Source organism: Asterias rubens, chromosome 17, assembly GCF_902459465.1.
Source record: "Asterias rubens chromosome 17, eAstRub1.3, whole genome shotgun sequence".
Taxonomy (NCBI): Eukaryota; Metazoa; Echinodermata; class Asteroidea; order Forcipulatida; family Asteriidae; genus Asterias; species Asterias rubens.
This window is the reverse complement of record NC_047078.1, coordinates 9,738,022-9,882,200: the sequence shown is the minus strand read 5'-3', so window position 1 is coordinate 9,882,200 and position 144,179 is coordinate 9,738,022. Positions and strand designations below refer to the sequence as shown.

The window sequence follows — 144,179 nt, the reverse complement described above, 5'->3', positions numbered from 1 at the left end:
TCCAAGTCGTGAGTTGGTACATTTCAAAAAGTGTTTTTCTGCATTCAGCAGCAATACACCTGGTCGGCATTGCCGGCAAAAAACTTACAAACTCACGACTTGGTCCGTACATGTACTTTGCAATTGTGTTTACTCTACGCATTACAGGCAAAGTCTGCCTCGATTGACGTCACGAGCAGCGCCCTCTGGGGTCGGGGTCTACTCTTAAATTTGTAAATAACATAAGAACTGATTTTTAAAAACCTTAGTTAACTGTTTATTCACATTCCACTCATCAAAACACATATATTAGTGACAAAAGCTTTATTTTGAAAAAATACCACTTCCAGGTGACTTTAATTGTTTTGACTAAGCTTTAAGCTATCCGTAACCTACTTACGTGTAGGAAGCAGCGCCCAATTTCATAAAGCCTGTAAGCACAAATTTTTGCTTAGCATAAAATTTCGTCCTTGAAAAAAAAAAACCAAGATTTCCAACCAACTGTAATTTGTTGCATAGGCCTGTTGCTTGTAACTGGCATTCAGCTGTTGTTTGCTTATCCTGAAAATCGCATGGACATTTGGTTGGTAATCCTATTTTTATTTAGGAAAAAATCGTAACGCTAAGCAAACTTTTGCGCTTACAGGCTTTATGAAATTGGGTCCTGGATATCAATATCGTCTGCACGTATAGCGGATAGCAAGTAGCGTATGACGTCATAATAATGACGTATCCGACGCACTAACCGTTCCCGTTTGCATGCGAAACCGCCCTATTCTTTCAAACGCACGGCAAACATTAGTGAAACCGTCTGTTATAAAATGCATTATGGTCAGAAAGATGTTTTAAAAGTAGAATACAATAACCCACACAATTATGTCTCGAAATTGCGCGTTTTTCCTTTTACTTTGCGAACTATAAACACGGTCGCCCATTTATGGCAGTCAAAAATTTGACTGCCATAAATGGCTGACCGTGATAGTCGACGAGGTAAAAGGAAAACTATGAAATTTCGAGGCATATTAGTTGTGTGGATCATTATATTCTACTTTTAAAACGTCTTTCTAACCATATGCATTTTATAACAAACGGTTTTCAAAGACAAACTCGCCCTTTTAAAGATGACTTTCATCAAGCAGTGTGCAAGGACACTAGTTGATGAGATCGAGGTCGATGTTATAATTGAGTTCAAGTTATAATTACATGTGATCTTATGGCGTGTTATTGATCAGACGCATGAGCAAGTCCTGGGGAATTATTTTTATATACAATCTCCCGGTGATTTTCAGTGAATATTGATTGTTTTTTTTTACATGCTTTCTTCTTAGATACTATTTCAGTCAATTATCTTTTCCTGGACCCAAGGCCCTCTTTATACGGTAGCCCTGAAAGGACATGGCATATCGCGAATATATTATGTTAGTACATATGTTGCATTCATGATAACTGATTACAATATTAGTGGAAATTGGTTTAAAGATGCTATGTCAGGTTTTTTTTTTTGAGTGAATGGTATTTCAAAGAGTATCACCCGCTCTAACGAAAATAAATAATAACTTTTACTTTTAATGGTCAGGAACCATGAAAATGTTTTTAAACGTTTCTTATAAAACACATAAGAATTGGTCACGTGATATATTGTCAGGATCCCGAGCACTTTATTTTACTGCTACTAATAATTGGCGGACTTTTTCGAGCAATGGGTCAAATGAAAGCTTGTAACTTTCTCGACCCCCATCAAAATACCTATTGAATTTTCAATCAAATTTGTTGGGTCAAATCAGCAAAAAATCTGGTTATTACTCAAAATATTTGTTAGCATAAAAACTTACTTAGTAACAAGCAATGAAGAGCTGTTGATAGTATAAAACATTCTGAGAAAATGGCTCCCTCTGAAGAGCGTAGTTTTTGAGAAAGAAGGAATTTCTCACTCAAATATTAAAATACTTAAAATATTTTTAGGCATCTAATCGCACATAAATTACTGTGCAACGATTTTTTTTTTTCACAGGTTTGTTATTTTATGCATATGTTGGGATACACCAAGTGAGAATACTGATCTTTGACAATAACAAAAGGTGTCCAGTGCCTTTAAAGCCATTGGACCCTTTTGGTACAGAAAAAAAAATAAAAGTTCACAGATTTACAAATAATTTACAGGGTTTACAGAAGGTAATGGTGAAAGACTTCTCTTGAAATAGTCCATGAAATGCTTTACTTTTTGAGAAAGCAGTAAAACAATATAAATTCTCGTTAGCGAGAATTACGGATTTATTTTAAACAGACGTCATGACACGGCGAAACGCGCGGAAACAAGAGTGGGTTTTCCCGTTATTTTCTCTCGACTCCGATGACCGATTGAGCTTAAATTTTCACAGGTTTGTTGTTTTATATATAAGTTGTGATACACGAAGTGTGGGACTTGGACAATACTGTTTACCGAAAGTGTATAATGGCTTAAATAGAATATAATCAAAATTAAAAAAATCTAAATTTGTACAGATTTGTTTTGTATAATGTTGGAATACGCCAAGTGAGAATACTGATCTTTGACAGTAACCAAAGGTGTCCACTGCCTTTAACATGCACACAATTTCGCACACTTGGAATAAAACGCTACAACATTCTGACAACTGAATCTGACAACTGACAAAATTATTAGAAATTGGTTTTAAAAAATAAGAAATTGGTTTAAAACGGGACTTACGGTTTGCGAGTATTGCGTCACCGGTTAGGGCCGCCAGAAGTACAAGCATCAAGATGGTCGCCATGTTTGTTTGTCAGAATGCTATTAAAACAAAACACAATTTAATTGAATGATAATTGTTATGTTAACATATGGTTTGTATGGTGAGGTATTAATTTATTTAGTTTGCACCCAGTCCACACTCAGCGTTTTTGTTAGATTTTCATAAAGTAATTTATTGAAAACGTTTCGCTCTCTCAAGAGGACCAGCATGCACGAGGGCGCATACCAAATAGAAAAACCAGCGAGTAAGACAATATTACACGGGTAAACGTTTAAGCAAAAACACCACCCGGACAAAATATCAAACAAAAGTACAATTTGATTCCGGCTTACATGCAGAAGCATTTTAAAGACACTGGACACAATTGGTAATTGTCAAAGACCAGTCTTCTCACTTGGTGTATCTCAACATATGCATAAAATAACAAACCTGTGAAAAGTTGAGCTCAATTGGTCGTCAAAGTTGCGAGATAATAATGAAAGAAAAAAACACCCTTATCACACGAAGTTGTGTGCTTTCAGATGCTTGATTTTGGGACCTCAAATTCTAAATCTGAGGTCTCGAAATCAAATTCGTGGAAAATTGCTTCTTTCTCGAAAACTACGTCACTTCAGAGGAACCCGTTTCTCACAATGTTTAATACTATCAACCTCTCCCCATTACTCGTTACCAAGTAAGGTTTTATGCCAATAATTATTTTGAGTAAACCAATAGTGTCCATTGCCTTTAAAGGTACACTTAAAAACCATTGAAAGCCGAACGTATAACACCAGTATGCCTATTGCAAATACTGTGTTTGTATGTATAGTGATGTGTATTTTCTTTGGATTTAAAGATGCTATGTCAGATTTTTTGCCACAAACATAGAAAAAATTGATTTTTTTTTGTGTGTGAATGGTATTTCAAAGGGTATCACCCGCTCTAACGAAAACAAGTTTAACTTTTACTTTTAATGGTCAGGAACCATGACATTTTTTTAAAACGTTTCTTATAAAACACTTAATTAGTCAGGTGATATATTGTCGGAATCCCGACAAAAACTAGCACTTTATTTCACTGCCACTAATAATTGGCGGACTTTTTCGAGCAATGGCTTAAATGAAAGCTTGTAACTTTCTCGACCCCCATCAAAATACCTATTGAATGTTAAATCAAAATTGTTGTGGTCAAATCGGCCAAAAATCTGACATAGCATCTTTAATAAAGTTGTTCCGAATCTAATCAAATCTAAAAACAATACCCAGTGAAAAAACATCACTTTTCTTCTTAAAAACTTGAAGACTATTGAAACTAACGCTTCTACTTAAAATTATATTACATATAATTATTTACAATTAGTAGGGATTCACATGGCCCAAAACAAAATGTATCAAAACTCTGCATGCAGTTAATAAGGTACTCAACTACTGGACTCAAACATAATTGTTAGCATAAACACTTACTTTGTAACAAGCTATGGAGAGCTGTCGATATTATAAACAATTGTGAGAAACGGCTCTCTATGAAGTAACGTAGTTCAAAGTTAAGAGGTAATTTCTCACTCAACCAAATTAATGTTCAAAGACTTCAGGCCTGGAGGAGCCATTTGTATGCATCTAAAGCACGCAAATTTGTGCAGCAATGGTGTTTTTTTCTTCTTCATTATTCTCTTGAAACTACGATGATCAATTGAGTCAAAATTTTCACAGATTTGTTATTTTCTGCATAATGTTGGGATTCACCTAGTCAGAATACTGTTCTTTAGCAATTACCAATAGTGTCTAGCCGTCGATTTCACAAAGAGTTAGGACTCGTCTTATCTCGAGTTAGGACGAGTAACTCGTCTTAACTTAGGATTAATCTTAAGGTCTGCATGCTAACAGTGCAGGGTTGGGACTCGTCCTAAGTACTAAGATTAATCCTAAGTTAGGAAGAGTTTTGTGAAATCGACGGCAGTGCCTTTAAAAAGGAAATAACAAAATAACAAGCTTTGTACATTGAAGAAACTTGAATAAATTTCCTCTCCAGGGAAAAAAAAAAAAAAACAAAAAAAATAAAATAACAATTGATTCCTTAGCGTTCAAAACAAAATGAGAAAAAAAGCATTTTGTTTTACTTACCAGTCAAATTCTTACATGCATATCCACGCAACGAGATTTCATAATCCACGGTATCAAAAGCTCCAAATGATGTTCACGACTTCGAATTACAAATCCGCGGTTTCACAAAAGGAGACTCCTCGTGTGCAGCCACCAATACTTGTATCACACAGTGAGCTCCAAATGATGTTCACTACCGCTGGAACGATGCACGCCACGGCACACCAAATTACCGACTTGATTTTAGGACTAGCAATATACATACTCCATCATCAGTGACCGGCGTACCGTGACGTTCTTTTCTTTAGAGCAAAACAGCGGGAGCGAAGTGCTGTAAAACATTAAAGGTTATTATTAAAGGCAGTGGACACTATTGGTAATTAGGTGATATAAAACATTGTGAGAAACGGCTGCCTCTGAGGTGCCATAGTTTTCGAGAAAGAAGTAATTTTCCACAAATTTGATTTCGAGACCTCGAGTTTAGAACTTGAGGTCTCGAAATCAACCATCTAAACGCACACAACTTCGTGTGACAAGGTTGTTTTTTTCTTTAATTATTATCTTGCAAGTTCGACGACCAATTGAGCCCAAAATGCTCACAGGCTAGTTATGATTGTATGCATATGTTGGGATACACCTGAGTGAAAATACTGTACTTTGACAAATACCAAAAGTGTTCAGTTTCTTTAAAGTGTCACTGTCAAGTGCTCATGGCTTATACACAGAAAATTGAAGGAGCAAAAGTTACAACTTGTAATGAGCAGCGCCAATGTTATTCACGAAAGACACGGCCGCATCTGTATTTCTAAAGCTATATGGTCGAATCAGGAGTCGGTTTGTTAGGGGTGTGTCATGTGACTTTGGGGTTAGAACCCCCCCCCTGTTTAGACAAGCCCTCCCATTTGGTGGGGTCAACGAAGGCGAGGGTCGCAGCTGATTTGCATTTTACAATTAGCCGAGCATTATTAAACTATCGTCAGAACTTATTGAAAAGGTGTACCTGTTCAAATGCATTTGCGCCCTCTGTGGCTCATTAGTAGGAATATCTTGTCAGATTTCTCTTTCTAGCCGTCAGGCATGTGTCTCAATTGGATGCTGTCTCCCTGTCTGCCCCCCCCCCCCCACATAGCCTGAATGTCGTACGTCATTCTTCGAGGCTCGTGAATAAAGCGGATAAAGACAGGGGCCCAGTCTGCCCCCCACCCCACCCGCCCACCCCCACGGTAAAATTAACACGAACTGAAGAAAGTTGATTCAAAAGAGGGCGCTATAGCATTCTCAGAATCTCATGTCACGCGTCCTCGTTGGAGGGATCTCTCACATTGATTCGTTATACATATAAAATTATTGTGTGTGGTACGTGAACTCGAAAAAAGAGGTTGCGTTATTCATACAAAATTACGGAGTACCATGCCATTGATCCATAAAAACTCGCTCAGTTAAAAATGCTATGTCAGATTTTTGGCCGATTTGACCCCAAATTTTTAATTTAAAATTTAATAGGTATTTTGATGGGGTCGAGAAAGTTACAAGCTTTCATTTGAGCCATTGCTCGAAAAAGTCCGCCAATTATTAGTAGCAGTGAAATAAAGTGCTCAAAATTGTCGGGATCCCGACAATATATCACGTGACCAATTCTTATGTGTTTTAAAAAGAAATTTAATAAGAAACGTTTTAAATTTTGGTCATGGTTCCTGATCATTAAAAGTAAAAGTTAAACTGTTTTTCGTTAGAGCGGGTGATACTCTTTGAAATACCATTCACTCAAAACAAATATGTTTTAATCTTTTGGGCCAAAAATCTGACATAGCATCTTTAACTTGCTGATGATTGAGCTAAAAAAAAGTATATTATTTTTATACTTTGTTATTTTATCTACTTTATAATCTAGGTTGTCATGCAACGTAAAACACAAGGAAAACCAATGGAATAATGTTTAGTCTAGAACTACGAAGCTTGTTTTCAGTAAGCATTTGGTGAGGTAATTCATATCATTGTCAGAACATGTATTTTATTAAAGGCAGTGGACACTATTGGTAATTGTCAAAGACTAGCCTTCACAGTTGGTGTATCTTAACATATCCATAAAATAACAAACCTGTGAAAATTTGAGCTCAATCGGTCATCGAAGTTGCGAGATAATAATGAAAGAAAAATAACCCTTGTCACACGAAGTTGTGTGCGTTTAGATGGTTGATTTCGAGACCTCAAGTTCTAAACCTGAGGTCTCGAAATCAAATTCGTGGAAAATTACTTCTTTCTCGAAAACTATGGCACTTCAGAGGGAGCCGTTTCTCACAATGTTTTATACCATCAACCTCTCCCCATTACTCGTCACCAAGACGATCTTTATAAAATGCTTTTGGGATTCAAAAGAGATTGCGTTTCTCCACAAAGATGTATTACACATTCACATCAAACTGACACCTAAGAAGTCAACCATAGCGTAAGGTGTGACTTTGTTCTTTTAATGATGTCACGCAGTGTCATTTACCCAAGCTTTATTCTAATAGATTTCAAGACTACAGTCACCCAGAATATCAATCAAGAATAGAGATGGCATTTCCCGCTCAAAAAAAAACAACGTACTGGAACCCGTGGGACAATGCAGTGAGAGGAGGAAACAGTTTTGTCAGGTTCCTCGATCGTTACGACCTTCAGTGTCAAGTGCGCCCTCTTGTGGGTAAGATTGAGCTGTCACTGCCAAACTCCGCCCGTGACTTTCTCAATAATATTTTACAGCAAACGGCATTTCGCTAGCAGACGATAATCCACCATACGCACAACGGTACAGTCATTAGTCATTTAGACTTAAGTTTACACTTGTAACAACTTATACGTGGGCGTTTGAAAACTAAACAGCAGAGTGAAAGCGACTGAACGTCGCCTGACGTCATGCTCGAAGTGGTTGTGTTATAACAACGTCCTTCTGGTGAAAGAGTTTGGAGTATGATAAGAGTTGGGTTTTTTAGGATGGCCACACAGAATCAATTACTCTAGCTTGAGGGATCAAGCGTGAATGTGCACTTCCAATTTCCAATTGTTGCCCACGTTTGTAAAAGACATCAATGACCGGTTGTGATAGAAGTGAAACTATCAATTCTCGATCTCCGGGAAATCATGGTGATGGAGTCGTGGTTATCGCCGGGCCAGCGGCGTGTTGGACGGCGGGGGAAACGCTGCCATAGCACGGTGCTCCCGTTGATTTTACTCATGGGTGTCTTCAACTTCACTTTGTTATTGTTTGCCGTCCCAGAGAACATCAGAAGTTTAAACATTAAACCAGATGAAATTCCTGGCACTGCGTACGACGGTGGGATCAAACTATCTTTCAAGATGATCAAAAGAGTTACCAGTTCACAACAAAATTCATCACAACATCAAAGGAAAAAAGAGGCGTCAAACTCAACTCATCTAGACACTCCTCCTCACTTGACCCCTGGAAAAAGTGCCAACGGATCTAAAACGGACGCGCCAAAATCAAAAGTAGACAAATTTCCTTTTTGGTGTTCCGGTGTTAGTTCAACGCACGGGTCACTTCCGCCGGGGACCGTGGTGTCAGCCAACAATTCGGATGGTGTGTATTTTCTGACAGCTGTACTTTTGGTGCGAATTTATGAGTATGATAAAGCCCAGTTAACCACCAGAGAGATGTTGCAATGGCTGCAGTATCTGGCATATGCTGGTGTGGAACACGTGTATGTATACGACGCCTACCTCTACAAAAACGAATCTCAAAATGTGTCACTAAATTGCTTTATCAAAAATGGATTTGTGACGTACGTGGACTGGAGCCACCGAGCGAAACCAAAGTACACCATAGGAGGGACGCAGGTTTCCGCGTACCAACATTGTTTGGATACGTACGGTAAACATTCAAAATGGCAGACTGCCATCGACATTGACGAATACCCATTCGCCCCAAATGATAAATCACCAGGTTTTCTTACCCGTTACCTTAAAATGATATCGTACAAAAAGGGACCTAGAACGTCTGAAATATCAATGCAGAATTATCTATATCTTGGGAAACATCTGAGTGGTGTTGAACACCCATTATTAATTGACCGATTATGGAGACGGACAATCAAAGTTGCGAACAATTTGGTGAAGCCTATTTACCAACCACTAGGGGTACAATCAGCAAACGTACATCATAACACACTACGGCGTGGACATCATGTATACGTCCCTGATAGTAAGAAATTAAGGATGAACCATTATTGGGGGGCTAGGCTTCAGAACTGGGGTGAGGATACACCGAAGATTCTAAACCTAACTACCGAGGATCGTGGTATGGAGAGGGCTGTAGCGGCCATGACGCCGTGTGTGATCGGCTGCCCGTCAGGCTGTTGTTAGAACAAAAACTTGCTCTGGAAATCCATTATAATAATAATAACCGTTTTTATCACGCGCATTTTTCCGAAAGGATACAAAGCGGCAAGCATTTTTACTGCAAGGTGAGTGGAACAGATTTTTTGAGCTGTGAGACCGTATCCTTATAGCACCATGTAATGGTTTACAGAGTGCTATGGAGCATTCAGCAAACACAGCCAAGATCACCGGGTTCTGCACTGGTTTTTTTTACGTGCGTTACACAACACACGGGAACAACGGTTTTACGTCCCATCCGAAGGATAAAGCAATGGGCAAGTGTCTTGCTTAAGAACACAAGTGTCACGACTGGGGCTAGAACCCACACTCTGCTGATCAGAAACACCAGAGTTTGAATGTGGTGCTCTTCACCGCTCGGCCACGACACTTATTAATGTTTTTTTTAGGTCCCTGTCCAAGAGACAAATTTTGCAAGCTTTCTCCAGAAGACGATCAGAGCATACTGATCGAAACGTCGAGTTTTTTTCAGAACCACATAAAATCATTTTTAGATTATGACTACATGGTGTATACCGCAAACCTTACTACATTTTGCAAGCAACTTGGCGGCAACCGACAACAGTGCTTGCTACAGGACAAACTTGGTAGCACTTAAAGTAGTTTTTCAAACATGGCTTACGATCCCCCGGGAAAAAAATATGTCAACATCGAAGTGTGTTTGGTAATTTTTCACTGTTGGTGCAAATTTAATGTTTTCGTTTATTAGTTGTCTTTAAATTCGATAAAATTATTACTGAATGACAGCTTATTAAAAAAAAGACAGCATGAGTTATTGCTTCAAAAAACATCAAAAGTGTCATGTAAACTATTCATAATGCACCAGCGGACTCATCTGGTTGCAGTATTGCTATATCATTATCATCGTGCAGGAAGAAAATTACATTTCCACATAATGAGAAGTGGATTTAATTTCTCCTGGGAAAACTGTAAAGCGTGTTGTTGTGTTTCATTCATACCGAAAATAAATCAACCATAAAGGGTGAAATTTAATGAACTATAATGGTATTCGAATAAAAAGGTTTATGGGATTTAAAGACATGGGACACTATTGGTAATTGTCAAAGACTGGTCTTCACAGTTGGTGTATCTCAACATAAAATAACAAACCTGTGAAAAGTTGAGCTCAATCGGTCGTCGAAGTTGCGAGATAATACTGAAAGAAAAAACACCCTTATCACACGAAGTTGTGTGCTTTTTGATGCTTGATTTCGAGACCTCAAGTTCTAAACTTGAGGTCTCGAAATCAAATTCGATGAAAATTACTTCTTTCTCGAAATCTACGTCACTTCAGAGGGAGCCGTTTCTCACATTGTTTTATACTTTCAACCTCTCTCCATTACTCGTAATCAAGAAAGGTTCTATGATGATGATTATTTTGGGTAATTACCAATAGTGTCCTATGTCTTTAAGGGCAGTGGACACTATTGGTAATTACTAAAAATAATTATTAGCATAAAACCTCACTTGGTAACGAGTAATGGGGAGAGGTTGGTAGTATAAAACAATGTGAGAAGCGGCTCCCTCTGAAGTAGCATATATATTTTGAAAAAGAAGTAATTTCTCACTCACTAAAATAATACAAGACTTCCATATAGCCTATCTGAAATCACACAAATTTGTCTGTCCAACAAGGGTGTTTTTTCTCTCATCGTTTTCTCCCAACTTCGATGACCAATTCAGCTAAAATTTTCACAGGCTTGTTATTTTATGCTTATATTGCGACACACCAAGTGAGAAGACTTAATATTATTTTAAGGTACGCTTTCTACTATCATTATTTTCAACCGGTGTAAGTTTAATGTAAATCTGTGGACATTGTGTTATGTGGGCTTTTTTTAAGTACCCAAAATCCTTTAAAGGCAGTGGACACTATTGGTAATTACTCAAAACAATTATCAGCATAAAACCTTTCTTGGTGACGAGTAATGGGGAGAGGTTGATGGTATGAAACATTGTGAGAAACGGCTTCCTCTGAAGTGCTATAGTTTTCGAGAAAGAAGTAATTTTCCACTAATTTGATTTCGAGACCTCAAGTTTAGAACTTGAGGTCTCGAAATCAACCATCTAAACGCACACAACTTCGTATGACAAGGGTGTTTTATTCTTTCATTAATATCTCGCAAGACCGATGACCGATTGAGCTCAAATTTTAACAGGTTAGTTATTTTATGCATATGTTGAGATACACCAACTGTGAAGGCTAGTCTTTTACAATTTCCAATAGTGTCCACTGCCTTTAAAAACAGAACTAAAGAAATTGCTATTTGCGCAGGTTAATGGTGTCTAGTTTCTTAGCAACGTTTCCATTGCCATAATCATTGTAAATTTTACATCTACCCCATAGCGCCATGAGTAAATTTGTAGACCCAGTGGGTGGGATTAAATGAAAAAGTCAATTATTATTTCGAGGTTGGGGAGTTAGAGCAATGAGCCTTGACAATGACTAATGGCCCATAATTCCTAAACCATATTATTATTGTTTCGTTAAGCTAATACCAAACGACTTTGTGGCATTGGAACCATCGGCGTTTTCCAAATGTCGGCTTTGTGCTCCGGGTATACAGCTTGTGCTCCGCCATGTGTACAATTTGCGTGGCATTTCCAATATCAAACGGAGCCTGGAGCTTGAGCAAACCGCAGTTTCGAAAATGCTCTGCAACGGAGCTTCGATACTCGTGTAGTCCTCTATACATGGACAATTAAAATGCAAATTTATTTCTGAATAATTCAGAGACTACTTGTTCATTGTTTTCATTCACCCTCTGTTTGGCTGTACTAATTAGAGTTATAAAACCAACATGGCATCATTGGTCAACTGTTTACAATGATCTATTTGGTTTGTCTTATTTACTTTCTTAAAGGCACTGAACACTACTGGCAATTTCTCAATATAATTGTTAGCATTAAAAACTTACTTGGTAACAAGCAATGGAGAGCTGTTGATAGTATAAAACATTGTGAGAAACGGCTCGCTCTGAAGTAAAAACGTACACCTTTGTCACACGAAATCAAATTCGTGGAAAAATTACTTCTTTCTCGAAAACTACGTAACTAAGAGGGAGCCGTTTCTCACATAGTTTTATACCATCAACCTCTCCACATCACTCGTCACGAAGTAAAGTTTTATGCTAATAATTATTTGGAGTAACTACCAATAGTGTCCACTGCCTTTAAAGATGGCTATAATATCTTATTGTCGTTTTTGTTTCAATGCATTACTGCAGTGCGAATAATGGCTTTTCTTATTGCTCTGTAATGTACTCGTCTACTTGTTGTTTACACTGGGCCTTTATATGGACAGCAGTTATAATACTCATAGTCCTTTATAAATAAATAAATAAATAAATATGATATATATAATGTTGTTTTTCCTTGTTGTTACAGCCGAAGCGCATGGTAACACTACACTGAATGATTTTACCGCCCTCTCATTCTTCCATGAATAGCAAACACTTGGAACTCATCCAGTTTCATATCGAAGCATATCCTTACTTCAGAGCCATTACTATTCCATCTGCTACAAAAATAGATATTATATAATATCCTGCTTGCGAGCATTTTTTAGTAATATCATATCAAGAACTCCAGTTTCATTTCCTAATAGTGGTTTATACTATTAAAGGGAAGGTACACGTTTGGTAAATACTAAAAACAAATATTAACTTAGAAACTGAATTTGTAACGAGTATTGTGGGGCTGTTGGTAGTATAAAACATTGTGAGAAACGGCTCCCGAGACTTCAGATTTAGATTTTAAGGTCTCGAAATCAAGCATCTTTCATAGTTATCTCGCAACTTCGACGACCAATTGAGCTCAAATGTTCACAGGTTTGTTAATTTATACATTATGTTGAGATACACCAAGTGAGAAGACTGGTCTTTGACAATTAACAATAAAGTGTCCAGTGTCTTTAAACTTGAACATTTTCGAGTACATTTTTTATAATGGGTCATACAGTCAAATGCAGACAATGACTGACATCAATAAGTGCGCCCTTGATCCATTTTATGGAAAGATAAAACTGGGGCAGTGTCTAACTGTCACATCGTCATGCATGCCGGATGCCACAAGAAACTATGGTGGCCCTGAAGGGACATCCGAATATTTACGTAAATAATTGCGTGTTGGGCACAAATCGTAAACATTAACGTGGATCTGAGGATCAGTTGTTTCTTTCCATGTATTTCACCTCTATGGTCCCTGGTCTGAATCCCACCTCAGACCAGGGGCCAATTTCATAGAGCTGCTTAAGCAAAAAAATTTGCTTAAGCACGAAAATAGCTCGCTTATTTTACACATGTTACTGGCCAAAATGTCATGCCATAGACATTGCTTATGACTAGTATTTAGCTGTTGTTTACTTAGCATAACAATTGAGTGGAGTTTTGGCCGGTTATCTGATTTTACTAAGCAATGAATTGTTTGCTTAAGCAAAATGTTGTGCTTAAGCAGCTCTAGTGAAATTGGGTCCAGGGTCTTGTACGTGGATTGGGTTTTCAATTCCTACCTGATTGCCCGGGTTTCCCATCTTCGGGTTTTTCTCTCGCATCTCAAACTGAACATTTTTCTTCGTTTCCAATGCATCATGTTATTGGCATTAATGATAGTGTTGGATGTGCAATGAAAAATATAACAACTCAATATGAACAAAATCATTAAAGATAATGTGTCAGATTATTGGCCCAAACATTAAAAAAAAAAAAAAATTTTTGAGTGATTGGTATTTCAAAGAGTATCACCCGCTCTAACGAAAAAAAGTTTAACTTTTACTTTTAGTGGTCAGGAACTATGACAAAAATTTAAAACGTTTCTTATAAAACACATAAGAATTTGTCACGTGATATATTGTCGGGATCCCGACAAAAACTAATTTTGAGCACTTAATTTCACTGCTACTAATACTTTTTCGAGCAATGGCTCAAATGAAAGCTTTTAACTTTCTCGACTCCCATCAAAATACCTATTGAATTTTAAATCAACATCTTGGGGTCAAATCGGCCAAAAATCTGACATAGCATCTTTAAAATTTAACGTAAACATTTACATGTTTGGGCTCAAACCGTAAATAATCACGTAACATTCGTGACATGGACAATAATCGCAAATTATTTACGTGCAAATTTATGTCAATATTTGCAAATTTGATTCACGTAAAATATATATAGAGCCACCAGAGGACACAGTCCCTGACTGTGTTTAAGGAATTACCTGTATCTTCTTTCTTTGAGTTTGTAGTGTGTTGGTGACGTCATCGGCTGGGCCTCTTAGAGCGAGACTCGACTTCACAAACAGCTGACAACATCTTAATCACTGAAACCTCTTGAGAGAGAAGATGGTGTGAGCACATCTTGCGTCATCATCTCATTTGCATAAGCATCTCATTTGCATAATAGACTCTTACCGGAATCGTTATCTAAAAACAATTTGCAAAACAAATTAAAAGAGATAATTAACAATTATGACCTTACGTGAAACACTGGGGCCAATTTCATAGAGCTGCTTAAGCAAAAAAATTGCTTAAGCACGAAAATAGCTCGCTTATTTTACACATGTTACTTGCCAAATTGTTATGCCATATACATTGCTTGTGACTGGTATTTAGTTGTTGTTTACTTAGCATAACAATTGAGTGGACTCTTGGCCGGTAATCTAATTTAACCAAGCAAGGATTTGTTCGCTTAAGCAAAATTTTGTGCTTAAGCAGCTCTATGAAATTGGGCCCTGATGGGGCTTACATGTTTATCTTATACGTACACGGAAATTCGTTGGAGGGGATCTGATGAGATCTCATTATGTTTCCCTCCTGTGACATTGTACACTCTCGAGGGAGATATATTTGCATTATTCCTATGAAGGCACTGGGCACTATTGGTAATTACTCAAAATAATTGTTAGCATAAAAACTTACTTATAGACGAGCAATGGAGAGCTATTGATCGTATAAAACATTTTGAGAATTGGTTCAACGGGAGAAAAGGCCTCAGCTGAAGCCTTTTATTATTTATTTGAAAGCACACTAAGTAATGCAATAAGGGTGACTGTTTTTCTGTCATTATTCTGTTGCAATTTCGATTTCATTATTCGCATATTTTGGGATACACCAAGTAAAGATACATGGTCTTTGACAATTACTAAAAGTGTCCTGCCCAGCGTCTTTAAAGTTACAGTCCTTTAAACAAAGGAGGAAGATATTACTTCCTTCATGTTAAAACAAAGATAAAGAAAAGAAACTTGGACGAGTGTGGGGGGGGGGGGCTGTGATTATGATCCCGGAAGGGGGGGGGGGCCTGTGATAGGATCCCCTTCCCATTTCCCGGCAGCAATGTGCCATCAGAAACTCTCATTTACTACCAGTGTTTATCCCGTACTAACGATGTTTCCATCTGCCATGTTTAATCACCAATGCAGTAAGTCTGGATCTGAATCCGGATATATTCTCAACGCTCTAATTCGAGCCGAACGAGAAGAGAAGACAATGACGAAATCTCAGTTTCATTTCAATCCATTTGTTCTGTATGTTAAAGGCAGTGGACACTATTGGTAATTACTCAAAATAATTATTAGCATCAAACCTAATTAATGGTAACGAGTAATGGAAAGCTGTTGATTAGTGTACAAATATTGTGAGAAACGGCTCCTTCTGAAGTAACATAGTTTTCGAGAAAGAAGTAAATTTCTACGAATTTGATTTCGTGACCTCAGATTTAGAATTAATTTGACGTCTCGAAATCAAGCATCTGAAAGCTCACAACTTCGTATGCAAGGGTGTTTTTTCTTTCATTATTATCTCGCATTTTCGACGACCGATTGAGCTCAAATTTTCACAGGTTTGTTATTTTATGCATATGTTGAGATACACCAAGTGAGAAGACTGGTCTTTGACAATTACCAATAGTGTCCACTTTCTTTAAAGCCAAGGACTTACAGAAAAGCGTATACTTAATCGCTGTACATTATATTAGCCAATTAACAAAATGGAGAAAAGACAAGGGAGTTTCAGTTTTATATGTGGGAGGAAAACACCAGTGAGTTATTCCAAAGAAAACCCACGCAGTTAAAGGATTTGGGTACTTTTTCAAAATGTCCACAGATTTACATTAAACTTACAGGGTTTGAAGATAATGATAGTGGAAAGCTTCCCTTCAGATACTACTAACTAAGGTTGTGTAGTTTTTGAGAAATGAGTAAAACAAGTTACAAAATAGTTTTGGTCTCATGAGACCAAAATTATTTTAGCATGTAAAATCCCCTTAACCAGTTATGATATTATACCAAAACCATAGCATAACTGGTTAATACGTTTTTACATGCTAAAACTGAGACCAAAATTATTACTTTACTCATTTCTCAAAAACTACAGCACCTCAGTAAGGGAAGCTTTCTACTATCATAACTTTTAAACTGTGTAAGTTTAATGTAAATCTCTGGACATTGTGTTTTTTGTTAGGAAAAAGTACATATACCCTTTAAGTAGGGACTGAAAACCCGATCCACATTTAGTGCCCCCGTTGGGACTTGAACCAGAGACTTGGGGGTGGAAGGCGAGGCAACTCTCTCTGCGTCAACCTGACCGGTTGCACACCGTGGATGGTGGATGAAACTCATTAGTAATGAAGAAGACATTTAAAAGACAATGGAAACCTATGGTTATTGTCAAAGACCAGTCTTCTCACTTGGTGTATCTCAACAAAATATGCACAAAATAAAAAACCTGTGAAAATTTGAACTCATTGGTCGTCGAAGTTGCGAGATAATAATGGAAGACAAAACACCCTTGTCACACGAAGTTGTGTGCTTTCAGATGCATGATTTCGGGACCTAAAACCTCATTCTGAAGTCTCGAAATCAAATTAAAATATTTCAGTGGAAAATAACTTCTTTCTCGAAAACTACGTTAATTCGGATGGAACCGTTTGTCACAATGTTTTATGCTGTCAACAGCTCTCCAATGCTTGTTATACCAAGTAAGTTTTTATGCTAACCATTATTGTGAGTAATTACCAGTAGTGTCAAGTTACCTTTAATCACCCCCCTCCCCACTACATTACCACCCCACCTCTCCGTTTCCAAAACAGATCTACGACAGTGGTGTCGAACCTCTGGTAGAAAAGAAAAGTATGAGCCGGGCTTTAGAGTATAGATTTGTCCACTATCTAATGGAAAATTAGCTTAGTTTGACCTTGGCGCCTCTCTCTTTAAATATTAGTTTTGCCGAACGACGAATAGCTCTGTTTGCAGAGTAAAGATAGAGGGCGCATTTTGCATAATTACTGGGTGGAGTGCTCGAGTGTTCGCTACACCCTTACAGCTATTAAAACAAAGATCGGTTTCATAGTGTTGACTAAAAGTACCTTCCTGGATTGGTAAACAGCTGTGATATACGTTTGAGACATATTCCTTAAAAGCACCATGTCATGGTCTAACCATGTCTGGTGCTGTGGCGCAATATGCTACCAATCAAACAAGGAACACCTACTCCTTTACATGGCACAATGCAATGGTTTATAAGGTGCTGTGGTGCAATATGCTACCAATCAAACCAGGACCACCTACTCCTTTACATGGCACAATGCAATGGTTTATAAGGTGCTGTGGTGCAATATGCTACCAATCAAACAAGGAACACCTACTCCTTTACATGGCACAATGCAATGGTTTATAAGGTGCTGTGGTGCAATATGCTACCAATCAAACAAGGAACAACTACTCCTTAACATAGCACCATGTCATGGTTTACAAGGTGCTGTGGTGCAATATGCTACCAATCAAACCAGGAACAGAATAACAATACTATGCGCTATGTTTTGAAGTATGAGACATTAACGTTTTGGATGATGAGACATTATTCCTTTAAAGCACCATGTAATGGTTTACACGATGTCGTTGCACAATATGCTGCCAATCAAACCAGGAACACCGGGGCGAACCTCTTCTCTTTTTTATATAAGTGCGCTGGGTTATTTTACGTGCGTTACACAACACACGGGACCAACGGCTTTACGTCCCATCCGAAGGACGACGTCTGGGACTCGAACCCACACAATGAGCAAAATATTCCGCAAAATGTCTAAGCTGCTACAATGGGTTATTATTTGCTACTCAATGGGTTGCATTCATTGTGCACAAACTTTCCAATATGTTGCTATGCAAAATTGCAGGAAGAAATCGTTCCTTGCCACACTCGGCTGAACATAAACACCGGAGTTTGAATTCGGTGCTCTTAAACCACTCGGCCACGACACTTCCGCATAATGATAGCTATTGAAACAATATTGCCTGTGTTTTATTTTAATTTTGTTTACTAATGACTGAAAATGTGTGCCATTAACCAGTAGACAAGAGTATAATACCTAGTGTGTGTACGAAGCGACCACACTATGGGTTTCGACGAATTGAAGTTCGCCTCTGTTAAATTTGCACAAAGGCTTATCCAATATCAAAATTAAACGAAATCATTATGTTCTTAGTTGAACCATGGAGGAACTTGTTTGAGCCGGAATGCAAGGTCAAATAAAGTCATGGATTATTATAAAAGAGAATGGGTTTGCCCTGGTGTTTCTGGCAGTGGTTGTGGAGTGTGCTATAATAATAGAACACGTGAAACACTTGCATTTTAAGTTTGGGGAGGTAGTGCTTTCTGCTCTACCAGCCATGCGTCTGATCATAGAGTAAGGACAGAGATGGTCTGATGGATGATACCCAAGCCTATACCCATCCTTACTGACCGTGAAGGCGGTAATTAACCCTGTTTCGGCCCAGGAGTGTGGCAACGGCCCCTGAAAAAAATAGATTGTAGCCCACACATTAGTGTATAAGCCTTCAGGCAGTGTGTGTGTCTGGCGACTTGCATAAAAAAAAAATGGTACGTCGATGCGTTTCATATGCCCTTTTCGAATCCACGGCTTCTGCTTTGGATTCGGCTTCAGGCTCCGTTCTCTCGTCTGAAACCCTGAGCGCCTACGCATCGCGCAGTTGTCAAAACAACCGCGGGGCCAAGCTAGCCTGAGCCGAATCCAAAGCCGAAGCCGTGGTTTCCAAAAGGGCCTTCGTATTCACAAGCTTCAACGCCTGAGAAGGCATCTGTTTGATAGATATTTGAACTACAAGACTCTGGTATTATTTATTTTTATGTCATTTCGGGCTCAGTGGTGTGGATGAACCAGAGTGTCGTCAAAAGCTGATGCTTTGACAACAAACAATGTTCACTGCATCAGAAATAATAAACACTCGCGAACTCCGTTCGACACAAGCTCCATTAAAATAAATACATGTGTAATCTTTGACCCTTATTAGCAGACTGAGTCAAGTCTAATGACGTTTGCATAGAGCGCTCATGTGGGTGCACTCCACCTAAATAAACTCCCATGGTACACAGTGCAAAATGCCAAATATTTAAAATAATATAAACTCTCTATGGAAAAAAAATGAAAGCACAACTCTTTACAGTTCGGGTAGTTCCTATTTAAAAAGAGAGGTGGTTATTTCACTCTTTTAAAGGGGTTTCACTCCAGGACAGAATGAAAATCACTCCAAAAAATGCAAACTTCAATCTAAAAGAGTGGAAGACCACTCGAAAAGAGTTGTCCCTCATAATATGGCTCTTCAAAGAGTGCGTTTTCTTGATTTTACATTTATAGAGCACGAACAATACTTTATATAAGTCTCACAGCTTCTAACAGTAAATGGACAATTATTGACTCTTGAACTTTAATCCTCGCCTGAATAGGAGACTTTTGGGACGCTTGGTGGCAGCAGACTTACCATATGGTAAATTCCATTGTTCTCAATGATGTGCGCATGCTCAGAGCTACGTAAACAATGGTATTTATTGATAGTATTTACCTAGCGTTCCAAAGTCTCCCATTGAGTAATTATGGGGAGTCCCCCTGGGCCCGTCGAGTTATTCCCCATCCAATTCAAAACACCCATACACCAAAGTAATTTTTTTCCAAATGTCCAAGTATCAATCTTTAAAAAAAGTCCCAGCAAAAATTACCAATGTCATCCAAAAGACATCAAGTTGGAAGTCAACAACCCCAGGTCACAATATTTGGTAAAATATTTACACTGAAACTCTTCTTGGGGGGCTCTCAAAAATGTCATATACAGAATATTTTGAGGGCCTTCAAAAAAATTTAAATATTTGTATAATTTTCACCCTAAAATGATTTGCTTTGTTGTTAAAAACTGTGAAACAATTTTTTGTATACCTTTTTTTAAGCACTCCAGTGTCCTCTTCCATTATTGCTTGATGGCTATGCTGTAGTTGACATTAGATGTCCTTTCGCTTGTAAATCCATCCTGAACGTCATCAAAACGCAATACATTATTGATATCCCTTCAGCAATGTGGTATTAAATCCATGTTCTTGAGCTCTGTTGCTCAAGCAAACCGGAAATGGCAAAGACCGGAGACCTGAGAACACTGAGCCAGAAGCCGCCAAGTCCTTCCGCCGTGCCAGAGCTACTCATCGCCCCATGAACAGCTGCTGAAGCACTCGGTGAAACCGAAACACGGTATCTGGTGTCTTCATTCATTGCATTAGTTTCTACCTTTGTGTGTATGAAATTGTTGGAATTGCAGTGTTTTGTGACAGTAACCTACACATGGGTAAACGCAAATTACAACAAGAAAAGAAGTTCATGCCTTAGGAATGTTTGGGTGCGTTCGTTTAGCTCCCCTGGTCGACCCGGTGTGTGGCGTGTTTTTTTCCCAGGACAAACGTGTGCAGATAATTACCCACGTTCGTCCAGGAAAAAAAAACGCCACACACCGGGGTTGACCCAGGGAAGCTAAACACACGCACCCTTTATATTGCAGGAGTTGCCATCACATGGTTGTGGGTTCGAACCCAACCAAGCTGTAAACGCTGATTTCACAATGACAACGAATACGTATTGTTGTCTAGTCATCGAATCGCAATTTCTTGGTGCGTGCAGTTCATAATCACATTATGTTAAACCAATGTGTGTATGAGAGAGATTGGCTATTGCTAGTTTGGCATTTATATCCCCTTGTGGGAGCTTTGTCGATTATTGTCAATTAGATCACACAGATAAAGAAACAGAATTTTTAGATTAGATTATAATTCTTTAATGGAGATCATTTAAACAAAATACCTCCACGGAGGAATGTTGAGGGCGTATCGGGTGATAATCCCCCATGGCGATGAGTAGGTAATTGTCAAAGACTAGTCTTCTCACTTGGTGCATAAAAAAAAAACTGTGAAAATTTGAACTCAATTGGTCGTCAAAGTTGTGAGATAAAAATGGAAGAAAAATCACCCCAAGTCACACGAAGTTGTGTGCTTTTAGATGCTTGATTTCGAGACCTCAAAATTTCGAGACCTCAAAATCAAATGTTTTATACTCTCAACATCTCTCCATTGGTCACGAGCAAGTTAAGTTTTTATGCTAATAGTTATTTTGAGCAATTACATAGTATCCATGCCTTTAAGAACATGGAAACGCCATAACATTACTTTGAAGATTAAAACAAAACTGTGGTTTTAAAGACATTGGACACTATTGGTAATTGTCAAAGACCAGTCTTCTCACTTGGTGTATCTCAACATATGCATAAAATAACAAACCTGTAAAAATTTGAGCTCAATTTGTCGTCAAAGTTGCGAGATAATAATGAAAGAAAAAACACCCTTGTCACACGAACTTGTGTGCGTTTAGGTGGTTGATTTCGAGACCTCAAATTCTAAATCTGAGGTCCCGAAATCAAATTCGTGGAAAGTTACTTCTTTCACGAAAATTATATCACTTCAGAGGGAGCCGTTTCTCACAATGTTTTATTCTATCAACCTCTCCCCATTACTCGTAATAAAGAAATGTTTTATGGTAATAATTATTTTGAGTAAATACCAATAGTGTCCACTGCCTTTAAGAACATGGAAACGCCATAACATTATTCTGAAGAAAAAAAACTGTGGTTGAAAAGGAAGGGTAGGCCTACATTTGTTGCTGTATGCAAATGTCGGGATACCGTAGAGAAAGAACGTTACACATAAGGAGTTCGAACCTCCCTGGCAGTAACAATAGACCTACATCACGCTGTCACCATCTTTGTCATGTTCCCTGTTTACATAACAGTAATGCATGCTAACAATTATTGCGCATGGCACCAGACTATTACTTCGTCCAGCCTCAGTCTGGTTACAAAGAGTTGGAATGGAGTAAAGTGATAAAGGTCTATATCTAAAGTTCTACACGAACCCTTTGTGTAGGAGGTGCATCGCCGCATTTTACACGGGTGGCCGTGGGAGAATACTTGTCTTTGAAAACAACCAAAGGTGTCCAGTGCCTTTAACATAGATGTTAAATTTGCATCATTGCCACTGTCGTAATGGAGGTTTTTTGTCTTCTTCTTCTTAAAATCGAAAGGGAATCCTTAGAAGAAAAAAAATTGTTGAGGATGGCAAATCTATACTACAGAAAAAAAATTGCATCCTGATTGCGTCTTCGTGTCTTGTCACCGAGCCACCTGCTTCTTAGATGTCTCGAGCGGAAATGCCGGTACACACTCGCCCGAGCAGTACAGCGTGCGGTTAGCGTCTGAAGATGGTATACAAGTGCGATTGGCAGGAAATCACGTCTCTACTGAGTCGATAATAATCAAAGGGGGATACAACTGGAAATGTATATACCATTCATTAAAGGCAGTGGACACTATTGGTAATTACTCAAAATACTTATTAGCATAAAACCTTTCTTGATTACGAGTAATGGGGAGAGGTAGATGGTATAAAACATTGTGAGAAACGGCTCCATCTGAAGTGCCATAGTTTTCGAGAAAGAAGTAATTTTCCACGAATTTGATTTCGAGACCTTAGGTTTAGAACTTGAGGTCTCGAAATCAACCATCTAAACACACACAACTTAACTTCGTGTGACAAGGGTGTTTTCTTCTTTCATTATTATCTCGCAACTTTGATGACCGATTGAACTCAAATTTTCACAGGTTAGTTATTTTATGCATATGTTGAGATACACCAACTGTGAAGGCTTGTCATTGACAATTACCAATAGTGTCCACTGCCTTTAAACATTACACTTAGAAGTGAGATAACTAGCTGAGGCAAAGACGATCAGAGCATACTGATCGAAACAAAGAGTTGCAACCGACGTTTTTTTTTTTTTAATGTTTATATATAGCACATTAATTTTCACAATAACCGTATCAATGCGCTTTAGACTAGTGCCCTGGTCATTTGGCAAATAACATTAATTTTATCTTTCTCAGCTGGGGAGTAATACAAGGCAACCGTTTCGCTCCAAAGGCTTTTTCATACACATACCCTTGCTACGCTTTTCTCAGCGTATAATTCTCGAACGCAGATAAGATCTATATAAGCATTGACTCATTTTTTTTCCGCAAAGCACTGTCTAAAAATACAGAAAGATAAAACTCAGTGTTTGGATTGATTCATCTACAATTAAGATAAGTCCTTTGGGAGCTAGAAATATTCCCTGTGTGAAAATGGGTAAAAGTGTCCACATAGCTGTAATTGCTACCACCATAAAGGTATACCGGGAATTCCATATGGGGATTGCCAGGGTGTGAAGCTAGAGCAATCACCTACACCTGGGAACGATCCTTCATCTCGGGTCACAAGAAGTTAACGGTAACCCTGGGAGCGTGCACCTGCGGTTGGTGGCACATTCTGACACTTGAAGGCTCACCAGATACCTGACTCGATGCTGTCAGTTGAACCTTTGACCTGGCATTCATTTCATCACCTAGCACGGAGATTCGCAGTCGATTCATACGTACATCATTGTGAATAAAAAAAATACATCACATGTAGAACCATTAAGCACATTCTAATTATGGAAAGCTATTATCATAAAGCTGTTTAGCAGAAAATGCCTTGACAAATTTATCTGCTAAACACAAAATGAGTGGGGCACCAGTCGAAACAGGGTAAATTTTGGGCTGATAACCTGTTTTTGCTAAGCAAAATTTGCCCGTGCTTAGCAGGTTTTATAGTGTGCTTACAGGCTTTATGAGTTTGGGCCCATCAGAACGTTTATCCAATGGAATCATTGTAGCCAATGAAATCATTGGGCATGTATGACCAGTGCCTTATAAAGATAGGGACCAGTCTAATCGCCTTGTTAAACTGGTGGCAAAGGGGAGTGAAGCCCCGGAGTGTGCCCAGTTAGGGAGAACGTGTTTGCAGAGAGTGCTTCGGGACAACCAAAATGAGAAGTTTCCCCCCAATATTAATTTTGCTAATAAAATGAGAATTAGCATTCCAGATGTGGATGGGAAAGTATCTTAAGGCTAAATACACTCCAACAACGCGCTTTTTATAATTAGATGAATGTGATACTGTACGTGCAAGGCACACTATGGCTTTATGACCTACATTTTTACCAACATTGGACGGTCATGAGTATCAAGAAAACTTGTTTGAGGGGCGATGTAAGGTAGTTTTTTTAAGACTTTGCTGTAAGCTTAGCTTTATGGCCTAAATTTTGTCCACCATTAGACAGCCATGAGTATCAAAAAAGTTGTTTTTTGGGGGCGATGTAATGTTGATTTTTTTTAAAACATGTTAATACTTTGCGTACACCTGTCTTTATTAACGGCCTACTTTTTGACCGACTTCCGGAAGACCATGAATATCAAAAACTTTTTTCTTGGGCGATGTAAGGTTGATTTTTTGAAAAAACATACGTCGATGACTTTGCTGTAAAAGAGTTATGCCTACTCTTTGCTGTAAGGTGTTGGGATATTAAAGTGGATCGTATTGGCATTTGGGTTTTTTGCGGAGGGGGTCGCAGTGGGACAGACCCTTGGCAAAAGTTAAACAAGTAAAAGGTTTTAAATTCTGAAGTATTAAACCTTTAAAGCACCTGGCATTTTATGCTCATCATTTTCCCTCGCTCTAAAGGACAGGTAGTTTTTACAGATTCAGACTTAGTCATCATGGTCCCTGGGTCTTGTGACGTAAGTGCAGGTCAAAGGTCATCACTGTGGTCGGATCTGTCATCGAGACCTAGTTCAACAGTGTTGTCAAATTTTGGTAGGCCTACATTATATCATGAAACCGAAATTTTGAAACACGAAATCAGGGAACACGAAATTAGGGAACTCGTCTCACATGGAGCAACGTTGGTTCAAAACTTCCGAGGGGGTGTCGGACTCATGGTGGCAGTAGATATACTTGGAGGTATCTGCTGCCACCTAGGGTTCCCCTAAACTGCCCTTTTTAATTTTGCGTCATCAGTGACGCAGATCAGAGTTAAAACCCCACTTTTTAAACAAGTTTCCGGTTTAATCCGACCCATTGTTTACTTTTCCCGGCTTTACATGTCACTTTTATTAGCTTCATTGTTTTAAAGGCACTGAACACTATTGGTAATTACTCAAAATAATTGTTAGCATAAAAACTTACTTGGTAACAAGCAATGGAGAGCTGTTGATAGTACAAAACATTGTGAGAAACGGCTCCCTCTGAAGTAACGTAGTTTTCGAGGGGAAAAAAGTAACTTTCAAAAAATAAGAATTTAAGCTCCCGAAATCAAGCATCGAAATCACACAACTTGTGCTACATCGGTTTTTTTTTTTTTTTTTTTTTTTTTTTACATTATTCTGTCGCAACTTCAACGACCAATTGAGCTCAAATGTTCACAGGTTTGTTACTTTTATGCATATATTGAGATGCACCAAGTGAGAAGACTGGTCTTTGGCAATTACCAATAGTGTCCAGTGTCTTTAATGCTTGGTTGTGCCCATAGTTATACACCAATGCGTGTTATTTTTTAGCACTTCATATGAGTACTTTCCCGAGTTCTATTAAAAAAACTGTGTTTTACTCGGGGACTATCGATCGGGGGGTAGATTTTAACATCGACAAATAAAACAATGTTTTCCTGTCTTCATGGTTAAACAAGCTCATTTAAAACAATGCTTGGTTACATCGAAAACATAACTATCGTAAGATCATGTTCACAAAACGGAAAAACCTGCCCTGGACCAAAGTCATCCGGATAAATAAAACACGGAAATGTATTATCAAATCATTTAAACCGGACGCCATTTTCACAGTCTTGTCGCATCTACACTAATAACAGAGACATAAAATAAACATCAAAGGCATTGGCCTATTGTTTTAAAGGCAGTGGACACTATTGGTAATTACTCAAAATAATGATCACCATAAAACCTTTCTTGATTACGAGTAATGGGGAGAGGTTGATGGTATAACACATTGTGAGAAACAGCTCCCTCTGAAGTGACGCAGTTTTCGAGAAAGAAGTAATCTTAGACGAATTTGATTTCGAGACCTCAAGTTTAGAATTTGAGGTCTCGAAATCAAGCATCAGAAAGTACACAACTTCGTGTGACAAGGGCTTTTTTTCTTTCATTATTATCTCGCAAACTCGACGACCAATTGAGCTCAAATTTTCACAGGTTTGTTATTTTATGCATATGTTAAGATACACCAAGTAAGAAGACTGGTCTTTGACAATTACCAATAGTGTCCACTGTCTTTAATTAAAAAAAAAAGTATGCTATTAAAGGCACTCTATTATTTAAAGGCACTGGGCACCATTGGTAACGAGCTATGGAGAGCTGTTGATTGTATAAAACATTGTGAGAGACCGCTTCATCTGAAACTCATTTTTTTTCATGCAAATGTCTTTCTATTATGTTCCCATTTTCCCATTTTCTCCGCAGCTGTTATCTTGATTAATTTATGTATTTTTATGCATGAAACATTAGCAGTTTGAATGAATTTTGACAGATGGTGCTGTTCCACAATGAAACATAACAATTATTTCACATATGCCACGGACAATGCATACAACTGAATAAAACATAAAAACTTAGCATAAAAACCTACGAGCAATGGAGTGATGTTTAACTAAAAAACATTATAAGAAACGGCCTCGACATTATTAAGCCACGGGCAAAGCATCCATTTTTAAATACAATTCAATGGGAGACTTTTGGGACGCTTGGTGGCAGCAGACTTACCAGGTCAGAAAATCCATTGTTCCCGGTCATGTGCGCACGCTCATAACTACGTAAACAATGGAAATTTACCTGGTAAGTCTGCTGCCACCTAATGTCCAAAAGTCTCCCATTCAAAAACAGGTAATTAAAACATCGCAGTTAAAAACTGAACTGCAAATGCAAACATTAAATTAGGGTTTTTAGCCTTGCTTGAATTGTACTTGGATTACAAATAAAATGATAACAAATAATACACTTGTGCCTTTTTAACAGTGGTCCAATTTTATGTTCATAACTCTGCAATTCTAGTTTGTAAAATTACATCTTTGTTCGCATACATTTATCGATGGCTAGTGATTATTATATACTTCCAAATTCCACTATAAAAGGATTATTGCTTGAAAACTTGCTCCTTTTTCAGAATGCATTGGTGCCCTTATAACAGTGGACCCATTTTATTGTTGTAGCTCTGCAATTATATTTTGCACACACTTATTAGAAACGCTAGAGGTTATATTAAACTTAAAAGTATTATCCAAATTCCACTATAATGAATAAAGGATTATGTTATACTTATATAGTTTAAAACCCTCCTCGTTCTTCAGAATACATTCGGGCTTTAAAACAGTGGACCCATTTTTTGGTCGTAGCTCTGCTTCTTGTTTGCAAAATTACATTTTTGTTCTCGCACAGTTATTTGACACGCTAGAATATAAGAATTATCCAAATTCCACTATAATGAATAAAGGATTATTGTATACATCTATATTAAAACCCTCCTCATTCTTTAGAATGCTTCCGGGCAGCCTGCTCTCTCCGTAATTCTGTTTTCAAAGCAGGATGGAATCCGATCTAAGAAGGCGTGAATGTATTACGAATAATCTCAATAAATACCCACTGGGGATACCTCAGAGCGAAGGGAAACGTAGACTTGACACAAGTCCCAATCCCGTGAGAGTTCTTTTAATTTCAGTCCCATCACCTAATAGCCCTTTGTCATCTTGGTCATGTTCCTTATATGAAATAAAAATATTGAACGCTAATCATTATTCTACAAGTAGGAACCAGACCATTTTGTTCTTCCAGCCTCGGTTTGGTTACATTGATATCAATGGGAGAAATTGAAAATGGATGCATCATGGTAAAGGTCTATTAGAAAACTCCCCAACCTGTGCAGCGCCGCGGGATAAGTACCACAATTTTGACGGCGGATATTTTAGAGAACTCTCTCGCGCACAAAGCACGAGAACGGGACTTGAGTCAAGTCTAAGGGAAACGCGGCCCCTGCAAGCCCCGCTGGATTTCCCCGAGGTGTCAAATCCGATTCACGCTCTTCGTCTAAAACTCCGGGACAGGGGAATTATGTATCGAGCGGTCTATTCAAAATGCCTTACAAACAATAAGCCAAATCCATGGTTAATGCCCTAACATGATATGACTAGACTTGCTTCAAGTTTCTCTGGTATGGTCGTCTTAAAGGCAGTGGACACTATTGGTAATTACTCAAAATAATTATTGGCATAAAACCTTATTTGGTAACGAGTAATGGGGAGAGGTTGATGGTATAACACATTGTGAGAAACAGCTCCCTGTGAAGTGACCTAGTTTAAGAGAAAGAAGTAATTTTCCATGAATTTGATTTCGAGACCTCAAGTTTAGAACTTGAGGTCTCGAAATCAACCATCTAAACGCACACAACTTCGTGTGACAATGGTGTTTTTTCTTTCATTATTATCTCGCAAGTTCAATGACCGATTGAGCTCAAATTTTCACAGGTTTGTTATTTTATGCTTATGTTGAGATACACAAACTGTGAAGACTAGTCTTTGACAATAATATTACCAAATAGTGTCCACTGCCTTTAAAGGCACTGGACCCCCCGGGTAATTGTCAAAGACCAGTATTCTCACTTGGGGTATCCCAACAATGCATAAAATAATTAAAAACCGGTTCAAATTTTGACTCGATTGTCATCGAAATTGCAAGAGAATAAAAAAACACCCTTATTGCATTACTTTGTATGATTTCAGATTCTGAAGTATTTTAGTATTTGAGTGAGAAATTACATCTTTCTCAAAAAACGTATACGTTACTTCAGAGGTAGCCCTTTATAAGACTCTTCCTCTGTACACAGAGTCACTGTAGTATTACGAAAATGTAATGCCGCCAGGGCTACTTCAGAGGGACCAACAACTCTCCATTGCTTGTTTTCAAAGTAGGTTTGTGAATTCCCAAATTACTAAACGTGTCCAGTGCCTTTAAGCTTGATTTTCATGTTAACCAAAAAGACTTGTCGCGAGTTTATTATTTTGTTATTCATGGTGGGAATGGCACGCATTTGGGTTTTTAGGTCTCAGGGGGCCTATATACCCGGTACGAGAACCGTAAAAGCTAATCTGTTATAGAAAGAAGATGCGCAAATGTTTGTCTTTGCAGTTATTCTATGGAGGTAGAAACCTCCATGATTACACTTAGTGGTCATTATATTCAACCTACGCATTCTACTTAATTTTGTTATATTTCATTTAGCCATGGTTGCTATAAGCATGGAGGTATAAATATTTTGTGGTGCATCAGTCCATGCAGATGGATTGTCCCGACTGTTAACATGATATACTGCCCTCTATCGGTTCACTTGGTGCAAAGCGAGAACACATGTCTTATTTTAAGGTGATTGGGCAGAACATAGCTCATGAGTGACATCAAGTATACTTTTATACACAATTTCATTACTGACTGAAACCATTTCAGAGAGCTCCCCTGAAACGTGCCAGTGTGGCAAGAGATCTTCTGTCCCCCGGGATGCTGCCCCTCCCCCTCCGACTCCCCATTACGGGCGAGCTGTGTACACACTTGTTCATAGCGCCCCCCCCCCCCTCGTTTGAATCAACCCCCTCTGCATCCCATGTTAATTTTCATTGAACATAATCTCAAGCAGAGAGAATTCCCTGGGACACTGGTACCCTAAACAGTTCATGGACTAAGTTGTTAATAAAAGCAAAATACACATTATTTTGTTTGCTTGGTGAATTGTATATGGCAATAATATTTGGGACAGTATTTCTCCTGGTGCGTATTATTATAGAGTTGGATATGACAGCCTAAGGTAAAAAATTACAGAGATTATTAAAGGCAGTGGACACTATTGGTAATTAATCAAAAAAAATTATTAGCATAAAACCTTTCTCGGTGACGAGTAATGGGGAGAGGTTGATGATATTAAACATTGTGAGAAACGGCTCCCTCTGAAATGCCATAGTTTTCGAGAAAGAAGTAATTTTCCACGCATTTGATTTCGAGACCTCATATTTAGAACTTGAGGTCTCGAAATCAACCATCTAAACGCACACAACTTCGTGTGACAAGGGTGTTTTTTCTTTCATTATTATCTCGCAAGTTCGATGACCGATTGAGCTCAAATTTTCACAGTTTTGTTATTTTATGCATATGTTGAGATACACCAACTGGAAGGCTAGTCTTTGACAATTACCAATAGTGTCCACTGCCTTTAAAACAAAATATAATCAATCATTTCAATCGGGGTACAACAATCCAATCAACCACTCAACGTAGAGGGCAGTGTTGTACCTGACCATGAATTGTTAGCTTGCTGTTGCGGTTTTTTTTTTCCTTAACATTTTTACCCATAGCAATGATGTTTTATCAGCAAGGTAACCTCTGAGGCCAAATAAAAAATGAACATGTTTAGCGAGGTTTTTTTTAAGGAGGTTTTTGTTTTTTTCAAATCGGCTACCCGACACTTAAAGGAACATTACAGAATTGGTTTTTGCTAACAAAACAGTTGCTGGCAGTGTAAGCACTTCATATAAACTGACAAACCTGTAGACGTTTGAGATTGACTGACCATCTGGGTCACGAGAGAAAAGTGAAAAACCGATTAAGTTAGATTATTTATTTCTCATCAAATATGACATTTCAGAGAGAAATATTTCAAGGGATGTTTTCTACCATCATCATCATTAGACCGTGTAAATGAGTTTTAGTAAATCTGTGATCTTCACGATTTTTGTTTCTTACCAATTCTGTAACGTTCCTTTAAAGAAAACGGTTTGACAACTTCCTCTGAGATCGATCACCGATAAAAAAAAAACACAACAAAAAGAGGCGGCCTCTGAAGAGGAAGCTTTTTTATTTTACTCCTCCTGCTAAATCTGCCACCACTTCTCCGCAGCCCCGCCCTTCCCCTCTGAATTGCTATAAGTAGACCTTGTCCACATGATGACGTACGTCTGCATTATGTATTCCACAGCCGGCCACACCAGCTGTTAGAGTGAGTAGTGAATAGTGTACACAATGAACAAATAAATCGATAATTGTGTATATTTATTAAATAACATAAATAACTGGTCCAGGGAGCAATATCAAATGAAGTGAATCGCAGAGATTTAATTCAATTTTTTGGCAAACTTTGAGCTGCAATATGAGAGAAAGTTAGATCAAACATACAAAATTTAAAATACATGTACTATGTGTGTAGGGCCCTATTATTATTAATGGAGATGATACTTCACCCTTTTTCATTTTTTCCCATTTTTTTTTTGTTTTTCCATTCAGAAAACTCATAATAATATTGCACACTGGGCTAACTGATGTGTAAACCACCTGTAGTTTAAACAGAACGAATAGGTTACGTTTTCTTTTACGTTTATGTCTATTATACGTTTACGTTGACGATATGATACTCGAATAACCCATGATGAGGCTATTTGGATCCACACGTCGCCAACTCGTGAATTACTTGAGTTTTGCGATCTGGGGCAAAACACGAGTGTTCACGTAAATATTTACGTCATTATTCGCGATGCCGCTGAATCCTATATATATAAACGTAAATAATTACGTGAATAATTGCGCTTATGGGCATGCACCGCACATCAATATTATATTTACGTAAATGCTCGATGTCAATTTTTAGAGCCGCTACACTCTTTTTGCACACTCTTTTCCAATTTTGGAAGTGTGTCAAACTTAAATTTCAAGCTGAATTTTCAAAATAATGATTAAATAATTATATGAACACTATTATTCAATAATTCTAATAAAAAATAATTGTCCACGTTGTCAGTGACTGGTAATGACGCTAATAATCACACAGCTGGCGCCAGCAAACTTATTAGTATAACAACTTGCAGTTGGTGACAAAAGTGTAAAAGTTTTTCTTCCATAGTTTATCGTTGCGTACAGCCTCCGAACAACCATGATACGAACTACACTTTTAAAATTCAGCCACTTTTTTGTACACAAGAAGTAAAACAGACATGGCGCTGGAAGGCGTGTTAAACTTAAAGAAGTCTGCCCTTTTGGTTGTTTTCATCTCGACTTTGCTGCAAAACAAGGTAAAAACCTGCAATTAGCAAAATGTATGTTTAGATAACATTAATAGCATATATATAATGAAAGCATGAGCTGTATCAAAAAGACAATGGAGATTGGGTGAACACTTGTTTTAACTGCTTTTCGTTCAGTCCAGAAGTTTTATAGTGGTGATAGGTCTTGCCTAGTTTCCGGACACTGGTTTGATGTGATGGCGGGCGGGGTGGAGGGGGGATGGTTGATCTTTCTTACGGCTACCATGGAGCAATAACATTGTATGATAATTGCTCCATCGGAGTACCTCTCCTTACTTTAGAGAACAAATGAATGAACAGTTTTCAATCGGTATATTGGTTTCCATAATAATAATATTATTATTAATAAACTTGATTACAAAATATACTGAGAATTAATTCACTTGACAAACAATTAATTAATTTTATACAATAGTGAATTGGAAAACTTGAAAGTTGCAACAAAATTATTGGAAAAGTTTCCGTATGGCGCCACCACTTTTTCATTCGATATGAAATAATATAGTATCTAATTTACCTCAATGAGATATCCCTTTTTGTAAAAATAAGTGAAAAAGTGGTGGCGCTGTACAGAAAGTTATCCAAATTATTAATGGACAAATTTTAAAGTCATATAAATATAAAGTCTTATAAATATATGTAAATATATAACAATGTGTCACCATTTGGCATTGTTACAAATTACAAGTGGGGCAGGAATTTTTTGTATTATTTATTTATATTATAGGCCTACCTCCTGAATTTAGTTCCAAAATTAATTGATCTAATCTATGACTATGTCTAAGTCCCTGAAACACTGCCTAGTATTGTTTGTAACTTTTCAAATTTATCCCTGGAGCCCCCTAAGTTTTTGTTTGGAGTTGATGTGATTCTGTTATAATCGTTCTGAGTTGTTTTGTTGTTTTGTATTTGTTTGATTTTGAAGCATCTTGCCACAGCACAACAACCAAGAGGGCAGCAGAATGCTCCAGAACGACATTTACACCATCAAAAGCACCAAGCACATACTACACATCACACCACAAAACACCACGCCACAAAACACCACGCCACAAAACACCACAAGCTGCTACAGGAACTAGAGCTCCAACAACAAGCGCCCAAGCAAACGCCCACATTCTCATCAGTAGTAATCAACCCAAATGACCCCCATGCACTGTCGTTTATCCGGGTTCTCAACCCTCCCTTCTACTTCCATAACAATCACCGCGCTCACATCGAGTACTCCTGCCATGATAACGACCTTCTCGCGATCGAAATTTTCCTCCAATCAGACGACGTTTCTGCAACTCCTGTACTTCTCTTCCATCATGAGTGGACGTGCAATAAATACTCGCGGGGGACCAGGCAAACTTTTGTTCACCTTACAGTCCCAGATTGGTTGGTGTACCGGCCAGATTATTTACAACGTCACGCCGTTAATGTTCAAAGATTAGAGCTGAAAGCTTGGATCATTAATGAAGAGGTGAAACATACCTGCTCAAGATGGAATAACTGCCATGGCAAGGCGTATGTTCAAGCCATACATCGGATGGGAATGCAGGAGGTTTATCAACGACCAAGGAAGGATCATGAGGCTTGGGAATGTTTATCTTGGGTTTCTAAGATGATGCTGGAGCATGGAAGGGAAGGAGAGTTTCTCAAATGTCAACTTGAAGAAGGTAAATTTCTCTTATAGAAATATTCATGAATAGAGAGGAATGTTTATTTTCCTTCCTGCAGGGACCAATTCATATAAAAGCTGCTTAACGGCCGATTTTGTGCTTACTGTTCGATTTCCATTTCATAGTGTTCAGGCCTAATACTTCACAGAGACAACAAAGGCAATTGTCTCCATGCCGCCTAGTCATTGCCTTGGTGCCCTTGAAATGCCCCAGTAGAAATTTACAATTTCCTCATACATGTAGAGTGCCCTTCATCAAGGAGAAAATGCCTTGGTGCCCTTGCCCTTTAGAAAACCAAGCATACAGGCCTGCCCTATGTTCCGACTCTCCTAATGTTCCGACACCCGTATATTCCGGCACCCCATGTTCCCAGAGATTCTAGGTAACTCGGGACTGGACAAGTTCGTTGAGCTTCTGTTTTTCAATTCTATATCTTCACTAAAATAAAAAAAAGATTCACATATTGACTGGCAACAAGGTCTCTAGTATACATGTGCGTCTATTCTCACGAGGGACTTTGAGTGATCAGAAGAGCGACCTATTTCCCCCGAGGCCTAAGGCCGAGGGAAATAGGTCGCTCTTCTGGTCACTCACAGGCCCGAGAGGGAATAGACGTACACTAGTTACGGAATAATGCCAGTCAATATGTGTTTTATAACACAGCTCGGTCTTAAATGTCAAATAAGAACAGAAAAAGGAGTTTAGTAGTTGTTGTTCACGGTTCAAGTCAAGAGAGGGCATTGTTACCGCGGGCAATAATATTCAAAGACTATTGCCCGCTCTGGTGCTATTCCCGCAAAACACGCGTGCGCGATCACTAGCCTATAGTTCATCCCACGTGACCGTGTTTCAGCCAATTAGAATACAGAACGAGCAAGAGGTGTGTTATAGTTATTCTTGTAAATATCTTTCAACTGTTGATTATTAAAACTTAACTGACCAATAACACTAATGGGAATAGTCTTAGAAGATCTTTCTAAAAGCGTTCTTAGGCCTCTGTTAAAACTGTACTATTACAATAGTTTAGTCTTTTTTTGTCTATTCTCATTTTGAAATTTGGTCTTGTGAACAAAATTATTGTCGAGTAAAACTTTCTGGAATAACATTTCTTGTCAATTTATCTCAATCTACAGAAATGATCAGTCTCGTTGACTTTCCTGTTGCCTTCGCTGGAGTCCATTCAGGAATCACCAAAGATCTGATTCCATTCCGAGATCAAGGTTTACTCGTTCAGCAGCAAATTAATCGTTTAAAACCCAAGTAAGTTTTAGAGAAACTGACTAAGTTTAAATTTTAATAAAAGTTGGGATTCAACTTAAAAACAAATTACTAGGGCGGGATTTTGAAAAAAATACTCAATAATAATCCAAAGTTTAAAAAGTGCAAACATCAATATATAAACCACAAGGGAAGCTGTCCGGGTGAATTTTTAAATGATTTTTGAGGTTGAACAAAGATTTGACTAGAGTGGGATTCAAACCAACGACCTTCCGGATTAACATGCCGGCGCTCTACCAACTGAGCTAACTGCAGCCCTAATATTGGCAGTCTCCCAATTTTGTCCTTGTTCTGTAAACCTGTAACTGCCGTCTATCCAGGGATCACACCCCAAGTTTACGATAAAACCAGAGAAGCAGCAGCAGAGGGATCACCTTAGGGGGATGTGACTTTTTATTTTAAATATCAAGTTAAAAATTAAAAGGGAAACTTACTTGGTAAATGTGACCCGCTCTGTGAAAATGAGTCCGATGTAGGCAATTTCAGGAATTGAGTTATATGCATGGCTGTAGCCTTGATCAAGGCTGTGTAGACAATTACTCTAGCTAAAACCACAGAGCAAGGATAAACCTAAGCCGCCCGAATGCGATATAATACAACCAGTCCCCCGACTGACTCTAAAAAGATTAGCACACCGCACTCTCTCACGCACACACTAAGCGCCTGTACATTGTACATGTACGCAGCCCCCCACACACACCGCTATTCCACACACCGCTATCGCCCACAATCCTAGCCCGTGAGCCGTCAGGCTCACAGCCTTGACGATCTTGTAAACTGAGTGGCTTATGTGTTTCATTGTTTTTCTTCGCAAATCCGTGGAAAATGGGGGGGTGAGTGGATACATGCAAAGATCTATTTCATGAATAATACATCATTCCTAATAGCCAATCCCACACCATTATTGTTGGTCTAGAGGAAATGGATATGAATCATTAATTTACAGCCGTCCAATCAGCTGCACAAAATTTGACCTTTATTTTGACCTTTATATCAGACCGCCCCAATGGGAATCGCGTCGTCGTCATTATATTCAAACATGACCACTTCCAATGGCCAATCAAGAGCCTTTTATTACAAGTAGAGCGCGCTCATTACCGTAACCGCAAGACCCGGAAGTGTACAAGATCGTCAAGGCTGTGAGCCTGACGGCTCACGGGCTAGGATTGTGGGCGATAGCGGTGTGTGGAATAGCGGACGTGTGTGTGGGACTGTGGAAACGAGCGGTTGTGTGCTTCCTTGGGTGAGAGCCTGGTGTGCTATTTAAAGACAGTCGGGGGGACCGGAACGGGAGTTGCATTGCATTCGGGCATCGCATTCGTGCGGCTGTGGTTATGCACATTTTTAGCTTTAAAGTAAGCAAACTATTACACAGCCTTGATCAAGGCTAGCATGGCTGGAAAGAACACATTCAGCAGCAGTAATTTGGTATATGTCCAAGCTTTGGGGTGTATGGCGTTGCTGAGTTACTCCCGTTTGAAATTAGCCACTACACCGTTTTTTTTTTTTAACGAATTACAAGTAAAATGATATTTTAAACTACCATTGTGTGCAAAAGGATACAAATTAGACATAAGTATGACCAGCTTTATTGCCTAAAAGTAAGTGCTCTAAAGGTTAACCATGCAACTAAAGATCTTACACATTAAACTGTCCATAACTTAATATTGCATTGTGCGACATGTGACTCATTTTCACAGAGCTGGTCACAAATGTTAAATCATTTGGGGTTAAACAAAGAAAGGTTGACTAGAGCAGACTTCGAAATTGGCATGTCGATACTCAGCCAACTGAGCTACATGTATCTAGCCCTTCAATGTTGGCAGTCTTCTCTGCTGGCCAGTTACGGGGACAGGGCTTAGTCCAACATAGCACTAAGACTCTGGAACTCACTTCCGCAATACCTCAGACAAATACACAACATCAAGCTCTCTTTCAGCAGAAACTCAAAACACTCTTGTTCTTTCTTGCTTTCCAACATCTTGATAAAACTTGACCGGCGTCTTTGAATGTTTTTCTTTTTCAGTAAAGTGTGCCTTATAAATGCTGTAGTTTATTAGTGTTATTATTATTATGTCAATATCTCTGTACAGGGGTGCCAATCAGAAGCCATTCAGCCTGGGTTTGATAAAAGAACGGAGCAGGATTTCAACCTGTGACCTGTGATAAGTTGAAGGGCTTGTGGTAGCCCCGCTCACCACCTCATGCAAAGTTTACAATTTAAACCCTGGTTCTCTGTTTATCTTCTCTTTATTTCAGGTTTACACTTTCCACGACGATCTTTCTATTGGAGTACTGCAGCGTTGGCCTGTGTGGGATCTACCATAGAAAAACCCATCACTCCAATCAGTATATTACACCATTGATTCTGATCAACAACAAAGGTATGTTTTGGCAAAGGGGGTTAGAAGAACTGGACTCAAGCTCTTGTGTTTCTGATCAGCAGAGTGTGGGTTCAAGTCTCGGTCGTGACACTTGTGTCCCTGAGCAAGACACTTAACTATAATTGCTTCTCTCCACCCAGGGGTAAATGGGTACCTGTGAGGGCAGAGATGGTTCTTGTGATTGATTAAGCCGAGTAGCGCATAATTGTTGTAGAGATTGTATACTCCCAGGGAGAAGGTTGTCATGGTCTAGCGGAATCCAGATATAAGAGCACCAAACTCAAGCTCTTGTGCTCCTGATCAGCAGAGAAGAGTGTGGGTTCAAGTCCCGGCCGTGACACTTGTGTCCCTGAGCAAGACACTTAACTATAATTGGTTCTCTCCTCCCTGGGGTAAGCGGGTACCTGTGAGGGGAGAGATGGTTCTTGTGATTGGTTTAGCCGAGTAGCGCATAATTGTTGTAGAGATTGTATACTCCCAGGGAGAAGGGTGTCATGGTCTAGCGGAATCCAGATATAAGAGCACCAAACTCAAGCTCTGGTGCTTGCTCCTGATCAGCAGAGCAGAGTGTGGGTTCAAGCCCCGGCCGTGACACTTGTGTCCCTGAGCAAGACACTTAACTATAAAGGCTCGGTCCCACTGCAGCGATAATGAGAACGATAATGATACAGCGCAAAGAGAACGCATTCTATTGGTTTAATGAGCGCGTGCGTATTCTGCGCGGAGCAATTCAACCAACAGAATGTGTTCTCTTTGCGTCGTGATCGTTATCGTTTTTCGTTGTCGCTGCAGTGGGACCGGGCCTTAATTGCTTCTCTCCACCCTGGGGTAAGCGGGTACCTGTGAGGGCAGAGATGGTTCTTGTGATTGGTTTAGCCGAGTAGCGCATATTTGTTGCACATACATCTGTACAGGCTGTATATACTCTGCCCCAGGGAGCTGAGATGGTTTAAGGAATTGAATTGAATTGCCAAGTAGCAAGGGGTATTAATGTGAAGGGGTCAATAAAATACAATGTAATAGTAATAATAGTAGTAATAATATCAAAGTTTTATATAGCGCACGTATAAACAAGGTACTCAAGGCGCTGAGTATTATACAAACTTTCAGAAAGATAGGTTATTGCAGTGATGAATTCTGAGACCCAATTATGTAAGGGTTTACAAGGTGCTACGGGCGCATACAGCAGCCACAGCCAGGAACACCGGGGTGAACCCCTTCTCTTTTCCATAAGTGCACTGGGTTGTTTTACATGCGCTACACAACACATGGGACCAATGGCTTTACGTCCCATCCAAAGGACGAAGCAATGGTTAAGTGTCTTGCTTAAGGACACAAGTGTACACACTGCTTTATAGTTTAAAATGTATTATTACTAATTGCGCTGGATGTGCTACCCGTCCAAGCAGTGGTGTGTGTGTGTGTGGGTAAGCATACAGCTGTGGTGTCTTTAGCACAGTGGAACAACTTCTGCATAACATTTTTCTTTGTTAAAGACACTGGACACCTTTGGTAATTGTCGAAGACCCGTCATTTCACTTGGTGTATTTCAACATATGCACAAAATAGCAAACCTGTGAAAATTTGAACTCAAATGGTCGTCGAAGTTGCGAGATAATAATGGAAGAAAAACACCCTTGTCACACGAAGTTCTGTGCTTTCAGTTGCTTTGATATGAAAACTGGTTATTATTATTATCATTAAGTGCCATAAATAAAAACATAGTGTCACTTCTTTGTGTTTTGATTCAAAGGTTTAATTCATATTCAAACGGTACTTGAAGACGACCAAGCATCAGGAATTTTAACAAGCACTCCCGTCCCACTAAGACAATGGGTGAAACTTGTCTACACACAGAACGGCAGCAAGGTATACACTAACCACCCTACTGTTTGACCAATCAATATCATCCACTGTGGTTTTGGATAATAAACTCTGCTAGCCTGCAGGCCTGATTCTTCACAGAAGTAACAAAGATGAGTGCCTCCATGCCCCCTGGTCATTGCCTTGGTGCCCTTAATGCTCTGACAGTAGAAATTTACAATTTCCCTATAGTTGCTTGCCCTTTACCAAGGAGAAAATGCTTTGTTGCCCTTGTCCTTTAAAAAATGAAGCATACAGGCAATATAAACCTTGGGCGAAAGCGCACACAATACACGGCCAACCCCCCTACTGTGTGACCATTAGATAGCATCCATCTTGTTCATAGTTACATGTAGTTCCGTCTTCCATTTTCCAAAGTTAACTTTTGAGAAATACTCTGCTTTAATCGATAAATAGAGACCATTAAAAATTTTGAATTGATTACCAACGGCTTTTTGGATTCAAGGTCAATTTGCAAAGTGTTTTTTTTTTTGGTACTTACAAAATAGGCTCTTTACGAAACCATGGCTTTGGATTCGGCTTCAGGCTCCGTTCTCATATCTGGAGCCCTGAGTGTGTACGCAAAGCATGCCCAAATTGTCGAAACAACTGCAGGGGCAAGCTTGCCTTAGCCGAATCTTGAGCCGAAGCCATGGTATCGTAAAAACACTTAATTTTACTACAATTTCCCCCACAGTGGTCCATGTCTATAAGCAGTGGTAAGAACATGAGTAAAATCCATCTTAGCAACAGCAACTTCAAGAAACCGTTACAGTACGACGAATCAGAAGGGCTGATGCATCTCGGTGGTAGCAGTGCCAGTTTGGCCTTCAAAGGATTCATTGCAGATACCTGGCTATGGAGGACAAAGGCTGCTAAACAAGTGAGTAAGAGTCAGGGGACAATACGAGTCACTTAAAGGCACTGGTTGTTGGGAGTATACCACTCATCTTATATACCGCCCTCTAGTGACAACATACAATGTATAATGCTACTCATGTACAAAACACTAATTGGAGTCTCAATTGTTAAAAACCCACTGGTCACTGTTGGTAATAATTCAAAATAATTGTTAGCATAACAAACTATAAGGATGTTTTTTGATCCATAGTAATGGGCAATGGAGAGCTGTTGTTAGTATAAAACTTTGTAAAACATGGCTCCCTCTGGAGTAATGTAGTTTTTTGAGAAAGAGGTAATTTCTCACTCAAGTATTAAAATACCTCAGTCCTGAAGCATTTGTGCTATTAGGTTTCTGCAGCTACACAAGTTTGTGAAACAAGAGAGAGGTTTTTTCTTTCATTAATCTTTTGAAACTTCGATGACCATTCAAGTCCAAATTTTCACAGATGCTCAGCAACATCGGGTTACCAGCCGAAATACCACGCAATTCACACTGATGTAATTGGTGCCGCACCATATTTGGTGATAACCCCTATAGTATTTCTAAGCAGAAACTTCAACTTTTCTTGTTTTAAGAGTTGTTATTTATTGTTGAAGTACTCTGCTTAAGAAAAGTAGGTTTGCAAATGAAATGCCAGGTACTTCACTCTGATGTCTTTTGTGCTGCGCCATACCCCAACAATGCAGGAATATTTCCTTTTTTCTATTCATTAAAAACCCTCATTTGTATTCTTTGTTTCGTGCAGGTGCCTATACAGAGTTCCTCAACACCAGAATTGATAGAGAAAATATCAAATCATTACTCAACATGCGACGCTTTCCACAAAATGTTGAGTGAAGTTTACAAGTTGTATTTAAGTCGCCAGTCATCACTTATTGCCAAAAGTAAGACTTTTAACCACTGGTTCTTGTCAGAACCAACACTACTTTAAAACACACGACATCCAAATGGTGTTACCGCAATTTCCTTTTTTAGTTATACTTCCACTATGCAAAGTTATAAATCCTTCTTAATAATTTCCTTTGGTAAACTGCTACCCTCCCTACAGGTAACAATTGTTGCATCTTTTTTAACTGTTGTGTTTTTTAAAACCATGTTGCTATTTTTGCTGATGTTTTTTTATCGTGCATTTTAATGTTTTTCTTGGTTGTACAGCGCTTTAAAACAGTGTTAAAGCGCTTTATAAATGCATTTATGTTATGTTATGTTATGTAATGTTAAGAGACCATTTTGGAGTCTGATAATTAACAGTTCACACTTCTTTATCTTTGTAGAAACCTGCTCCAACTCATTCTCAACGCTTCTCAGTCTTTCAACTCAATCACCCGTCGATACAACCAATCTATGTCCTCCGTGGGAGCAGCCCCCACCACGGGGTCAACGCTATCTCTGGACAGCGTTAAGAAAAGCCTCACTTCATTATCAAACTTATGAAAAAAGCTTTGATCTTATCGGCAGAATTCTCCATGATAAAGCTACAGAACACCTGGTGAGTCATAGGGGTCTAGTATACTATTGGTTTGAAGAGAACATTCCAATGCTCTAGTTTTCAAGATTTTCTGAGTTCACACAAAAATCTCAGAAACTATTACACCCTTTAAAGGCACAATTGGTAACTGTCAAAGACCAGTCTTCTCACTTGGTGTATCCCAACATATGCATAAAATAACAAGCCTGTGAAAATTTGGACTCGATTGGTCGTCGGAGTTGCAAGATAACTATGAAGGAAAAAACACCCTTGTTGTACAAATTAGTGTGCTTTCAGACAGGAATAAAAGGCTTCTGGCCAGAAGTCTTTTATTATTTTAGTGACAAATTACCTCTTTCTCAAAAACTGTGTTACTTCAGAGGGAGCCGTTTCTCACAATGTTTTATACTATCAACAGCTCTCAGTTGCTTGTTACCAAGTAAGCTTTGATGCTAATTTATATTTTGATTATAAAGCGTGTACAGTGCCTTTAAGTGGAATTGTCTTGGCCAAGCGGTTAAGAGCATGGGATTCAAACTATGCTGTTTCTGATTAGCAGAGTGTGGGTTCGAGTCCCAGTCCTGCCCCCTTTGTCCTTAAAGGAACATTTCAGAATTGGTTTTGCTAACGAAACAGTTGCTGACAGTGTAAGCACTTTATGTAATCCATCATAAACATAAACTGACAAACCTGTGGAGGTTTGAGATCGATCGGTCATCTGGGTCTTGAGAGAATAATGAAAAACCGATTACAAATTTTGCATTGCATCGATGCCAACACAAAATGAATAAAAACGCTCACTGAGCGATAAACTCCAAACGCGAAATTAGATTATTTATTTCGCATCAAATATGACATTTCAGACAGAAATATTTCAAGGGATGTTTTCACTTATCATCATCATTAGACTGAGTAAGTTTTATGTAAATCTGTGATCTTCACGATTTGGGTTTGTTACCAGTTCTGTAACGTTCCTTTAAGCAAAGACACTTAACCATGATGCTTCGTCCTCTGGATGGAACGTAAAGCCGTTGGTCCCATGTGTTGTGTAACGCATGTAAAAGAACCCAGTGCACTTATCGAAAAGGGAAGAGGCTCGCCCCGGTGCTCCTGGCTGTGGCTACTGTATGCGCCGGAGAACCTTGTAAACCCTATAAGGTGCTAAATAGTTGGGTGTCAGAATTCATCACTGCAATAACCTATCTTTCTGAAAGTTTGTATATACTCAGTGTCTTGATGAGTACCTCGTTTGGTAGATACGTGCGCTATATAAGACTTTGTTATTATCGATATTAAGTGTCTTGCTTAAGGACACAAGTCCACTGTTTGGACAAAGAACTTCATGAAGGTAACATATTTCAGTTGTCAGATGAGAAGGATGTTGTTATTCTTGCCTCCTACTTGAATAGAGCTTCTTGGTAATGATTTCAGGTAGTGACGAGCAGTCAAACCCGTCCTTGAATTTTAGTAGGAAGTGCCTTATTTTTTACTTGAGCGTCACGTATCATATAGCAGATTGATGTTTGAGAGTATTGTGTAATTTTTTGTATTTTTACACACAGGCTGACGGCCTGACCAGGATCTCCTCCATCGTAGCCATCCTCAGAAAGGCCAGTTGCTATGGTAACCATCAGTCGTCCTACATGTTGGGAACCTTGTTCGATGGTGGTGTGAATGTTGCACAAGATCACAACGAGGTAAGGGTCAAATTAGGTTGTTTTCTTAATCTCTCGGAGGAACAAGCCTGATCTGCTACACCTCGTTAAAGACACTGGGCACGTTTGGTAATTGTCAAAGACCAGCATTCTCCCTTGGTGCACCCTTGTTGCACAACTTTGTGTGCTTTCAAATGCATAATTATAATTTGAGTGAGAAATTACCTCGTTCTCAAAAACTACATTTCTTCAGAGGAGCCGTTTCTCACAATGTTTTATACTATTAACAGCTCTCTGTTGCTTGTTACCAAGTAAGTTTTTATTTGCTTACATTTATTTTGAGTAATGACCAAGTGCCCAGTGCCTTTTAACAAATTTTATTGCAGTTATAGCCGCTAATTTTAACACTACCTTATACTGTGTCTTAAAGACAGTGGACACTATTGGTAATTGTCAAAGGCCATTCTTCTAACTTGAAGTATCTCAATATATGCATAACAGAACAAACCTGTGAAAATTGGAGCTTGATTGGTCTTCGGAGTTGCGAGATAATAATGAAAGAAAAAAACACCCCTGTCACACGAAGTTGTGTGCTTTCAGATGCTTGATTTCTAAACCTCAAATTCTAAACTTGAGGTCTCATAATCAAATTCGTGGAAAATTACTTCTTTCTCGAAAACTACATGTACATCACTTCAGAGGGAGCCGTTTCTCACAATGTTTTATACTATCAACCTCTCCCCATTACTTGTTACCAAGTGAGGTTTTATGCTGATCATTATTTTGAGTAATTACCAATAGTGTCCACTGCCTCTATCTCTCCTTATTGAATCTTAACCACAGGCATACAAGTATTGGCTGGTTGCCGCACAAGAAGGGAACCGGTTAGCCATGATGGCCTTAGCCAATCATCACTCATTCGGACTGAAGGCGGCACCCAATGATTTTGACTTCTCATATAGTAAGTTTTACAAATTTTAAAATCAAAATTAAATTTGTGACCATCCACCACCAATGGGCAGTAAAGTCGCACTCGCACATTGCAGAGCCTATTAAATTGTTTGTGATTCAAGAAATCTTTGAGAAATCTGAATAAAAAAGTAGGTGGCTTTGAGAAATCATAACTTCGTCAAGAAAAGTCTGATTTAAATGTGGATGGTATCATTTTAAAGCCGATTACACACTCTCCAAAAATGCATTAAGCCCATACCAGTAAAAGTGTCAACTTTACAGCCCATTGGTGGTGGATGGTCACATTTAAGAAGAGCTTCAATTTTGTTATTAGCAAAGTCTTAGGATTTCTTGTTCAATAAGCTGCAAATGTGCATAGATCGTGTGCCCTGAAGAAAGATATACTGGAGAATGGGTGAAGAGAAGTACATGTAATTGTAGTAAAGTGTCTTGCTCAAGGACACAAGTGCCACGATCGGTGTGGCGGTTTCAACTTTCCGCTGTGTTCAGTTTTCCGAATGACCAAATACGGTAGCATTACGTCATGCGATGCCTGCGCACAGCAAGCGAAAGTAGTACACTTTTAGTGCCGTATTGAGTTATCCATTACCCTCCGGTAGCTGTCATGGCGGCGTCCACGAGTCGAGTACAACTAGCGGCAAACGCGTGGATCGTACGAGTTGTTTTTTATGCAAGCAGAGTGTGACCTGCCTAAAGTTGTACCAATGAATACATGTAAAGATTATGTGACTACACAGAAAAGAATCGTAATATAAACAATTTGGGGGTCATTGCTGAGAGAACTACAGTACTCGCCAGGGTACTCGCGGCGGTATCTGACAGGTCACCCGGAAAACTGAACACGCCGGAAAGCTAAAACCGTTCGAACAGCGTTTTGATATGTCCGACTACGTCACCCGGAAAACTGAACACGGCGGAAGACTGAAATCGCCACACCGGGATTAGAACCCACTCCGGTGTCTTAGCCACCAGAACTTGAACTTTATGCTCTTATACCTATCAGCCATGAAACCCTACCCTCCGTTTCAGGTTTGTTGTTTGTTTGTTTGTTTGTTTGATTAGATGATCTTCCCATCAAGGGAACTCGGCAAACTCCCACAAGGGGATATATACACCAAGCTGGCAACAACCAATCTCTCTCGTACAAACATTGGTTTAACGTCTATATGATTATGAATTACACAAATCAAGAAATTGTGATTCAGTAACTGGACGACAAGATTTATTCTAGTCCTTGTGAAATCAGCAGTTAGCTGGGGGATTCGAGCCCACAACCTTGTGATTGCAAGTCCTGCAGTCTAACCACTTGACCACGGTGACCTGCCTCGACCAATAGCTCTTCTTACAGGCTTAGAACCTTACGCTGTTCATACAATGTCGTATCAAGTGTTTTCTATTCATTCTGTTTGAGTTCATATGTACGGATATATTTATTTTTGCTGTACGGTAATGTCCTGTTCAAAATTTCGCTCTGAAAGTGTATCAAACTTAATATTGACATTTTACACCATTTTAACATGAAGGTAGAGACTTCAAATTTATCCCAACTTTCATGACCCTTGCGCTCTTCTTCCGGGTCTACGATGTTAAATGAAGTGTTCTGTCTTCATTCTGTTTGAGACCATATTTGATAATAAAATATTTCTACTTTATTTCTCTAGATTATTTAAAGTATTTAGCTTCACTAACGTTAAAGGACAGGCAGAGGCACGACCCTGATGCTGTAAGTAGTTTCGAATTTCATTTTAATCGTTACTGGCGCCCCAATAACCCCAAAAAGTTGGTTGATGGGTTTGAAGCCTCAGAACTTAGCAATCAGCAAGACATCATGGTCCAATTTTATAGAGCTGCTAGCACAAATGTTTGACAATTTTGGAGTCAATTGGTCAATGAAGGTGCACGAGGAAAGTGAAAGAAAAAACACCCTTGTTTTACAATGTGTGCTTTCAGATGACTAATAAAAAGCTTCAGGCCTAAGGCATCCAGCCGACATTCACTTTGAAACATGTGTCTTTACTACAAGAGACCAATAAAAAGCTCCATTAAAGAAAGAGCCTAGAATAAGAACATCCTTTTCATTTGACAACTCACACCTGTTATCTCCATTTAATTCCTTGTCCAAACAGTGGACTTAATTGGATCATGCAATAGTGTCCAGTGCCTTTAAAGGTTTTTAATTAAAGCCCACTCGGACTTCAGACAAAACTCTACTTGACTTCTTTTCGTTGGTGGATGAGCAGGTCATGACGGAGTTTGTTCGACTGACAGACACGGAGTCTCTGCGTGTTCATAAAGGAGAAAGCAGCGATCAGTTTCTGTGGTTGAAGTACCAAGCCAAGAAAGGAATTGCCCAAGCTCAGGTAAGTTTTCTCTACACCATTTAATTCTTAGATCTTGAGTTAGATTAAAAGCTTTTCACTTTTGTTTCAGTTTTGTGTTTTCGTAATAAACCAAGCGGGCTAAGTTTTATAGAGCTGCTTAAGCACAAAAAGTAGCTAGGAACAACTAAATTATGCTTACCAGAATAAGGTTACCAGCCAAATACCGTCTGTGACTGGTATCCTGCTTATTTTTGCTTAGCAGAAATAGAATTTGCAATAATTTGCTGTTTAATCAGCTCTGTGAAATCAGGCCCAGGCATGTGATTTTTCCAGATTGTTTTTATCTTCGCAAGTTTTCCGTGGGACTTTGAACTTTCTTGAAAGAACTAAATGAAATTGTATTTTTCCAATTTTACGGGTATGCTTACTGCGGCATTCTGCGTTTACGATCACCTTTCTCCGCTTACGGTGCAAGCGCTGAATTGTAAGCGTAATTGCCTAGTAAAGTGGAGTATGCACATGTTCAAGCAAAAAGTCTCTGCTAACCTGTGAAATACGCTTGACGTAAGCGCAGAATTCCCTGTTTCCACAAGCCCCGGGCCTAATTTTATGGCTCTGCTTGCCGCCGAATTCTGTATTACGATCACGATTCCCCGCTAATGTGTTTTGTTTTTGTTTTGTTTTTGGTTTTACTGCGCCTTGAACACCCAGCAGGGTGGATATGTGCGCATTACAAGTCTTATTATTATTATTATTATTATTATTATTAGCTCTACCCTTCCCTAGCACCAACCAACACGTCCAAATGTTGGCAGCTCTGCACAAGTAGGGGAAAAGTGATATCGATAGTGCAGAGTGCTACTGTTTGCATTTTGTTTTAACTTTGGATTATTATTTGTGGGTTTTCTTTCAAATCCCAGCTTTGCGTGTGATTGGCTAATGCTGTTATAGTGGGATCTCTTGATTGGTCTGTTTTCATTTTTAAACCTCGGATTCATTCATTCGTCATCTACTGCTTGCGATTGCCAATGTTTGTGGCGCTTAATGTACTTCACCAGAAATTGCATGAAAAGGTTTGGGGAATGGTGCATGAGGGGACATTGCCGAGCTGTCGATTTCACCAAACTCTTCCTAACTTAGGATTAATCTTAGTAGGACTTAGGACTAGTCCCAGCCTTGCACTGTTACATGTAAACCTTAAGGTTAGTCCTAAGTTAGGACTAGTTACTTGTCCTAATACCATATTTCAAATCCTAGCGTTTTGTGAAATCGGCTGCTGGCGTCTACCTTATAAACCTAATTGGTTCCACCTACCTACCCCCTATCCTGGTAATGGATCCTTCCACCCTTTGACCCCCACCTTGACTTCCCCTTCAGTCATCCATTCTCCCTTCCCTCTGTGTAGCTTGACCTAGCCCGGGTGCTCTTCTGGGGTCAGATGGGTGTAGGGCGTGATGTACAACAGGCATTAGACTTGTACCAAGTCTATCTCAGAGATAACCCCCTGGATGAGGTGGCACAGTATGACATGGGTATAATACAACTCAAGGTAATTTTATTGTGAGGGACTGGCACACAAGTCTAAGGCAACTTGGAAGGCATCCAGCCGACATTCACTTTGAAACATGTGTCTTTACTACAAGAGACCAATAAAAAGCTCCATTAAAGAAAGAGCCTAGCATAAGAACATCCTTTTCATTTGACAACTCACACCTGTTATCTCCATGTAATTCCTTGTCCAAACAGTGGACTTAATTGGATCATGCATTTAAACCAGTAAAGCCTGGCTCATACTTCCTGCAAATGCGAATGTGATACATATTTTGACACCACATGGCTGTTTTTGCAGCGAATGTTTTTGCAGCAAATATGTCGCAGCAGTTGAGCACATTTCAACTGACGCAAATTATGAGTTGCGAATTGTTGACGTCAAAATTTGTATCGCATTCGCAGGAAGTATGAACCGGGCTTAAGGCTGCTGACTGCCCCAGGCAGATTAACTGCTCATCCATTAAGTTTTATGGATCAAGTAAGTCATTCTAAAAACACCCACCCAGGTAAAAAGGATGTATAGTTTCTGAGTTTTTGTTGCAAAAACTCAGAAACTCTTTAATGGAGCTTTCCCGTATTAGCAGAAGATTCTTTCCCCCCCCCCCCCAAAAAAAAGACAAAAATATATAAATAAAACAAATTATTGCATTGCTCCCTCTGTTGAGTTAATTTTCTTCAGCTCATGTTGAATCAGTGTATGGGAGAAATACTTCACACTGGGGACGAAATCCCCCACCTCCCACTATGGGGAAGTGTGTCAATATTTCATCATAAGAATTTCCATAAATGGTGGCACAAACACAGGGGACAAAATCCCAAATGACAGCGGAACTGGTTGCTTCTAAATTGCCTGGTATGCCAAACCCAAAGTATAAAACATTTTATAAAACACATTCACTAACATTTTCTGCTCTATATTCTGTTAAATATTTTAATGCAAACGTTATGGCGGCAGTCTTCGATAGCCCGGCTGAAGTTTTGGGGCTCTGAGGGAGTAAAGAGGGACATAAAAACGGCCGTCAAATATTATGAAAAATCCGTTCAGGAGATGCCGGAGAATGCAGTGGCATTGTATGACTATGGTATTGTGTTGTTACGGGTACGTTAAATTGTTGTTCAAAGGGAAAACTGGTTAAACATGTCTATCAATTTTGTTATTTGTTTTTATTTATTTTATATTAAAGGCAGTGGACACTATTGGTAATTGTCAAAGACTAGCCTTCACAGTTGGTGTATCTCAACATATGAATAAAATAACAAACCTGTGAAAATTTGAGCTCAATCAGTCATCAAACTTGCGAGATAATAATGAAAGAAAAAAACACCCTTGTCACACGAAGTTGTGTGCGTTTGGATGGTTGATTTTGAGACCTCAAGTTATAAATCTTAGGTTTCGAAATCAAATTTGTGGAAAACTACCTCTTTCTCGAAAACTATGGCACTTCAGAGGGAGCTGTTTCTCACAATGTTTTATACCATCAACCTTTCCCCATTACTTGTCACCAAGAAAGGTTTTATGCTAATAATTATTTTGAGTTATTACCAATAGTGTCCACTGCCTTTAAATTTGGTTTTTACCCATATACACTTAGCACTGTATACTCAGTACTTACTCGAGTACTGTGAACAAAATCACAGGCGTCGAACCCACAACCGTTCCAACCCTAGAGCAGTGTCATACCAACTAGACCCCCAAGATTGCCCGCTAGCTAGAGGCAAGTCGCCATACACACAAGGCCTGATGAAGGCCACTTCAAGGTGTGGCCTACAAATCAACTATTTTTACAGGGACCTTTGCCACCTACTCCTAGGGCTGAAACAGGGTTACCTCCTTAACAGTCCCTAAGGATGTAGGCATGGGTATCATCCACTAGGAGCCACCTACTCCTAGGGCTGAAACAGGGTTACCCCCTTAACAGTCCATACGGATGTAGGCATGGGTATCATCCACTAGGAGCCACCTACTCCTAGGGCTGAAACAGGGTTACCCCCTTAACAGTCCATACCGATGTAGGCTTGGGTATCATCCACTAGGAGCCACCTACTCCTGGGGCTGAAACAGGGTTACCCCCCCCTTCACAGTCCGTAAGGATGTAGGCATGGGTATCATCCACTAGGAGCCACCTACTCCTAGGGCTGAAACAGGGTTACCCCCTTCACAGTCCGTAGGGATGTAGGCATGGGTATCATCCACTAGGAGCCACCTACTCCTGGGGCTAAACAGGGTTACCCCCTTAACAGTCCTTACGGATGTAGGCTTGGGTATCATCCATCAGAAGCCTGGCTGGTAGAGCAGAAAGAAAGCACTCCCTTTCAATTTTACGACACAATTATGGACAAGTGTCCTGCTTAAGGACACAAGTATCACAACCACTAGTTTTCAAGAAACATATCATAAAGAGATGGTACATCATTGGTTATTGGAAGAGTACATTCATTCCAACCCTCTAGTTTTCAAGAAACATATCATAAAGGGATGGTTCATCATTGGTTATTGGAAGAGTACATTCATTCCAACCCTCTAGTTTTCAAGAAACATATCATAAAGGGATGGTTCATCATTGGTTATTGGAAGAGTACATTCATTCCAACCCTCTAGTTTTCAAGAAACATATCATAAAGAGGTGGTACATCATTGGTTATTGGAAGAGTACATTCATTCCAACCCTCTAGTTTTCAAGAAACACATCATAAAGGGATGGTACATCATTGGTTATTGGAAGAGTACATTCATTCCAACCCTCTAGTTTTCAAGAAACATATCATAAAGAGGTGGTACATCATTGGTTATTGGAAGAGTACATTCATTCCAACCCTCTAGTTTTCAAGAAACATATCATAAAGGGATGGTACATCGTTGGTTATTGGAAGAGTACATTCATTCCAACCCTCTAGTTTTCAAGAAACATATCATAAAGAGGTGGTACATCGTTGGTTATTGGAAGAGTACATTCATTCCAACCCTCTAGTTTTCAAGAAACATATCATAAAGAGATGGTACATCATTGGTTATTGGAAGAGTACATTCATTCCAACCCTCTAGTTTTCAAGAAACATATCATAAAGGGATGGTACATCATTGGTTATTGGAAGAGTACATTCATTCCAACCCTCTAGTTTTCAAGAAACATATCATAAAGGGATGGTACATCGTTGGTTATTGGAAGAGTACATTCATTCCAACCCTCTAGTTTTCAAGAAACACATCATAAAGGGATGGTACATCATTGGTTATTGGAAGAGTACATTCATTCCAACCCTCTAGTTTTCAAGAAACATATCATAAAGAGGTGGTACATCGTTGGTTATTGGAAGAGTACATTCATTCCAACCCTCTAGTTTTCAAGAAACATATCATAAAGGGATGGTACATCGTTGGTTATTGGAAGAGTACATTCATTCCAACCCTCTAGTTTTCAAGAAACATATCATAAAGGGATGGTACATCGTTGGTTATTGGAAGAGTACATTCATTCCAACCCTCTAGTTTTCAAGAAACATATCATAAAGAGGTGGTACATCATTGGTTATTGGAAGAGTACATTCATTCCAACCCTCTAGTTTTCAAGAAACATATCATAAAGAGGTGGTACATCGTTGGTTATTGGAAGAGTACATTCATTCCAACCCTCTAGTTTTCAAGAAACATATCATAAAGAGGTGGTACATCGTTGGTTATTGGAAGAGTACATTCATTCCAACCCTCTAGTTTTCAAGAAACATATCATAAAGAGGTGGTACATCGTTGGTTATTGGAAGAGTACATTCATTCCAATCCTCTAGTTTTCAAGAAACATATCATAAAGGGATGGTTCATCATTGGTTATTGGAACAGTACATTCATTCCAACCCTCTAGTTTTCAAGAAACATATCATAAAGGGATGGTTCATCATTGGTTATTGGAAGAGTACATTCATTCCAATCCTCTAGTTTTCAAGAAACATATCATAAAGGGATGGTTCATCATTGGTTATTGGAAGAGTACATTCATTCCAATCCTTTAGTTTTCAAGAAACATATCATAAAGAGGTGGTACATCGTTGGTTATTGGAAGAGTACATTCATTCCAACCCTCTAGTTTTCAAGAAACATATCATAAAGAGGTGGTACATCGTTGGTTATTGGAAGAGTACATTCATTCCAATCCTTTAGATTTCAAGAAACATATCATAAAGAGGTGGTACATCGTTGGTTATTGGAAGAGTACATTCATTCCAATCCTTTAGTTTTCAAGAAACATATCATAAAGAGGTGGTACATCGTTGGTTATTGGAAGAGTACATTCATTCCAATCCTTTAGTTTTCAAGAAACATATCATAAAGAGGTGGTACATCGTTGGTTATTGGAAGAGTACATTCATTCCAATCCTTTAGTTTTCAAGAAACATATCATAAAGAGGTGGTACATCGTTGGTTATTGGAAGAGTACATTCATTCCAATCCTTTAGTTTTCAAGAAACATATCATAAAGAGGTGGTACATCGTTGGTTATTGGAAGAGTACATTCATTCCAACCCTCTAGTTTTCAAGAAACATATCATAAAGAGGTGGTACATCGTTGGTTATTGGAAGAGTACATTCATTCCAATCCTTTAGTTTTCAAGAAACATATCATAAAGAGGTGGTACATCGTTGGTTATTGGAAGAGTACATTCATTCCAATCCTTTAGTTTTCAAGAAACATATCATAAAGAGGTGGTACATCGTTGGTTATTGGAAGAGTACATTCATTCCAATCCTTTAGTTTTCAAGAAACATATCATAAAGAGGTGGTACATCGTTGGTTATTGGAAGAGTACATTCATTCCAATCCTTTAGTTTTCAAGAAACATATCATAAAGAGGTGGTACATCGTTGGTTATTGGAAGAGTACATTCATTCCAACCCTCTAGTTTTCAAGAAACATATCATAAAGAGGTGGTACATCGTTGGTTATTGGAAGAGTACATTCATTCCAACCCTCTAGTTTTCAAGAAACATATCATAAAGAGGTGGTACATCGTTGGTTATTGGAAGAGTACATTCATTCCAACCCTCTAGTTTTCAAGAAACATATCATAAGAGGTGGTACATCGTTGGTTATTGGAAGAGTACATTCATTCCAACCCTCTAGTTTTCAAGAAACATATCATAAAGAGGTGGTACATCGTTGGTTATTGGAAGAGTACATTCATTCCAACCCTCTAGTTTTCAAGAAACATATCATAAAGAGGTGGTACATCGTTGGTTATTGGAAGAGTACATTCATTCCAACCCTCTAGTTTTCAAGAAACATATCATAAAGAGGTGGTACATCGTTGGTTATTGGAAGAGTACATTCATCCCAACCCTCTAGTTTTCAAGAAACATATCATAAAGAGGTGGTACATCGTTGGTTATTGGAAGAGTACATTCATTCCAACCCTCTAGTTTTCAAGAAACATATCATAAAGAGGTGGTACATCGTTGGTTATTGGAAGAGTACATTCATTCCAACCCTCTAGTTTTCAAGAAACATATCATAAAGAGGTGGTACATCGTTGGTTATTGGAAGAGTACATTCATTCCAACCCTCTAGTTTTCAAGAAACATATCATAAAGAGGTGGTACATCGTTGGTTATTGGAAGAGTACATTCATTCCAACCCTCTAGTTTTCAAGAAACATATCATAAAGAGGTGGTACATCGTTGGTTATTGGAAGAGTACATTCATTCCAACCCTCTAGTTTTCAAGAAACATATCATAAAGAGGTGGTACATCGTTGGTTATTGGAAGAGTACATTCATTCCAAGCCTCTAGTAATTAGGAAACTTGCGTTAAGGGATGGTACACCATTGGTTTTTAGAAAAGTACGTTCATTCCAGTCCTCTTGATTTCAAGAGACATATGATAAACATGATAAAGGGATGGTACATCGTTGGTTATTGGAAAAGTACATTCATTCCAATCCTCTAGTTTTCAAGAAACATATCATAAAGGAATTTGAAAAAGTTAAGGTAATTAATTATGTACCTATCTTTGTATTTTGTCAGCCAAATTTTTACTTTGTTAAAATTGTTTGTTTCTAATAAAGGGGCAAGGAACTGACAAGAATATCAATAAAGCATTAGAACATCTCAACAAATCGGCCGAGTTGGTAAGTTTTGTTTTGCTTTTTTTAATGGGTGCCAATTTTTATGGGTGGTTACAATAATTTACCCAATCAATTTCCCTCGTGGTTTATCGCTTGATATAAGATATAATAGTTCGCATCCCCATGATGTGATCGACTGGCTGCCGCTTCCCAGGTTGTATCATAAACTTGGGTGTGATCCACCTGCACAGCATTTATTTGATGTATGGCTTCTGACTTGTGGCCGGTTCATTCCCGCTGCGACTGTGTACACCCACCCGACAACACGAATTATGATTAACGCGCTGCAAACTTTGAGAAACTGGTCCGCATGGTGTGTACGCCATGTACGCAGTGAAAACGCATGAAGAGTATACTCTAGATTGGGTATACCCAGACAAATTTACCCACACCGAATAGTGCCCTATTGACCCCTTGCACGTTAAGCTTATTGCACGTGCGTCACCATGGTCACACGCGGCGACTGTGCCACACTCACCCTTTTGGTGGTCAACAGGTTTACGTATAAACGCTGCATCGCCTGAAATGCGCACTTCACTGAATATTGACAGTGACATTGTCCACTAAAATGGCGCATCCAAGATTACTCTGATGATGACATGAGGTGAATTGGGTCAATATACATATGTGTCCACCATTCCTCAAAACGGCTTATGTAAACAAATCTTTTCGTTTTCATACAAGGGTCACGCCCCAGCCTATACAGCCATTGGTTGGTACGCCTTGAACTTCCAGGACAATACCGTCAAGGCGGCCAAGATGTTTGGCATCGCAGATAGGATGGGGCACAGGGATGCCTCACACAACTTGGGCTACATGTATAAGACGGGTCGGTACCCCGGCAAGCAAGCAGATCAGGTGAGTGTGTGTGATTCTCAATTGGGTTTTAATTTGGGATGATGCAACTTCAATCCCCTGGAATTGGTTCATTAAAATTAGTAGATATGATGGGGCACAGGGATGCCTCACACGACTTGGGCTACATGTATAAGATGGGTCGGTACCCCGGCAAGCAAGCAGATCAGGTGAGTGTAATTGTCAATTGGGTTTTAATTTGGAATGATGCAATTCCTCCTTCCCAGGAATTATTACCGTAGTAGCCCCATCACAGTCAAAACACTATTCTCCCTGGGGCCCTGTAGCAAATCATTACACAGAATAAGGCCGAAACTGGATAAAAACAAACCCCATAAAAGCAACAGGAGCACTCTATACCACCAGGAACAAAAGCAGAGAAAACAGCAAAAAAAATAGCCAGTTAGAAAAGAAACAATCAAGACTCTGTAAACCCCAGTACATGGAAAACAATGACGTCGAGGTGCGCTCATTGCATAATTGCTCGGGCAAACTGTTCCACAAAAAGAAACCTTTGTAAGCAAGGCTTCTTTTGCTTAGCCACTTACGACCCATTACTCTCTGACACGAACGGAATAAAAAGCCAAAACATTACCCGTATCCACGCTGAGCTCCCAGAACATCATCAAAACCGAACAATGGTCGTGTTATTATTCCTTCTTATTATTTCCAGGAAATGGCGTTCAAGTATTTCCAGAGGGCAGCAAACAAAGGTCATATAGACTCGGCTGGGGTCATTGGTGATATATACAATCAAGGAACGAAGAATATGACGAGGAATAGTCAACAAGCAGCCTCGTAAGTGTGGCCGGGAGTGCGTTGAACTCATGGAGAAGGGTTTTTTGGGAGGGTTGGGAGATTTTTTTCTTAGACTGAGATCGTAAAACTGTAGTTTTTTTCTATCAAAGCCATTAAAGCAATCGCACAACATTGGTAAACAGTATTGTCTAAAGGCCCACACTTCGTGTATCACAACTTATATATAAAATAGCAAACCTGTGAAAATTTAGGCTCATTCAGTCATCGGAGTCGGGAGAAAATAACGGAGAAACCCACCCTGACATGTGTTTAGAATAAATCCGTTATTCTCGATATCGAGAATTGATAATCGATTATTATAATTATTCTTTCTAATAATTATTCTTTTCATTGTTTCAGCTGGTCCCGCTTGGTAGGTGAGCAGAACCCAGAGATAGGGATGGCATTACGTAAAGGTCTAGATGCCTATCTGTCGGGATCATGGTAAGTATTAAAGGCACTGGGGTCAATTTCACAAATAGTCCTGACTTAGGATTAGTCCTAGGACTCTTTAGGAGCTATTCAAAACTTAAATCGAGTAACTCGTCCTAACTCGAGGTGGGACCAGTCTTAAGTCTTTGTGAAGTCCACATCCAGACACTGTAGGTGAGCTTGCCTCTACTTTGCAGCAAATTTCTTTCTATGTTGAGTGCTTAGTACCTCCTTGCTTAAAGAACTTGAACGCATAAGTTTCAAACTGTTATGCAAGTTCACAAAGATAGTCCTAACTTACATGTAGGCTTAGATCGAGTAACTCGTCCTAACTCGAGACGGGACCAGTCTTAAAGCCAGTGGACACTTTCGGTAAACAGTATTGTCCAAGGCCCACACTTCGTGTATCACAACTTATATATAAAATAACAAACCTGTGAAAATTTAGGCTCAATTGGTCATTGGAGTTGGGAGAAAATAACGGGGAAACCCACCCTTGTTTCCGCACGTTTCGCCGTGTCATGACATGTGTTTACTATAAATCCGTAATTCTCGATGTCGAGAATTGATAATTGTTTTAATGTTTTCTCAAAACGTAAAGCATTTCATGGAATAATATTTCAAGAGAAGTCTTTTACCATTACCTTCTGTAAACCCTGTAAGTTATTTGTAAAGCTGTGAATTTTTTTTTTTTTTTCTGTTCCGAAAGTGTATAATGGCTTTACATCTCTGTGAAATCCACATCCGGACACTATAGGTGAGCTTGCCTCAACTCTGCAGCAAATTTCTTTCTATGTTGAGTGCTTAGTACCTCCTAGCTTAAAGAACTTGAACGCATAAGTTTCAAACTGTTATGCAAGTTTCAAACGCGCATGATTTGGTGGTGTAGTGTTGGCGTACCTTCTTACCAGACGCTTATCCCGTGTTTCTATTGTCCATGCAGGGGTGAGAGCATCGTGTACTACATGATGGTAGCCGAGACTGGGCTAGAGGTTGCTCAGTTCAACGTTGCTCACCTCTGTGAAGAAGACTATGTAAGTTTTTATCAACCTCGTTCCCAGTGGTGTACAATCAGAATGCCTTGCTCGGTCATAAACCCTGGAAGGATTATATTGGATATCTAATCAGTCCTGTGGTGGAGACTACGCAGAGCGCGCTATTAAGAACACCTTTGGTTCAGATCCCGATCTTGTATTTGCTTTGTTCTGGATCTGGATCTGGATAAATATTCTCAACGCTCTAATTAGAGCCAAACGAGAAGAGAAGATGATGAAGAAATTTCAGTTTTAGATGTGGGAGGAAAAAAAAAACAATAATTATTTTGGTGAAAAACCCCTGTAGTCAAGTAGGGACTGAAAACCCAATCCACATAGTGCCCCCGATGGGATTCGAACCAGGGTCCCAGAGGTGGAAGGCGAGGAAAGACACCACTACTCCAACCTGACCATGGTTCAAAACAAAATTATTTGAAATTTACCCAGTCAGTTTTCATTGTGATTTAAATCCAATTAATTTATATTATAAAGGGTCCAGGCTCTGTACAAGACTAGGCTTTTTCCTGGTGCCCTCCTCTTATCACCCTTTGTTCTTTTGTCTTGTATGTTTTATGATTATTTATTGTGATATTTGGAAATATTAAAAAAAGAAAATAAAAAAAAAAAACTTGATATTTAAAATTAAAAAAAGTTGCCTCCCCCTTTAGTTGGTCACACAGAGAGTTCGACCTTGCAGACTGCTAATTCGTTTGTTTGATTTGTTTTTTTAGGATGTCGTGGTGTCAAGCTTTATTAGAGCCGACTGCAAGTGGAGATATTATAACATGTCAAGCCACTCTAGGACGCCTCACATTGTCTGTAAGTTTTTTTATAGTTTTTTATTAGATTATATTTTATTTCGCATACTTCACAAAACAAGTGGAAGTGTCGTGGCTGAGCGGTCAAGAGCACTGAATTCAAACTCTGGTGTTTCTGTTGAGCAGAGTGTGGGTTTGAGTCCTAGTCGTGACATTTGTGTCCTTAAGCAAGACATTTTACCATTGCTTCGTCCTTTCGGATGGGACGTAAAGCCGTTGGTCCGTTCCGTTGTGCAACACACGTAAAAGAACCCAGCGCAACTTTATATCGAAAAGAGAAGGGGTTCGCCCCTTTATTCCTGGTTTGATTGGCTGCATATATTTTAAACGTAGTCAATCTAACTTTGCAGGAATTAATGTATGTTTAAGGGCCTTGAGCATCACTGAGTGACGGAAATGCACGCTATATAAGAAGCCACTCTTCTACACATATTTTGTATATTATGCCAGTCAAAAGGTGTTTTATATCACACCTCGGTCTTAAATGTAAAACAAGAAAAGAAATTTGGAAAAGAAAGGAAGTTTTTTAGTTGCTGTTCACGGTTTACGTCAAGAGAGAGCGCTGTAGCAGTCATCAAATTAAAAGACTAAGTGCCCGATCGGACACTGTTCTCGCAAAACATGCACGCGCGATCACTAGACCATAAAAGTTCACCCCACGTGACCGTGTTTCAGCCAACCAGAATACAGAACAAGTAAGCGGTGTGTTATAATATTTATGATTTGTATTGTAGCGCAATTGAAGATGGGGGATTATTTCTACTATGGTTATAATGGTGAGGCTGACAATGATACCGCAGTAATGTTCTACACAATGGCAGCCAAGAAGAATGATCCACAGGTATGTAAAAATAATAATAACACCATTAATAAGGCGCCTTTTCCTAAAGGTTGCAAAGTGCTCAGCGAATAACAAGAAAATATCAACATCAATGGGAATGAAATCAGAAACCAAGAGGGAAACCACGACCAGACCCAGCCCACAGCATTGAGGCAAAGAAAGTCCAGCAAAAGCTGGTCTCTCTATGAAGAGAAAGTGTAGGCCAAGCCGGGCGAGAGTTACTCATTAAATAAGTATGTTTTCAGTGACCTTTTGAACATGGTAACGGAGCTAGAGCTTTTGATGGAGTGTGGAATGCATTTCCACATCCTAGGGCCTGCAATAGGAAATTCTCTGTTTCCTGATTTTCAGGCCAGAGTCCCGGCACAAGGTGTCCATATAGGTGGTTTGTAGTCTGCCACGGGAACAGTGACCCTGAGTGACGGCCTGTAGCACCAGCCTACTCGCCGCCAGCTCAGTATTTTATTAAACCATTTCAAGTCAAGTCTATAAAGTTTGATTTTGTTTTGCAGGCATTGTTTAATCTTGCTAGTCTGGTCGAGGAAGGAATTACCATCGATGATTCCGTTTTGAGATCACTTCGTATTCCAAGTGCCTGGAACTCCGATACCAATGGACTCATAAAGATTCTCTACAGGAGGTAGGTTTGAAATTTTCTCAAACTATTATAAGAATTTATTACAGAAGCAACATGTAACCTGTTGGGGGAAAAGTATTTTTAGTACTGTTATATTTGTCAGTACTTTTTGTCTAATGTTAACTTCTTGTTTTTATGTGCTGTTGATCTTTTTTTGTGGAAATCATGCAATATACTTTTCTTGTTATTACTATGTGGAAGTGTCATGCCTGTTCAGCAAAGTGTGGGTCGAGTCCCAGTCGTGACACTTGTGTCCTTAAGCAAGACACTTAACCGTCCTTTGGATGAGACATTAAGCCGTTGGTCCCGGAACCCAGTGCACGTGTCCAAAAGAAGGGGTTCGCCCCAGTATTCCTGGTTTGCTTGGCAGCATATTGCGCCACAGCACCTTGTAAACCATTACATGGTGCTAAGGATTAGGTCTCGCATTTCAAACGTAATCCCACATACCTTGCATGAAGTACTGTATGTCAAAGTGCCTTAAGCGTCACTGAGTGATGGATATGCTCGCTACATAAGAAGCCACTAATATGATTATTATTAAGGGAATCAATGTGTGGTGAAGAGGTTTTCAACTAGTGGTTTAATCCCAATGAGGCCTGTTTTTTGATAATTTAACCGAGACGAAGTCGAGGTAAATTATAAAGAACCAGGCCTCGGCGGGTTTAAACCACTAGTTGAAAACCGAATCAACACACTTTGATTCCCATTCATAAATACATTTCCGGTCAAAAAACATCAACACTTTTGGTCAAAAATGAAAAAAAAATGCAAAAAAATATAATTGTTCAATGATTTCTTTCAACACAACACCCCTCCAGCTATGAAATGGGACAGCCCTCCACCGCCCTCGGGTAAACAACTCCTTATAAGGGAATGCTGTGGGCACAACTGTTTCAGCCGTTGCTCTCGACCAATAGGAATGAAGAAACTGTCTTGTAAACACAGGTGCAAGCTCGCGTGTCACGCCCATGAATTAACACGTTTTACCGGTCATAAACAAAAGTTTATACACACCAACGTGACGCGCTCTCCACCAATAGCTATAGCGAAACTGTCCGAGGTATTTATGAATATTATCTTTTGAACCCTAGGTGTCGTGATAGGGGTAAAGACTCCTATATCCCATGCAGTCTGGCTTTACTAAGAGTACAACTAATGGAGCTATGGGGAAAGCACACACTTGCTGTACAGGTATGTAATATTTCATTTCTTTGCTACCTTTAGTAATGATAAAAATGATAAAAATCCGTTTTTACATAGCGCTTTATCACAGCTCAAAGGGCGAATCAAAGCGCTTCTGACATTCTTACTAGGTTATTACCCCTGGTCACTGGGCCATATATTTCATTCCTTAAACCATCTCAGCTCCCTGGGGAGTTTACAGCTGGTGCTGCGAGTTACCACGCTCCAAGCTAATCATTCACATAAACCGTCTTTGACAATTACCAATAGTGTCGTGTGCCTTTAAGATGGTTAGGTCTATTGTGAAATGCGCTAAATTATTATAGTTTCTTCATCACATTTTTTTTTTTCTCCACAGATATCCGGTGCCTTGATGATATGCCTTCTTACTCTCTACAGCATCACAATAGCTCTCCAGCATACCAGATGGTATTGTGACCCCACACAGGGTCAAAGTTCACAGGACTAAAGGTCGTACAAAGGTCAGAGGTTTGATGGCCGTCAGAGCACCCAATAAGCCATTTGCGAGTTAGGTTTGAATATTGTCTGGTACAATGACGTGCTTGTAACTCAAGTTACCACTATTGAATTCCTCAGACTATCAAGACAGTTGCTATGTCACATGATGAGGGGAAAGCTTTTGCGTAGTTACGTAAGAGAATGTGGACACCCATACACAATTCTGAATGTATATGGCACAATGGTACTAGGGTTTGCTCATCTGGAGGTTGCGACACAAAAGCTTGCACCGAACCATTTGACATAGCAACTGACTCTTTAGTCTGAGGAATTCAAATGTAAATTGTACATTGCGACTAAAGCAAGTCGTTGTACCAATAATACTCGCAAATGGCTTATCAGTCCAGATTCTGTTATATGCTTGTATTCCAGCTCAAAGTGTTGGATTCAGTGGTTGGGCAGCAAAATTATACTCATTGTTATTGATGACAACACTAAATTATTCGTTGTCCACCAACGACCCTCCCCTAGAAACTGACTCTCTGGCCCCGCCCCTGATTTTATCTATAAATGTTTAGACCCGTCACAAAGTAAAGCCGGTCCGAATAAGCGGCTACAGCTAAGGCTACTGCTAGATTTCCGTGTCATCATGCGTTGAGGTATAGGACGTCCTTAGCAACACCCGTAGCCAAAGCTGTAGCCACCAATTCAGATTTGGGCTATGTACTCAAAGGAACATTACAGAATTGGTTTTGCGAGCAAAAAAGTTGCTGGCAGTGTAAGCGCCTTATGTAATCCACCAAATACTGTACATAAACTGACAAAACTGTTGAAATTCGAGATCGATCGGCCATCTGGGTCACGAGAGAGTAGTAAAAAACTGATAGTTTTGCATGGCATCGATTCCAAAACAATGAATAAAACGCTCGCTTAACGATAAACTCCAAACGCAAAACTAGATTATTTATTTCTCATCAAATATGAAATTTCAGACAGAAATATTTCAAGGGATGTTTTCTACTGTCACAATCGTGTAAGTTTTATGTAAATCTGTGATCTTCAGGATTTTTTTTTTTCTTTCCAATTCTGTATCGTTCCTTCAGGTAAATTTTTTGAAATCAGTGCCACAACCTTTGAAACTTGTCGCAAGATCAACAAACCTACCTACAAATTAAGACATCTTTTGTAGAATGTTCATTTTAATCTCTTACACTTCGCCCGATATCAAAGCACTTATGGTATCAGTCGTTCTAGTTTAAAGCAAAATGATTGATAGATCTTATTATAATAGAATTTAAAATATTACTTTTGTCTTTCATTATACCCTAAGAATGCCTTTAATAGAATGATTTGTATATATTTATAAAAATGGTTCTATATGATTCTTGGTCTGATCTTGTACGGCTAACCCCCGGTACTTTTGTCTGATGGTCCTTTTTTTTACTTTTTCATGTTGTTTTATGTGGAAAGTTTGATCAAAACTTGATATTTTTATTAACTTGTATTTTGAGTTAATTTCTCAGCCTTACATGTGTATGTAATCTGTATCTTAATGGATTTTCTGTATTTTATTATGTGCAATAGTAGTTTAGAAGTTAATTTCTAGCCATTTTTTTTTATTATTTTTTTTTTATTGCGACAGTCACAATCCTCCCCTGTCTAAAACACACAAATAATGTTGTGAAAAAGCAATTGCTTTTTCGGTACACAGTTATCAATCCTTTACATCATAACTGTCTAAAACACACAAATGTTGTGAAAAAAAGCAATTGTTTTTTGGGCATACAGTTATCAATCCTTCACAACTTGGGCAAAACCTGAACTGAATTTGGGAAAATTCAGAAAATTTGGGAAAAGGCTTCGGTGTAATCAGTTGATTTATCGATCTATTGGTTTGTTTTTTATTAGTAGTTTATGCCCAGTAATAACATTATAGTTAATGTATTTTCTTTATGCTTAGTGACTTTTGTTTTGAGTTAAAGCACAACAACAAAATCACGACAGTCTTCCAAAACCGTTATTTTTTTTTTAAGTGCTTTTATTTTACATACCTTTACTTTCATGAATGCAGAGAATAAGTAATGGCCTTGCGTTTGACCCCGCCATAGAGACTCTATTTTGGGATTGAAACATCAGAGGGCGCAATTTTTAAAAGCTGTAATGCCGAAAAAATTGCTCTGCAAATTGCGTTGCTTAGCATAAAATGAGTAGGGCACCAGTTGCAACATTGTAAACTTTATTGTATTTTGGCAGGTAACCAGTTTCTGTTAAGAAATATTTTTCTGTGCTTAGCAAGTTTTGCTCGCAGGCTTTGTGAAATTGGCCCCTTAGGTCATTTTGGTTGATAAGCAGTTTACAACAGCTGTTTCTATTTTCTTACTTTGATTAATACAAAACTAAATTTCTGCTTTTAAAGAAGTAATCCACCCATAGATTTAAATTCCTGGGACTAGATATGGTAAGGAAAGTCATGATCTAGTATCATGAAATAAGTTAATTGAGTTTGTTGGTTTAGAGCTAAAAATTCAATGAAGTTAAAACAAGTTTGAACGCAAATAAATAATAATGACCTCTCTGAAAGTATTTAATTTCGAATGAATTTGCTTGTGTCCGAAAAGGGGTCTTTCCTTTCTTAAGTGGCTCAATAGGAAAGTGATTTTTATATTGGTGTATGTTTAAAACTTATTTGTTACTATCTATTGAGCGTGGGGGTTTGGGGATTTCAAGTTGAAACAAAATGTTCGGAAAATACTCACGAGAGGGCGGGCGAGCATGCCGGGCGTCTAAGGCCCTTTTCGAAACCATGGTTTTGGGGCTTGGGTTCCTGGCTTTGGATCCGTCTGTCTGATTGAAACCCCGTCAGGAAAGCGCCCGGTTCCTTTTTAACTGACGGGGCGTAGGCCCAAAGCCCAAGCCAAAGTAGTGTTTTCGAAAGGGGCTTAAAGGCAGTGGACACTATTGGTAATTACTCAAAATAATTATTAGCATAAAACGAGTAATGGGGAGAGGTTGGTGGTATAAAACATTGTGAGAAAGGGCTCCCTCTGAAGTGCCATAATTTTCGAGAAAGAAGTAATTTTCCACGAATTTGATTTCGAGACCTCAGATTTAGAACTTGAGGTCTCGAAATCAACCATCTAAACGCACGTTTGACTAGGGTGTTTTTTCTTTCATTATTATCTCGGAAGTTCGATGACCGATTGAGCTCAAATTTTCACAGGTTTGTTATTTTATGCATAATGTTCAGATACGCCAACTGTGAGGGCTAGTCTTTGACAATTACCAATAGTGTCCACTGCCTTTAAAGGCACTGGCAGGGTTCGTAAAAATAATTGTAAAAGACTATTCTATAACCAGCCCAAAATGCATTTAAAAAAAAACACCAGCTCTCCAATGTTTTTATGCTAAACTATTTCGAGTATTATCAATAGTGTACAGTGCCTTTAAATCCATAAAGGGCATGCTCTACCTCTTTTCTTTCTGACATGGCGAAATATTAGACGACTGAAATTAGTAACAGGACTCTAACAGGTAACTGGCTGTGCACAGCTTTTTATTTCAAACCTATTTCTGTGTCTCATCTCGCGATATCAGCACTGCAGAAGCATGTGTGTGGATCGTTCGAGAGACAGGCTTGATGGGGGCACTGAAAAGGCAATTGCCTCCATACCCTCTGGGCATTGCTTCGTGCCCTTGCTTGAAATGCTCCATTGATTTTAGAACTTCCTCATCAGGGTGCCCTACCAAGGAGAAACTGCCTTGGTGTCCCCATTGCAATTGCCTCCCCCAAAAATGGTACACATCTGATGCTTCACGGAGGCAACGAATTCAGGCGGTTGCCTCCGACCATGCCCCCTTGTCGTTGCCTTGGTGCCCTTGAAATGCTACAGTAGAAGTTTACAATTTCCTCACAGGGTGCCTTTTACCGAAGAGAAAAATGCCTTGGTGCCCTTGTCTTTTCAAAATCGAAGCATAATAATATAGGTCTGAAACGGAAATCCGTTATTGTAGAGTGCGGTTTGGGAAACCTTCCTGCCGGACGTGATTCAGGAAATATTTAACCGTGATGTGTTATTAATAGAGTCTATTTAAGTGTAATCCCTTTCTTCATACATAACCTTTCTGGTGAACCATTGCTTCTATTTGCCCTTACCGACTTATCTGCATGGCGTCCCTTTTAAAATAAATTTCTTCTAAAGATTGCGCCAGAGGCACGCGGCCCGCACGCTCTCATAAAGCTTGAAAGCATTACGAAGAACATACATGTACATATTATTTCGTATGCATATGAATTTGCTAAGCAGTATTTTCTACATAACAGCTTCATAAAATTGGACCCAACTAAGATGAGATTAAGAAATGCCGAGCGCGATGATAAAAAACATCCCTGACCATAGTTGCGATAATCGTAACCCTCCATCCTCCCGACGGTCGGGAAGATGGAGGGTTACTATTATCGCAACTACCCTGACCAGGTTACAAAAACGGAAGAGTTATTTCGCCTTTAGCTTTGTCACAAAAGTATAATAATGAGATAACAATAAAGTTGAACTTAATATTACAGCTTTCCATATTTCAGTTCCATTTTCCAATTAGTTAAACGAAAAACTGTTCGCACAGTGATCTCGAACTATGGAAACTCGAGCGATGGTGTAAATACGGCTCTACGCCGCAATGAGTATTCGCTTCGAGTATATTTTGCTTCTTCGACGGTATTAACCGGTCATTTTGGTATCGATTCCTGTGCGATGTTGCAATCTTTTATTGTACTGTTGAGTTCAATTAAAAGAAGTAAACAAATTGCTTGAGATAGTTTCATGCCATTTTTGTTCTTGTGTTATAACCATGCCTGGGCACGGAGGCAACGAAAAGGTGATTGCGAGTCCATACCTCATGATCATCGCCTCGGTGCCCTTAAAATGTTTCACTAGACATACACTTACATGAGGGTGGTGCCCTTACCAAAAACAAAACCTTGGATGGAGCTCTTGTCCATTCAAACACGAAGCACACAGGTTTATGATGTGACATTTACTTTTATCTTTTGCCCCCTTTTTATTTTTTAATAATTATCCTTTATTTCCCCTGTTCAAAATGTTCTTATTTGTGTAAGTAATGATTAATGCTCGTGTTAGTGTTCCCATCTGACTGTTTTGACTTTTTGTTCAAACCCAAACTATTTTCAAAATACAAACAAATTGACGTGTCCCCTTTTCCATTCTTTATTTCTTTTGGGCGGGGTATATTTGGTGATAATTAAGTCGCCAAGAAAAACAAAGTCATGACCTACGATTGAAAGATCGCATTGCGATGACACGTCTCAAAAAGGGAAGGGGTGCAACCTTTATAATTAACGGGTCACCACTAAACGCCGTCACAACACTCAATAAAAATAATTGCCAATTATTGGTGGTAAACGTCTGCTGGGTGACCGAGCAATTGTTATACTGACAATCTTTGAGTGATGTCTGACATTTCATTATGTTTTCCATTAGACTTGAACTCAAGTCGTTAGGAGTGTATACTTAACCCTCTAGTCACTGCACCGCCCGAGTTTCTGAAAACCAATTTTTCAAGATTCTTGCAGTAAACAACTGGAATCGTAGTTCAATTTTTAAAAGATAGCTTAATATTTATGCACAATTTTTTACCCTTTCGGTAATGTTTGTATAAAAGTACAAGCTCCCATTGGGAACAATAATCGGCTCTCGAATTTTCTTTTTGTAAGGATAAAATGGACACAATAGCTTGTCAAGGCTTTTATCTGGCTCAATGCTCATACTAATTAAATGCGAAGGCGTTAGTTTTCGACAATATCATCATTAATGATGAATAAATACAGTTTCCGTTGTGTTTACTAATTGGTATGAGCTAAATTATTTCATCGAAGCTAATGACGATGAAATAATTTAGCTCATACCAATTAGTATGAGCATTGAGCCAGATAAAAGCCTTGAAAAGCTATTGTGTCCATTTTATCCTTACAAAAAAATATTCGAGAGCCGATTATTGTTCCCAATGGGAGCTTGTACTTTTATACAAACATTACCGAAAGGGTAAAAAATTGTGCATAAATATTAAGCTATCTTTAAAAAATTGAACTACGATTCCAGTTGTTTACTGCAAGAATCTTGAACAATTGGTTTTCAGAAACTCGGGCGGTGCAGGGACTAGAGGGTTAATACCTCAGGCGGTTTGATATAGGAACTACAGTAAAAACGACTTGATTTTAAGTCTGCTCCTGAATGTACGATTGATTGACAGCATGAGCTCACTGATGATCGTCGGAAATAGACTTTAGATCAAGTCGTTAGTATTAACCGTTATCTCAGGCGGCAATTAATATAGACCCTATAAGGCAATTGACGATAGGCCCTACAATAAAAACGACTTGATTTTACGTCTGCTCCTGAAAGTATGACTGACAGCATGATTTTACAAATGATATCGGAAATAGCTTCCACATACTTTAAATCAAGTCGTTTTTTTTTGTTACCGCTGTATACGTCTCGGAAAGCTGTATCGAATTCCAGCAAGAAAACGACTTGATTGTAAGACTATACTGACAGCTTTGACTCCCAGGTGAGCAGCGGAAGTTTCTCTCAGCACGGTTTGCCAATTGGATTAAATACCAATATAGCATTTCCTATTGGTTAAATCAACTCTCTACTGGGCCGGGGTCTTGTTCCCCACGTGGTATTCAAATCAGTAACGAAAGAGATATACAGTACAGATTGAACTTCGTGTATGAAAAAACAAAAATTAAAGGGACATGTTGCCTTCTATATCGGCGAGTAAGTTGTTCTATGAAAAGAATTTGAAACTAACCGTGCACTTTCGAGATGTGTGGATTATAATAATCTACTTTTAAAACATTGTTTCTGCAATCAAATATTTTACAAAATCTGACAGGTAACTAAAAAACACTTAGTTCAAAGACAAATCCCTGGTCAGAGATGATGACAATCTTTTTTGAAACAGCTCTTTTTCTTATCGGGAAACAGTTTCATGGTCTTTTTAAACAACTTTGGGAGCTCACATTTTCGCCGATTGAAGTGTGATGGTTTATAGTCACTAGCAACACGTAGAATAACGTTGCCCTTGAAATAGTATCAGGTTTTTGTTAAGGGATGTAGGCCTAGGTCTCTTTGTTAGTTTTAACTCTTGTTTCCAAAAGAAAAGACAGTGGTTTATTCTCAAATTTAACAACTTTGTGCCTGTTCATTCTCAAAAGACTAAAGGAGATCTAAGGGATGCCACATAAACAAATAATCGTTTGCAATCAACTAGTTTACGCAATAAACACGAATAATGCCACTCCCTCCCCACGCACCAACCACGCCCACCCAAAAGGACCCATTATTTTTTGATACCACAAACCCAAAACTATTTTGTCGACACTGAAAGATCAACACATAGTAATCGATTCTTGTGTCATTATCATTCTGCACCAGCACACAAAGCAAGAGTACGCATGCGTTCTTTATTATAAGCACAACACACCCGAAGATTGTGCACACACGATACGTGGAGTTAGCAGAAAGATCATCTGAAAAACGCCATTTTGGCCGGTTTTTCACTCAACAATGGCGAGAAATTTGTGCCTAGTGTTGATCTGTTTAACAGCAGTGTGTTCTGTATCGATAGCAGCATATGTGGAGGTAATTATTTCGATTTATTCTGATAATTTGTAGCGAATGTGTTTCTGTGTGGTGCTGCTGTTGAAAAGCGTGTGTTGTTTGCTTGTCGTCTGTCAAAAATCCTCATTTGACAACAAAATTGTGTGTCAAGTTTTATTTGTGTTTTTCCTTTGTAACATAATGCAATGAATACTGTAGTGTGATATGTCTCGAAAATAACACTAACTAAACAGGCTTATATAGTCGACAAATTTGTAGTGTTTTTAATTTTTGTTCTGTCGTCGGCGGGACACACCTCGGTAAAAAACAAGACATTTTGTGTGATGTTCAGATTTCGTAAGAATCCATTCATTATCGGTCGGGAGATCGACGCGCCTTACACACCTTCCTTGCTCCACCTCCATGCTCTATGCCCAATGGGGGTCCATGGTTAACAGAGTGGGCATCAAAATAATAAATAGATACATGTTTTCCATTTAGGTTGTAACGAAATTGATGAAAAGAAGAAAACAAAACAATGTTAACAATAAACAACAAAGTCCACTGAACAGAATGGGCGAGCCGCCCAGTTACACTTACAATTCATTACAATTTTTATTATAAAAGAGGATTTTTTCATAACATTTTGAATAAAGACGCTGTATCTGACTGTCACTTTGCATTGTGTGATCATGGTGTTGTCCAAAACATTCTGGGTGACAGTAAATTGTTGCATTATAATAATTTTATATTCAAAATATTGTTTTCCGACAGAATTAACAATTTTGTGTAAATAATGTCTTTCACAGTATTGGATTAAGCCAGTACCTGTTTGTGGCTTCTGGATTAGGTTAGGTCATGCTATTTGCATATTGTGTGTTTTTTATTTATAAGAAACTGTCAACTTTATTGGCTGTTGCAAGAAATAGGTTGCAATACTATAGGCCTAACCCTTCATCCTCCCAATGGTCGACGACACAGTCCAATAGAATATGCGACTGTGTAGAGGATGAGGGTTTCGAGTATCGCCATTATGGGAGAGTGGCATTGATATAAAAATATCTGCTTCATTTCAGTCAAAGTTTTGTTCTTCAGTGGGATATTTAATTAGTCGGTCAATACTTCAAAATCTATTTGTGTTTGTGGTGGGTGCCAGGTGTGTGGGTAAAATTAATTAAAATTTTTTAATTTGCACTTTGAAATATTGATAATATTCTGAATGGCCCAAGCCTTTAAAAAAACAAGTTACACATGTCATGAGGCCTGTCCACATTCCATGTAAATCAAAACTGACACAAATGTCAAAATCTCTCGACGAAAGATTCGTCCCTGTTGAATTAGTTCAGGATGTTGCAATTTTGCCAAAATACTGTGTATTGAGTGAAGTATGTGGTCATAAGGAGGCCTGAGTCCCTGAGATTTCAACTGCTAAAAATGAACTTGATAACCCTTGCGATAGTCGTTCAATTTTTTAGAAACCTTTAACAGGCAAAAAAGTGAGAAGTAAACGTTTTCATGCACGTTAAATACATATTTTGTTAATGGTATAGGCCTACCCATTGAACAATTCTTTCAATAATTTGGTTGAAAATGTTATTGTTTGTGGTTGATAAAATTCAAAATTATTGTCAGAAATATCAGGTTTGTGGACTTTCAATTCCTCTTTACGTTTTGTGCAAAAAATTATTCAGAGGAATCTTAAATTGTAGTGCTCTTCTCATGAATTTAAAGAGAGCAGTTTTAAATCCCTCCTTGTTTTCCTCACAATGAAAGAAAATTAACTTTCTGAGTACATACATTTCTGTATTGTCGAAAACAAAATTATTGAAATGCGATAATTCTTTTAATAATTTTTTACTTGTTTGGCTACTTTTCTATCTGCCCATACATGTATAAGGGACTTAGAAACTAGTGCACAGTGCATTTCCTTCAAGTTTGTTTTCATTAAACCATAATTGTACTCTGCGTGTTGTTGTTGAGTTATTACAGAGCAACAACCCCACTAATCCATTCTATTGAAAATAAACCGAAAACAGTGGACCGGAAATCTCGATGAAAGGGTATTCAGAAACTAGAAAAAAACAAACCCAGTATTTCCTAACCCACATGCTTACTTGTCATGTGTAAACAGCATTTGACAGTTCATCAGACATTGCAAAATACCGCAAATCAAGTCCATGACTGCAACTGCTGGGTGCGTAAACACAAGTTGTAAAAGTTGGGTGTGATCATTTCGGGGTAAATCTTTCAATGTTTCTATACATTTGCTCGCAGGCTTACTTAACCTGTTTCTCTTACATGTCTGAGCCTTAACCTACAGGCATATATTGCAATTGAACTTTAAAAAAATAATCCTGTGAAAGTAATTTTGCTCCATTTTTGCTGCCAAGTTCTCTACACATTTTATAACATGGCTTTTGTTTTGGACTTAAAATGCACTTCAGTACTTCTGAAGCATCAATGGTTGAGCGGAGGCAATATTTTCTTTAAATTTAAAACCTTAAGTTAATTTTTGAACATCAACACCCGTAAGTTATAATCTAAAACACCAAGCTGTGAGCTTCATACATGGTTTAACCAAAACCAACTTTCTATTGAGTGTTTAATACTAAAGGAATTGTATAGGAATTTCTAAATGTAATTGAAATGGAAAGATTTGGTTCTTTGACATTTTAAAAATGTGCCCAATGGCAAGGCTTGCAAATGCTTATAATAATCTATAAGAACACTCCCACATTTAACCACAACCCACCACATTCATCTTTCTTGACGTTTGGAACGCACATTGGTCAGTTTGTAGTTTGTCTTGGCCAACATTGTACAATCTGAGTTAATTCTTGTCAAAGCCTGTCAGCATCTAGACAAGGTGAGAAGACAATGAAGAAATTTCAATTTTAGAAGTGGGAGTAAAACCCCATAGAAATATTCTAGGGAAAAGCCACAAAGTCGGATGTTTATAGCGACTGAAACCGGGTCCAAGAGGTGGAAGGTGAGGCAAGACACCTCTGCGCAAACTTGACTTCTGACCTGACTATGAGTAGGATTTGAAACTTTGCATGGTGGAAATACAATATGGAAAGGTTTGCGGTAACACCGTGAAACGACTATCTCTAAATGAGTTGGGGTCGTTCTGAACAAAAAACGTTGGTTTAAACTCTATGTTTCGATCAGTATGCTCTGATCTTTTTTGCCAGAAGACAATCAGAGCATACTGATCGAAACGTAGAGTTAAAACCAACTGTTCTTTTCAGAACGACCCCCAATTCATTTATAGATGGTCATTCCCGCAAACCTTTTCCAGATCTGACTATGGTAATTTTCTTGAACATGTTCACACTGCATCCACTCTTACCCATGTTTAACATGTTTACAATCTCGTTACCTGCATGCTTATCAAACAGGTCCTTTATGTAATCCCCTACAAGATCAATCAAGATCATCTCTTCTAGAAACCAAGCCACATGCTTAATCCCCTTGTACCCAATATCCCAGCTGAGATCCCGAATAATCTCCAATCCATTCCAGCCCCACAAAGCCCACCTGTTAGCACACAAGGCAACAATGAAGACCATACTCGTATTGTAATGCCTAAAGTGTGCCCATGGAGGACACTGTTCAGACTCAGAAAGTGTTGAAGCAAACAGTGGGATCATTGTTGTTCCTTTCTAAAGCTCGTTCAGTATGTGCTATGACTGCGCACCAACCAGGGTCACATGGACAATCATAGGGAGGTCATCATATTCGATTTGATAGATTGATATTATTATGCGGAGCATAATAATAACATAAAGCGCATTGGGCTCTCCGTAATGTGCTATGTAAGCAAGGGGTGTTATCGTTTTCTGTGGATGAATTGTTGTGGGGCTTATTTTTCTTGCCGTTTTTTTTTTGCTCGGGTTTAGAAAATAGAGCATTGCTTATTGCACTGGATATCAGCACTGTGTACTCAATGTGTTTAAAAAACATATCATGTTGGAAACTTTCCAAATTCCACACGGTTTAAACGCTAGCCATATTGTAGATTAGAAGTGGCTTACCATTTATTATTTCAGTCTAATTCATTAGAATTTTCAATTAGACAAAAAAATTGAAACAAATTAATTAAGTGGCTTCTTACCGATTTAATGAAAAGCAATTAGTGCACAATGCAAGTAAGTCATACTGAAAGGGGCACAATACAAACTTGTAGGGGAATTTGTAGTGTCAAATTATATTAAATGATTGAGAACACTGAATGACTGTAATCAATAGCTAATGATCCTGCTAATTTAAACCAGGCACAGTAATTTTCTTAATGCTCTCGGAACTGGTCCCAATGGTTGCCATGACCATTTATATTGTTGATTGTAGTCACATGACATTTTGTTTGCTCTATCAAGGCTGAATGCAGCAGAAGTATTATAATGAATTGCAAATTATCAAACTAAAGCAATGTAGGCCTATTGATGCGAAGGCTCTTGTAAGAAGCATATTTTTACAATTTTAACAGTTTTCCCGCAAAATCCCTTGGAAATCCATCTAATGTAAAAAGAACTTCACTGGAAATTATCTAAGCTTTAAATAACAATAATGATTAATATTTGTTGAAGCAACGGTTTCCTGTATGGAGCGTATTGACTGTATTTAAAGGCAATTGACACATTTAGTAAATGTAAAAGACCAGTATTCTCAATATCCCAACATGAATAAAACAACAAGACTGTGAACACAGTTGGTCATCTAGTATGCAAGAGAATAATGAAAGAAAAACACCCTTGTGTGCTTTCAGATCTCTGATTCAAAAATTTAAGTCATGAGTTCAAATTTTCACAGGCTTGTTATTTTATGTTGAGATACACCAAGTGAGTCTTTAACAATGTGTCCAGTGCCTTTAATCTGAAGACTCGATCTGTCTTGAAGATGATGAAGATGTAAAGGAGAGGCAGTCGTTCCAGACAAGATGACATTTCATGAGATACCCCCCCCACCCCATTCCTTTCAGAGAATTCAATATGCTGAAGTGGTTAGTCAGTGGTTGGTGAATCGTGAATCAGAGAAGGCTCAGCCTGTTTAATATTTCAGAATCCTTCTCCATCTCCAGATTGTCGGGAAAATAATGTTCGAGTGGAAAACAAAATTGCCAACGCCTAGAGGTTGAGAATTGTATTTTGAGGCAAAAGAGCTCTTGTAAGATTTGTTAAATTAATATAATAGGCCAGAGATTAATAGAATTAAATCTTATTTCTGATATAGGCCTACATATCTTTCTTGTCAGAATATTATAAATTGTTGTTACATTGCTTGTTTATTATATTAAATAATTCTGTTGACAATACTAAAAACACAATCAAAAATAGGTTTTTGGCTTATGGCCGAACTTACAAGAGATTTATAAGCAGTCTGTGGCATTTCAAATGGTGTGATCTTCGGTATTTTGGTGAAGTTAATCTCATGTTGAAACCCCAAATACCATGTACTGCCTGATGCAGGGTTGTGCTTTTGAGAACCCTGAAAATATTTTGTAATGGGTCGCCTACTTGTCTGATACTTCACAGAGGCAACTAAGGCATTTGTCTTTATGTCCTCAGGTCATTGCCTTGCTGGCCTCGAAATGCTCCCAGTAGAAATTTACAATTTCCTTGTATAGGGTGCCCTTGGGGGAAAAAATGCCTTGGTGCCCTCACAAAAGAAGCATACAGGTCTGCGCCTACAATGTCCATTCTAAACCTAGAATGTCTTAAAAGCTCTCTCACAAAGATGAAAACCTGCTCAAGCAACCCAAGCACTCAGTTTGAGAATAAGCAAAAGACCATGAAATTTAATGCAGATCAGAGTGGGTTTTTTATTGATCGTAAAAAAAATCCGTTTGTATTTTTAGACAGCCAGGAACCTTGTACAGTGTCATAAGAGGTGCATGTCATTCCACCAAAAAGACTCGCACGTACGCAATGTAGGTTTATAGTGCACGCATCCGCTACCCCCCTTGAAATGTCTGACGAACCATGGCCATACTCGAATTCACATTATTGAATTTCAACTAATGTGTTGCCATAGAAGCTCTATCGAGGTACTATGAGATATTATAATTTTGAGAAAGATTGTGCTCTGCGAACGTAAGGCCATTAAAATATTTCTGCATTAAAGCAGGCTGTCCTTTTGATCGTTTTATAAGCAGTTTACACTCGGATAATTTCATTTAAAAAAAACCCTGTAATTTATGACCGCGCAGCAATGGACTAGTTCTGCATTGTCATGCTGTTTACCTCCAACTTTTCTTGATATAAAGTGCTTTGTCTCCTGACAATGACAAGAGCAGGCTAGTCGAAATGTTGAGACCAATTAAGAACTCACTCGGCAGTGGCATTAATAACAAGAAGTCCCCTAGATACACTAAGCAAAAGTAGTAGTCCTGGCTGGTTTCCTGTCTCCCAACAAGGTATAAGCATTTCAAGGACAGTTTTTCAGAACTGAGAAGTTACTGATACTCCGCAGCAGTAGAATAGAATACATATTATTTTAGTTCTTTTTGAGAACGAGGTTATTTCTGACTCAAAAACAATGGTGTTTTTTCTTTTGTTCTAATTTGCAACTTCGATGACCAATTGAGTCCAAATTTGACAGTTTATTTTATAGTAATACACAAAGTGAGAATACTGATCTTCGACAATTTAACAAAAGTTTTCAGTGTCTTTAAGTAGCCTCAAAGTGTTTTTGTAAGGACAGGGGCACCAAGGCGTTTCTCTTTGGTAAAGGGCACCCTATGAGGACATTGTACATTCTACTGATCAGAGCATTTCAAGGGCAGCAAGGCCAGGGGGCATGGAGGCAATCGCCTCGTTGCCTCCATGTATCAGGTCTGGCCTCACATCAGTAAAGGGAAACCATTAACCACCCTACAGGCGCTCCTGGTCTGAGTGTGTAGCAGGCTTGGAAATTACCTCGGTGCTTTTTTTTAATCACATTTCCGTGCTTTGACAGCGGTGAATGTGTGCACAGGCGCGGAACTATAAAACGTTACTACTGTCACGGTGATGCGCGGTTCTTGTGTGTGTATTGTTGTATGGTAGATGGCCAGAGGGCTTGTTTTTGTCCTGTAGAGGTTGAAGGTTATGCATGATGCATTGAAGTCCTGCAGTAATGTAAACCAGGCCTGTATGCTTCATTTTTGACAGGGCAAGGGCACAAAGGCATTTTCTCCTTGGTAAAGGGCACCTGATGAGGAAAATTGTAAATTTCTACTTTAGCATTTCAAGTGCACCAAGGCAATGACCAGAGGGCAATCGCCTTCCTTGTCTCCATGAAGTATCAGGCCTGATGATGCATTGAAGTCTTGCAGTAATGTGTAGACTGCGTGTATCAGGGCAAGAATTGGGGGGGGCGGGAAATCCATAAGACCACAAGACTTAAAGCTCAGAATCTTTATTGGACTGAGTTTTTATTTACAATTGACCAGAACCCAGGGCTGTATGCTTCGTTTTTGAAAGGGCAAGGGCACCAAGGCATTTTCTCTTTGGCAAAGGGCACCCTATGAGGACATTGTAAATTTCTACTGGAGCATTTCAAGGGCACCAAGGCAATGACAAGGGGCTAACGGAGGCAATCGCCTCCATTGCCTCCGTGAAGTATCAGGCCTGAGAACCAGTATCGGAAACAACAAGGCTTGTACCACATGATTTTGTAAAATGCTGACGATATGTAGGTTAGCCAATGATACGATTTTAAATTGTACTTTTATGGATCTCATCTGAAATTTTAACAATGGATTATTTATGCAAAAGAAAAATAGTTAATGGCCCTTGACATTTCGACCCTAGCAGAGTCTTTCTAATTATAATTGGGGTTTTTTTCTTTCCTTTTTTAGCCTTACTCTGCTTGGGACGAAATGTCCGGCCATTAAATACTCTTTTGCATTATACAATGTACAATACCCAAACCCAATACACACTAGGAGTGTACTGTTTGGTTTGGGTGTTTACAAAATTTACCCAAACCCAACAGTGTCATAGTATTGACATAAGTGTCCACCATATCTCAAAATGGCTGAAGTCCTGTTAGTTGGTAAGCCGTTTGCAAGCCACAATACAATACAATAATCTTGATTAGATTCCAAAAAGGGTAATTCAAATGCTCACATACAGTAAAAACATAGACACCCATAAATGTATTTCTATTTTCTACATGCTACATGTATTTCTATTTTCTAGATCATTAATGCACGAATCCGCCACACATTGCACCCAGTGTAATATGAAGTCTGCATGATCTCTCGTAGGGGCTTTGGATGAGTAGGGTGTTAAAAATACAAATATCAGGTCTCATCTCTGCGTTGAGCGGGATGAGGCAGCTAGGCGTGATGGATCCTACAGATGGCCTTGCATTGGGCGTTAGGGCGGCACTAACGCGACAAACACCACCTTGGTGTTGTCCTTTCCTCTGCTCTTCCGCACAATCGAACAGCCACATATTCGTGGGGCTTGGAGAAGTGTAGAAATTGTAACATCAGGACCCAGTTTCATAGAGCTGCTTTCAAAGATGCTATGTCAGATTTTTGGCCGATTTGACCCAAAAATTTTGATTTAAAATTCAATAGGTAATTTGATGGGGGTCGAGAAATGTACAAGCTTTCATTTGAGCCATTGCTCGAAAAAGTCCGCCAATTATTAGTAGCAGTGAAATAAAGTGCTCAAAATTAGTTTGTGTTGGGATCCCGACAATATATCACGTGACCAATTCTTATGTGTTTTATAAGAAACGTTTTAAATTTTTGTCATGGTTCCTGACCATAAAAAGTAAAAGTTAATTTTTTTCCCGTTAGAGCGGATGATACTCTTTGAAATACCATTCACTCGAAAAAAATCTTTTTTTTAATGTTTCGGGCCAAAAGTCTGACATAGCATCTTTAAGCAGAAAAATGTTGCTTTTAAAACATCTTTCTCTGCAAAGAGAAAGCAATGCATGGTTCATTCTTGTGTAGTTACTTCCTGCGAGTGCGATACAATTATTGACGTCACATGGCTGTTTTCGCAGCGAATGATTCGCAGGAGTTGAGCACATTTCATCTGATGCGAATTATTTGTTGCAAATTTGTGACGTCAAAATTTGTTTGGAATCGCAGGAAGTATGAACCGGGCGTAACTCATATTACAAAAATGGGACGGGATTAAAGGAACACGTTGCCTTGGATCGGTCGAGTTGGTCTGTGAAAAGCGTTTGAAACCGTTTGTTATGTAATGCAAATGGTTAGATAGATAATTAAGAAGTAGAATAAAGATCCACATGAACATGCCTCAAAATTGCACAGTTTTTCTCTTACGTCACGAAGAAACCCGGTCGGCCATTTTGTGGAGTCAAAATTTGACTCCTTAAAATGGCCGACAGTGTTAGTTTGTGATGTAAAAGGAAAACCGTGCAATTTCGAGTGATATGTGTTTGGATCATTATATTCTACTTCTAAAATATCTTTCAAACCATACAAAATGCATTTCATAACAAACGGTTTCAAACGCTCTTCAAATACCAACTCGTCCGATTCAAGGCATTGTGTTCCTTTAAAGGTGTGCACTTGTTTTTATAGCACCTCCAAATATGCTAGCTAACAATGTGTATTAGTAGCAGTGGTGTAATGTACTGTGATACTTTTCCTTTAGTCATTGTATATTTGCAATCATCAATAGTGCAAAATATTGCACAGACTGTCTCGAGGCCTGTTCAGATGGTTTAGCGTCGTCGGAATTTGGCTTGAATGGTTGGATAATTTGTTTTCCTTGTTGGTATGTAATGCATGTTGAGAGGCTGTCCTACAAAGATCTTTGGAACACGATCTCTAGAAAAAAAACTAAGAATGGTCTTGTGAAGATTGTACAATCATAATTTTTTAAGGTGCATACTTCATGCCTGATGCTTTACAGAGGCCACAGAGGCAATAGACCATAGAGTTATATATAAGAACTAGAGGGCGCACGAGTGATGCTTCGTGCACAAACGCCACGGGACCGCAAGATGACAAGCGCCTCATTCTGCACGCGCGTTGAATATGAACTACACGTTTGAGGTTTTTTTATTGATTGCTCACGCGATGCTGTTTTGTCAACTTAGAAAATGGCCGCCTGCTCGCATGTCGGGGCGCGTATATAGGCCAGTGCGCGCTCTAGTTCTTATATATAACTCTATGCAATAGACCGATCCATTAAGCTCCGCCCCATTGCGTATTGACCAATCACAATGCACTGAAGGTCCGACATGCATGCGCGTATGCTTGGTGCACGCGGCAGAGTTGTGCAGAAAGGCATTGGAGAGCCCCACGTGTTTTTGCTCACACGTGCGTCGTGGGCGGAGCCTACTAGATCGGTCTATCGACTCCATGCCTCTGAATTAGTCAATGCAGGCCTGAAAAAAATCACACAGTAGAGACCACGGAGGCCATGGCCCCTGTTTCCCCTGTTGCCCTTGTCTTGCCTTCATGCCCCTTAATTGTTTTTCCCTTGTGGTAAACATGGTAAATGAAGCACTATAATTCGCTTAGAAGTACAGTACATGTAGGCCTCTCAAAGTGCATTATATTAATTTTTTTACTCGTGTTTATCTGGTCGTTAGTAGTTCGGTAACCATCTCAACTACTTAGCACGCCTAATACATGTACATCAACAAAGGTGTTTGCCTCCATGCCCCCTGTTTATTGCCTTTGTGTCCTTGAAATGCTTTATTAGAAACTTAAAACAGGATGCCCTTTGCCCAAGGAGAAAATGCGTTGGTGCCCATGCCCTTTCAGAAGCAAAGCATGCTGGCCTCCCTTAGTATATAGAACATGTATGCAGCCCGGCAGGCAAATTGGCACGCATGTATGGTGCCCCTTTCTCTTATTAAAAAAAAAATTGTTTGCCAGGCAAACTTTGCCTTTAAAGAGGTCTCAATTTTACTGAAGGGTGTTTTGTGACCAGGACTAGTGAGATAAGAACACGGTATTACTGCTTCGTTCCATTCCGTGTTGTTTTTTGAGGTTTGTGAGTCACAACCACGAAACTGCTGCCATGGTCAGTGTAGGAGATTAAAATAAATTTTACGTCTCAAGGTTTGCAAACCAAAATTGAACGCATTTTGTTGGGTTGGATTTGGCTCGCTTGGTGGCTCCTGGAGAATGTTTGATTGCCTTTTCGTCGAAATCGTCAATGTCATTTAAAATTCAGGAATTTGTCATCAATTAAAAACACTAAAAGATTTCAAAAACTAAAGGTATACTTTGCCTTTTAAAACGATCCTGTCTTATTTGGTGAGCAAACTCTGCATAAATTCATGGCTGACATTAAGATGCCGGGTTTGCATATCCTGCGGGTAACTTGGGTTGTGATTGCGGCTGACCTTTAACCTTTGCTGCCTCCATCTTTGTCTGCTGCACTGAACATGTCGTGTCGCATTAGCCACGGTTGGGCAGAAACATGCATTGGTTTGCATTGCATGGGCCTCGGGTGCTCTATTTAAATAACGCAGACTCACTAGAAATCTCCCAAGGTGTGCAATATGGTACAGTCAATTCAATTCAATGAAGTTTATCCCATAGGGGGCCTTCTATTTTTTTGGAAAAAAATTTCAAAGATTTTTATTCCTGCCTGATTATTATTCCTGCACCGGATTTTCGGCGATGAAAAACGTAAACACCATTTGAAATAGTTTTGTATTAATCTACGTATATTTTTCAAACGGTTCTAAAAACAAAAGGTTTACTTTGCCTTTTAAGGCATTGTACACATTTGGTTATAAATTGTCAAATTAAGACCAGTATTCTCACTTGGGGATGTATCTCAACATTCAACATTATATGCATAAATTAACAAATCTGTGAAAATTTTCACTCAATTGGTCATCAAAGTTGCAGGAGAATAATGACAGAAAAAAACACCCTTGTTGCACAACTTTGTGGGCTTTCAGATTCAAAATAAAAGGCATTAGGCCTTAACGCTTTAAATATTTGAGTGAGAAAGAACCTCTTTCTCAAAATCTACATTACTTCAGAGGGAGCCGTTTCTCACAATGTTTTATACTACACTGTGTATTGACAGCTCTCCATTGCTCGTTACCAAGTAAGGTTCTTATGCTAACAATCATTTTGAGTAATTACCAATAGTGTCCAGTGCCTTTATTTGCAGTGGACACTATTGGTAAATACTCAAAATAATTGTTAGCATAAAACCTCAAATAGTAACGAGTAATGGGGAGAGGTTGATAGTATAAAACATTGTGATAAACTGCTCCCTCTGAAGTGGTGTAGTTTTCAAGAACGAAGTAATTTTCAACAAATTTGATTTCGAGACCTCAGATTTAGAATTTGAGGTCTCAAAATTTAAAAGCACACAACTTCGTTTTACAAGGGTGTTTTTTCTTTCATAGTTATTTCGCAACTTTGACGAACAATTGAGCTCAAATTTTCACAGGTTTGTTATTTTATGCATATTGAGATACACCAAGTGAGAAGACTGGTCTTTGACAATTACCATTAGTGTCCAGTGCCTTTAAAGTACACTGTGACATTAACAAATCCAGAGTCCGATGAATATATCCTATTGGATCACTGTTAGAATGCTCAGTAATCTACATGTTGAGCAGGATGTCTAGAGGAAGATGCGATGCCATAGTAACCTGTTTATCAATTCAGACTGTGGTCGTCCGTCATCGATGATGAAACTCTGTCTCATTCTCCCCTCTCACCATGCACCGTCACCACGGTAATAGGGATGACTCAGGCTTAGTCAAGGCAGCCGTTGCACGACGACCACGAACAGGATGAGGAGTCCTGTTGGGTTTTTCATCTTCCTTGGCCGGTGAGGAAGGACGATACCTGTCTTAAAAGACATGTGAGGAGAATGAAGATGTTGCCCTAAAATGCAAGGCAGGCCTCGAATTAACCCACGGCACCAACAGCAATTGCCTTGTGCTTTTGCTGTGGTGCCCTTTGCAATTTACATGTACTGATTTTAATTTCCCTCATAAAGGTGCCTGTACTAGAGGAAAATTTGTGTGCCCCCTTCAAGAAATAGGTTCAAGGCCTGCAAAGTATTATTAATAATAATAACAATTGAGACGATTATTGTGAAGCATTTCACAATAACTGTCTCAATTCACATTTGTACCATATTTGTACCACATTTAATTGATTTGATCCATATGGTTAACTGAAAATACAATAAAACTATGTGAAAATTTCGTAACAAAAGTGGGTAGATTTTTTGTATACTGTAGGCCCTATCGTTGAAAATCTTGAGCGATAATGTCCACATGAAGAATAATTCGTAATAAAAATTGGAGTCTGAGATGAAATATTTTTTGAATCCCTCTCTTTAGAACCACATCAGTGTGAAGGGAGTTGTTTCTCAAAATGTCATAACAATCAACATCTGCAATTGTACCAAAGGTATACCAGGCCTTCCTCTAAGGGAGGGATGAAGTGTTGTGTGACATAGGTTTCAAGGTTATGTGGTGTCGTATTTCATAATGTAAATTACTTGTGAAGATTCACACTCGCGTCATGGCAATGGATTTGCCCGAAGGAAGAGGTACAGCATTTACAGAGGAGAATTAAAGAAAGGATTTTCTTTGAAAGAATTTTCTTCGAAAGGACTTTCTGCGCAAGCTTTGTAACTGCAGAATGCCTAATGTACATGTAGTAAAGTGGTGTACATACGCGCACTCGTAAGCAAAAATTCCTTGCTAACCCACGCTTGACATGTAAGCGCGGAATTCCCTGCTTCGGTAAGCACAGATTCTGGTAAGCAAAGCCATGGAATTTTGCCTCGTCTGCATGGTCTGGTTGTGCACTATAAAACGGCTGCCTTCAAAATTCCTTGATTGCTGTGGTGCCCTTTGCAAACTTCTATGTTACAAATTGATATTTTCCTCATGAAAGTGCCCTAAGAAGTGCCCAGAAGTGCCCAGAGGGAAACTGTCAGGCCTGGAATAAAACACAGGTCACAGAGGCCATGGCCTTCGATGCCCCCTGGTCTTGGCCTAATGTAGGTGCCCCTTCATAAAAATTGTAATTTTGTATTACATAGCATTTTGTAAATTGTGTACATTTTTTACACTGTATTGCCTTTTAATATGTGAATGTTGCTATTTTTAAGACTTACATGGACAGGTACTTGGCCCCTTCCAGCTTATGCTGCTGGTCATTTTGTTGTACCAATAAACAATAACAAATAAATAAAACTATTTCCCATTGACTCTGTAAGATTTGCCCCTGTAGTGCAAAATGCAAATGGCCTCGCCCTTTCTTAGTTAAAATTCCAGGCCTGAACTGATGCCCCTTCATGAGAAGAGCGAAGTTCAAGACCCGATGTTTACAGAAAGAGATGGCCCTGTTTTTGATCCGGGATGATTGTTTTGTGTAAGCTGTCGGATTGTTGAGGTGTATAATGAAAAGACTGCTCCGAGTTTATGCATTGCGGATTGTAAGAGCGGTCGACTACACACTTTGCACTTGTCTGATGTTATAAGTGTCTGCATGTATGCCGCTGCAGTATAACTGAATGCAAATCTTATTATAAAAGCTCGAATCGGTGTAATCTAATTTAATAGAAGCATTGAGAGAATGCTTAGAGCGTGATGAGATGGGCCTTTGATAGGAGTCCGGGACCACACTGTAATGAGCTGGGATCCTCTCAGGGATTGCCTTAGCAATGCATAAAACTTAATTGTGGTCTTCAAGATGAGTCAGGGACCTACGCGAATCTATGTACGATGGAATTATTGTACTCCCTGTGCGGGGAGAATTAAATGACTGCGCATGCGTGTACTTGGGAGCTTGCTTGCACAATCTGGCAGCTTATCAATGTAATCAATACGCAAACTAAATGGGTAATCTCCAAAAAGTAATTGGATCAATGAGCTGTGCCATTAAGCCATTTTCTTGAACAATAACAACAACAACAACAACAACAACAACAACAACATAACACTGTACAAAATGCTTCAGAAAATGGCAGACAACAACATCATTAATAGTGTAAAATGCTTTCAGGCCTGATACTTCACGGAGGCAACGGAGGCAATTGCCTCCGTTGCCCCTTGTCATTGCCTTGGTGCCCTTGAAATGCTCCAGTAGAAATTTACAATTTCCTCATAGGGTGCCCTTTGCCAAAGAGAAAATGCCTTGGTGCCCTTGCCCTTTAAAAAACGAAGCATACAGCCCTGTGCTTTACAAAATAAAACAAAAACAAAATAACACTAAGTTTTAAATTATCTACCAGACTTGCTCTGCATGTTCATGTATAGTATTCTTTTGTAAATTAATAATATAATTTTTGTATCCACCCAATTTTGGCACTTGCACTGTGGATGTTGTATGAAATAAATAAAATAAATAAATAAAATGTAAATAAATAAAATGTAATAAATTGTATTACGAAAACAAAGTCAAGAAATACAGTGACAACAATTTTGAGCACACTTTAAATGATTTACATTAAACAAAAACAACAGCAATAATGTTAAATAAATGCTTTACAAAATTCAAGATTTTAACAACAACAATGTAAATGCTCTATTCAAAGACATAAACAACAACAAAAACAACAACAACAACAACAACAACTCTTTCAAACAGAATCAGCATCTTGGGAATTAAAAATTAGTGGGGACTATTGTCTTAGTAGCAAGTATTTGAGGCACAACTATTCGAGTAGTAAATTTCACTAGTGGCTACAAAATAGTAAAACTTAACACCAATAACACAACATTTACTACCGCGGAGTAGATGTTCGGGGGTTCGGAAAACTTCTCAGTTCTGAAAAGAACTGCCCTGCTTTTTAAACTATTACCCAGGTGGATGGTATAGAAAATAGGCTGGGACTACTACTTCAGTTTATAGGATCGTGATTAACTGTGCTACCGCGGAGTCAGTTCTTAAATTGGTCTCAACGTTTCGACTAGCTTGCTCTAGTCATCGTCACATCTTCTCAGCGGTAGTAGAATAAAGCAAGACAGTTCTCTAAGAACAAACTCTACCTGTCAAGTAGATACACACATGGTGTTACCGCAAACCAAATATATAATTGATACCTCACCATGCAATGCCTCAAATCCTATATAACACAATATTGTTTTTATTTTTGCTTCCTCCAGGCTGTTGCTGGCGTATTTGACATCTCCAGAGGACACGTCCTTCCCCAGGTCGCCTTAAGATGTGGTTTCCTGAACAAGTACACAGATCTCAGGACAGGAGAATGGTTGAACGGTGACGTTCCTTCTCCTTGTGACATCTCTAAGAATGACATCTTGGACTACTGCAGACAGGTAAGGTAGCTCAACACTTAGACCCCGTTCCCACTGGACCCCGCATTGATCTCCAAATTAGAGAAAAGGGCGATCAAGACCCCGAAAGGGCGATCAACGAGAAACAGGCTCCAGTGGCAATGCAAGGGCGTTCAGGATCTGACTGTGCAATTTTGATCCTCCTCGGGAGTAGGATTAAAGCGGGATCTGATCGCCCTCTTGGATTAATGGGCGATCAAAAGTCTACTGGGCACGCAAAGGGCGATCAGACCCCGCAATTTGCTAGCAAAACAGTGTTCTTTTGAACCCACTTCCGTTCCCACAAAGGGGGATCAATGCGCGATCATACTCAAGTGGGAACGCGACCACGATTTCACGCCTGCAATCCATCTTGTTGCCCCCAGAGCCCTCTTGTGCCCCTTCAAGAACGAAACTCGAGGCCTGTGCTTATTCAAATTCTGAGCATTCAGTTCTGACCGAGGGAGGCTCATACAGGCCTGTATGCTTCGCTTTTGATAGGGCAAGGGCACCAAGGCTTTTTCTTCTTGGTAAAAGGGCACCCTATGAGACATTTGTTTAGTTCTACTGATGAGCATTTCAAGGGCACCAAGGCAATGATCAAAGGGCATGGAGGCAAACGCCTACGTTGCCTCCGTGAAGTATCAGGCCTGCTCATGTAGATGTCTCATTTTTCCAATGAGTTTATTTTCAATCAAACCCACTGATACATGTAGTCAACTCATCACAGCATTGCAGCTGCTGCCTCGAACAGTTGTCGGAAATGATTTTGACATTTGGGAAACACATGACACGATGGCAATAATAACATCAGATGAGCATCCTTTAAAGCTAAAGATTGTTAACTTGGGTAGTGTAACTTGTTTCCTGATGTGTGTTATGATGTGTTGGATTGAATTTGTTGTTTTTTGTTTTACTTCGTTTGTCCTGCACCTCGGTTAGTAACCCAGCAGCCGATTTCACGAAACGCTAGGATAAATCCTACATGTATCTCGAGTTCGGACGAGTAACCCGTCCTAACTTAGGATGGGTTCAATGCTTCCCAACGTCAATGAATGCATAACTGAACCTGTCCGAGTCCTAAGATTAATCCTAAGTTTGAAGAGCTTGGTGAAGTCGACAGCTGTGAAGTTACTGGAAGGTTTTTTGACCCAATCTGTTCTCTCGAGTGGAAGCCCTGATATGTACCTCACAGAGGCAACGAAGGCGACTTGCCTCCATGCCCCCTTGTCATTTAAAAATTTACTAGAAGAGGATTTGAACCAATGTTAGAGCTCTACCAACTAACTGAGCTATCTCACTATCTTGTCAATATCTTTGTTCTAGGTGCCAGTCAGAAGTCGTACAAAATTTACAAAATAGGGAGATAGATAGGGCTAGACAGCTCAGTTGGTAGCGCCCCTGCGGGTGAACAGTAAATTTGTCAAGTTGTTCACCCCCAAATTATTTAAAATATTCACAGTCTAAAAGTTTCTAAGGTGGGGTTACAGGAAACAATTTTATTTTATATTTTTACGTCTTATCAACAGCTGTCCCGACTAAGAAAGTCCTATTCAGAGTGTCTCTTTAAATATTACTCCTACCCAAGCTCTGCCCCCTCAATAAAAAAAAAAACACCTTTGCATAATTTATGTCCGACACTTCCTCAGAATTGGATACTCCTTAAAGGGTTTGGGTACTTTTTGTACGACTACACACGCCCACAGATTTACAATACATTAAACTTACACGGTTTAGGGCCTATGTAGATAATGATGGTAGAAAGCGTCCCTTATGTGAGGTTCTGTGCTTTTTAAAAAATAAGTATAAAACAAAATAATTTTGGTCTCAGTGAGACGAAAAACTATTTTAGCATACGTACAAGGGATATAATTATACTCGGCTCTCCTGAAAACATTGCCCTGTGGTTTTCACTTTTTTTTTCAAAAACTTGCCATCAAATGATGCTGAAACTTGTAACATTCACAGTGAGTAGGGATTTATCACAGGCCTGGAATTTCATCTTTGACGGCCGTTTTCATTTTCATAAGTCCATGGGAAACTTTTAAATGGGCACCAAGGCCAAGACCAGGGGCAATGAAGGCTGGCCATGGCCTCCGTGGCCTGCATGTTCCAGGCCTGCTACAAAAAGTATAATAATAAATAATAATAATAAGACGACTTGTATTGCGCACATTGAGGCTCATCTGCTGGCGACCGGTGTAGCTGTCCCATGTGTGACTCATTTAACCTTAACACCCGTAATTTTTTTCTTTTTCTGCTGCGTTGGCTCGGAATCGTTCATCCTTACAGGAAGGAAGTGCCATTCGGTTGATCCCAGTGGGCTTTCTATTTTGAGGGCGCTTCAATTGCTATCTCATTCTTTTTTTTTTTTCACTTTTTTTTTTCATGACAAAAATAATTGTCAGTTTTGGGAGAACTTGTCATATGTTGTCGAGGTCATCTTTTAATAGCCAACTGGGAATTTCGAAGAATTGTTTTGCGTCCAAGGGAATTATGATACATACAAGTACAATGTAGTGGTGCTTGGGAACACCTATATTTGTAGGCTTGGCATTAAAACTTGTTCCTTATATTTCGCTTCATCACGATCGCGATCATCAGACCACCACGCTATCATTGTCCCTCTTTGGCTGATCAAACAATAGAGGGCCCATGTTCATAGACCTGCTTAGTGCTTAGCACAAAAAAATACTGTAGCTAAGCATGCTCACAAGAGTATGGTTACCAACCGAAATAGCATTCTACATGCTCACTGAAATTGTAAAGTATCAATTTCTGCTTTAAGAAACAGCTCATTAAAATTTTGCCCAGATCTTGAGATCATGCTCTAGACAGACATGGTATTCTTCAATATTTTATCTGATTTCCTATTTTATTGCTCTCCAAGAACTCGCAAAATATTCTTTAAAAAGAGCATCAAAATAAAATATCCATCGTCATTTTGGAGCCCTGGTACTGACTACAAGTCCGTTTAATTTTGTTCCAATGGCCAACTATTGTTAAAACCGCTAGGGATCAAAATAGACTCATGAAATGAATGCGTAATCCCAGATTGGCTGTTATGATCCAATGATTAGAAATACTTGTTTTTTTCCCCCGACTTGAAAGATTTTTTTTGCTGAGCGAATCCTCTTTCTCCCACTCTGCAAAGAACAATGCCTAGAGCGAATTATAGTCCTTACCTTAATTTACGTAAACTGTATCTGGGAAAATATCAAGGGACGCCATCGTGGTAATTTAGGCCTCTGCTAAAGATTGACTTGGTGATGAAATGAAACACAAAACCATCCATGATTATATTATTGCTGTCTAGCGTTTATTTTGATAGTAGACTCGGGAGTTTGATGCTCAAAGCTACGAAGCTTGTTTTACTTTTAAGGTCAGGTTTATAGATTGGTTTTTGTCAACGTCATTCATTCCAGCAACTTCCATCGTAATGCTGATTTTAAGACAGTGGACACTATTGGTAATTGTCAAAGACTAGTCTTCTCACTTGGTGTATCTCAACATATGCATAAAATAACAAACCTGTGAAAATTTGAACTCAATTTGAAAAATAATGGAAGAAAAACACCCTTGTCACACAAAGTTGTGTGCTATCACTTTCAGATGCTTGATTTCGGGACCTCAAATTCTAAATCTGAGCTCTCAGAATCAAAGAAAACTACGTCACATCAGATGGAGCCGTTTCTCACACTGTCTTATACTATCAACCCCTCCCCATTACTCATTACCAAATAAGGTTTTATGCTAATAATTATGTTGAGTAATTACCAATAGTGTCCACTGCCTTTAAATGAAAAATAATCCTTTCAAGGGGGTCCTTTCTCAAAATAGTTTGTATAGCTGCGCTTTTAACATGGTTGCCATTTTTGGGAGGAGAGCTGGATCTCTGTTTAAAATAACAAGGGTCCATGATTACTATTTAACAAGGAAACATTTCCCACGATTGGACTTTGCTACTACTTTTTGACATCATGTGATAGAAGTCAAGGTCCCTTGTCAAAAACTGGCTTGTGTGAACATGTTAAAAGGACCTTTGGTGTCTGTTAAACTCAACATCATGTGTTCTCCCCAGGATTTTTTTAAAATGTGGTGAATTGTACAATTTGTAGACCCAAATTTGTTGATGCTTGGCCGAACCACGCTGAATTGAAACAAGGTCTTTGAAAAGGTTTATCTTTGGTTTTTAAAGCCGTACTGTGCAATCTTGGACATTCTATAATCTAGATGTGGTTTTCTCTTGATGTTTTTTGTGAAGAAAAAAAAAACCTAAAATAAATAAAGTGCATCAACAGAAATTTGCGCGTATTAGCACGCCATTCCTGCTAGTTGACCAGATGCGCTACCTTACTACATGTACATGTAGCTTACAAGTGCATGGGGAGTACCCTACACCATTCTAGAATATGTTGAGAAAAATATTTTAAGCAGCACAGTTTATTTTAAGAAAATCCCCAATACCCCGTTTTTATCCTGATGAAAAGGACGGAAATAAGAGCTTATATGACCAGTCTTTTATGACCGCCCAAACAAAACACTTCGTATTGCAGTGGGCAGAATGGAGATTGTGAAATGAGAAATGGCCGATGATGGCACGAATGAAAGGAATAATAGCTTGGTCTGATTACGGCCAGCGGAGTCGTCATGATAACGTTATTTTCCCCCTAGGCTTCATCTCCCATGTATTATAATTGCTCCTGTGCCCTGTGTAGTGTGAGGGTAGAGCGTGTTGTCCATTACTCACAATTCGTCTTCAGTGGCCGTTTAATTATGCATGCAGGTACATGTATGTTAATAAGCTATGCATGATGTTAGATGCAGCGTGGCTCATTAACTATGCAAGCAGGGAAATGCTAATGATGTTGTACAAGTGTAGTGTATGGTGTTTGTAGAGTGAGAGAGAGCTGTTGTTCATTACTCACCATTCGTCTTCAGTGGCTGTTTAATTATGCATGCAGCTATGTTAATAAGCTATGCATGATGTTAGATGCAGCATGGCTCATTAACTATGCAAGCAGTTATGCTAATGGTGTGCTAGGCATGGTGTGGGTAGAGAGAGAGAGTATTTCATTACTCACCATTCGTCTTCAGTGGCTGTTTAATTACGCAGGCAGTTATGTTAATAAGCTCTGCGTGATGTTAGGTGCAGCGTGGCTCATTATTTATGCGAGCACATGCTTATGGTCAGTGCAGTGAAATGGGGATGAGAGATATTTAAATCAGGTGGTGAAATGATTGATTTAATGCTTCTGCCGTTTTTAGTCTGATGGACAAATTTAGGTTTAATGTTTCGTTAAGGAGGCAGTCATTACTATTCAACATGTAGTACAGGGACAATTTGTATTCCGTGCAGTCTTGTGTATTCCCCCCTGTACTTAAAGCCTTTGGGATTATTAAAGACCCTGGACACTATTGATAATTGTCAAAGACCAGTCTTCTCAGTTGTGTGCTTTCAGATGCTTGATTTCGAGACCTCAAATTCTAAATTCTGAGGTCTCGAAATCAAATTCGGTGAAAATTACTTCATTCTCAAAACTACGTTACTTCAGAGAGGGAGCCGTTTCTCACAATGGTTTATACTATCCACAGCTCCCCATTACTCGTTACCAAGAAAGGTTTTGTGCTAATAATTATTTTGAGTAATTACCAATAGTGTCCAGTGCCTTTAACATGCCATGTTCTTCATCCCTTTCCACACATGTACTACAAATACACATGTTGTACTGTAAGCGTATATGTAGCATAGATACATGTGAATAGCAATTTCACAAAGTACATATAGACATGAACCCATAACATGCCGTCGAATTTCCGCTATAATTTTCCCATAATTAAATCATAATTAATCACATCCAAAAATGTCAGTTCTAATCTCGTGGTGGAAATAATTTCTTTCATCAAAACAAACTTTGAAGAAATAATATTGCTATTGATATTACGTGTAAAACAAGCCTTCTTGCTTAAATTATACTGTTGAAATGATTCTAGATATTAAAGGGAAGGTTTACATGTAATCACTCTCAAAACTAAAAGCAATTAAAAACTGTTGGTAAAATTTTCACAGGTTATACTTTAAATCTACAATTTTTATAGGATTAAAACAAGCGAACAGTTCCAAAAACCAACACCTGTCCTTTAATGTATTTGCTTAAAGGCAGTGGACACTATTGGTAATTGTCAAAGACTAGCCTTCACAGTTGGTGTATCTCAACATAAGCATAAAATAACAAACCTGTGAAAATTTGAGCTCAATCGGTCCTCGAACTTGCGAGATAATAATGAATGAAAAAACACCCCTGTTACACAAAGTTATGTGCGTTTAGATGGTTGATTTCGAGACCTCAAGTTCTAAATCTGAGGTCTCGAAATCAAATTCGTGGAAAATTACTTATTTAGAAAAACTATGGCACTTCAGAGGGAGCCGTTTCTCACAATGTTTTATACTATCAACCTCTCCCCATTACTCATCACCAAGAAAGGTTTGCCAATAATTATTTTGAGTAATTACCAATACACTGTAGTGTCCACTGCCTCTAAGAAGAGGTCAAACCTGAGCCAGTATCAGTAGAGAGTATCCCTTTACCATGCTAGAAGACTAGAGTTTGGCTTGTGCATCTATTTTGAGGTAGATTCATTATAATTGGAACTCCTGTGTGTGTAGTGCTTGGGTGTCAATTTACATGCAGTGCTGCCAGGCCAAATGACCTTCCTCCATGTCCTCAGTCATGTCAGTAGATATACCATATAAACCATGGAGGATTGCTCTATGGTTGGATAAGGCACAGAGAAAGGACTAGGGATAAACCATGGAGAATAAAACCAAGGCATGTTATTTGTGATGACGACTGTAGGATACATTTAGCTAAGTGAATATTTGACAACGCAGCATCAGGGCCCAATTTCAAGGCTCTGCCGTTTACACAAGCGTATTTCACGGGTTAGCAGCGAATTTGAGCTTCTGCACGTGCGTACTTCACGTAACTAGGCATTCTACGCTTACAAGGCTAGCGTAGGAATTCGGCGCTTGCACGTGAGTGGGGAATCACGATGGTAAGCGCAGAATTCGACAGTGAGCAGAGCTATGAAATTGGACCCAGGCCTGTGCATGTATGCTTCATTTTTTAAGGGGCAAGGGCACCAATGATGCCATTTTCTCCATCGGTAAAGGGCACCCTATGACAAATTTTTAAAATTATATAGTTGAGCATTTTAAGAGCACCAAGACAATGATCAAGGAGCATGGAGGCAAACGCCTTTGTTGCCTTCTTGAAGTAGGCCTATTAGGCCTGCAGCATTTTATATTCAATGATTTCACTTCTACGTAGTTGTTGTTCCATGGCCAAATTTCGTAAAGCTGATACTTAAGCAGAAAAGTCTGCTTAGAAAATTTTGTTTGGGCACCAATTAACAAAGTTCAGTTTATGAAATTTTGGTTGGTAATTACATGTAAACCAGTTTCAATTTAGCAATTATTTTCTGTGCTCAGCAAGTTTTTATTAAATTAGTTAAATTGTTTCAAAAAAAAAGAATTGCCTTGTACCTGTAGGCCTACATTCCAAGGCCTCTCTGGAAGCCAAGATACATGTATAGTCCTAGTTGAGTCATGACATGTTTGTACACAACATTGGATGATTTCCCCTGTACACACAATGTACATACATGTAGACCCTAAACCATTGTTTACTAAAAGAGTGACTTTGTACATTCAAAGGCCTTTCTGGTAGGCAAGATTTAATAGTCATAGTTGAGTCATGTGAGTTTGTACACATAACATGGATGATTTCCCTTTAAACCATTTACTAAAAGAGTGACCTTACGTACAATGTACATTCCAAGGCCTTCCTGGTAGGCAAGACCATGGAGCTATCAATGGCAAGACAAAGCTGAGTTGAATCATGGAGCTAGGAATAAAGGTTGAATACATTCGACAACGTTTTGTGTCTCAGTACAAACATTGAATGATTGTCCTTATACATTGCATACATCGGCCTACAAAATGTAGACCATTAGCCTGGATGGGTGGACACATGTGACTGATTTTCTTTCAGCGATATCTCAAAAACACTACCACCTTTTTGAAATGAAATGTTCACTGTTTTATTGTATCTGTAGGCCTGTAGATGTTTACATACATGTAGGCCCATACAGTGGGCTATTTAATATTTGCATACAATCAAACAATCAAATGAGTCCATAAACGAATACTTTGCCTTTAAAGGATTTGGGTACTTTTTCAAAATGTCCATAGATTTACATTAAACTTAGAGGGTTTGAAGATAATGATAGTGGAAAGCTTCCCTTCAAATCTTACTTACTGAGGTGCTGTAGTTTTTGAGAAATGAGTAAAACAATGTCATGAAAATTCGTTTGTAAATGATTAAAATAATTTTCGTCTCATGAGACGAAAATTATGTTCATGACGTTGTTTTACTCATTTCCCCCAAACTACAGCACCTCAGCACGTAGTATTTTCAGGGAAGCTTTCTACTATCATTATCTTCAAACTGTGTAAGTTTGGTGTAAATCTGTGGACATTGTTTTTTTTTTGTCCTACAAAAGTTACATCTCAGACCCTTTAAACACTACTCTTTAAAAAGCATAAAATAAATAAATAAATCTGTTCATGTTCTGGTGAGCAGATCTGACAATCTCCCTGGAAATCATCTTGATGGGTTGTCCCTACATGTAATGTTTACCATGTTTACATTGTACATGTCGGCCTAATTGTACTGTACATTGTACCATGACATTAATTGACAAAATACGTGTGCAGTGCACGAAGACGTCACCTACAGTACGTTGTGAAAACACCAGCTGTGTGAAGACACAAAGTCATAGCATGATGCTCCTTCCGCCATTGTCAAAAGCATGGCAATGTCATCAACGGTCGATAATACATGTAGAAGTGTGTAGCATTATCCCTACACTCTGCGCTGTATGACTAGAAGGCCAACATCCTTGGGTTGCTTAGCAATGGCGATGATGAAGTCTGTATCACAATGGGGCCTGACCCTGCATGAGATGGCGGCGTTAACGTGTTTATGGATTAAAGGCAGTGGACACTATTGGTAATTACTCAAAATAATTATCGGCATAATACCTTTCTTGGTGGTGAGTAATGGGGAGAGGTTGATGGTATTAAAACATTGTGAGAAACGGCTCCCTCTGAAGTGCGATAGTTTTTGAGTTTAGAACTTGAGGTCTCGAAATCAACCATCTAAACGTACACAACTTCGTGTGACAAGGGTGTTTTCTTCTTTCATTTTTATCTCGCAACTTTGATGACTGATTGAGCTCAAATTTTCACGGGTTAGTTATTTTATGCATATACATGTATGTCGAGATGCACCAACTGTGAAGGCTAGTCTTTGACAATTACCAATAGTGTCCACTGCCTTTAAGAGTAACTATAAATATAAATATGAATACACCATGTAGTAAACCTGTGGGTACAGCCATGAGTGAAATCTCTTTTGAAGGAGTGGTGGCTCTGAAAAGATTGTTCATGTACTGTAGGCAGCTTGGTTTTTGTCAGGGATTAATTTCATCCAGTAATTTTGCTTAGCAAAATATTTCGACCCCCAAAAATTGTGCACACTGAATGCTAATAATTGTACATGTAATCGGGGAACGATTTTGTCCAGCAATTTTGCATAATAGCAAAAATATTTTGACTGGAAAGTTTTATGCAAATTGAATGCCAATATTGAGTAGTAAATGATGATTTTTGAGTAGCAACTGAGACATTTTGCGGAACTTGCTCTTCTATACAAGGGAAATCGCTCACTGATTGTATACAGTACATGTCTGTAGACAGCTTGGTTTTGTACAGTGCAAACAGCTAATAGACCCTTCCCATGAAATAATGCAAATTGCACATACCGCGTGCGCACTAACGTTTTGGTTGACAAAATGAGGGAACATCACGCTGTTTTGTACACGGCCAACGGGTGCGTGACGCAGACGCGATTGCGCGTCTGCTTAGTGCACAACTCTATGGCGTTTTCCAACCAACAGGGTCTGTATGCATGCGTGAAAGTGATTAGCATATTTCATGGGAAGGGTCCATTATACGATGTCTTTAAGTCTATTCTGGTTGTGAAGGCAAGCACTCTCAGAAATGCAACCTTAATCACTGTACTAGCCAATAACCCATGGAGAGATGGCAGGGAATGAAGTTTCAATTGTTTGATGTTAACCTTTATGGGTTATTCCAGGGGTACCAAGGCAATGACCAAGGGGCACATGAAGGCAACAACCAGGGGAAATGAGGCAATGACCAAGATCATTGAGGCAATGACCATGGGCAAGACAGACCTATAAATACATACTGCAGAGGCCAAACCCTCTGCTGCCCCAGGTCTTGGCCTTGGTGCCCCATTCAAAAGTTTCCCATAGACTTTAAGATTTTCCAATGGCTTGGAAATACCTTTTGGCAGAATAAAACTTGCCTTCCCCTCTCTAAATTAAAATTTCTCTGGCCTTGCAGTGAGGCAATTACCCCCATGTAGTATCAAGCCTGCAACGCCAGGCAAACCAATATTTAAATTTCCTTTCCCTTTTATTACTTTCAGTTTTAGCCATGACTTCTAACAAAACCTGTCACAAATCTTTTGGTACAAAGTACACCTTTGTAAAGACAAAGTGATTGATGGCTTAAAACATATTTTGCTAAGACTATTGTTTGACTTCCATTTAGAATTCTGAAAGGGTAGAACGTCGTAAAAGTGACAGAAGTTATGACTGACGTGACTGATTGCTAGATTTATTTACTTGACCCCCTGTGTAGTGCAGTGTTTACTTACTGACAGTTTGGGTAGCAAAGAGTCATTTCTTTGTATCGAGTTATGAAAGGAAAACCGGAAGGTCTGTGTTAGGCAACACTTTTCTAGCCGCCTTGTTTTCATTGACTGCGCTGGCTCTCATAAGCCCTTTTGAGATGACAGTTATTTAGCAAGGGTTCCTCGCTTATTTTTTAGCATGGATGCGAAAATTTATAAAATGCACCTCGTGTGTAAAAACAACGTATACTTTCAATAAAGGACAGATTATTTGAGGAGATTTCACTACGGATCTTGGACAGTCCAAACATTGTTTTCTTTTCACACATAAAAGTGTAGTTTGTGAAGTTTCACAACCATGCCCAAATTAAGCGAGGGACTCCTGCTAAATCACTGTCATGTAAAAGGGGCTCCAGCTATACAAGTTTTTATCAGTCGTTTAAACATCCCCACATTTCTGGGGTTATTAATGAATAATGGTTTACTATCTAACTCTGCCTGATACTGGTCATTGCCTTGGTGCCCTTCAAATGCTCCAGAAGAAATGTACAATTTCCTCATAGGGTGCCCTTTACGGGTGCCCTTTACCAGGAGAAAATGCCTTTGGTGTCCTTGCCCTTTAAAAAAACGAAGCATACAGGCCTGCATTTCAGTCTATTTTTTTCATGCTCATGTGTGTTTGTGGTTTGTATTTCCCTTGTACAGGTTTACAGTGACCTGGATGTAAACAACATTGAGGACTCTAACGAAGACAGGGAGATCAGGAGCTGGTGTCCAATGGACGCCCCAGACATCCCTGATGGATGCGTTGAGACATTCACCATCCCAACATACACCTGTCTCGGTAAGGGAGATCTTACGGGGGGTGCAATTTGGTGACTCCAACCCGAAACATACATAGGCTATGTGCTGTGGTCATTGGTTGAGTGTTTTCGCGTGTTCGGTTGAACCGTGGTGACGAGGCTAATCCGACCAAACAGTTACCGACTTGTTGAGTCGGTTAAGCTTGGTTTCAAGATGGCTGGTTCTTGGCTAGTACAGTGACTAAGTTTGCCATTCTGAGAGTCCTTTGCTTCATAACTAGCATCAATAAATAAAAGTGAAATCTCAAACTTTCTTCATTTCCTTTTGTAGTTGGTGATTTTGAGAGCAAAGCTCTGATGGTCCCAAAAGACTGCGACTTTGAGCATATTCACGACAGTGAGACGTGCAAGCCCAAGAGTGAGCTACACAGCCAGGCCGAGAAGCAGTGCGCAACAGCCGGGAAGACAGTCCGTGACTTTGGGATGCTCCTGCCGTGCCAGGATGAAGTAGACCTCTTCACCGGGGTAGAGTTTGTCTGCTGCCCAAAGCAGAACACCACCCCTAAAAAAGTTGGCAAGCCTGACATCCCAAAAGGTAAAAAAGAAAGAAAAAATCAGGTATTTGTAATCACCCCGAAGCTTACACCTTCACCCCAAGTACCCAGTCCCACACCCAAGCTCCCTCCTTCACCCCAAAGCACCCAACCCACACCATAAGCACCCATCTTTATCCCCAAGCACCCAACACACACCGAAGCACCCACATTCACCCCAAACACCAAGTCCAACACCCAAGCACCCACCTTCACCCCAACCACTCAATCCCCACCCAAAGCGCCCACTTTCACCCCAACCACTCAATCCCCACCCAAGCACCCACCTTCACCCTAACCACTCATTCCCCACCCAAGCACCCACATTCACCTTAACCACTCATTCCCCACCCAAGCTCCCACCTTCACCCCAAGCAACCAGTCCAACACCAAAGCACCCACCTTCACCCCAACCACTCAATCCCCACCCAAAGCACCCACATTCACCTCAAGCAACCAGTCCAACACCAAAGCACTTCACCCCAACCACCCAGGCCACACCCAAAGCACCCACCTTCTCCCCAAAGCACCCAACCCCACCTAGCACCAACATTCACACCAAGCGCCCAACCCACACCCAAGCACCCACCTCCACCCCAACCACTCAATCCACACCCTTCCTTAAACAATTACTCAAACTCATCCTCCAATTAAGATAATATCTCTGATAAAACCTGCCTACAAATTAATAGCATCCTCTGAACATATTTTTACAAAGAGGATGACTCAATTTTATCCTATTCTAAAATTACACAAGAATATATGTAGTACTTCTCAAAGGTCTTGTAATACATCACCTGCACTGGCCAGGCCTTGTGCTTCATGGGGGCAACAAAGTTTATTGCCTTGGTGCCCTTGAAATGCTCCAGTAGAAATTTACAATTTCCGCATAGGGTACCCTTTGCCAAGGAGAAAACGAATTGGTGCCTTTACCTTTTCAACCACGCGTCAGGCCTGACATCGTACATGGTATCGTTTCTCTTGCACCATGAAGATCCCCCCCACTTTATTTTATGGAGATTCATGCACGAAAGCATCCCAAATGAATCGCAAATAATATTGAATCGTGGAGAGTTTCCACTTAACACTTGCCCTCGCTACATCGGGGAGGGTGTTGCTTTGCCGATTTTCTCCAGACACTGTCACCCGAGACACCTCTAGTTTGCGGAGCGCCGTGGCTTGGAACTCCTTATTTTTCTCTGGATCAGTCGAAAGGGGAGCTGCCAGTTCAACAGGGAATACATGTTTGTTAATTTTGTCCAGCAAAAATCTATCATCATTACGAACCTTTTAAACACATTTAGTTATTTTGTTTCCTTAGTGCTTAAATGGCAACGACCAGTGCAGTTTTATTACATACCTGTATGACTCAAAATGTGGACATTGGATAGGACTTGGTTCAGTTCAGTTCATTTTTTTTTTTTTTTTTTTCAGTTCAGTTCAGTTTTATTTCCACTCAATCATTTCAGATGACAAGATATAACATAGAGTAGTAAAGATACACAATAGATTAAGTGGTGGAGGACTCCTAAAAGCAAGCTTGTAGGGTGACATAGTAGGGAGTCGGCCTTACATGTACATGTAGCTCAGTTGGTTGAGTACTGGCACGTTAATGTGGAGGCCACAGGTTTGAATCCCACTTTGGCCTGGTTGCCTTTGATGAACCAAATACAAAGCATCTACAGTAGCATTTTTACAGTTCATTTCAAATTTGAAGCTCAAGATTATATTAACATGTTCGAATTTATTGACAGCAAGAGAGTTTAAATAAATTAATTCTCCCTCCCTCAACAAAAATTAACCTTTAATATTTTAAGTGCAAATGGACATCTACCGCCTACATGTGGCCATGACTGTGCCATGATACATGTATATATTTACCGTAGAGTTATATATATTGACTAGAGTGCTAACTTGCTCTGCGTTTTGAAGCCACCCTGGGCGCAGACATGTTTGATGTGTTGCGTGGACTACAGAAGGATTTCAATTTTAAGAGAACACACGTTGACGCGATTCTTTTACATTCGGCGTGTGCGCTTACCTAGGCGACTGCGCATTCACGTACGTCCGCGCTACGAAAACCGTAAGTCCGACTTGATTGACGTACTAACAAAAAAGTTAACGCGCCTTTTAAACATGACACACTATGCATGCTCGCAGTTTGTACGCTCATCAACAGATTGTGCGTTCACAATTGCTGCCTTTTTTTGGTTCGATGACGCATAGAAAAGAACAAACGCACTGTCATGCAAATAGCCGTACAATTGCCGTACAAAATTTCAAGCTTTTGTATTGGTTTGTACATAAACATGGATGCGCCCACACAGCTTCAAAACCTTAGTGCGTGTATAACAGGGTTTTAGCGCTCTAGTCAATATATATAGCTCTATGATATTTACACGCTATCAGCCACATGTTATGTTTGACCTTTATAAAACAAGGCTGTCTTTAGGTAACAGCTTTTTGCATGAACACAATCACAAGACTTGATCAGCGAGATAAAACTGTATCAAGTCTCACAAGGACTTCCCTTTTTTGTCCTTTCCTACTAAAAACCATCGGCATAAGCTGTGTTTTTCCTCCTCTGGATCCCAGTAGCATGTCCCAGTCGTCAAATCCCTTGAAAGTTTTCCCGTTGAACAACCGTTGTTTTGTTGCTATATACTCCATCCAGTTACTCCTTTTAGTTTGCCCTCAAGTTATTTCTGGAATTCTCCAGTCATCCCTCTCCTGATTTCATTTGTTTTATTCGTCCATGTACGATTTGACTTTTTGTTTGTAGCAGAAATATTTCTTGTCATTTTGTTTACCCATTTGTGAAATCAAAATAATACTATTGCAGAAAATGTTCACACCAAACTTGTAGAGTAGACTAGAGCTTCGGTGTAGTTCCTTTAAGCACAGTGATTAACAAACCAGAAAATACAATAAGCTGTTTTAGGAAACTGCTTTTAAACCAAAAAGGAGCTTGCACAAAATAGTTAATGCACTGACGTTTCTACCCTAGCAGAGTCTTTCTCAAAGGCTAAAAAGACTCAGCAGGGGCCAAAAGTAAGGCCATTTTATTTTTATTTGCAATAAACAAACCAGCGCAAATATGTTGTTTGTTTTTTGGGTGGGGGGGGGGGGGGGTTGAAAAAATGTCGGTCAAAAATGTTGTTTCCATTATAATTACTTGTTACTTCTGAAACTAATTAACTTAAGACAACGTGACAAATGCCAGCATTCCAGATGACGCACAACATTTTTCCTGCATTTCATTTTTTGAAACTTAAAACTTTTGTTGTGAAAATGAAGTCTTTTACTTGTTTCATTCTCGAATTGCATCCGCATTCTCCAAATAGTCATGACTTATATTTCAATAATAATTGTCTACACATACATCATCAGCTCAGTGCTACAGAACAGAATACGTTCATTAAGGGTAATTTAAAACTTAATATTGATTGAAAGGTCATTAAATGAACAATGCGTATAAATTTTGGAAAAAGCAACAGTATACATACATTCAGGCATTGAATTTCGTTATTAAAGGGCCACAGCAATCTTCCTCTGGTTAAGGGCACTTCTATGAGGAAAATGTAAATTTGCAAAGGGCACCACAGCAACAGCACAGGGCACCACGGCAAATTTTCAAAGCTGCATAACTCAAATCTTACATACATGTACATGAAGCCACCAATTTCAACAGATTCAACAATAATTTTCCGCCCCGGAAATGTACCCTGATATCCAGGACGTCACTGTAGTGTAGTACGAATTGTAAGGCCGCCAGGGCTAGGATGATATATAGATGTGGGGGATCCCTAAGGGATGGGCTCATAGCAGACCGGTTTAGGACATCCCAGGAGGTGGAAGTAATCAACTAAAAAAGGAAATCCCACAGGCGGTTCTTCAAGTCTCATACAGTTCATGGAACTGAGGTGATTTTTTTTGTCAATGGTGTTTTTCTTTCATTATTTCTGCAACTTCGATGAGCAGTTTAGCAAAAAATGTCACAGATTTGTAATTAAATGCATTAGTTGGGGTACACCAAGTGAGAATACTGGTCTTTGACAATAACCAAATGTGAAAGGCACTGGACACTATTGGTAACTACTCAAAATAATTGTTAGCATAAAAACTAACTAGGTCTCAAAATCAAGCATCTGAAACCACAAAGCTTGTGTGAGCAAGGATGTTTTGTCTTCCATTTTTCCCTTGCGCAACTTCGACGACAAATTTTCACAGGTTTGTTATTTTATGCATAATATGTTGAGATACACCAAGTGAGAAGACTGGTCTTTGGCACTAACCAAAGACAATGTAGTGTAGTTTATGGGCGGCCGTGGACCGTACCATGCACTGCCTTAGACGTGCTTATCATGGGAAATTAACTCTGAATATTGCCGCATCAAATGCGAGAACACGTGTTGGAAACATTACTGAATCATCAGCACCAGGGACCCCTCCGTTGTCTGAGATTTAGTCTCATGTGAATGCATATATGCTTGAGACATTTCATCAGACTTCAGTCACAAACATCTCTATCAAGCCCGCATTTGTTTACAGTAATCATAAATTGTATAAACTGATCTATCACTATGGAGATGGACTGTTAATTTATTCAGACTTAATTTGAATAATGTAGCCCCCTCATCTCGTTTTTATACATGTAGTTACGGAGAGTCAAGGCAACACATCAGCCCCCCTTTCACACCTTGGTTCACAGTTGAATAGGCATTCCTTTGTTACCCCTGTATGAGATCAAGGTTTAATGTACAAATACCATGAGAACATACATGTACACACATGTCTTGTAAATTAGCTTCCAATGGCGATATATTTTTTTATATGTAAATTATTTTGGGTGTGAACGTTTTTTTGTGTACATTTTTATTTTTACTGTAATTTTGGCCATTGGCCACGATTCCACGAATGTAAAAACCAGATAATAAACTATCTATAAACTATCCATGTAGAATATTAGACTAGTACATGTTCGATACTCCAAACATTACCGACCATAAAACTTGCTTTGTGAGAAGCGCTGCATAGCTGTTGACCATATAAACTATTTTTGACCAGAATTTGAACTCGATGCTCTTGCGGGTGTAAGGATACGCTTACACTGATGTGTGTTACACATAGCAATGCACATGTAGCACTGTATACAATGGTATACCCAGTATCTTTCCTGAGCTGTGAAAAAAAAAGTCACAGGCACATATTACTTGGGTGTGTGGGTGTGATTAAAACCCACCACCTTTGCAATTTTAGAGCAGTGTTTCACTAACAAGACCACCCGGATTGTCTGGTATACGTGTAGTTAGAGGAAAGTAATAAGTATACAGTGCTAACACACGTCAGTCTATATGGGTATAAACAATTAATATTCTTTATCCCCAATGCGAATTTCCTTCTTCAGTTTATAAATGCTTTATTTTGATAACTTCATAACTATAATATAATTGTACATCTATTTTCATTTACCCTTTTGTCTTGACAGAAACTGCCCCAGTACCTCCTAAGGTACCAGAGCCAGAAGCACCCCAACCGGAGGTAGAACCCGCCGAGCCCGCAACGGAGCCTGAACCCATCACAGCTAAGCCCCTCCCTGAGGACCCGTACTTCAAGGAGTCTTTTGATGAAGATGAGGAACACGAAGCCTTCTTGATGGCCAAGCAGAGGATGGATGCTAAGGAGGAGGACAAGAGATCTCAGGTTTGTTGTCTCTGAAATGTCTTTTAAAACGTCTTGATTCAAAAGATGAAATTTCAAAAAATAAAAACCTGTGAAAATTTGAACTCAATTGGTTGTCAAAGTTGTGAGATAATGGTGGAACACCTGGTCACACGAAGTTGTGCGCTTTCAAATGCTTGATTTCGGGACCTCAAAATCTAACTCTGATATTTCAAAATCAAATTCTTCTCTCGAAAAACTACATTACTTCAGAGGGAGCCGTTTCTCACAACAAGTTTTACTATCAACCTCTCCCCATTACTTGTTACCAAGTAAGTTTTTATGCTAACAAATATTTTGAGTAATTACCAATAGTGTCCAGTGCCTTTAAAAAAGTTTCCATTCACTATCCAGCCCTTCATTACCAGAAATATAAAAAAATAATAATAACAATCTTGGCAGTGTGCCAGAGGTGGTTGGTATCCCTGAAAGAAACGCCTGCTAAGCGGCGCTGTATTGAGTCAACTGTGCAGATTTTCTTTAATAACATACCTTTTTGGACCCCAGATGGCTTAGAAATGGCGCTTAGAAATGTGTACATGCCTAGAAGTATTAATATTACGGCCGTGTCCGAAACGACGACTTCGGCTACAGTTACGTCTAGATCAGCGCGTCTACCAGTGTTGAAGAATAGGCAGACGCGCGCGATCTAGCCGTAGCTCTAGCCAAAGTCGCCGCTTCGGACACGGCCTAACACTACTTGAAGTAGTATTAATCTTGGTTTTACCCTTACACCACACCGATGTGTGTTTAAAGCCATTGGACCCTTTCGGTAAACAGTGTTGTCCAAGGCCCACACTTTGTGTACCACAACTTCTATATCAAATAACAAACCTGTGAAAATTTAGGCTCAATCGGTCATCGGAGTCGAGAGAAAACAACGGAAAAACCCACCCTTGTTTCCGCGCGTTTCGCCGTGTCATGACATGTGTTTAACATAAATCCGTAACTCTCGTTAACAAGAATTTATATTGTTTTGCTGTTTTCTCAAAAAGTAAAGCATTTCATGGAATAATAGTTCAAGAGAAGTCTTTCACCATTGCCTTCTGTAAACCCTGTAAGTTATTTGTAAATCTGTGAACTCTTATTTTTTTTTCTGAACCGAAAGGGTCCAATGGCTCTAATAGCACGGTAAATTTGACTTATACATGTAGCACAGGCATTTTACTCTGTTTGGATTCGAACCCATGAGCTTTGTAATTCCTGAGCAGCATCTTACCAACTTTTTTCAAAGTTCCTCGGGAAGCTCCTGAATATACAGTGCTAACACACATCGGTGTATAAGGGTAAAAACCAAAATTAATCATCTTTATCCCCGATGCAATTTTAACATTGATTGCTGCCACGCAAGTCGACCAGGTTGCACGTACTTAAATCTCCGTCGACACTAGCTTTTAAACCCTGCCAGCAATGGCGGTCAGAAGGTGTGAACCACTGCCAGCTGCATTGAGCATTGTCCTGGTTCCCATTGACAGTTAACCGCGGCAGTCTCTGTCGATTGTAAAGCAAAATTGTGAAGCAAAATCTCATATGAGGTGTTTGATGCTACCATCTCAATTAAAGGCACTGGACTCTTTTGGTAATTACTCAAAGTAATTGTTAGTATAAAAACTTACTTGGTAACTTGTAATGGAGAGCTCCCTCTGAAGTGACGTATTTTTTGAGAAAGAAGTAATTTTCTACGAATTTGATTTCGAGACCGCAGAATTAGATTTTGAGGTCCCGAAATCAAGCATCTGAAAGCACACAACTTCGTGCTACGTACAAGGGTGTTTTTAATCGATGTCATGCAAAGTGTGTAATCGGTTGTTCACTATTTTCATGTGACCCAGGTGGCCGATCGATCTCAAACTTCCACAGATTTGTCAGTTTAAGTATATATGGTGGATAACAGAAAAATCTTATCACTGCCAGCAAATGTTTTGTTAGCAAAAACCAATTATATAAATGTTCCTTTAAAGACACTGATGGACACTATTGGTAATTGTCAAAGACCAGTCTTCTCATAAAATATTAATAACAAACCTCCAAAAAAATTAGCTAAATTACATTATTTGAGAGGGAGCCATTTCTCACAAGGTTTTATACTATCAGCAGCTCTCCAGTGCTTGTTACCAAGTAAGTTTTATGCTAACAATTATTTTGAGTAATTACCAATAATGTCTAGTGCCTTTAAATGTCCATAGGTAGTCTTGAGAAATAAAGTCTGTGTTGGTGAGCAGCTGCTGTGAGTTTGTTTTCTACGCCGCGGTCGTCACGAAGGCTGGCGAATCACCTGCTACCAGTTTTATGTTTGCTGTAATTATACATTGTAAAACATCACACATGCTACCGTCAAGTAGCACCTACGATACAAGGTCAACAAACGGATTGAGGAAACTTGCAGCATTGATTATGTAATAGACACAAGTTCAGTGTTAGGTTTAAGCTGCAGTCACTGACACATGAACCCTTGTACATGTGGGTGTTCATGGGCAAAGAGAGAGCTGCCTTGCCCTTTACCAAGGAAGAACCGTCTTGCCCTTTACCAAGGAAGAACTGCCTTGTTTAATTAAGGAAGAACTGTCCTCTATCAAGGAAGAACTGCCTTGTCCTTTACCCAAAGAAAAAAAGAAATGCCTTGCCCTACCAAAGAAGAACGGCCTTGCCCATTGAAAGAACTGACTTGCATGTCAAGTCGCCAGACACACAAGGCCTGAAGGCCACTTCAAGGTGTGGGCTACAAATCAACTATTTGTCCAGGGGCCGTTGCCACCTTCTCCTGGGGCTGAAACAAGGTTTCCCCCTTTACAGTCCATAGGGAAGATTTGCCTTGCCCATTACCAAGGAAGAACTGGCCTGCCCATTACCAAGGAAGAACTGCCCTGCCACTAACCAAGGAAGAACTGCCTTGTCCTTTACCAAGGAAGAACTGCCTTGCTTTTTACCAAAGAAGGATTTCCTTGCTCTTTACCAAGGAAGAATTGCCCTGCCCTTTACCAAGGAAGAACTGTGCATTGCCCTTTACCAAAGAAGAACTGCGTTGCCCTTTACCAGGGAAGAACTGCCCTTTACCAAGGAAGAATTGCCCTTTACCAAGGAAGAATTGCCCTGCCCTTTACAAATGAAGAACTGCCCTGCCCTTTACTGAGGAAAAACCGCCTTGCCCTTTACCAAGGAAGAACTGCCTTGCCCTTTACCAAGGAAGAACTGCCTTGCCCTTTACCAAGGAAGAACTGCCTTGCCCTTTACCAAGGAAGAACTGCCTTGCCCTTTACCAAGGAAGAACTGCATTGTTCTTTACCAAGGAAGAACTACCTTGTCCTTTGCTAAGAAAGAACTGCCTTGTCCTTTGCCAAGGAAGAACTGCCCTGCCCTTTACCAATGAAGAACTGCCTTGCCCTCTACCAAAGGAAGAACTTCCTTGCCAATTACCAAGACAAAATTCCTTGCCCTTTACTGAGGAAAAACCGCCTTGCCCTTTACCAAGGAAAAAATGCCTTGTCCTTTACCAAGGAAGGACTGCCTTGCCCTTTACCAAAGCCTTTACCAAGGAAGAACTGCTTTGCCCTTTACCAAGGAAAAAATGCCTTGTCCTTTACCAAGGAAGGACTGCCTTGCCCTTTACCAAGGAAGAACTGCCTTGCCCTCTTTACTAAGGAGGAAGATGCCTTGCCCTTTACCAAGGAAGAACTGCCTTGCCCTCTTTACTAAGGAGGAAGATGTCTTGCCCTTTACCTAGGAAGAACTGCCTTGCCCTCTTTACTAAGGAGGAAGATGCCTTGCCCTTTACCAAAGAAGAACTCAACTGCCTTGCCCTTTACCAAGGAAGAACTGTATTGCCAATTACCAAGAAACAACTTCCTTGCCCTTTACTGAAGAAAAACCGCCCTGCCCTTAACCAAGGAAGAACCTTAAAAGCAGAAGGTACAACGCCTATAAATTTCTTTTCCCACACATGCGCATGGTACCAGCGAACTAATTGCTTCCTAAAGAGCTTCGCCAAAGCATCTTAATCAGTCGATAGATTAGTGCAAGTACACCTCTTCGTTTCAATGAAACCAATACCAGAGAGTGACACATTCTCACCCCGAGTTGAATTCCTGTAGTTGTCGGACCTAAGACTTTTTATAGCCCTAGGACTAAAAAAGCGGCGGATTAAAAGACCTCCGTTTCAACTCTCCAATCACAAACACCAAACTTCCTCTCTGTTTTTTTTGTTCCTTTCTTTTTTTAAACTAAGCTCACCTTGTGCTTTTAATCACATTGTATCCTCGAGGGAGTCGTGAGTCATCGTCACGAGTCGCGTAGAATCTACATTTGTTGCAAAGAGTTCCTTGGAACCTCAAGATGTGTAGTCTGAATTATTGCTTCATTGACAAGGATCAGAAATATCAGTTCTATTTGAAAAGTTGTGGGTTATACAAAGATTTTTGTTATTTATGCGTGACTTGAACCTATGGCAGGTTAAACCTGTAGGGTGTCGTGGCCGAGCGGATAAGAGCACCGAACTCAAACTCTGGTGCTTCTGTTCAGCAGTGTGTGGGTTCGAATCCCGGTCGTGACACTTGTGTTTCTGAGCCAGACACTAATTATAATTGCTTCTTTCCACCCAGGGGTGAATGGGTACCTGAGATGGTTCTTGTGATTGATTTAGCCGAGTAGTGCATAAGTTCCCAGGGAGCTGAGATGTTTTAGAGAGTGATTTAAGGCCCAGTGACCAGGGGTAATAATGTGAAGCGCTTTGGGACGCCCTTCGGGTGTGAAAAGCGCCATATAAAAACAGGTTATTATTATTATGTCAGCAGTCTACCAACTGAGCTAAATGTATAGCTGCAATCCCGGTCATATCTCGTTGGGGCCCCCTGCCCCCTTTCCATGTTGGTTCTGTTTGCACGGTCTTCTGAGTTCCAGTCAACATTGAGCGGAAGAACAGGGGAGAGAATGTTTATTGTTAGGGGAAGGTGACATGGAATGGTTTTGTAACATTCGGAATGGGTGGCTTAAAGGCGGTGGACACCTTGTCAAAGACTAGCCTTCACAGTTGGTGTATCTCAACATATATGCATAAAATAACAAACCTGTGAAAATTTGAGCTCAATCGGTAATCAAAGTTGCGAGATAACAATGAAAGAAAAAACACCCTTGTCATACGAAGTTGTATGTGTTTAGATGGTTGATTTCGAGACCTCAAGTTCTAAATCTGAGGTCTCAAAATCAAATTCGTGGAAAATTACTTCTTTCTCGAAAACTATGGCACTCCAGAGGGAGCTGTTTCTCACAATCTTTTAAACCATCAACCTCTCCCCATTACTCGTCACCAAGAAAGGTTTTATGCCAATGATCATTTTGAGTAATTACCAAAAGTGTCCACTGCCTTTAAGTTTTTTGGCCGGGATTGTAGCCCTACATGTTGGCAGTCTTCCTATTTATAAATATTTTTGTTCAGGGTTCTGACTGGCACCCCTGAATAAAGATATTGACAAAAGACATTAGGTTTTGGGCTGAACATCTAAACATTAACAGGGTGCCATTAACCATAACTAATGGGTAATTGAGACTTCACCTACATATCGGGTTAGCTAAATTATTCACCTTGCAGATAGCCTGTCTTTAGCAGAATCGATGCGTCAAAAACAAACAGATTATTCCTGCGACAATTTGCTCAGGGCCATCAAGCGCATAAACGTTGTAGTTTGTGTATATAGTCCATGTATACACACGAACATGCACCAAGTATGGAGATTAACTTGTTTCATTACAGTCCTGACAGTACACATCAATGCAGAAAATTGCAATCAACTACATTGTAAAGTCTCAGTGAATTAAAGGCACGTCCAGTGGTAATTGTCAAAGACCAGTGTTCGCACTTGGTGTATCCCAACATATGCATAAAATAACAAACCTGTGAAAACTTGAACACAATTGGTGATTGATTTAGCCTTAATTGTTGCACAGGCTGTATACGCCCCAGGGAGCTGAGATGGTTTAAGGGATTAATTAAATGGCCCAGTGACCAGGGGTAATGATGTTGGAAGCGCTTTGAGACACCCTTCGGCTATTATGTTATATGTATTAGTCTAACAATGTAATATTTGTTGTTTTCTTAACAGGTGATGCAGCAATGGGAAGAAGCCCAATCTCAGTATGAAGCACTCAGGAAGTCTGACCCTAAGAGTGCAGAAGCAATGAAGAAAGGCATGATGGAGGTAGGGCCAAATCAAATTGAAAAATGTTTAACAACCTACCTTTTTGAAACAAAGGAAGGAGGGGCTTTTTGTTCTTTCTTTTTTTTAATGGCCAGCTGACTGATTTTATAGACAATCGGCTGGGCTATTTAAAAAAAAAAAAAAAAAAAAAAAAGGGACAGGGACGCTTACCATGTTTTCTAATTTATTTGGCCTAAGAGGCTGTCAACTTCGTTCCCACAAGGATGTGATTTCTCCATATTTTTACCAACAACAATTTTTTGTAAGTCTGCATCCAAGATAGGATGTAGCCCCTCCATGTTTAATAGGAGAGCGTTGGTTCAAATTCCACGTCTTTTCCGTCATCTCAAAGTCACGGATTATACTCCCCCTGACACACTTTTTAAAACAACTGGCTGGGCTTTCAGAAGAAGAAAAAAATGTTTTTCAGATGAGATAAAACAAAGTAGAAAAACAAATCCCTTTTCTTTTTTTCATAAAAATAAAAAAAAGTAAAGGAGGCAATCTCTTAGAAGGAAGCAGGCAGGGACGCTAAACATGTGTTTTTTTGTTCTACCTAATGAGAGGTTTTACGATGACTATTTCCTGTTTGTTCTCAGCGTTTTGATAACACGATGGCTGATTTGGAGATTACTGCCCAGAGTGAGCTTGACCAGCTGCGTGCCGTTCATCAACAACGCGTCGGATCAGCGCTCCGAGAACAAAGGACACGAGCCGAACGACTCTTCACCGAGGCGCTCAGAGATGAGCCCCCTAAGGTATTGAAAATAAAGTCTGGCATGTCTTGAACGAGCGTTTATGAGCACCGGACTTAAGTTCATACTTCAAATGCTTGAGTAACAGCTGGAAGGGGAGTTTGTACCGATAATTGCACTCACCCAAATTTGCTTTGCATTCTGTCCCCCAGAGATTCTGTGTCCCCCCCACCCACGACGGCGAACTATGTACAAACTCCTTCTGATAGCGCCCTCTTTTGAATCATCCTCTTCAGTCGAGTCCAGGCTAATTTTTCCGGGAGGTAGATTAATCCGGATGTTCAAATCCTACTCTAATACCTCATTCTTTGTTCAACCCAAAATCAAATTTTTTTCTTGACTCTTTCAAAAGTTCCTAAAGTCAGTTAGTAGAGCGTGTTAATCCAGCGGTTCAAAATTATCTCTAAGAACCTTTTTGCCCATTCTAAGACGCCAAGAGGATCACCTCCAATGTCTCCTTGTATTCAAAGTTTTGCATGGACGAGCACTCATCTCCACTAAGCACAGCAGTCGTGCTCTACGGTCTGCTGGATCTCACTTGCTGGTAGAGCCAAGGTCTAGAACACCTCGTTACGGAGACCGTTCTTTCGCCAAAGCTGCTCCTGCCCTATGGAATAAGCTCCCTGTCTCACTCAACAACTTCAAGAGGGAACTAAAAACACACTTGTTCACTTAGAATTTCATTGGGTCTAAGTTAAATTATGTTTATTCTTGATTTTCTATTGTATAATGTTTTCATTTACTGTCGGCGCCTTGATCGGTTGTCTGGAGAAGTGCGCATTATAAATCCATATTAGTTATTGTTGTTATTATTCTTTGATCAACCCAAGATAAAAATGTTGTCTTGACGCTTTTTTCTTTTTTACACAGACCAAAAAAATACTGCACCTCTTTCAAAAGTTCCTGAAGTCTACTCAGAGAGACAGACAGCACCACATGAATATCTACAAGCACCTCATGACCATTGATCCCGCCCGCGCCCAGCAGCAACGACGTCAGACCGTGGAACGACTGCACGATATTGACTCCAGTGTACAGAGCTGCTTCGATATGATCACCAAGATGGGGGATGTTTACAGCGAGATCAAGAGTAGAGTCGGTAAGAAGCGCCTGCAGGATGTGATTTCGTTTTGTTTGTTTCTTTTTGACTAATAAAAGACACTGGACACTATTGGTAATTGTCAAAGACCAGTCTTCTCACTTGGTGTATCTCAACATATGCATAAAATAACAAGCCTGTGAAAATTTTAGCTCAATTTGGCGGACGTTGCGAGATATGAATTATGGGATCTAAAATTACTTCTTTTTTGATACCTAAAATTAATTCTTTTTCGAAAACTACGTCACTTCAGGGGGAGCCAGTTCTCACAATGTTTTATACTATCAACATCTCTCCGTTCCGCATTACCAACTGACCAAGTAAGTTTTTATGCTAACAATTATGTTGAGTAATTACCAATAGTGTCCACTGCCTTTAAGATCAAATTCATGAAAACATCAAGATTAAATAAAACCATATTCCATATCAGGTGAAGGACTTCCTCGCTCGGAGTCTTATCAGTCTTTCACCGTTATTCATATTGTTATAGGTGCATTCGATTAGCTTCCCTGTGTCGACCCCGCGGTGCTCACTCGGGTGAGCCCCGGACAAGAGCGAATCGAACGATAACTCACCCTCTCATGGTGACGTCATGCACCTGGGGCCATCCTCCAAGTGAGCCACTCTACAAGCAGAGCACTTGGGGCTGACCCGGGTGAGCCCCTGGAATGACGTCAAAGCTATTTGAACGTACCGGAGGCAGACCGGGGTCGACCCAGGGAAGCTAATCGAACGCACCCATTGTCTCCCTTTGGTCTCCCAATTTTTTTTTTTACCCCTTGCTTTTTTTCTGTGTGCTCTCTGACTCTCTCTATCTCTCTCTATTCAATGTGTTTCCACTTCACTACTTATGTTGCACTTAGTTGCCTGTTCATGTTTCCTATCATTTGGCCTATGAGAAAGACTCTGTGAGGGTCGAAATAATAAAAATTTGGGGGGCTAATCATCCTTACTCGCAGCTAGAGCTGAATTGCGAAGGACGCGGCTACAACGTGTTCGAGAAGCAGGCATGCAAGGGCGCATTCAGCTGCCAGCCACATCAACCCATTATGACCACGGAACAAAGCCAAAATCGAAAGTGTTTGATTTTTTTCCTGAGGGAGGAAAACCGGATAGTCTGGAAAACCCTTGTGGCACAGCAGAGAACCAACGCACAACTCAACTCACATATGGCCCTGGCCGGGAATCGAACCGGGGTCACCTTGGTGAGAGGCGAGCGCTTTACGCACAAGCCAACCGTGAAATGTCAGGCCATTAACTAATGTTTGCATTCATGTTATTACTAATTGTTATTCCTCCATTCCATTTTAGATACCCTTCTCAACTCCAGCCAGTCACCCGAAGACGTCGCCTTCTTGAAGTCCCTGGAAATCGCCCTGAGGATGGAAACCCCAAAAGAGAAAGAAGTCGTTGAAGAACCAGAAGAACCCGAAGAATCCGAGATGGAGACCAGTGAAGAGGAAGTAGTGGATGCTCCGACACCAGCACCTCCAAAGAAGCCTGCTGTGGTACCCAAGAAGGCTCCAGGGAAGCCAAGCAAGCTCCCCAAGGCACCCATCGTGGCTAAAATTCTCCCTCCCAAGGGTAAAGCCCCCTCCGGACGCAAGGTTCCACAAGTACCTGATTTCCCAATGATTGTTGCAAAGGTGAGCATTATCGTCCTTCTCTTCTTCTTCCTTTCTTGTGCAGCCTTCATGATTGAAGAAAGTCCCACTGCCAGATGCACCAGGGCTAACCCCTTCCCTTTGTGATAAGTGTGCACTGGGGTCTTTTACATGCGTTGCTAGCTTTTATAACAACACACAGGACCTACAGCTTTACGTCCCTTCGGAAGGATGAAGCAATGGTTAAGTGTCTTGCTCAAGGACACAAAGTGTTTTGCTTAAGGACACGAATGTCACGACCGGGACCCAAACCCACACTGCTGATCAGAAATACCAGAGTTTGAAGTTGATGCTCTTAACCGCTCGCCAATGACACTTCCACAATCCTGTTTATCTTTTTCTGTTGGTAATTTTTTTCTTGGATTGATTTTCTCAGATCACACCAGAGGAACCCGAGGTGGTCGTTGCAGTAAAAGGTGAAGCCCTCCCAATGGTCAAGATAGTGAATGCTGAGACGCCAGTGGACAAAGCTACCGGGGAGCAACCGGCAGCCTTAGTTGAAGAAGAGATCTCTTCTGCCGCACACATCCCCATCATTGCAGGTAAGCAGCCTCCCCCATCTCGATCCACAAGAGCAAACCACATCCCCTCTATCTACCAGCGCCCATACCTCCATCCCTACCCCCACCCGACCCCACCCGACCCCACCCGACCCAGGATACATTTCTGTTAAATCGCCTTGTATACCTTGAATTTATCAGCAATTGTTTTTGAATAATAATTTTAAAAAAATAAGAACACTTAAGGTAATAATTATAATAAATAAAATATTTTTTTAATATAATTATTTGGGGGGCTAATCATCCTTACTCGCAGCTAAGAGCTGAATTGCGAAGGACGTGGCTACAACAGGTTTGAGAAGCTGGCATGCAAGGGCACCTTTGGCTGCCAGCCACATCAACTCATTATGACCATGGAGCACAGCCAAAGATCGAAAGTGTTTGATTTTTTTTCCCGAGGGAGGAAAACCGGATGGTCTAGAAAACCCTCGTGGCACAGCAGAGAACCAACGTACAACTCAACTCACATATGGCCCCGGTCGAGAATCGAACCGGGGTCACCTGGGTGAGAGGCGAGGGCTTTACGCACAAGCCAACCTTGCCAACAAGCCAACCATGCGCAGGTAACCATCACAAGTTCTGCTCATGACGCAAGGAATGAAACACGCATAGTGAAATAGGGGAACTCTGAAGACTTTGGTGCAAAGTGGAAAAAGTGTACAAAGTCAACAGGAAACTGTTTAGCGCAGGGTCAAAGGAATGTGTGTTCTGAGGAGAGTTGAGTGTATTTGTTATTATGCATCCTTTACAGTGAAACCACTCGACCACTACCTCGACATCGAGAACGAGAACGAAGATGATGTCGCTGTTCTAGAGGACACCGAGGAGCCTGCCACCTCGGCTAAAGCCCTCAAACCGATCTTAGTCGCCAAGAAACAACCTCAGAAATCACAGAAAGCTGCCGCTAGTAGAGTGGATAAGTCACCAGAGTTCAGACCTCAGGCCAGTAGCAGAATCGATAACGTAAGTAGACAATTTTGGTTTTTACCCTAACACCGATGTGTTTTTAGCACTGCATACTCGGTACTTTCCCGAGTCGTGTGAAAAAATATCACAGGCATATTACTCGGGTGGGATTCGAACCCACGACCCTTGCAATTCTAGAGCAGTGTCTTACCAACTAGACTACCGAGATTGCCCGGTAGCTAGAGAAGTTCAAATCTTATCCTAGACAAATCTGCTTATGATAAAGATACCCCACAGAGTTTACTGTGTTTCCCTTTAAATGTACTAAGATAAGGCATCTATTGTTAGAACGTGAAAGCAAGTGAATGTTTTGTTTCCCATTGAATGGTCGTTGTCTGCACTGATCTGCACTGATCTAGGTTGTATCAAAAGAGTTACTTGCCGAAATGGCGTCCAGTAGGATTTCACATTTCAGCCCAAGTTACGCATCTTTCGCCTATGGCGCTCTATAATCTTGGATATAAACACACACATGGTGTTACCGCAAACCATTATTCATGTTTTTTGTGTGTCTTTTTTTCTTTAGTCTGTCACTCAGAAATCCATCAAATATGGGGCGACTCCAGCTCTGGCGTTTGGCCTTGCCTGTGGAGTCCTCGCTGTAGCGACTGTTATGGTCGTCGCCGTCGTGCTTGTCCGTAGGAAGACAAGACGGGTACCAGTTAACCACGGATTCACCGAGATCGACCCTAACATGACAGTGGAGCAAAGACACATCGCCGCCATGCAAGCCAACGGTTATGAGAACCCAACATATAAGTACTTTGAAATGCAGTAAGAACTCAGTTGGACATCGGCAGAGAAAAAAAAAATCAGCTTTTTAAATTGTAAAATCTTTTTTTTTTATTATAAATATATATTCTTATGTTGGACAGGTAAAATTTGTTTGGTAACATTTTTTTTTTAGATTATTGATTTGACTCAAATTGTTTTAGCAGAGAAAAGTTACAGCTCATGTATAACTCATATCGAACGCAATTTGTGACTCCTTTATTTTACCCACACCAATTTAGTCGAGCACATTTGGAGAACGACGTCGTAACAGTGAAGTCGACACAAGTTTGTAGCGCAGTACATGTTTTGGTGAACTATTTACCAAATCAAAGTAATTTATCGCTTTGTACATTGGAGCATCGCTTCTGACTTTTCCGTTTTTGAAAAAGAAAAAAAAAGAAAACCACAAAAAAAAAGTTTAAGACCTAGTGAAAAAAAAATTAATTGTGCCGTACTTTTTGTAAATCATTCTTTAATATGAAACATATCAGTATTGTTATTGTGTGTATTTGTGTGTGTGTGCGCCACCGTATTCAACTCTACATATCACCACTCGATAGTAAAACAAAAGCACCGATAGTTGTGACATTAATTATGCATGCAATTAGGTCAAACCTTTAAGCCTATAGACCTTTATTACACTGTCACCATCTTGGTCATGTTTCCTGTTTACAATAACAGTAATGAATGCTAACATTCATTGCGCAAACATGGCACCAGACTATTATTTCGTCCAGCCCTAGTTTGGTTGCAATAGACCTTTCTTTTGCAACGTCACAGCCCGAGTTTTTGCCAACCCAGATTGGAAAACTATGGAAAGCCGCAAAGTGCAAATTAAGAAAAGATCGCTATTTTTTGTTACCAAATTTGTTGATTTTGTTAAAAACAAAACAAATAATTATGAGAGGTATTTTATTTAATTGAAAGTTTGCAAAAAATGCTGAATTTGGTTAAAACATCTGTTTTTAAGATTTAGTGTTTTACTAAACATTCGGCCGACCATGCCAACCAAGGCGGTTTGTTTATCAACAAAAGAAAGGTCTATAAATAGGAATGGAGTAAAATCAAGATGGCTCCACCGTGATATAGGTCTTTTAAATAAGTTACTTCTAGTACATTTTGTATTTACCGTCCTCTTTGTACAAAATGTGGAAAACAATAGAATTTCAGCTGATTCAAAGTATATAGAAATCTAAAAAAAAATGTAAAGTTGCCGCACGTGACTTGATCGGACCGAATTGACTCCAAGCACTTAGGTTAAAAGGTTAATGGGTGGTTTGAGTTTGGCATAGGACCTGGGCTTCATTTCATAGAGCTGCTTAAGCTCAAAATGTTTTGCTAAGCACACAAAATTATGCTAACCAGAACAAGGCTACCACCGACAATACAATGTCACATGGAAAATTTGTGACTGGTATCCTGCTACTTTTTGCTAAGCTATACAAAATTGGTAAGTAAAATCATATGCTTGAGCAGCTCTATGGAATTTGGTAGTGTGTGGTAATTGACGGCTTGTTTCCTTTGGGAGATTTCCACTTTAGAATGGGATTGGGGAGACATTCTGCCTGAACGAGTCACTTTGAATTCCGTAACGTAAGCTGGTACTCTTAGCGTCAGTGTTGTGATATTATACAGGGTAGCGTTGTTTGTTGTTATTTATACAAAAGGGCATCCGATTGCCGTTCACAGAGTACAAAAATGCGGGCCGGACGTTGGAAATGATTTTTGGGGGAATGCGATTGAAAGATCAACAAGAAAACGTGTCCCCTATTTAAAAAAATAAATACACAAATTGTGTCCTGACGTTTGGACCCTAGCAGGGTATGTCTCTTGTTACACTATGAATGGTACATTTTTGCCTGGTTTTATCAGGTACCAGCGAAGCATGCATCAAAATCGACGCATAGTTAATCCATTTTAATCACTGCTGATAAGCATAATCCCAGACCATTGTAGTTAATCGATAGTATATCTGTGTAGTGTATTGTGTGAAGTTTGAAGCTGTGTGCGCTGTGTTGATATGATAACATAGAATCTCCAATAATTCCCTTGACTACATGAGGACCATAGTGTTAATAATAATGGTTAAACAAAATTACCAAAATAGCGTGGTTGTTTATAAACTCGGCAGTAACGTGATACTTCTCATTGTAATTTTGACATATTTATTCAAATGTTTTCTTAATAAAAAATATAATGTTGTATTCGTGTACTTAAAATTCACAGGACTTTGACTGTTAGTTCAGCCTTCCGATGACTGGCCACTCGCATGATTTTGATCGCAGTCCGGACAAATCGTAGAAATGGAAATTATCTTTGTTGGTGCATTCGATTCGCTTCCCAGGGTCGGCTCTGGTGTACTCGTCCGAGTAAAACCCCTGGCATGAGTAAATGGAACGCCACTTTCCCCCAGCGTTCAGACCCCAGTGAGCCCCGAGAATGACGTCAAAGCTATAGTGGGTCAACCTGGGTTGACCCGGGGAAGCTAATCGAACGCACCCTTTATCATAATAAAGACACCACAAAATTAGTCCTCGAGAGAGAGATTTTTTTTTTAACTTACAACATGATAAAAATTTATTTCAGAGTGCGCCGAATTAAATTCCCCTTCATTGCCATCATTTGTGAGTGGTCAGTCCAAAGCGAAACCTGGTGTAGGATTACTTAACTCATGGCAATTAACTTGCAGTATGTCCTGTCAACTCTCAACGTCATGTAAGATGTAGATTATTACAAGTAAAAAAATGTACGCTATTTTTTCTGGCTCTTAGCTTTTCAGACAGCACAATAATTAGTTTGTAAGAAAGTATAAACACAAGTTGTCATTTTAAGTAATATTTTAGCACTTGATCATGTAAATTTTAAAACTTAATTGAAAAATATGGCAATATTTTAAAAGAAAACAGAAGCTAGCATCTCCACACAGATGAGAAGTTGATTTGCGGTAAAAAATTGTTTTCCGTCAAAACTTTTTGTGAAATTTATCCACCTGTAGATGAAATGTCCACCTCTTTTTACTTCGGTAATTTTAAATCCCTTGTGATTCTATATTATTTTGACTTTCATGTTTTTTTTTTAAACTCTGTCCAAAATAAGGCCATGAACTTTACGACACTTCCCCAAAGAGTGTTTTGTTTTGTCTTTTAATCAAGTACTTGATATTTTTAATCTGTTTCTTGATGGCAGGGTTGTGGGTTTGAATCCCACTCCAATTTTCCAAAAAGAAGCGTTCAGAATGTCATAATGTTTTGGGTTTTAATCACACCTGGGAAGCCTATTGATACATTTTTCCTAACAGCATGGACTATACAAAACTTATTGTCAACCCTTTGGTGCACAGAGGAATTTTTTTTAAAGCAAAAAAAAAACATGTTCAACCATGTTTTTCTCAAAATTGCTCATTCTGTAGAACATCACACCAAACGATAGCCCGACAATCGCTCTAAACAATGGAATGAGAGTGGTATAAATTGGGGTTGTAGTTCAGAGGTTACGATTGTTTATAGATTTCCAATTTGACGTGTTTTTGGTGGTCGCTAGCGACTGCTTTTTGAACCAAAGGGTTAGGAGGTATTGTTCATTTTGTTTATGCCAACTCTCTGCAGGTATATGTTACAAAAAAAAGGAATCATTCAAAAAACCAAACAAGGATGTCATTCCTGTTGTTTTTATTTCCAAGTTTTGAAAATTCTCAGCACAGGACAGCAGTTTCTCTTTGTTTTAACTTTCATTTGGTATTCTTTATAATGTACAAAACTATTATTATTGTTTTGTTATTAATTAAAATGTAAATTCCCAATATTGCACTTTATTTGCTGCTATAGCTGTTTGTGTAGAGTTATTGTTTTTCCATCCCATTGTTGGCTTATCTATGATGTTTTAATCAATTCGTTTTTATTGTACAGATTTTCATATTTGTATCGCAGTAGGATTACAGCTTTGGTTCCATTATACGACTTATTTGTATGTGTTGAATGTTCTGATGTAATCCGTGTAACTTTAAAAAAAATTCTTTTTACCGTGTAATGCCAAAGTAGCAATGATTTTATTTCCAATTCACTGTCAATATCACTAAATTTCAAATTTTCATTATGACAATTCAGGATGCATACTCGCATGTTGAGGTCAATTTTCACATGTTGAGGTCAAACTTCACATGTTGGGGTCAAATTTCACATGCAGATGTCAAAGTTTACAACTAGCCCAAATACAATGTTTTGTTTATACATTTGTATTGATTTTGGTCATGTGGCAAATTATTAACAAACAGCGTCAGTGAAAAAAGTGATCTAATATAGGGATGATGCAGAACACTAAAATTCCTCTTGTTTAGAATGAACATAAATATTGTGAAAGAACTGAAAAACAGTCAGCAAGCGCCCTCTGTTGTTCATCAGGTTGAAATTTATTTCGGCAGAAGGCACAGTAGTTGGGTTTAGTTTTTCAAAACTTTTGTTTAGGCTTCGTCTCCAGCTTCAGGCTTTGGTTGATGTTGAAAACAGTGACAAAATGTACACTGATCAAACATAAATGATGGTCAGAGCTGGAGTAGCCTTTTCTCAAGGCTTTTTCTGCGCGAGTCAATTGTCAAGTTTGCCACACGCGTGCGTGGTCTCCTATTCCAGTCGCTTGGGATCACAACTCTCTTTAGCCACAAAAGCCTTTTCAAAAGGCTAGACCTGGAGCCTAAGCTGAGGTTTTTGGAAAGGCCCTTGTTTGGTATTTTGAGTAGTCCCACTTACCAAAAGCTTTTAAAGAAGTTTTGTAAGGTGGAAGGGATCTGCAAGGCACAATATTTGCAACTACTTGTGTATGTATGTTGTATAACACAACCTATACTCCTCAATAGAAAAAAAGGTTGTTAAAAATTCTATGACAAAAAGGCAATTGTTTAGAATAACCTGTATAAAATAATTATTATAACTGGGTAGTCTCGTCAATAAAAGCTTCAGTGTCACCCCTAAACTGTTGATTGCTTTCTCTGAGTCTTCATTTGTGTTTATCTGTTGTTAATTGGGTCCATTGACTCTAGTCCCGCCCAACCCCCTGCTGTGTTTGATCTAAAAGTGGTACATTCTGATGGATCGGTACAACCATAGATCAAGTCAGTTCCTTACTTTATGGTACAATCGACTCCAGCAGCTGAAACTGTCCTCCTCGGCCCAATTTCATAGCGCTGCGCTGCTTAGCGGCCGATTTTGTGCTTACTTTGCAATTTCTATTTCATGGCGCTGCTAATCGTAAGCACATGAAAAAGCATGCTAACTTTCCGGTGCTTACCACACGAAAATAAATGACGTCACAAATGCAAATCCACGGTAAACACGCAATATGGATGCCCAATTTTTTCTGCTAACCCGTGATATACGCTAAGGCTTAAGCAAATTTTTCTTCCACAGTAAGCACGCAAATTTGCTTACCGTTAAGCAGCGCTTTGAAATTGGACCCTGGCTTGGAGTTATTCCCCAGAACAATGTGGTTCATTCCGCTATCGACTCCACCTAACGTGGAGGCGATAGCAGAACGTTAATCGTGGCCAAGTGGTTTGTTAGATAGACTGCAGGACTTGCAATCACAAGGTTGTGGCTTCGAATCCCCCAGCAAACCGCTGATTTCACACTGACTAGAATGGTTGTTGTCACAAGTGATCTAGTACTGTAAATAACCCATGTGTATTTTTTTATATTTCCCTCATTTATTTTATTGGTCAAGAGTTTAGAGATCCAATGAATATTCATTTGGTTCTGTGATGCAGTCAGTGAACTACAGTTGAGTGAACAAGTCCTTATTATTTTGGGAAGACATGAGTGGGCTGATGTAGGGTGTATGTGTGTGCATTGAGAGGTGACTATTGTTCTGTAGAGTGGGTGCCATGGTTGGGTGAGTTTAAGAATTCCTTGCAGCCTTAGATTAGGGTGTGGTTGGTCATTCCAAGATCTGCTATCAGGTAGGGCAGACTGCAGGACCTTCATGCAGAATCTTTTTTTGATGAATTGTATCATTGCGACAAGTTGAAGATTTTGCTGTTTCAACAGAAATATATAACAAGCAGACACCGTTTAAGTTTTAAAGGGAACTCCTAACCGTAAGTTGTGAAATACTTTGTGAACAAATATTGCTTTGAAATTCATTCTAAGTTTAGCACGAAAATGTACAGTTTGATAGTTTATGATTATAGTGCAAACCAAGTGTAGAAATTATTTGATTATAAGCATTTCCAAACAGAACTGTTCAATTATCATTATGGTAAATCTGTGTGGTTGGTATTGATTTTGATGGCACTGGTTCCGGGGTAAACAGTTTGCGACAGACATTAATCTGGATACTTCATTTTCCTACCACCCTACACTGGATGAACCATGATTAAACTAACCATTTGAACTGTGGAATTTCGTCAAGAATGAAGACTGGGTATAGCTTCAAGCTTTTTATCCTCTGAACGGATTCCGTCGAAAGAACAGCTAGTCCGCTAATTTTGGAACACTGGTTCTGTATAAAAACTGTATGCTTATATAAATATATTTATCATCGGAAGATGGGAGCAATTTGTTAAGTAATTTTTGTCTTCCATGAGAGTAAAGACACTTTTTGTAGATAGTCAGTAAACGCCAGGTTGTATTGCAATTTTGTATTTGCTGACATTATACATTTAACATTTGGGAGAATAATTTTCTTCTTCCATAGCCATAAATTTTGGTGAAGACATTTTTTATTTTGAGATTAAGGGAGTTGTTTTATTCTCCAGTTGTGAAAAAGAAGTTGGAAAGAAATAATTGTTATTTGAGAAAAGGGAGTCGTTTTATTCTCTAGTTGTGAAAAGAAGTTGGAAAGAAATAATTGTTATTTGAGAAAAGGGAGTTGTTTTATTCTCCAGTTGTGAAAAAGAAGTTGGAAAGAAATTTTTCTATTATTTTGAGAAAAGGGAGTTGTTTTATTCTCCAGTTGTGAAAAGAAGTTGGAAAGAAATAATTGTTATTTGAGAAAAGGGAGTTGTTTTAGTCTCCAGTTGTGAAAAGAAGTTGGAAAGAAATAATTTTTATTTGAGATTAAGAGAGTTGTTTTACACTCCAGTTGTGAGCAGAAGTTGGGATAAGAAGTTGTTCTATAAAGACGTAATTTAGATTTGAAGTGAAGTGGAGGGTTTTTACTAGCCCAAGTTATTATATTGACATTTGAAGAAGTTTGTGGAGTTTGAGAACAGAGTATAGTTTTTCTTTATTGATTTTCATTGAAGATAGTAAGTTGAAGTGAAGTTCACAACGTTTTGAGATTTGAAGTTTCAATTAGGTGAAGTAAGGATAGATACATCATTTTGGTTTAATTTTGGAGGAGATTCTATTTGAATCAAGGAATTGTAATTAGAGCCAAAGAATATTGGACATACATTTTGATTGAAAGAGTTCGATGAGGAATTTCATAATTAAATATTGATTTATATAGTAAATTAGAAGTGTTTCTTTCACTGTTCATTTATTTCATGAGTGCATGGCTTGTTCGTCTTTCTTACATTTTGTTGTTTGGAGCCACCTCCCGTGGTTATGTGACAGTTGTGTAGTTGATAAATCACAATTTTCTTGGTTTTTGTATTATGTTGATATCCCTTTGTGGGAGTTTGCTGAGTTCTCTTGATTGGAAGATCATTCCAACAAGCAAACAAACGAGCCTCTAGGAGTAGCTTAGACTTGTGGACAAGTCGCTAATGGTCCCACGCGATGAGATAGTTGAGTTGTGGTGGTGCTATGGCGAAATCACTGCAGTCGCGCAATCTGCTGGTTGCCGACTTCTACTCCCCAAATGGGACCGTAGTCGTGGCAGCAGTAGTAGAATATCGCAGGGAGAGTTAGCCCACCTTGTTGAGCTGTTAATGGCTCCGCTTTTAACATCGGTATCATCACTAATGGTGACAGTGATGAGACCGATGTTAAAAGCGGAGCCATTAACAGCTCATCAAAGTGGGCTAGGGGAGAGTGGGAACGCTATCACCGCGACAAACATTTAACGACTTGTCTACAAGTCTAGGAGTAGCTTGGGGTTTTACCATTATGAACAACAAAGAAACCTTTTTGTGGAATCGTTTATAGGGTGGAACAAGGCCCTTGGGCAAAACAAAAAGATGTTTGTTCAGCCAAGGGAAAAAAAAATATAAGTAAGTAACATACAATTATTTGAAGAAAGACAACATTATTTTTCAGTCAAAAAGCAACTGAAATGACCAAAGACATAAAATTTACTATTATTATTATGCCTGTGGGTGCACCCTTAGCATTAGCCTGAACATCTTACTTCACACTTCGAGGCTCGTGAGTAACGCCAGAGACCGGCCGTCCAGACGGCGTGTACTTTCAACTTTGACCTACATTCACTTCACATAGTGGTAGAGCATTGAATTGCCATCCTCCAAAAATGTTTCCGACTTTCTTCAGAAGGAATCTTTTAAATCGATTTAGAAGGAGAAAAATCCCTTTTGAAAAAGCACAACGACAGTAGTGTGTACAGGGAAAAAGTGCGGATTGGCGATAAGCGCAGAATTCGGCGATAAGCAGAGTTACGGAATTGTACCTTGTGGTCTGGAACGAATTTGGTACACAGAACGTGTAGGGGATCCCCGGGACCATGGAAATGGGTTGTCGCTTGCGGCGCCCTTTCCCGCGCTGCCGATTTAACGCTAGGCTTTTCGTCCGGGGATTTTTCAAGTCACCAAACATCTTGTGGAGGTCTCAACTTCTTCTTCTTCCTTTAAAGTGCTGCTTCAGAAAATTTGAAGATTCAATCGTCATAATTCCGGAAACTCAAAGGAAACTTGAGTATATTGTTACAAACCTTAATATTCACGTATACGGTACATGTATTTGTATTGTTTACCGTAACCATGGTGTTGTAGATAGGGATGTCGAAGATTGTCACTGATGACGATCGGTTATAATTTGTCGGTTTCAATTTGTATAGTAGCCTATTTACATGTTTAACGGTACCTTTTTGTGTATACTTTAACTTTTAAGATGTCAGATATATTTCCATTGACCCCAATGGAAATATTAATAAGCCTTAAATATTATTGGCTTTATTCGGTTGTCTTTGTAGTATTTGTATGTGCCACATTTTTATTTTATGCATGTTCTAAAAATTTTAATTTATCTTATTTCTTTTTCTTTTCTTCTTTGTGTTTGAAGTTGTGTATTTTTTACATGTTTTTATCCGTATAAATTGAAATCAAATCAAGTTTGTGTTGTTCTGGGCAGGTTGCCCTCGATATTGTAAGACTAAGAGTCGGTTTTAAACACTGTTAATTGGTGGATAACGAATTTGTTCTACCAGGGTCAATGATTTACATCGTCATATTAATATCGGTGGTAGTAATCTGTGTCAAACCGCTGTCCATGGTACTCGCACACCACGCGCGCACCAAAATGTGTTTTGCGTACATAAAGAGCTGTGGCTGTCCTTGTGGAGGACTCGATCATCGTAATTCCGCAACTCGAATGAAATTTAGTATGGAAACGTTAATATTTTTTTTATTTACCCATGAGGGTGTTGTAGATAGGGATGTCGATGATTGTCAGTGGTGACAATTTGTTCCAATTTGTCGGTGTCAATTTCTATAGTAATTTAGTAGCCTGTTGACATTTTTAATGATCAATAGTAATTTAATGGGCATGCTCTGTGCGGTGTGAACTTAAACTTTGTCAGATATGTCCATGAACCCCAATGGAAATATTAATAAAGCCTGCTTTTCGGTTTTATTGGCTTTATTCGGTTGTCCTTGTATGTTTGTGCCATATTTTTTATCATGTTCTAAAGTTTAGTTTATCTTATTTCTTCGTCTTTTCTCCTGTTGTTGTGTATTTTTGACGTGTTTATATGAATAAATTTAAATCGAAATCACAGTGTTGTTCTTGGCAGGGCACCCTCGATATTGTAAGAGTTTTTAAGGAACGGTCATCAGTGGATAATGAATTTGTTCTACTGCTGTCATTATTGCAAACATGTACATGTAAACATATACATGTAGGTCTGTGTGTGTTATGTAACAAATCAAAGTCGCTGTTAATATTTATTTAGAAGCGTATATTCTCAAAGTGTCCGAGGGCACCTATTCTGATCTCTGTGTTGCAAAGAAATGTAACTCAGCGCGTCAGCTTCATTATCTCAAAGTTGTGCAATGACTGTCGTCATACATCTTAAGGTGGAGGTCTCGATTGTCATACGTCCGGAACTCAAATGAAACTAAGTAAACGTTTTATTCATTTATACGGTATGTTTACCATGGTGTTGTAGATAGAGATTTTGATGATTGTCAGTGAAGACAATTGGTTCAAATTCGTCGGTTACAATTTATATAGTAGCCTGTTGACATTTTTAATGATCAATAGTAATTTTATAGGCATGCTCTGCGCGGTGTGTGCTTAAAATTACATGGAGGATTCTACCTCCATGGGCATGGTATTTTATATAGGGACCCCCAATGGAAATATTAATAAGCCTAACATATTGGCTTTATTCGGTTGTCCATGTCTATGTTTGTGCCATATTTTTAACATGTTTTAATTTAATTTATTTTATTTCTTCGTCTTTTCTCCTCCTGTTGAAATTGTATATGTGTTTTTTTACATGTTTTTATTTAAATAAATTCAAATCAAATCAAATCAAATCAAATCGTAGTGTTGTTCTGGGCAGGGTGCCCTCAATATTGTAAGAATTTTTAAGGAACGGTAATTAGTGGATAATGAATCTGTTCTACCACGGTCATTACTGCAAACACGTACTTGTAGGTCTACATGTGTTATGTATAAAATCAAAGTCGTTGTTTTTAAGCGTACAATGGTTTACATCGTCGTGAACATTGTTGGAAGTAATCTGTGTCAAGCCACTGTGTTTGGTACGCACGCACCAAAACGTGTTTTGCATACAACTCAAGCGCTCCAGTTTCATTATTCGAAGTTGCGCAGTGACTGTCGTCATACATCTTAAGGTTGAGGTCTCGGATCGTCATACTCAAAAGAAACTAAGTATATTGTTTTAAAAATTAATATTCACTTTTACGGTTTGTTTACCATGGTGTCTGGGGATGTCCATGATTGTCAGTATAATAAGACTCAATAGGGCCTATTGCAATTTACATCTACTTTTATGTAGTGAATATCGACGGTAGTAATCTGTGTCCTACCACAATCCAGGCGGTGCGCAAAAGTGCTTTAGTTTCATTGCAAATATTCATGGTATGCGTGCACCAAAAAAATGTTTGCGTACATAATGAGCTGTTAATGTCCTTTTTTTTTAATTCAGTAATATCTTATTGTGTGGACCATAAAGGTTTACATTTGAGATTGGGCTGATGGTTTGTTTAAAAAATGTTGTGAGAGGTTTTTTGATTAAAACTTTTTCCTTTTTTTTATAAATGTTTAAGTCTCAGAAAAGGTCTCTTTTTGTTATTTTATTGAATCCTCGCAGTAGATTCGAACGTTTGTGAGGAAAGTTTGTTTGTTCCCTCATTTAAATTACTTGTATATTTTTTATGATGTACGGGAAACGGTCAGGGTCACGTCAAACGTACGGCGTGTGCCGTCTCCGTTGTTAAGGAAGCTCATTCTTGGGAAAGAGGTTGATACATGTATGTGCTATAGTTATTGTAGCTGGTACGTGCACGTATGTCATGTAATCCTGACGTCATATTCAAGTCCATTATCAATTCAATTTGACGTAGTAAAACTCTTTATTTGGTTTTGTTAATACAAACGTGTATATTTATGTCGTCATTAAATTGAACCACAAAAAACATTTTGCCAATTTCTTTCTGTCTTAATGTTATACAATTGAGGTCAGTCCTGTAAGGATCTTGTATTAAATTTTTATGGTGTTGCGATTGCCTCATTTTTTTTTCTGTTGTAAGTTTTTAACATTTTTATAATTATTTTGTTATGCGCTTGTGTACATTTAATGGAAAGGGCACAATATGAATAAATGAATAAAATTATACCTTTTATGTATGACTCTGGATAATTTCTTCATTTTTATACAGTTTATTTAATATTTGCTTACCAAATTGTTGGTTTTCTTGTTGAGTGTAAAGCACTTTGAGATTTTATGTAATACTATGTACTATTAAAAATAATTACTATTTAATAATGTTATTTGTTTATTGTGTCCTCCAGTGTAACGACGTTGCCAAAAAACTGTTTCTTCCTCGCAAGTCATCTGTTTTCTCAGCATCAACTCACTTTCTATGGATCGCAGTCACCTGTTTTCTCAGCATCAACTCACTTTCTATGGATCGCAGTCATCTGTTTTCTCAGCATCAACTCACTTTCTATGGATCGCAGTCATCTGTTTTCTCAGCATCAACTCACTTTCTATGGATCGCAGTCATCTGTTTTCTCAGCATCAACTCACTTTGTATGGATCATTCTCTTCTCCAACCACGACACTTGGGGAATGCATCTGTCATGCGGAAATCAGCAACATCATCTAATACCATGGCATGTGTGAACTTGGACCAATCCGATCTACCTTGGTTGATAACCATTTGTCAACCATTTGGCCCCCTGATGTACTGGAGCGCTCTAAGCGGCTAAGCAAATCGATCAGGCCTATAGTAATAATAACAAAACTTTATTCCCAAAACAGGTGGTCAAGATCCGAAGTTCCCTGGTAACTAACTGTTATCTTTGTTTTGTCAATCAGGTCGAGGCCCTTTGATGTATGGTGCGCTCTACGCGGCTAAGCGAAACGATCGGCTCTATAGTTAGGGGGGCATTTAATATCTCTTATACTATTACCTATTTTATCTTAGGCCTATGGTAATACTAACAAAACTTTATTCCCAAAACAGGTTGTCAAGATCCGAAGTTCCCTGGTTACTAACTGTTATCTTTGTGTTGTCAATCAGGTCGAGGCCCTTTGATGTATGGTGCGCTCTACGCGGCTAAGCGAAACGATCGGCTCTAGTTACAAGGGGGGGCATTTAATATCTCTTATACTATTACCTATTTTATCTTAGGCCTAAAGTAATAATAACAAAACTTTATTCCCAAAACGGGTTGCCATGATCTAAAGTTCCCTGATACTAACTGTTTTCTTTGTTTTGTCAATCAGAACGAGGACGGCTGATGTATGGAGCACTCTACGCGGCTAAGCGAATCTACTCAATCCTTTAAGAGAACCTACATTGCGGTAGTAGGTAACAAAAGCACTAATAGCAAGGGCTTAAGAATATGGGAAAATGATCCACTAAGAGAACCTACTCTGCGGTAGTAGGTAGACTGGCACTCTACCTTACAAAACCCTATGATAGCAAGGGCTTGAGAACATGGGAAAATCATGAAGGAATAAAAACTCACTCCGCGGCAGTGAAGTTAATAGCGAGAAGTCCACTCGATCCACTAAGAGAACCTACTCTGCGGTAGTAGGTAGACTGGCACTCTACCAAACAAAACCCTATAATAGCAAGGGCTTGAGAACATGGGAACATCATGAAGGAATAAAAACTCACTCTGAGGCAGTGAAGTTAATAGCGAGAAGTCCACTAGATCCACTAATAAGAGAACCTACTCTGCGGTAGTAGGTAGACTGGCACTCTACCTTACAAAACCCTATAATAGCAAGGGCTTGAGAACATGGGAAAATCATGAAGGAATAAAAACTCACTCCGCGGCAGTGAAGTTAGTAGCGTGAAGTCCACTCGATCCACTAAGAGAACCTACTCTGCGGTAGTAGGTAGACTGGCACTCTACCTAACAAAACCCTATGATGCAAGGGCTTGAGAACATGGCAAAAGAACGAAGGAATCAAAACTCACTCTGCGGCAGTGAAGTTAATAGCATGAAGTCCACTCGATCCACTAAGAGAACCTACTCTGCGGAAGTAGGTAGACTGGCACTCTTCCTTACAAAACCCTATAATTGCAAGGGCTTGAGAACATGGGAAAATCATGAAGGAATAAAAACTCACTCTGCGGCAGTGAAGTTAATAGCGAGAAGTCCACTCGATCCACTAAGAGAACCTACCTTGCATGAAGGAATAAAAACTCACTCTGCGGCAGTGAAGTTAATAGCGTGAAGTTGACTCGATCCACTAAGAGAACCTACCTTGCATGAAGGAATAAAAACTCACTCTGCGGCAGTGAAGTTAATAGCGAGAAGTCCACTAGATCCTCTAAGAGAACCTACTCTGCGGTAGTAGGTAGACTGGCACTCTACCAAACAAAACCCTATAATAGCAAGGGCTTGAGAACATGGGAAAATCATGAAGGAATAAAAACTCACTCTGCGGCAGTGAAGTTAATAGCGAGAAGTCCACTAGATCCTTTAAGAGAACCTACTCTGCGGTAGTAGGTAGACTGGCACTCTACCAAACAAAACCCTATAATAGCAAGGGCTTGAGAACATGGGAAAATCATGAAGGAATAAAAACTCACTCCGCGGCAGTGAAGTTAATAGCGAGAAGTCCACTAGATCCTTTAAGAGAACCTACTCTGCGGTAGTAGGTAGACTGGCACTCTACCTTACAAAACCCGATACTAGCAAGGGCTTGAGAACATGGGAAAATCATGAAGGAATGAAAACTCACTCCGCGGCAGTGAAGTTAATAGCGTGAAGTCCACTCGATCCTCTAAGAGATCCTACTCTGCGGTAGTAGGTAGACTGGCACTCTACCTTACAAAACCCTATGATAGCAAGGGCTTGAGAACATGGCAAACGAATGAAGGAATAAAAACTCACTCCGCGGCAGTGAAGTTAATAGCGTGAAGTCCACTCGATCCACTAAGAGATCCTACTCTGCGGTAGTAGATAGACTGGCACTCTACCTTACAAAACCCTATGATGCGAGGGCTTGAGAACATGGCAAACGAATGAAGGAATAAAAACTCACTCTGCGGCAGTGAAGTTAATAGCGGGAAGTCCACTCGATCCACTAAGAGATCATACTCTGCGGTAGTAGATAGACTGGCACTCTACCTTACAAAACCCTATGATGCGAGGGCTTGAGAACATGGCAAACGAATGAAGGAATAAAAACTCACTCCGCGGCAGTGAAGTTAATAGCGAGAAGTCCACTCGATCCACTAAGAGATCCTACTCTGCGGTAGTAGATAGACTGGCACTCTACCTTACAAAACCCTATGATGCGAGGGCTTGAGAACATGGCAAACGAATGAAGGAATAAAAACTCACTCCGCGGCAGTGAAGTTAATAGCGTGAAGTCCACTCGATCCACTAAGAGAACCTACCTTGCATGAAGGAATAAAAACTCACTCCGAGGCAGTGAAGTTAATAGCGTGAAGTCGACTCGATCCACTAAGAGAACCTACTCTGCGGTAGTAGGTAGACTGGCACTCTACCTAACAAAACCCTATGATGCGAGGGCTTGAGAACATGGGAAACGAATGAAGGAATAAAAACTCACTCCGCGGCAGTGAAGTTAATAGCGTGAAGTCCACTCGATCCACTAAGAGAACCTACCTTGCATGAAGGAATAAAAACTCACTCTGCGGCAGTGAAGTTAATAGCGTGAAGTCCACTCGATCCACTAAGAGAACATACTCTGCGGTAGTAGGTAGACTGGCACTCTACCTAACAAAACCCTATGATGCGAGGGCTTGAGAACATGGGAAACGAATGAAAGAATAAAAACTCACTCCGCGGCAGTGAAGTTAATAGCGTGAAGTCCACTCGATCCACTAAGAGAACCTACTCTGCGGTAGTAGGTAGACTGGCACTCTACCTAACAAAACCCTATGATGCGAGGGCTTGAGAACATGGCAAACGAATGAAGGAATAAAAACTCACTCCGCGGCAGTGAAGTTAATAGCGTGAAGTCCACTCGATCCACTAAGAGAACCTACTCTGCGGTAGTAGGTAGACTGGCACTCTACCTAACAAAACCCTATAATAGCAAGGGCTTGAGAACATGGGAAAATCATGAAGGAATAAAAACTCACTCTGCGGCAGTGAAGTTAATAGCGAGAAGTCCACTCGATCCACTAAGAGAACCTACTCTGCGGAAGTAGGTAGACTGGCACTCTTCCTTACAAAACCCTATAATAGCAAGGGCTTGAGAACATGGGAAAATCATGAAGGAATAAAAACTCACTCTGCGGCAGTGAAGTTAATAGCGAGAAGTCCACTCGATCCACTAAGAGAACCTACTCTGCGGAAGTAGGTAGACTGGCACTCTTCCTTACAAAACCCTATAATAGCAAGGGCTTGAGAACATGGGAAAATCATGAAGGAATAAAAACTCACTCTGCGGCAGTGAAGTTAATAGCGAGAAGTCCACTCGATCCATTAAGAGAACCTACTCTGCGGTAGACTGGCACTCTACCTTACAAAACCCTATGATGCGAGGGCTTGAGAACATGGCAAACGAATGAAGGAATAAAAACTCACTCCGCGGCAGTGAAGTTAATAGCGTGAAGTCCACTCGATCCACTAAGAGAACCTACTCTGCGGTAGTAAGTAGACTGGCACTCTACCTAACATAACCCTATGATGCGAGGGCTTGAGAACATGGCAAACGAATGAAGGAATAAAAACTCACTCTGCGGCAGTGAAGTTAATAGCGTGAAGTCCACTCGATCCACTAAGAGAACCTACCTTGCATGAAGGAATAAAAACTCGCTCTACGGCAGTGAAGTAAATAGCGTGAAGTCCACTCGATCCACTAAGAGAACCTTTTCTGCGGTAGTAGGTAGACTGGCACTCTACCTAACAAAACCCTTTGATGCGAGGGCTTGAGAACATGGCAAAAGAACGAAGGAATCAAAACTCACTCTGCGGCAGTGAAGTTAATAGCGTGAAGTCCACTCGATCCACTAAGAGAACCTACTCTGCGGTAGTAGGTAGACTGGCACTCTACCTAACAAAACCCTATGATGCGAGGGCTTGAGAACATGGGAAACGAATGAAGGAATTAAAACTCACTCCGCGGCAGTGAAGTTAATAGCGTGAAGTCCACTCGATCCACTAAGAGATCCTACTCTGCGGTAGTAGGTAGACTGGCACTCTTCCTTACAAAACCCTATAATAGCAAGGGCTTGAGAACATGGGAAAATCATGAAGGAATAAAAACTCACTCTGCGGCAGTGAAGTTAATAGCGAGAAGTCCACTCGATCCACTAAGAGAACCTACTCTGCGGTAGTAGGTAGACTGGCACTCTACCTAACATAACCCTATGATGCGAGGGCTTGAGAACATGGCAAACGAATGAAGGAATAAAAACTCACTCTGCGGCAGTGAAGTTAATAGCGTGAAGTCCACTCGATCCACTAAGAGAACCTACTCTGCGGTAGTAGGTAGACTTGCACTTTACCTAACATAACCCTATGATGCGAGGGCTTGAGAACATGGCAAACGAATGAAGGAATAAAAACTCACTCTACGGCAGTGAAGTTAATAACGGGAAGTCCACTCGATCCACTAAGAGATCCTACTCTGCGGTAGTAGATAGACTGGCACTCTACCTTACAAAACCCTATGATGCGAGGGCTTGAGAACATGGCAAACGAATGGAGGAATAAAAACTCACTCCGCGGCAGTGAAGTTAATAGCGTGAAGTCCACTCGATCCACTAAGAGAACCTACCTTGCATGAAGGAATAAAAACTCACTCTGCGGCAGTGAAGTTAATAGCGTGAAGTCCACTCGATCCACTAAGAGAACCTACCTTGCATGAAGGAATAAAAACTCGCTCTACGGCAGTGAAGTAAATAGCGTGAAGTCCACTCGATCCACTAAGAGAACCTACTCTGCGGTAGTAGGTAGACTGGCACTCTACCTAACAAAACCCTTTGATGCGAGGGCTTGAGAACATGGCAAAAGAACGAAGGAATCAAAACTCACTCTGCGGCAGTGAAGTTAATAACATGAAGTCCACTCGATCCACTAAGAGAACCTACTCTGCGGTAGTAGGTAGACTGGCACTCTTCCTTACAAAACCCTATAATAGCAAGGGCTTGAGAACATGGGAAAATCATGAAGGAATAAAAACTCACTCTGCGGCAGTGAAGTTAATAGCGAGAAGTCCACTCGATCCACTAAGAGAACCTACTCTGCGGAAGTAGGTAGACTGGCACTCTTCCTTACAAAACCCTATAATAGCAAGGGCTTGAGAACATGGGAAAATCATGAAGGAATAAAAACTCACTCTGCGGCAGTGAAGTTAATAGCGAGAAGTCCACTCGATCCATTAAGAGAACCTACTCTGCGGTAGACTGGCACTCTACCTTACAAAACCCTATGATGCGAGGGCTTGAGAACATGGCAAACGAATGAAGGAATAAAAACTCACTCCGCGGCAGTGAAGTTAATAGCGTGAAGTCCACTCGATCCACTAAGAGAACCTACTCTGCGGTAGTAAGTAGACTGGCACTCTACCTAACATAACCCTATGATGCGAGGGCTTGAGAACATGGCAAACGAATGAAGGAATAAAAACTCACTCTGCGGCAGTGAAGTTAATAGCGTGAAGTCCACTCGATCCACTAAGAGAACCTACCTTGCATGAAGGAATAAAAACTCGCTCTACGGCAGTGAAGTAAATAGCGTGAAGTCCACTCGATCCACTAAGAGAACCTTTTCTGCGGTAGTAGGTAGACTGGCACTCTACCTAACAAAACCCTTTGATGCGAGGGCTTGAGAACATGGCAAACGAATGAAGGAATAAAAACTCACTCTGCGGCAGTGAAGTTAATAGCGTGAAGTCCACTCGATCCACTAAGAGAACCTACTCTGCGGTAGTAGGTAGACTGGCACTCTACCTAACAAAACCCTATGATGCAAGGGCTTGAGAACATGGCAAACGAATGAAGGAATAAAAACTCACTCTGCGGCAGTGAAGTTAATAGCGTGAAGTCCACTCGATCCACTAAGAGATCCTACTCTGCGGTAGTAGGTAGACTGGCACTCTTCCTTACAAAACCCTATAATAGCAAGGGCTTGAGAACATGGGAAAATCATGAAGGAATAAAAACTCACTCTGCGGCAGTGAAGTTAATAGCGAGAAGTCCACTCGATCCACTAAGAGAACCTACTCTGCGGTAGTAGGTAGACTGGCACTCTACCTTACAAAACCCTATGATGCGAGGGCTTGAGAACATGGCAAAATCATGAAGGAATAAAAACTCACTCTGCGGCAGTGAAGTTAATAGCGTGAAGTCCACTCGATCCACTAAGAGAACCTACTCTGCGGTAGTAGGTAGACTTGCACTTTACCTAACATAACCCTATGATGCGAGGGCTTGAGAACATGGCAAACGAATGAAGGAATAAAAACTCACTCTACGGCAGTGAAGTTAATAACGGGAAGTCCACTCGATCCACTAAGAGATCCTACTCTGCGGTAGTAGATAGACTGGCACTCTACCTTACAAAACCCTATGATGCGAGGGCTTGAGAACATGGCAAACGAATGGAGGAATAAAAACTCACTCCGCGGCAGTGAAGTTAATAGCGTGAAGTCCACTCGATCCACTAAGAGAACCTACCTTGCATGAAGGAATAAAAACTCACTCTGCGGCAGTGAAGTTAATAGCGTGAAGTCCACTCGATCCACTAAGAGAACCTACCTTGCATGAAGGAATAAAAACTCGCTCTACGGCAGTGAAGTAAATAGCGTGAAGTCCACTCGATCCACTAAGAGAACCTACTCTGCGGTAGTAGGTAGACTGGCACTCTACCTAACAAAACCCTTTGATGCGAGGGCTTGAGAACATGGCAAAAGAACGAAGGAATCAAAACTCACTCTGCGGCAGTGAAGTTAATAGCGTGAAGTCCACTCGATCCACTAAGAGAACCTACTCTGCGGTAGTAGGTAGACTGGCACTCTACCTAACAAAACCCTATGATGCGAGGGCTTGAGAACATGGGAAACGAATGAAGGAATAAAAACTCACTCCGCGGCAGTGAAGTTAATAGCGTGAAGTCCACTCGATCCACTAAGAGATCCTACTCTGCGGTAGTAGGTAGACTGGCACTCTTCCTTACAAAACCCTATAATAGCAAGGGCTTGAGAACATGGGAAAATCATGAAGGAATAAAAACTCACTCTGCGGCAGTGAAGTTAATAGCGAGAAGTCCACTCGATCCACTAAGAGAACCTACTCTGCGGAAGTAGGTAGACTGGCACTCTACCTTACAAAACCCTATAATAGCAAGGGCTTGAGAACATGGGAAAATCATGAAGGAATAAAAACTCACTCTGCGGCAGTGAAGTTAATAGCGAGAAGTCCACTCGATCCACTAAGAGATCCTACTCTGCGGTAGTAGGTAGACTGGCACTCTACCTTACAAAACCCTATAATAGCAAGGGCTTGAGAACATGGGAAAATCATGAAGGAATAAAAACTCACTCCACGGCAGTGAAGTTAATAGCGAGAAGTCCACTCGATCCTCTAAGAGATCCTACTCTGCGGTAGTAGGTAGACTGGCACTCTACCTTACAAAACCCTATAATAGCAAGGGCTTGAGAACATGGGAACATCATGAAGGAATAAAAACTCACTCTGCGGCAGTGAAGTTAATAGCGAGAAGTCCACTCGATCCACTAAGAGATCCTACTCTGCGGTAGTAGGTAGACTGGCACTCTACCTAACAAAACCCTATGATAGCAAGGGCTTGAGAACATGGGAACATCATGAACAAATAAAAACTCACTCCGCGGCAGTGAAGTTAATAGCGAGAAGTCCACTAGATCCTTTAAGAGATCCTACTCTGCGGTAGTAGGTAGACTGGTACTCTACCTTACAAAACCCTATAATAGCAAGGGCTTGAGAACATGGGAAAATCATGAAGGAATAAAAACTCACTCCGCGGCAGTGAAGTTAATAGCGAGAAGTCCACTAGATCCTCTAAGAGATCCTACTCTGCGGTAGTAGGTAGACTGGTACTCTACCTTACAAAACCCTATAATAGCAAGGGCTTGAGAACATGGGAAAATCATGAGGGAATAAAAACTCACTCCGCGGCAGTGACGTTAATAGCGAGAAGTCCACTAGATCCTTTAAGAGATCCTACTCTGCGGTAGTAGGTAGACTGGCACTCTACCTTACAAAACCCATTGTGTGTTTATTGTTGGTGCTTTTGCCTATTTTTTGTTCTTGCTTTTACCATTTTTTTCCCCATTTATTGTAATTTTTTTAGCAAGGGCTTGAGAACATGGGAAAATCATGAAGGAATAAAAACTCACTCTGCGGCAGTGAAGTTAATAGCGAGAAGTCCACTCGATCCACTAAGAGATCTTACTCTGCGGAAGTAGGTAGACTGGCACTCTTCCTTACAAAACCCTATAATAGCAAGGGCTTGAGAACATGGGAAAATCATGAAGGAATAAAAACTCACTCTGCGGCAGTGAAGTTAATAGCGAGAAGTCCACTCGATCCACTAAGAGATCCTATTCTGCGGTAGTAGGTAGACTGGCACTCTACCTTACAAAACCCTATAATAGCAAGGGCTTGAGAACATGGGAACATCATGAAGGAATAAAAACTCACTCCGCGGCAGTGAAGTTAATAGCGAGAAGTCCACTCGATCCACTAAGAGATCCTACTCTGCGGTAGTAGGTAGACTGGCACTCTACCTTACAAAACCCTATAATAGCAAGGGCTTGAGAACATGGGAACATCATGAAGGAATAAAAGCTCACTCCGCGGCAGTGAAGTTAATAGCGAGAAGTCCACTAGATCCTTTAAGAGAACCTACTCTGCGGTAGTAGGTAGACTGGCACTCTACCTAACAAAACCCTTGAATAGCAAGGGCTTGAGAATATGGGAATTTAATACAGGAAGGAAAACTCACTTGGTGGCAGTGAAGTTAATAGCGAGAAGTCCTGATCGATCCACGAAACCTACTGTGTGATATTGGCAAATAGTTCTCAAAGAACCAATCTTGACTAAATTCGGCTAGTCAAACATTAATTGATACCAAAACTAAACATTTTTCTGTTTAGTCATTCTTTTGATACCTCATTAGAATACCGTGAATGATGCAAACCACGTTTACTTTTATCGTGGGGATCAAAGGGCTAGGAACGGCCAGGAATGTGTGAAGTATTGAGCAACTTCTCACCCATGAAACATTCTATACGGCCAGCGTCTCAAATAGCCTCTCCTAGTCAAACTCCTACTGCCCGGCTTCCCGTGCCGATCCCTGTTAAGAACAGTGGGCAGAGGTGTGTCAGGTGGAATTCTGGCGCCTTCAAAACCAGATTGCTCTCTGTTGGCAGGTTGGGCTCATCAGCCGTGTGAGGTAGCCCACCTATAGTAGGAGGCACTCTTTCTCAAAACCCAGGCAAATGGTGTCTTAAGTAAAAGGCATGCTCCAAAACAGCAGTTTGAAACTTCAACTTTGCACACAATATTTTCAGAAAACACACAGCTTTGGGGGCATGAGGAATATTTTGTGTGTTTGAAGTTGACGGTACTTGCCAAAATAAAACATTGACCAAATCAGCAGAGTTTGTCACTAACGAGAGGGTTCTTAATGAGTAGTATTGTTTCTTTGTTACTTTCAGGTCACATTTCGTCATCGAATTAACCAGGAAGGAAGAAGACAACGGGAAAAGGATTCTGTTGGATATTCCTGCTGTTCATCTGCTCAAAGAGAAAATAGAGGTGAGACAACATTCTCATGTAACCTTAAAACATTACTGATCTTATGAAAAGCGATTGTAACTGTTAATAAAATGCATATATGGTTTCCGTTAAGGAACACGTTGCCTTGGATCAAACGAGGTGGTCTATAAAAAGCTTTTTTAACAGTTTGTTATAATACACTCAGATTAGAAAGATGTTTTAAAGGTAGAAATTAATGATCCACACAAATTTGCCTCAAAATTGCGTGGTTTTTACTTTGCGAAAATGGCTGACAATGTTATTCGACAAGGTAAAAGGAAAACCCTGCAATTTCGAGGCATGTTTATGTGGAGCCTTGTGTTCTACCTTTACAACATCTTTCTAACCAAATGCATTTTATAACAAACGGTTACAAATTTTAATAGACCAATTTGTCCGATGCCAGCCAACGTGTCCCTTTGAAGTAAAATTCAAACACTTTATTCTGATAGTCAATTGATAGCAACAAGAATGTGATTATTACTGTTTGCCTTGATTACTTTTTATGCCTGCATTGCATCATCATTGTAACCTAAAACGAGGCTACAGGCAAGGCTACATGCTTATGTGGCTGTGATTGGTCAATGAAAACTGGGGCAGTCCCTTAGGAAATACTCTCCTAAGGAACTTAAAAGAAACTTATAAGAATCTTATCAAAATCTTATTAGAACTTGTATTGAGCTGCTAAGAGCAGTCTTATTAGAATCTTATAAGAATCTTATTAGAATCTTGTAATACAAGATTCTTATAAGATTCTTACTCTCATAAGAATTGTATATGTAAATTAGTATAATCCTATAAGAATTACACCAGGATCTTATCAGAATGTCTCTTAGAATCTTATAAAAAAAGTTATGAGGTCTCGAAATCAAGCATAAAGCACTCAACTTTTGTTCTAGGGTGTTTTTTCTTTAATTATTATCTCGCAACCTCGGTGACTAATTGAGCTCAAATTTTCACACTTCAGGTTTGTTATTTTATGCCTATGTTGAGATACACCAAGTGACAAGACTGGTCTTTGACAATAACCAATAGTGTCATGTGTCTTTAAAATGCTGCACTGAGATGAAGCATAAATTTTATATTTCATACATGAAAGACTCTGGTCAAAGACCTGTCTTATCTCATCACTTAATGTTTCTCAACATATGCATGCAATAACAAACCAGCTGAGGTCTCAAATTCAATTCAAATATTTTAGTGAGAAATTACTTCAAAGGGAGCAGTTTCTCACAATACATGTAGTTTATCCTATCTACAGCTCTCCTTCGCCCGTTTCCAAGTAAGTTTTCATGTTAAAGGAACGTTACAGAATTGGTATAAACAAAAATCGTGAAGATCACAGATTTGCATAAAACTTACACGGTGTAATGATGATGATAGTAGAAAACATCCATATTTGATGAGCGTTTTATTCATTTTTATTTTGGCATCGATGCGATGCAAAATTTGTAATCACAGATTAAGTTAGAAGACTGGTCTGTAAACAAAACGTATTTCAAGTTTGCTAGTTGTTGTTACTCACTGTTTTGTAACTATACAAAGCACTTCAGATTGACACACAGTTCTCTTGGTGTAGCAGCAATTTCTTGTTCTACTACCATGAGAGCAGATGTGAGTGGTTTGATTCCACTGGTGCTTAGTTCGGGATTTGTGAGTTACAAATTGTCATTGTGATGAAAAGAAAAGAAATTGGTGTATGATGACTGAAGCGTTGGGTTTCGTGTTAGACTTATAAATGTTAAATTTTTAAGATCTGTTTTTGTTCTTTCTAAATAAGGTTTGCTTGGCGCTCTTTGATTTCCACACCTTGAAGCTACTGGCAAGTTATTTCAGTAACCATTTATTTATTTGTGTGGGGGGGCCGGATGATACGGCAACATCTATCGCTTCATTACAGCAGCACTGTATTACGTGAGTTTTTGATACTTTGAAAACGCAGGACAAAAAGTGGGACTCGAGGAAGTTATATTCTAAAATTTCTAAATTCATTAGCACCAGGTGGCCTTCTGCAATATCTAATGACATTTTCTTTCAATTGACTTTTTTTTATTGTTAACTTCTCAGGAAAACAACCAATTATTAATTGAAACTTGATTTTATATAAGAAAGAATGTGGGCTGAAAATCCTCTGTGCAGAGGTATTTGTACTGGGAGCAAGTTCGATCAACGACCATAGCTAACCATAGTTCGACTAACTCTGATGGAACCCGCGTTAATCAACGATAGTTGGACCAGTCTAGTCGACTATTCGCTACCATCCACTCGAGGCTGGTCAAGGTTGGTTGCATCGTTGGTTAACAGTAGCAATTTGTCATATCACAGTGTGCTGCAGGTAGAGAGGACCAGTTATTCTTGAAGTAGCTGAAAAGAAGTAAGTATGGACTTTTTATTTGTTCACGGTAATCCTTTTCGCATACGGTCATACTTCTTCAAATCCTATTCCAAGTCTGGTTCCTCCTCATCAAATCTGAGCTCCCTTTTGTCTGAGGCCATGAAATAATATGCTAATTACATTCACGCATGCGTGCAGACCCTGTTGGTTGGCAAACGCCATAGAGTTGTGCACTAAGCAGACGCGCAATCGCGTCTGCGTCACGCACCCATTACCCGTGTGCAAAACGGCGCGATACTCCCTCATTTACCAACGAAAACGTTAGTGCGCACGCGCTACGTGCAATTTACATATTGCATGGGAGCTATTTCATAGAGCTGCTTATAAGCAAAAACAATGCTTAAAGGCAGTGGACACTGTTGGTAATTACTCAAAATAATTATTACCATACATGTAAAACCTTACTTGATTACGAGTAATGGGGAGAGGTTGGTAGTATAAAACATTGTGAGAAACAGCTCCCTCTGAAGTGACGTAGTTTTCGAGAAAGAAGTAATTTTCCACGAATTTGATTTTGAGACCTCAGACTTAGAATTTGAGGTTTCGAAATCAACCTTCTGAAAGCACACAACTTTGTGTGACAAGGGTGTGTTTTTCTTTCATTAATATCTCGCAATTTGGACGACAGATTTACCTCAAATTTTCACAGGTTTGTTATTTTATACATATGTTGAGATACACCAACTGTGAAGACTAGTCTTTGACAATTTTATAGTGTCCAGTGGCTTTAAGCACGATCGAAAATAGCTCGCTTATTTTACACATAATTACTGGCCAAAATTTCATGCTATGTACATTACTTGTGACTGGTTAGAGTCTTGGCCGGTAATCTGATTAATCTAATCTGACTATAAGCAAGTATTGTGTTGCTTACTCAAAATTTTGTGCTTAAGCAGCTCTATGGGCCCAGACTTCAGTCCTAGCACTACCAATTTCATGGCACTGCTTATCACTAGCAAAACATTGTACTAACAGCACTGGAGAAACTTTGCTAAGAGTTTTACAAGTTACCGAAGAATTAATGTTTGTGCACAACACGCATACTTCATCAGGTTCGATTGGCACTTCATTAAGCTTTGAAGTAGACAACACATAATGCAACACCCCAACAGTTAAACATGGATCTGACTTCCAAAATGTCCTAACAAATTTAGGTAATTACTAACAAATTTTTTTGAAAAACAGTTAATTTCTCACTACAGTTCTTGAATCTGAGGATGACTTCAGGCTTGAAGCCTTTATCATCAGGCAACTAAAAGCACACTGCAACAAAGTTGTATTTTCTTTTGCCTGCAACTTTACTTTTGAGCCAAAATTTTTAACATTAGTTTTACCAAATCTGTCCCGTGCCTTTAATAGACACACTTTCCCTCACATCGCCACAAGTAAAACAGTAAAACAAGGTACCGTAAAAAGTTGAACGTTCTGGAGATATGAAGAGGTGGGTTCATTATCAAATTTAAAGTGCTTTGAGCAAGACTCTTTTGTAATGTAGGTAGTTTATTGAAGTAAAAAGCGCAATACTAAAATCGTGTAGGGCCTACGGAGGATAAACTATATGTGCCTACATGCTATCAAAGTAACTTTTTAAGGCTAATTTTGTCACTACACATGATTTTGGAATTTAACATGGTTTGGCTATCATGTAGACCATTATTTTCTAAGCCTGCGCTCATTTCCGTAGATCTGCCTTTTAAAGCACAATAATTTGACTACGCCTCATAATTGGAAAATTATCTTGTAACGTGCACGTTTTGTGATTCAGATTTTTACAAAAGTTTAACCACCTGTTTCTGCTTAGCAGCAGTGTGATATTGGGCCCAAGTTAAGGTGTTTTTTGGTGTATCACAGAGCAGAACAATTTGTAATGCTTCAAAAAGAGACAAGTTCTGATAAAGAAGAAATCCCTTGGTATTATGTCCGAGTAATGATTGGGCAAACGATCGGGCTGAACAGCGCCCTCTTGTGGATTAATCCCCGTCAGCGACTCAAGGTGTACTATTGACCAATCAAAAGACACAAAAAGCTGACGTCATAACATTATCCAATGAAACTATCGGATTTGTAGGACTGGTGCCTGGTATCCTTCATACGGATAAGGACAAGGTAACCAGAGACCAGTCTATAATTGTAGAAAATCGTGAAAGAATGTCGTGCGTGAGAAAATAAAATAATTTGCAAAGTTTTCGTCGAAGGAACAACTTCACCTATTAGTACTCATTCAACGAAGAAAAAGGAAAATTTCAACCAAGGATTATGTAAATTGCAGCACAGTCTAAACACAGGTGAGCATGGAGGATACATATAATTGTTACAATGATTCTGTTCTGTTGTTTGTGATATAGGCCTAAGCCACGAAATTTAATTTGAGCCGTGTCAACAGCGGTGTGACCATGAAACGCAACACAATGACAATCATTCGTCTCGACAATCCATGCTCAGCACAGGCTCAAAAAAGAAGAATGACAATGTTTGCTTTGTTGTTTCTTTGGTTTGTTGTTATTGTTGTTGTCCCTATTGTTGTTGTTGTCCCTATTGTTGTTTTCACTGTCAGTAGTCCCTATTCTATTATAATCAGTTGTACCTGTTTTGGGAGTAACTATTTATAGAATGCAGGGCCACTTTCGGCGACAGGTTTTTTAATGCAGTTTGATGCGATGTGACGAGTGGGAAATATGGCAAAGTAACGAGCAATACAAGTACTTCCATTATTAGTGGGCGGTATTTCCAATGGGGAATAATATAATAGAGGCTTACCTGACTACTACTACTAGGCCCTACTACCTAGTATTATAACACCCCTTGCAAGTATTCTGCCTGCTCATTGGTTTAGAGCGCGTCACATGACATGTCTTAGTTTCGCTAGACGACGGCCGTGTGATAGTGCGTCGGTTTGCCATGCGCTAGTCCGAAGACTCCCAGGTCAAAATTCCAGTTGAACCTAGTTAACTGGGGTCAACTGGTTCAACTGGATAGTGACCAAAGTCGTCCATTTTCCATATTAACCAACTGGTTTGGACTAGGTTTAACTGTGTTCAACTAGGTTTAAATTTTAAACCAGTTGGTGTCTGTCCATTTTCCATATTAAACCAACTGGTTTTAACTGTGTTTAACTAGTTTATCAACTGGTTTTCAACTAGTTCCAGTTAAACCCAGTTTAACTAGGGTCAACTAGAATTTCGACCTGGGCTAGCACACGGCGTGCAGTACCCAGAAGTCCGTTGTGTGTACGAGGATGATAAATTAATCGTCTGTAACCATTTCGGATTGCACGACACTACATGCAGCACAGTAAAAGTGTTTGCAATCTGTATTCTCGTCGTCCGTGGATTGTAGCATTCAGGTCTGTAACTTAATAATAATAGTACAGTATTTAGAAATGTTTGGGGTGTTATAAAACAAATATTGACTGCTTTTACTCGTGCAATGGTTAAAACTATGACTCCCTCGGTGATCCCCGTAGCGTTCTAATTTCCCTCGGCTTCGCCTTGGGAAAATAGAACGCTCCCGGGGATCACCTCGGGAGTCATAGTTTTAACCATAGCACTCGAAGCAGTCAATATTTGTATACTACTAGTAGTAGGCCCCCTACTAAAGCTGAGCTACGTATATTGCTAG

General features: G+C 39.5%; 3 protein-coding genes and 1 long non-coding RNA gene across 4 annotated transcripts in view; 3 read left to right on the top strand and 1 right to left on the bottom strand.

Moving 5' to 3' along the window:
- Nucleotides 1-4,956, bottom strand: part of LOC117301319 — an 11,790-nt gene extending 6,834 nt beyond the window's left edge. The window contains exons 1-2 of the long non-coding RNA XR_004520289.1: nt 4,829-4,956; nt 2,687-2,767 (exon numbers count right to left, since the gene is read on the bottom strand). This is a non-coding gene — a long non-coding RNA (uncharacterized LOC117301319). The remainder of the gene's footprint in view (nt 1-2,686; nt 2,768-4,828) is intronic.
- Nucleotides 4,957-8,107: 3,151 nt separating this feature from the next.
- Nucleotides 8,108-9,432, top strand: LOC117301692. The gene has a single exon (XM_033785720.1). The coding sequence runs from the start codon at nt 8,144-8,146 to the stop codon at nt 9,164-9,166; it is 1,023 nt and encodes a 340-aa protein (XP_033641611.1). The 5' UTR covers nt 8,108-8,143; the 3' UTR covers nt 9,167-9,432.
- A 23,025-nt stretch (nt 9,433-32,457) lies between these two features.
- Nucleotides 32,458-61,905, top strand: LOC117301787 (protein sel-1 homolog 3-like). Its single transcript, XM_033785797.1, has 23 exons — nt 32,458-32,535; nt 33,473-34,208; nt 35,345-35,471; nt 37,749-37,873; nt 39,627-39,742; nt 40,434-40,619; nt 41,386-41,524; nt 41,915-42,129; nt 43,671-43,805; nt 44,607-44,724; nt 46,397-46,458; nt 46,976-47,095; nt 48,462-48,605; nt 54,662-54,724; nt 55,406-55,579; nt 56,250-56,374; nt 56,735-56,818; nt 57,750-57,840; nt 58,572-58,659; nt 59,393-59,499; nt 60,012-60,139; nt 61,231-61,330; nt 61,680-61,905. Exons 1-23 carry the CDS (start codon nt 32,458-32,460, stop codon nt 61,788-61,790), a joined length of 3,372 nt encoding a protein of 1,123 aa, XP_033641688.1. The 3' UTR covers nt 61,791-61,905.
- A 7,354-nt stretch (nt 61,906-69,259) lies between these two features.
- Nucleotides 69,260-116,006, top strand: LOC117301535 (amyloid-like protein 2). The gene is made up of 12 exons (XM_033785556.1): nt 69,260-69,441; nt 85,489-85,659; nt 97,149-97,287; nt 97,578-97,841; nt 103,328-103,542; nt 109,653-109,748; nt 110,348-110,506; nt 111,374-111,602; nt 112,914-113,248; nt 113,643-113,808; nt 114,578-114,789; nt 115,319-116,006. The coding sequence occupies exons 1-12, from the start codon at nt 69,367-69,369 to the stop codon at nt 115,568-115,570; spliced, it is 2,313 nt and encodes a 770-aa protein (XP_033641447.1). The 5' UTR covers nt 69,260-69,366; the 3' UTR covers nt 115,571-116,006.
- Nucleotides 116,007-144,179: the final 28,173 nt, after the last annotated feature.

Bases quoted from the DNA above. Each gene is read 5' to 3' on its own strand.
- LOC117301692 (XM_033785720.1), top strand. From the start codon at position 8,144: ATGATCAAAAGAGTTACCAGTTCACAACAAAATTCATCACAACATCAA.
- LOC117301535 (XM_033785556.1), top strand. From the start codon at position 69,367: ATGGCGAGAAATTTGTGCCTAGTGTTGATCTGTTTAACAGCAGTGTGT. The intron at 103,543-109,652 runs GTTTGTTGTCTC...TTTTCTTAACAG, and splicing joins AGGAGGACAAGAGATCTCAG to GTGATGCAGCAATGGGAAGA. The intron at 111,603-112,913 runs GTAAGAAGCGCC...ATTCCATTTTAG, and splicing joins CGAGATCAAGAGTAGAGTCG to ATACCCTTCTCAACTCCAGC.
- LOC117301787 (XM_033785797.1), top strand. From the start codon at position 32,458: ATGGCGCTGGAAGGCGTGTTAAACTTAAAGAAGTCTGCCCTTTTGGTT. The intron at 32,536-33,472 runs GTAAAAACCTGC...TTGATTTTGAAG, and splicing joins CGACTTTGCTGCAAAACAAG to CATCTTGCCACAGCACAACA. The intron at 60,140-61,230 runs GTAGGTTTGAAA...TTTGAACCCTAG, and splicing joins ATAAAGATTCTCTACAGGAG to GTGTCGTGATAGGGGTAAAG.